The sequence below is a fragment of the Colius striatus genome, chromosome 23 (assembly GCF_028858725.1).
Source record: "Colius striatus isolate bColStr4 chromosome 23, bColStr4.1.hap1, whole genome shotgun sequence".
In the NCBI taxonomy this organism is placed as follows: domain Eukaryota; kingdom Metazoa; phylum Chordata; class Aves; order Coliiformes; family Coliidae; genus Colius; species Colius striatus.
Window position 1 is genome coordinate 4,498,401 of NC_084781.1, and position 144,179 is coordinate 4,642,579.

Consider the following 144,179-nt stretch of genomic DNA (forward strand, 5'->3'; position numbering starts at 1 on the left):
CAGTGCTGTCTGCTGGGGGGGCCCTTCGGTGTAAAACCTGTAGGTATTTACCAGGGAGCAGAAAACATGGGACCTACAGAGACACTAGAAAAGGCATCCATCCACTCTTGAGGTCTGGTGCTGCTCTGAGTACAAGCCCTCTGGACATTAAAAAAAAAATGAATTAAAAAAAGAGGGAAGAGAACAAGAGGGACATGAAAAAAATCTCCTTAAAACACATACCCAGAGATACAAAATACCACATGGCTGGAGCAAGCTAACAGCAGAGATAAAAAACAAAGGCAGGGAGAAAGCAGGTGGTTTATCATAATTTTTTTCCTGACATCCTCTGTCTGAGCAGATGACTGCAAGATCTTTGGAGAAGCAGAGGAATAATGTCTGGCTCTGTCAAGATCCCTCTTTATTCACTGCAGTGAAGGGGTGAAAAAAACATCAAGTCTGATAAATGATTCATGAAGCCTTTTCTTTTGCTAATCTGTAAATAAATTTTAAGAAGCAGCTTCTTTTTGATGAATATATTCTGCTGCTCGTAAAAACATGTCGGCCTTTAAACACAACACAGCCACACTCAGATGTTCTCTGGTGTTGCTGTCAGTACTTTGGAAGCCCAAGCGTGGCTCCTTGCAGAGGGCAGGGAAGGAGGTTTTGCTCACTTACCTCTGGAGCTGCCCCTTCAACCTCATGGCACCGGATTCCTGGGCTCTGGCAAAGCCTTACCTCGTCTCATGCTCACACCTTCACTGCTCTGTTTAGTCAAAAAGGACCTCTATGACATCCTGCATAACAAGCTCTAAATCATCTCCTTGTTGCACGAGCACTCTTTGCACATTTTACTGTCGCTCTGACACTTTTTTGTTCACAGGCTGCTGGAAAGAAAAGAACAACCCTAACATGCCCATCACCATGGCATTGCACATACTCCTCCGAAACATCTGCTGGAGGCAGGCTCCTGCCCACCACAACGTGATGGATTTGACCCCCTGTACCTGACCCTCAGCCCCTGCTCAGCTGGGATCCCACCAGCAGTTCTGTCACGGGACACATGGAAACACGGCCCCTGTGAACAGACTTCCCTGCTGTTAGTTACAGGTTCTTTCTCCCCTTACCATCACACAGCTTGGGCTTTCTTTTATTCTGGCTTTTTGTTTTTATTCCTTTCTCCTGTTGCCATTCAGCTACACACCATGGATGTGGACACACTCGGGCAGCAGACACCTGCAAGAGCCAAAGCATCTCTTCCCTTTCAGCTTGGGGACTTGCTGGGTTTCTCCCTGAGCAGACACGCCTTGAACTGTCTCCTGACTTTTGTGAGTGTGCATAGGGAAGGAAAGAGGGGGGAAAAAAAAAAGCATGGTTATACAAGGACATCTTTTATTTCAGTACATTCAAGACAAAAAGAAAAGAAAACAATTCAAGAACAGGATGTACCTTCACTCAAGGCTTTATCTCCCCTGCCCCTCTCCATTGTCATCTCTTTCCTTTTACAATCAGAAATTGCATAGAATTTGTTTTTCAATCAGAATATTAAACTCATCAATGTAAAACCCACGTCTGTACCAGGCAGAGGGTGAGCTGCTGCTGTTGCTAGGGAAGTAAATATTTTCCTTACATCAGATCCAGGGCTAAGGGTTTTCTCAAACATTGTGTGGCACTGTTGCTGCTAGACGTGGGCTGGAAGTCGCCCTCGAAGCTGCGGGTGCTCCGTGGGTCATGGACCAGGGGCAGAGCTCAGAGTCACCCAGAGCACGGGCCGTGGAGGCTTTGGGGAGTGACAGTGGGCAGCAAATGCCACCTCCCTCCCCACTGGCAAGAAAGGGCCTTCCCCAGCAATGCCCCCACTCTCACCTGCTCCCACCTCACCTTCCTCAAAAGGCTCCTCCACCCACACCCCCAAAACAGAACGGAAAAAAGCAAAAGATAACCCCAGAACTAAACGAAAGACACAGAACCCCTGAAATTCCAGGCGTTTCAAGGCCTCTTTGAGTTCACTGTGTTTGTTGGTTGGTTTTTTGGCATTTGAATATATATATATCTATGTATATATATATATATTTATATATATATATATGTATTTCAACAACTCCTCAAATGGTCTTTCAGCAAATGCTATTTGTCACAGGGAACATGTCCCAGATCTCATCCTTCTCTTCCTCTCTCAGTCCACCTGCCATGCTCTGAAAAGGAAGAAGAGTTCGGCACCTGAAACCTGGTGCCTTGGAGACTAGGTCTTGACATACCCAAAATAAACCAAAACGAAATAATGACTCCTCCCTTCCCATCCCTTATCCACATCAAATAAAAACACCCTCCCCCCGCCCTCCGAGAACATCCCCTGGTCAGTCTACGCGGTGGGGAGACGGCGCCGGCGTCCTTCCCTGCCCTGGGCTGGGGAAGTTCCAAGGACTGCTCTCGCCCCTGGGTGGGCAATATCTGCTACAGCAGTTGCCCCCACGTCCCTCCTTCGCACGGTGGCATGGAAAGAAACCTCCGGAGATGGCGCAGCCCGAGGGACCGGCTCCCAGCGCCCTGTGCTCCGGCCCCCGCAGCCGTCCCCGCGGCAGCCCGAGCGCCTGCCTTGCTCTGCACAAGCTGGGAAACTGCTTGGAATTTAAAAACGAGTTGACATTGTACAAGTCCGTGTTCTGTAAAATGGAACAGGACCCTCCGGGCTCCCCCCCCCGCCGCCTCCCCTGGCCCAGCGTTACTCGGGCTCGCTGCTGTTGGTGGTCTTCTCCCACTCCAGGCTCTCCTCGCTGCGCGCCGGCGAGCCCGCGGCCGGCCGTGCCCGCAGGCCCTGAAACCGGCGGCACTCGGGGCACACGCGGATGTGCGTGCACCCTCGGGCGACCAGGGCGGCTTCTTGTGCCAGTCTTTGTGCCAGGGGATCTGGCTCGCCCCCGCTGCACAGCTTCCCGTTGCTGAGCGTGGTTGTGCTGCGAGCCCGGCGCTCCTCCGGGATAACGGGGCGAGTCCGTATCATCCCCCCTCGCCTTCGACGGGGGTGGAAACTGTCCTTGCAGAGAATGATGTTGCGCAGCTCCGTCACCATTTCTTGGCACACCGACACCTGGAAGGCAGAGAGCAGAAACACTGCTCACCTACGTCAGCTGAGGGCCCAGCAGTGCTGCCTCTGCTCCGGCAACAGAGCCTGACTCGGTCCTTGATCTGCCCGCTGGCTTTCCACACCAACACTTCATGCAGCCCAACAGGTTCCACCTCTTGTCAGACACCCTCCTGTGTTCTGGATCACCAGAACGTCACCCAGACCTACTGCAGGTCGAAATCCTCAGGTGACCCCCCTCTCCAGGAAAGGTACCTGGACATTGTACACATCCTTGATGCCTTCAAAAGCCCTTGGAACATCCCTACAGCCCCGATTTTAGAAGCGCGAGAAGCTCATGTGTTTCAGACCCAGCCCAATGTTTGAAGTCTCATAACTAGGGATGCTCATCTCAGCCTGGCTGCATTACTTGCTCCTGAGCACTGCACTGTTGAGCACCTCACAGACATCAATAAACACAGTGTCTCCTCAGGACACTTTGGGGTCCTACCTCTGACTGTTCAGAGTGCCGCAGGCTCCACAAAAATTCCAGCATTGCCATAAAAATTGCTACGATTAAGCCACAGATGAGAACCACGAAGATCCCACCGATGTTCTCCATTCCCAGGCCTAAAATAAAGCAGAAGAGAGGTGGACATGAGAGAAATTGCAAAGCTGGAGAGAAATCTCAACCCTTTGCCGTTTAGTTGGCGTGGCATATACCCAGCCGGGGACCAAAACCACGTCGCCAGCACTGTCCTATTAATAGCCAAGCGCATGACTCAGATGGCAGGCTCAATGACTTGCAATAACTGCACGATCGAAAACGCCTTCTCAGAAGTGATGATTTTGCAGATAAACAGCAAGTACATTGGAGGGAAGCACAAAGCAATTTGTGGACAAACTGAAAACCAAAGGAAAAAAAATGAGAGATCAATCGGGCACATTAATCCCTGCAAATTATTCACCCAGCTCCCGTTGCTTTGAACTTCGCAAAGGGAGATGAGCAGTGTCATTAAAGTAGAGATGAAGACGACAAGAAAGGGCTTTAAAGGAAGCTGGCATCAAGAAAAGCTCCTTTGATTGCATTACAAAGTGTGGGAGAGAAATGATTACAGCTGCTTGCCTTGCAGTAGAGGAAGGAGAGGTTCCAAACAAGACCAGGACCCGACACGGCTTCACTGGACTGAGCCCCTGATCGGATTGATCACTAAACAGCGTGTGGTGCTTTGCACTGAGGTGACACTATGAGGCCCTTACCCAACAAGAACATCTATAAAAATCTTCCTCTCCCTGCTGTAGCATTAAATCAAAGTATTAGAATCAATGATTTACTGACTTAATCTCTGTGTGGCTTTTAGACATAAAGTCTCACCAAAATCCTTGTAAATCGCTGATCTGTTTTGTTCTAAAGCTTGGGTCACATTTCTCCCTCCTCCTCCATCATTCTTTTGGCACAGCCTCCAGAGCAATCTAGTGACTCTAAATCAGCCCTTTGCTGAGATGTTTCCACTAAGCAACTGTAGGGCAGAAAACAGCCCATAATGATAGTTTAGACTCAAGACAAAGGCTCAACTCTCAGTATCTCTCAAATTTGAATTTAGGGCCAGTACCTCTGTCTACATTCTATCATTCCACCTAAGGGCCACCTCAGACACCCATTCTGAAGATCACCTGAGAGGTATTTCCTTCTTCCACAACCTTCCTCATTTCCCAAAATGAGAAAATAAACCACAACAGAGGGCACAAAACAGCAGAAAAACTTGTGCATGGTCACAGAGCACAGTAGGTAGTGCCAGAAGCAGCCCAAGAGCCTGCTTCCCAATCATCCCCTTCCAAAGCCATCTCCAAGCAGCCCACAGACTAGATTGTGCTTCAGAGCTGCTTTTTGCACAGTCCATGGAGGAAAAGACTCCCATGTACCTGCCCACCTTCAAAAGCGATTCCGTTAATTACTTATCCAGCCTAACTCATCCACTACACAACCACACACACCTACACCTGCTGCAATGGCAAGAAAACAAAAGAGCCACCACGGACCCAGTTTGGCTCTGTCTCTGTGCTCAGAAAGGTCAGAAGGCTGTCCTTTCAGCTGGGGGATCTGCTGGCCTCCCTGAGAATGCTTCCCGAGGACAGGGTGACTGCCAAAACGCAGCAACTGCCTTAAACTGGCAACTGCTGTCACGCTGGGACGTCAGCCTAATGTGGTAGCTTTTCTGGCAATTTGCATAGCATTACCCAAAAGAGTTTGCTCCTCAGTTTACAGATGTATTAATAAAGTCCCTGCGTCCCTTCCCATGGCTATTTAAAAGGCACTTTCACTTGGAGCCATTAACCAGCGGGCCTGTGGTGGAGATCCATCTCCCTCAAAGGAACCCAGGATTTTGGTCTGATCCCTTTAGCCATCCATTTTCCCAGACATTCATTAGAAGCTAATTTACCCTCCATATGCCTCCAATATTTGTCATTCGGTTGTTCCCGCTATCTCTGCCCCAGGCAAAAACACACAGCGTGAGGCACAGCAGAGCTGGTTTGGGCTTTCTCCTTGAATTGTGAAGGAAGGATTCTCAGGTCAGGAGAAGGAGAAAAAGTTAAAACCAGGCAGAAAATCTGGCAGTGCTCACGTACAGATGGACGTTCATCCTTGTACTGCTGGCGAGGCTGCCCCTGCTGCCCAGCCCCTCAGCACGCTGCTGCAGCACAGCCTGGCTCACCTTTGGCCCTGTGATCCTCCTCTTTGGGGCACTTCCCACCTTCCCACCACTTTCGCTTCAGGATTTCCAGGCGGTTGTTCTCTTGCAGCTGGAGAATGGCCAGGTCAAACTCGTCACGAAACACGGAGCCTGCAACACCACAAGGTACAGGGTAAGGCAGGGCCTGGGCTGGCCTTCAGACAATCATTTGGGTTGGAAAAGCCCTTGAAGCTCCTGGAGTCCCAGCCCTCCCCTCACCCTGCCCAGCCCACCACTACCCCATGGCCTCAGCATCTCAGCTCAACGGCTTTGGGATCCCTCCAGGGCTGGGCACTCCCCCAGCTCCCTGGGCAGCCTGGCACAGGGCTGACACCCCTCTCAGGCAAACAGTTCTGCCTCAGCTCCAATCCAAACCTCCCCTGAGGCAACTCCAGGCTGTTTCTTCTTCTCCTATCACTTGTTATTTGGGAGAAGAGACTGACCCCCAGCTCACTGCAGTCTCATGTCAGGGAGTTGTAGAGAGTGCTCCTGTCTCTCCTTAGGCTCCTCTTCTCCAGGCTCAACACTCCCATTCCCTCAGCCCCTCCCCAGGAGCATCCTTATGCTCCAGCCCCTTCCCCAGCTCTGTGCCCGGCTCTGGCCACGCTGCAGCCCCTCAGTGTCCCTGTGGCAGTGAGTGAGGGGCCCAGCACTGAGCACAGCCCTGGAGCTGCAGCCTCCCCAGGGCCCAGCACAGGGGGACAATCACTGCCTCTGTCCTGCTGACAAGCCAGGGTGCCCTTGGCCTTCTTGGCAAGCTGGGCACACTGCTGGCTCATAATGTCTTCTGCAGGTGGTCATTTCCACTACCAGAGATGCTAAAGAAGGGCCGTGGGAAAGACCACAGTTCTCCTGGAAACTCTGCACTATTGTCTCAGCAAGCAGCTTTCTGCTCTTCTTATCTGCTACAGTTTCACTGTTTAACAAGACAATGCCAGAACAAATTTAGGCCTGAAAGTAAGCATTTGTACTCACAATCAGGTTACTGTGACTTTACAAGCTTACCCATGTTAGCTAAACCATAGTGACTGTTTGTGTGACAGCTCTTATGCAATTCACATTAACTTTGTGTTGCTAAGTGTAGGTGCTTAAAGGTCAGGAACGAGACTGAGACTGGCTGAAAGATCAGCCCATCGCTTGGCATAACAACTACTACATCCTTTTTCTGTGCTGCCCTGGGAGATGATGTCCTCCTGCTAGCTCTCACAGCCAAAAGACAAAACCCCTGATTATTAGCTCAGATAGTCACTGAGTTGCCAGATTCTCTCTCCTGGAGTTAAGAACCAGCAGCTAGAAAGAAACTTAAGCTAAAAACGGCAAGAGTTGTTTTTGCAGCACTTCTGAGATAAAACAGGGAGCACAAAAGGATTCCAAAGCACTGGTTCAAAAGGGAAAGGGTCAGCAAAGAGCATATATGCAGAGTACAAGCAGCAGTTTTGAAACATCTTTCCCATGAATGATTTAAAGCTCCACAGTCACGTGTCACGAGGCTCTGGAGCGCAGCAGGACCCTGCACCTCTGGCTCTGAGGCTGCACCTTGGCCAGTTGCAACGGGTTGGATTTTCCTGCCGAGGTTAAAACCCAGAGCTGTGAAACGTGACTTGGGCTGGAGAGGCGGTTCAGCCTTTCAAACGCTCCGGTCCTCTGCCGACACCTGAGAAGGACTAGAATTGTTCTTCACTGCCTACCGACGGGCATGCCAATCCCGTAGCCCTTGGTGTCCAGAAGGCCCCCGACCTGCGTGAGGTTGCAATTGCGCTGACGGTAATACTCGTTCATGGTGGACTCCAGCAGGAAGGCGTAATTGGAGTTCAGCACGCGCGCGATCCCCTCCTCCGTGCTCTTCACAAACACGCTGGGCTGCTTCGAGTACATGTAGTTCCACATCCGCTGGTACGTCTGGTAGCGGGAGTTCTGCAGGGAAAGGAGGTGACAGCAGCTAAGGCAGGGCCAGCTTGTGTCGGTAGGTTCAACAAGGCCAAGTGCTGGGTCCTGCACTTGGGCCACAACAAATCCATGCGGTGCTACAGGCAGGGGCAGATGGGCTGGAAAGATGCCCAGAGGGAAAGGCTCTGGGGGATGTTGAGCAACATGAGCCAGCAGTGTGCCCAAGTGGCCAAGAAGGCCAATGGCATCCTGGCTGGGATCAGCAGTGGGGTGGCAGCAGGAGCAGGACAGGGATTGTCCCCCTGTGCTGGGCCCTGGGGAGGCTGCAGCTCCAGGGCTGTGCTCAGTGCTGGGCCCCTCACTCACTGCCACAGGGACACTGAGGGGCTGCAGTGTGGCCAGACCTGGGGAAGGGGTTGGAGGCTGAGGAGAGACATGAGCACTCTCTGCAACTCCTTGACAGGAGGCTGGAGTGAGGTGGTGAGGTGGTGTTGGTCTCTTCTCCCAAGTAACAAGTGACAGGACAAGACTAAATGACCTCAAGTTGCCCCAGGGAAGGTTGAGGTTGGAGCTCAGGCAGAACTGTTTCCCTGAGAGGGTTGTAAGCCGCTGTGCCAGGCTGCCCAGGGAGCTGGGGGGGGTTCCCCAGCCCTGGAGGGATCCCAAAGTCGTGGAGCTGAGGTGCTGAGGGCCATGGGGTAGTGGTGGCTTGGCAGGGTGAAGGGAGGGCTGGGACTCCAGCAGCTTAAAGGGCTTTTCCAACTGAAACAATTCTTTGATTCCATGAACATAAACCCCAAATCGGTTGGCACTATGAAAAGGCCAGAACAGGGAAAGGACTCAAAGTAGATTTGGTGCCAGATTCAAAACTGATTTAGATGCCTAACCTCCATTTATTTCAATGTGATTTAGAGACCTAAATATCTTGGTGGATTTGAGACTTTGTTGACAAAGCTGGGCATGAAATGCAGACCTAATTCCAATAGGTTCCAGCAAAGCTCTTTGCATAAATTTGATTTTAGAAAAATACATAGCTTTCCTAACAGTATATCAGCAACACACCAAAACAAGCCAGAAGAGCTCCTGCTGAGCCCATTTAAACCCCTGAATGCTCCCTGCAGAGCTCACACCTGTCTGTCACTGGAACCTTGTGCTTAACAGGCCATCAGTGTCACACCCCATCACCCTGAGAAGGGCACCGAGAGATGGGGGCAGTGCCAAAGCTGTTGCTCCCTGAATCTGGAGGCAGTCACCTGGGCAAGGGACAGAAGAACAAACAGGGTGTGTGTTTGATCCCTGTTCATTGCACTTTCAAACCTCAGACCTATCCAGCTGCCAGGACAGGTTGCAAAGTAAGGTGCATCAGCAAGTGGACCATGCAACCAGGAACTGAGGAGTGGGGAACTCACCCACTTAATCCATGCCTCCAAACTACTGCTGTGTTTGACCTACCATCGTTACCAAAACCCACAGTTTAAAGCTTTGCAAAGTGTACAACACCTTCTGTTAACTTTTTCCTTTGTTACCAGCAACTGCAGCACCCACCAAGACAGTGCAGAGACACAGCTGGGATTTGCAACTTGAAAGCCCTCCTGAAAAGAACCCAGTGCCTGATACACAACCACCTTAGTCACTTGGGCTCTGTTCAGCTCTTTTTAGATGTAATGTTCTGCTTAAAAGTAGCTTTTTGCCAAAGCCCTGAAGAGTATAAAGTTGGGCTGAAAAGCTCAGGCTCACTTGGGAGATTTCTCAGCCTTCCTAATTCAGTTCAGACTCGGAGAGGGGGGAGAAAGTGAGAAAAGCTTCCTCTCCTCTTGAAATTTCAACAAGTAATAAATAAATAATTCTCAGGCAGTTCTTTGTGCATTCAGAGCACTGCAGAAATGATTCACACATTTATTTCCCTTCTGAATAGAGCAGGGAAGATAAAAATTAAATTGGGTTAAATGGCCCGCATCAGTTTGCATACACTTGACTGACTTGTTTTCAGTGCCACTGACCACATACAGGCTTCAGCACTTGGACATATCCTACCTGGGCCCTGCAAACGTTTCTTTGTTTACCCAACCTGAGGCTCTCATGTGAGAGCTCAGACCACATCAACAGTGCATGAGGACCCACAGAAATGTGACTGAAAAGGCTCACCTGAAGAACATGTTATGTGTTACAGTGCAGGGATGATACCACATGGTGACACTCCAAGTGTGGAGTTCCCTTCTAAGCCCAAGTAGGAAAGTCTACCACAGATGTGCTGACCCCAGTCCTCCAGCATCCCAGAAGCACGCCAACTGCTGTGTCACAAAATCCTGCCTTCCCCTGCCTCCCTTCCCTGTGCCACAAAGCAGTCCAGTATCTCCCCAAAGATCCCCTCCACGCCAGAAACTGGATTGAAAACAGCCTGACAGGCTGGGGTGATCTCCAGCTTCAAGTGTGCCCTCTGCATGCCCTGCCCCAGATAGCAAAGAAGGAGGTTTACTTGGAAGAAGGTCATGCTGGAGCCGCCGTGAATGGTGCCGTACTCGATGGCTGTCTGGTCAGCCAGGTCGTCCACGGATTCGATGGGCACGTCCATGCGCTGCACGGTGAGGAACGCCGCCAGGTTGGCCGTGTAGGAGGAGATGATGATCAAGGTGAAAGCCCACCTAGGGAGAAGGGAAGTGAAGATGGTGACCTGAGATTTCTCCATGAGCTCAATCTGATCTCCATCCCCACCCTCTCCATCCGCTTCTGCCCTGCACAGACCCGCAGAGAAGCCTTCCTTAAGGGCTGACCTCCTTACCAGACTCCACTGACGCAGCGCGTGGATAACGCCTGGGGGGCGATGGTGGAGCCTTGCTGCATGAACCCCCCGACTGGAAACCACAAGCTGTTGCCCAGGGAGTACTGATTCACCAGCAGATTGCATCTGCCCTGGGAGCAGGGATGGGGGCTGTACCACTCATACGGCGTCAATCTAAAATGACAAGAAACAAGTAGCTCAGGTAATTCAGTGACAAATGGGGCACTCTGGAGAGGAAGAAAAAGAAGGGGAAAAAAGAAAAGCTGTGAAGCAGTAACTCTCCTGGAGGCAGATGTTTCTGAGGAGGAGGGAGCTCTTTGCTGTCAGTTGATGCCCAGGGCTCAGAGCTGTGTGAAACGCCTGCTCTAAGACTCAGAAACCAGAGGCTTCCTTGTAAAAGATATGCAAAAGTTTTGAGAGGCTCTGCTGAAAATCTGGGCCTGGGCTGCAGGGAGGCTGGAGCCCTGTGTGTGGATTTGTACTGCAGACAATGATTCCAGGTGTGGATGGATCTGGTGTGAAACTGAAATCAATTCCCTGATGGAGAAAGAACATCAACGGGAAGTTCCAAAGTGAAGTGAGTGAGACCCGACTGCCTGACACCACCAAGGAAAAGGAGTCTGTTGGTGCACGTGGTTGCTCTGAAAAGGACTGAGTGCCCTGGTGAGGTGTGGATCCCAGGTCTAGTTTGAAGCCAAATGCTGGTGTTTCAAAGCATCACATGCTTTCACTGCTCACAAGGACCCGACGGAGGTGGGAATCTGAAATAACTGACAGCCTGTCACTGAAGTGACTGTGGCCTCACACTCTTTTTGTTTTGCTGTTTCCAATCCTCAGTTCCCTGGTTGCTAAGAAAGTCTTCTAATTCCTATGCTGCAGTTCAATATACTGCTAACAGCTAACATAGCTGGTGCCTGGGAGGGTCATTTTGGGGATACTGCCAATACAGCTGCAGGGCTCTGCCAGCTTACACAGCATTTAACTAAAGTGAGGTGCTTCTTTTCAGTTCTGCATCTCCTACCTCACTGTGACACCAGGGAAGGGGACGTTATTTCTTACAGACTATGGTTGGATCACGCATGGGCTGTAAAAAACAGCTCTGGGAGAGCCTTCTGCAATTCACAGGGTCAAAAGCTCCTTACTGCTGAGCAAGGAGAGCAGTGTCCCAACCTCCACCTCCAGTGGGAGGCCACGTAAAGGCCCATTTTTGGAGGATCATGTTTAAAACATGAGGAAGGGGATAAACAGGCACCAAATCTCAGTCTGCAAAGCACTGGACTGCATTATTCAATGGTTTCTTCAGGACTATGTTTCTGAGGCTGTAATGGCATTTGAAGAAACCATTAAAGCCCTGTCAAGATGACAACTTTAGTCATGCCAAGGGACTGAGTGATAGCACAGTTCCAATTCTGGTAATGAGAACTGGGTATCAACCACGTCCCGAAAGCGCCGTCAAGCCTCCAGCACATCTGTGGTGCACATTGCCAGGACACACTTCATCTGTGTGTGAAAAGGGCCCAGCTATGGCACCAACCATAAGCAGCTAGAAAGTCATGGAGAACAGCAATGGAGCCCAGAGCCTCCATGGGAGACACGCTGCAGACAAGGACTCAGTAATGTATTTTCAGGCTGATTTAAAGTAGTCATAGGGAAACAGAACCAAGAGCTGTCAAGTGAGGCTCTGCACATCAACTAGGAGGCTGCTGAAAGATATTAACTAACTTTCCTTTTCTGTACACCCTGGGTTTTATGGGGCCAGAGGAACCAAACGTCACTGTTGGGATGTGCATTGATACCTCTGAATGCATTAGCTAGTAGCTGCCAGTATCCACCTCCTGAGTGCTTGCTTTATCAGATCAAGCACCTACAGAGCACAGCACCATTTACACAGCACCCAAACCTCCCCTCACCCTTTCCACAGGGCTGCCATGTGAATCCATCGCATCCCTGCGTGGGCACCCAGCGCCAAAGCCCCAGTCCCCACCTGGCAGAGGGCTGCGATGCTTCAGCCCTTCTTACTGTCCCCTCCCCACCGGTGGCCTGGGGGATGTTCCCCTCCCCACACATCCCCCTGCCCGGGTTTGGGAGGGTGACGCTAGATGGCATCACGAGGAAGTGAAAGGCACCTCCGGCCACATTACCGAGCAACCAAGAAGAGGACGCAGCTGACAGCCAGGTAGGCGAGCAGCATGAAGAGCCAGACGCCGGGGGAGAAGGGATCCAGGAATGAGAAATAGCCAGGTTTGCGGCCCTGGAAGGGGAACAAAGAGCAGTTTGACCTACTTGTATTTCTACAATCATAAATAGTCTGTTCTGAAAAACAACAGAGAGAAACACACCTGCCCTGATGCTGACAATGGATGGGAGCAGCAGAAGGGAAAGTAAACAGGTCTTTGCAAAAAAGCCTTGCAAGGAAAACAAGTGCCAGCAAATGCAACAAATGGCCTAGTCCTGCAGCATCTCCCTACTGTGATTCATCTCCTGAGACTGCTCTTCCCCTTCTTCAACCACTTCTGTCCCTCCAGACTGATTAAAAATGAGACAATTGCAGTGCTCTGCCCACCCCTCGCCTGCACAGCCTCCTAGGGAGTCCCCTTCCAGAGCCCTCATCCTCCTGGGCAGGCTGCACACCGGCTTTGGGCAGGAGGGGCTGCCCTGGGAGAGCCAGGTGGGATCCTTTGCATCAAGCAAAGTGGGGAGAAAACATTTCTTGTCCAGAAACAGAAAAAAAGAAGACACTTGCAATGCTTTTTTTTCTTACCTCTGCCTTGAAATGTTTCTCCTCTACAAAACTCCACAAAATTATTACTTTTATCTCAGGGAATGTGATATTTTTATCTCCAGGATGCGTCAGAATTTCCTGCTTTTTCTCAGCAAACCACCTTTCTCTGAGCAGTAAGGGCTCCCTCTCCTTCCAGAGGGGCTGGAAAGCTGCCTGGAGGAAAAGGGCCTGAGGCGGTTGGTCCACAGCGCTGAACATGAGCCAGCAGTGTGCCTGGCTGGCCAGGAAAGCCAACAGCATCCTGGCTTGTATGAGAACCAGCGTGGCCAGCAGGACCAGAGCAGTGATTATGCTTGGAGCTGATGATCTTCAAGGTCTTTTCCAACTGAAACAATCGCATGATTCCAAAACCGAAGCGCTGCCGTTTCCCCCGTAACACGGAAGCTGCCCACGACGCCTCAGAGCTCCTGTGAAGGCTTTTACTGTAAAGTCTGAGTGGAAACAGCCTTTTATCACACCTCGGCCAGGCTGTCAGCGTATTTCTTCCTGGCACCTCGCTCTGCTGAAAACATCCATCACTGTTTGCTCGGCGCCGCTCACGCCGGCAGCCGCTTCCCGGCACTTCCCGCGCCGCAGCTGCTCCGCTGGAGGTTCCTCGCAGTACACAAAAGCTGCTGCTGGGGATCATCTCTGACACACAGAGGCCTCATTTTTCCCTTGTCTGCTGCCTTACTCTACCCATCTGTGATGCCACATAAACCAATAATGGCTGGTAATAAATAACACCTAACCTCCCATTGCCATAGCACACCCAGAGCCCATCCAAGACCAGAGCCTTGGGATCCCTTCAGCCTCCTTTTCTCTCCCTCCGAACAGTTTGCACACTCAAGAATGAAATGAGGCTCTGGGAAGCTGCAAGGTGTGATGGGCACCATCTGCCCTTGGCCAAACAAACTTGAGCTTCTCGAACAGAAGATCATTCTGGGCCCTTTATTCCTCCCCAGCATCCTACAGCTGGCAGGAAACTCCCAGGCACTGGCAATGCCTTGGCTGAGGCTCCCTCGTGAGATGCTCCTGTAACAAAGTTCCTTTCTGTAATTAAGGCCTTGATGTCTTCTCTATGTTTCTAGGGCAGTTTGTCAATAAATTACACTCATTAAGGAAATTGCGTTGGAAGCTTTAAGTCTCAGGCTTGGCAATGACTCTCTCCTGTGACTTTACAGTAGTAGTAGTTCTGGTTCTTTTCAGTTACAGTCATTTTCAGGCTGCTGCTACATATTCTTTTCATTCACAGTTGTGGATAAGAATAAAGATACTCTGTTCCCATGGAGGGTACAAACTCTCTCTTATCTGTCTGTTTTGAAGATGGGAATGACAATATCTGGAGTCTGTCAGATATTTTTAGGTAGTCCCAATACAGCTTTGTTAATTGGAAGTGCTATTTTTCCTGGAATAGAAATGTTCAAAATGTCCAATAATTGATGAAGGCCTCCTGCAAATCCTCAGATGGAAGCAGGAAAGATTCATTTGCCCTCCTCAGTTGTTCTTGGAAGTCTTCATTTTCAGTCAGAGAGAACCAGTTCTCCAGGCAGACATTGGCAACCCAAGAGCCTGGATGTGCAGGGCATCCATGAAGAAGAGGAGGAGCAGAGCTGTGTGGCATGGACTGGATTTGTCTGTCTGTGTTCAGGTCCAGAGGAGACTTTATGACTTCCTGCCTGCCCTGCACACAATCTGAAAGGACGTCAGAGCTCGTCTGTTCCCTCTCACAGAAACAGTCAGCTCCTAACCCATGTCATTTCTCATAGATGTTTGTCTCTAAAAAAGGCAGGCAAGAAAACTCTCTTCTGTCTCTAAGTCAGAAGGAAAGCAAGAAAGCTCAGCCTGGAAAGGCAGAAACACTGATGTGTGCTGGGTGTAATGGCAGCGTGTTTGGTCTCACCAAAATAAAGTGTCTTCTAGGCTGACCATAGCTGACCCACATGCAGGACCAGATCCCTTCCTCACCAAGGTCCTTCCTCCAGACCTGATCAGCAAAACCCAAGCACAGGCTACTGTGAATCTTCAGCCTAATTTGGGGTCATCAGATGGTCCAGACTCAACAGGTCAATGTGACCCACGGCCCTGGGCACGCCTGGGGCCAGCAGTTGCTCCCATCCTCACTCGAGTGAAGCGGGAGGCTTCTGCTGGCAGAGCGGCACAGCTTGTCAGGAGGGATGCTCAGCTCCTCCGCCTCGCCTGTCAAGCCTTCTCTGGCTGGAATGAAGGAGCCATTAATTCAGTCCTTCCCACTTTGTGTCTTCTGCAGCAATCAAGTAGAAATGCTTTTAAGCCTCAGTTCATTTAGCCTAAACTCAGCTATTCCAGTGTACTCACCAAAGCTACATTTTCTCATCTTAAGGTAGAGCACAGTGAGGACTTCCAGGGTTGACGAACCAGAATCATGTGGCAGTTAGTCTCTTGTTCCCTGCCACAGAGGCAGGTATGTGAGCAAAAGCACATGTATGCTACAAGTAAACCTGGCTTTCAACATCTCTTTGTGCAGAAATGGCACTGGGCACCTGATACCAGCCCTCTGCCAAGCAGAGTGACTGCTCAGGACTCGTCATCTGTCTCCTGCCTTCCACACGTCCCACCAGCTCGTCAGAATGGCAACATAATAAAACAAAGCAAGCCTTTTCTCTTAGCAGCCTGCAAGTCAGAAAGCCTATTAAGAGTCCCCATGTCAGAAATCCATAGTTGATTATATCACAACAAGTGAAATTGAGAGAAATGACAGCCCCATTTTAAGCTGCCATATTTGGTTATGTGTGATAAGAGACACCCGCACCGTGGTGATGGGTTGGCGGGGTGGGGAGAAATCATTTGCCACTGGAGTTACATGGAAATTAAAATAAAATGTCAGCACATTTGGGAGGAGACCAGAGTTTGGAGGCAACTCCTCAGCAAGAGACTCATTTTTGGTTCTTTATTAGGCTACATCTGATCTGCGCCGTGATTAACATGTGTAAGCTGCAATTTCTGACTTTGCAGAGATGGGGTGGGGAAGGGACAGGGGCAGATGGGGCCTTTTGCTGCTCTGCAAACCACATCCTCAAAGGAAAGCCAGAGCCATCTTGCCTGTCCCTGTTAAATAAATATTTACTGGTTTAATAAGTTAATTGTCACAGAGCTCTCCTCAAAGGAGAGGAAAGGTCTGGACAAAGAGGGGCCGAGTGCTGGAGAGGGAGAAGGGGACTCTGAGCTCAACTGCTGGGGAGGGCACGAGCCCAGGCTGCCCTGGCCACCACTCTTCACTGCCTTGAAGTAGCAAAGCAGGGCTCACTGCAGGGTGACCCAATCTGGGAGATGTCCTGCACCTCTTGCAAGTCTCCCTGGCTCACTGGGCAGCTCTATGTCCTAACCAGGTCCTTCATTGGGCAGTTGAAGACCAAAGACTGATGGCAGGGGACTGTTTGCCAAATGCTCCTATAGCTGCAGTTCTTAATCCTGTTCACTTTGGTAAATGGCTGAAGGGCAGGCTGGAACGTGGCTGTGTGCACTGCTCTGGTACCAGTGCAAGCAGCTGGTCCCTGCCCTGAAGAGCTCACACTCTTAAGTAGATGTGTCAGACATTTATATTGGGCTCACAGAGAGGCAGAAGGAAATGCCTTTGCACTCATAGAGCAGATCACATGCAAACCCTGCACCAATATTCCAGCGTTTCCTCTGGAGGGAGTGACATCAGCCTCACAGTGCAGGGAATGCTGTCTCCTTAAGGGACTTGCTGAAGGTTATGGTGTAAACCAGAGGCAGAGCACACATGGTGCTTGATCCCCAAACTTCAAAGATACACACAAGAAAGAAACTCCATGACAATCCCAGCCAGGAGCTGGGGGCAGAGACTCCTCCCAGAGCCACGGGGCAGCTGGTGGTGTGAAATGGCAAGAGTAGTGGGGAAGGGACAGGCACTTTTGACCTCTGAGAGCTTGAAGACACTGACCCTTTTTGATCAGTTAAGCCACTGATCCTAAATTGTGCACATACCAGAGGAAAGGGAATTGTAACTAGATTTTAATTGTTTGCTCTTGGCAGGAGCTGCTCAGCACAGAGATGCAGGCAAGTTTGTTTATGTTCATACCAAACAGCCTTCTGAATGGAGAGGGGGGGCTGAGAGAGGCAGCTTGAATTGCTTTCTCCTTTTGACTGCTATTGTTGAGCTGATGGGAAATGGAGACTGTCATTCGCATCACACCCTGCACTGTACAGAGCACATTTCCAAAATGCAGATGGGGAATAATATGACATCTTGTTGTAAAGGACCTGGCTGCCAGAGCCTGCCTCCTGTGACACTGAGGAGTGGGGGCTTTGTCTGGTCTGCATGGGCATAGCTGGAGAAAATCTGTCCCCTCCTGAGCTTCAGGGAGAAACTAGAACAACAGAAAAGGGGAATTGCAAGAGAATCTACAAGAATTTAAGACAAGAACTATCATCTAAGCAATGACAAGGCAACACCATGTACATATTTGCACATGAGTCCCATGGGCAGATACACAGCTGCTCTGCACCAAGCCATGGGCTCACAGTAGTAGCTGAACAGTCATCACTAATGCCTGACCTGCCCTGGAGTGCCAAAACATTAAGGAATGTGGCAACCAGAGCTAGCTGCTAAGTAGTGTGTGTCTCCCTGGGAAATGCAGAAGCAAGGGGGTCTGAGAGTGCCCATGGGAGGCTGGGAGCACTCCAAGAGTAAGGAGCCTTCCTTGGGCTGCAGAGACCACTGATCTTCAGGAGGAACAGCTGAGAAGGGCTGAGAGCAGACTAACAGCCCACACAGGGCAAGGAGCTGATTGCCCATGGCAGAGTTGAGCCTGTCCATGAGTTCCCCCTTGTCCTGCCCATGATTAAGGAAGCAGAGGATTGATCTGCATCTACAACATTTACAGGAGGTCCCAGCAAAGAAAGCAACCCCAGGCATAGTGAGGGGCCAGGAAGATCTTGTGCTCAGGGAGAACAGGGAACAGGAGCTAACAGGGGTGGGGGTTTCAACAAGGGCAATTGAATGCACCAAGCTGACACAAGGCAGAAAGACAGAGCAAAGGAGGAAGCAAAGGTTGGGCACATTTGTGTTTATGTAAGAATCCCAAACATTTGTTATGAGTCACTCGTTTTTGTTCTGTAACTAGGCATGTTTGCATGCAAATAACGGAGGGACAGAAAGGGTGATAGAATAAGTCTCTTACCATGTGAACTCGGTAGAGAATGCTAATGCCCAGCGTCATGAAGGGCTTGGAGAAGTCAATCACCTTCTCCCTCTCCGCCGTAATCGTCAGCCCCGCCACGGCCAGATCGGCTTTCTGCAGAGAAAGGAGAGCAGAGATCAGGCCCCTGAGCCTAGGAAAGGTGCAGGGCAGGGACAGTAGCAGAGCCATGCCCATCCTTCTGGGACAGGGAGCATTTGCTGTGGGGCAAAACCCCAGCGCTGTGGAGGGAAACCACTGCAGCTTTGCTGCTGATGTCCACCAGTTCAGCTGCTGCAGCCCTCTCCCCAGGTGGGTTTTGCACAAGCTCTGCTCAAACACACCCCAAAGTTTAATCCTCCTTGTGCTCCAGACCATTCTCCCCATTTTTCCTTTCCTCACCTAGGTGTTTTTATCTCTGAAACTTAGAGGCTGGAAAACCACAAAGCTCTTAGTGGGGAGCCTGCAGTACCAGGAGCTGTACCAACAGCAAACACAGAGGCTGTCCCTGCCCTCCAGTGCTTACAGCCTGACTGCCAGGTCTATCTGTTGAATGCTTTAAGACCTGGCAAAACAGGAGCCATTGAGACAATAAATGCTGTACTAATCTAAAGAATATATGACCTCACCCTTTCAGACCCCCTGCTAAACACAGCTCTCCCCTTCCAGACACTGCTGCTTGCAAGCTGCCATAGGCTGGGGAACATAACGGAGCAGCATCATTATCCCTGTACCCTGAGTCATGGGGTTTACAAGCCTGCCAAGCCCAGACTTTCCAAATTGCAGATCAGGCTCCAAAAAATCCAGGGGACTGGCATAAAAATTTTCAGATTGACTTGCAAAGCAAATGAGATTAGAGGGAAAGGAATATAAAAGGAATTTGTTCCAAAGTTAATACCCTTGTAATATAGATAAGGGATTTGAATTTTAAATATTATTTTTATGACTATAGCTCTTTTAATGTCTGTAATTGCTTTCTTAAAAATGAAACCTCCTCCATTTCCTTATACATTTGTTTGCCTGCTTTGCAGGAAGCTGATTATGCAAGTGGAAAAAGAGAAGGAGGGGAAAAGAAAAGCTATCTGTACATGTTGTCCCTGAGTTTCATAAGGTCTGTGCAAAAGTCAAGCCTGAAGACCCAGTAAGATATGCAGCTTATCCCCCTGCATCCATGTGCTAGTTGCAAATGCACCACAGGGAAGCCACTCATCACAGAATCCTTTTGCTTGGGAAACACCTTTAAGATCAAGTCCAAGCACTCACCTCACACTGCTAAGCCAGGGGACTGCAGGAAGGAGGAATGGGAAAAGAAAGGCAAGGTGATCTACAAAGATGGTTAAGTGGGGTCACAGGGAAGGTGATATTTGACAGGCCATGCAGGACTGCTTTATTGGACGAGCTCAGAGCCAGATTTTTGCAATTGTTTCCAAGCAGCTATTACAGATTCCTAGGAGGTTCAGGCTGGAATGAATTATGAGCTAGTGAGAATTTGTGCCTAGCCAGACATTTACCCACAGGGTTTTTAAAAGGCACCAATAATCAAATGTGCAGCGGTTGAGCCCTATGTAAACACCAGCAGATTACTGAAATGGGATCAGTTCATCTGTGGAACTGTGAAGAATTTTATCTACAACGAGAGTCTAAAGCTTTCTAAATCCCTCTTGTCTATCCTTACAAAGGGTTTGCAGGTACTGTTGTCCTGGGGAGAGCTCTCCCAGCAAAGCCCCTCATGACAATACAGCTTCTTCTGACAATGGATTTCCTTTCCCAGTTCTCCAAATGGGATATAAATCTATTGGCAAAGTCAGAGACTAAATAGGTGGTAAATATGCCACATCAAAGGTGTTTCACGCAAAAGCTCTAAAAACATGCTGTTCCCATCCAGGGGCCAACACAAAGGTGCTGCAAGTGCAGCCCCCAGGCTTTACACAGCTAAGTCACCACCCCCTACCTTCTCAGGGCTGTGACCTGGATGCCATCAGGGAACTTTGGGCACTCCAGTCATTCCCCCAGCCATCAGCCTTTGGGATCCTCCCAGATCACCCAGGCAGCAACATCCTGGAAGCTGCTCTTCTCTCACACAATGTAATGCCAACACCCCTCCCTCCCTTTGCCTCCAGAGCAGAACTTGGCACAGCAGAATTGCCTTCCCTGAGCACACGGGTTTTGTGCCCAGGTCCCCCCTCCTCATTTCCAGAGGGTCCTGCCATCCCACCAGAGTTGATTTCCTTCTGCTCATGCCCTGCCTGGCCAACTTTTGTCTTTTTCAGGACTTTTGCTGGTATCAGAGCTACAGTAGCTTGCAGCCTGCTCTAATCCACACACAGACACATCTGCCTTCTCCTGTACCAGAGCTCCCTGCAGCACAGACCCAGCTCCTCGGGGCTTCAGCTGGGGCTATGCTTTGTCAACTGCTCTCTCTGAAGGCTGAGAAGTCACACAAGTCAAGAGCTGATTTCTGAACAGCATTAAACTTTGATCTGGGGATGGCATGCAACGTATTCTCTGCCTGGATGTCATCCATTTCATGCCTTCAACTTTGCCTCCTGATGATCACAAAACTTCCTGTGATTCACTGAAGCTGGTGTTTCTCAGCTACAGAGGAGCTCTGCACACCTGAGTGCTCTCCAGCCCTCCCCACCTGTGGAGGGGAAGGAGTTGGCATTTCATAGGCTAAACAATGCACCGGGGAAGAAATGGATTTTGCTTTGTGCTTCTGCACTCTGTCCACAACTGGCCCTGGGGAAATGCAAACACGGGAGGCAAAGGATGGGGGAAGAGGGGGCAAACACTGCTCCATTCTCATCCTTTCAGCACAGTTGCAGCTATAAATGTCAGCATGAAACAGGCTTAGAAAAACACCCAGAGCATTTTGGAAGTAGACACAGACACTTCTTTAACAAAATAGTGCTTAAACAAGGCCAAACTCTTGCTAGGCAGGAAGAAGCCCAGGTGGGCTGGTGTCTGAGCTGGAAACACGAGCTGCCACCACCATACCTGGCATTAACCGTGGGATCTGCCTGCATGAGCAGACAGGCTCACACTGCCACTGCAAAGGATGTTAAACACGGGGGCTGAGCCGGGCTCCTGACGAGGAACAACAATTAAGCAGCCTTAAGAAGCAAATTGCAGGGACTGCCAGGCTGGAGGAGGCAGCCGCCTCCTCGCTGGGATGCTGACTCTGGGCACTGATGGTGATGAATGGGGCTTGACGTCAGCCCTCAGCCTGGGCACACAGCATCCCACCCCAGCAGAGACTCCCAGGGAATGAGGCACAGGGTGGGAGCCTGCTCCTGCTCCTCCAACAGCACAGCCAAGCTCAGGCAAAGCTGTTTCTTAGGCTGCCTCTGTACTGACATGGTGGGAGTTGAAGTGGGGTGGGGGTCGGTCTCTGCTCCCAAGTAACAAGTGACAGGACCAGAGGAAATGGGCTCAAGTTGCCCCAGGGGAGGTTGAGGTTGGAGCTGGGGCAGAACTGTTTCCCTGAGAGGGGTGTCAGCCCCTGTGCCAGGCTGCCCAGGGAGCTGGGGGAGTGCCCAGCCCTGGAGGGATCCCAAAGCCTTGGAGCTGAGGTGCTGAGGGCCATGGGGTGGTGCTGGGTACTGTGAGGGGAGGGCTGGGAATCCATGATCTTGGAAGTCTTTTCCAACTAAAATGATTCTATGACTCCAGAAAGCTGAAATCAGTGTTCAGTCCCCAGAATCCACCTGCCTGCCAGCTCCTACCCCCACTGCAGACCCGCCAGCACCAGCACTGCTGCTGCAGACACCTGCCCACGGGAAACCCATCCAGATGTGGTGCTGAGCACCCAGCTTTGTGCAGGGTTGGACTGGGTGATCTCCAGGGGTCCTCTGCTGCTCTGTGCCATAAGCAGCAGACACTGCACAGTGGTTTGGGTGCAGTGACAGAGCAGTGTCTGCCTCTGCAGCTCTGTCCCACGACAGGTACGGCTCAGCCGCCAGATCAATGGACTGATTGCTTCTGCTCCAGCTGCCCAGCTCATCTGACAGCAGCTATTTTGGGTTGTGCAGCTCCTCCTGATGGAACAAGCAGCACTCAGGTTGTGTGCTCAGCTGCATATTCTTGCATTTAAAAGCAGGGCCAGATGAGGGTCACTCAAAACCACTGTTTGGGATTTTTTTAAGGCCATGCATGAGTTTTGCCATATGAACAAAGACAGCCTGAAAACCCTGCAGGCTGCAGCTCCCTGTTGAAGCCACAGACAGGGATGGGATGATCAGCAACCAGTGCAGATGTCAGCCTCAAGTCTGCCCTCATCCATTTTTCTTCACCTTGACCATCTATGGGTGGGAGGAAAACGTCTGTTCCAGGTGCTCGTTGTGCCCATGACAAAAGCCAGCTCAGGTGAAACACCAGGACTAAACCCACATGGAACAGCAGCGACCCGGCTCACACCATACCCACCACCTTGTGTGGGGTCTGGGGAAAACAGCAGCTTGATGCAAACCTCTCTGCCCAGCCCCTGGCTATGTTTGCTCAACAACCCACTCCTCCTCACTTCCCCACTCCCCACCCATGTCACACTTGCCAGCGCAATCGCGTGCAAACAGACTCCCCCTCCCTGCCTGCACCCACACACAGCTCTTCTCACTGAACACCAACACCCACTGCTGCATGGAGAGCAGGACTCTGCCAGTTCTGAAACAGAATCACAGAATCATGGCATATTCCTGGTTGGAAAAGACCTTTAAAAGCTTCTGGAGTCCAACCATTTGCTTCACCCTGCCAAGCCCAGCACTAACCCATGGCCCTCAGCACCTCAGCTCCAGGGCTTTGGGATCCCTCCAGGGCTGGGCACTCCCCCAGCTCCCTGGGCAGCCTGGCACAGGGGCTGACACCCCTCTCAGGGAAACAGTTCTGCCTCAGCTCCAATCTCAACCTCCCCTGTTGATCCCACCTCATTACAACCTCCTATCAGGGAGCTGCAGATCATGTCTCCTGCCATTCCCCATCTTTGGAGCAGTTAAGGGAGAGGGTCTCTGCTTGTAAAGCAAGGCAGCTGGAAAAACCATCACCTCAAAGCTTTGAGGTCCTTTCAGTTCTTGGTGTTGCTGCTTCTTAGGCCAGACTCTTCCTGAAACGTGTAGCTTCCTCTCCCTCACTTCAAAAAGAGCTTGGATCACCACTGACCCCAGCCAGATCCTCACAGATCCTCAGGCAGGAGCACGGGAGCTGAGCACCAACGTCTCGCTGTGAGTGGAGGCACAGGCACTGAACACAGCCACCACGACACCACACTACCAAGACAGTAAATGCAAGCATGACAGAACAAGGAGAAGGCTGTCAGATTGCTGTGCTGACACACTGGTTGGCTTCTACCAGACTACCAAATTAATTTCAGCTCAAGGATGCACTGGAGAGAGAGAGAGAGGCAGAGAGAAAGGGAAGACCAGACAACCATCAGGGACTCCGAGTCGGAGACTGTACTGCAGCGGGAAGGAGTGAGACATAATTCTTCCAGCCCTATTGTCCTCTAAGGCTCTGATGCCAAAAAGCAAGAGTCAGGAAGATTTGCTGTCCCCCCTTGTTTGCTTGTTATGGACAGCACACGTGTACAGTGTGAGGCAAACTGCTGGGGACTGTGTGCTGTGCCAGAGCTGGCAAGGCTAGCGGGGGAATCTGCCCCGGCCCGAGAGCGGCTTCACTCCCTGCTCACTCAAGGAAGGAGCAGGATTGTTCAGCCTCCCTGCCCTGCACACACAGAGGGACCAATTAACTTGGTGTTTTCAGAGCTTGTGACATCCTTCACTGAAAAATGGGCTCGAGTTCTTCCAAGTGATTTCTCCCAAGCCAAATCAGCCCATCAGCTGATCACAAAGTGTACGGGTTTCCTGGTCTGAGGATGAGTCAGATTGCTGACCTAGACACCGGAGTCTCTACAGCTCACCCAACTAATCCCCCAACCCAACCCAGTTCCCCCTCTTCCTCAGCTCTTAATCAGTTTTGTGAGCAGGTCGATAAGAAATGTAAAGAATGTGGGTCAACAACAAATTTCTGTTTATATAGCATCCTTCTCAATCATATCATAGTGCACAATTAGCTGTAATAGAGTTTTCAGCACTTACAAATAAATCAATAGCCAGATAATTTACAAGCAATAAAATGAAACACTTTTCCCATATAAGCCTGCACTTGCTCTGAGGACATTCAGTGCCACAGGGGGATTACAGAGAGAAAAAACAATACTGGAAGGGTATAGCATGGAGCTGGATTAATTTTTTGACCTTCTGGTCCATCACACTAAGTGCATGTGACTCAAACCTTACCATCTGAGAGCTGAGCAGGGTCAAGGAGGAATCACTTCCCTACAGTCATACAGCACTGCACACAGACAGGTCCAGAGCCTTTATTTTGTGTAGGATTTGGGAAGTTTGTGTCCCAAGTGATGCCTTCTCTGCTCAAAAGGCTGTACGTAGCAAAGTGCCCAAGGGATAAATCCACTGACATAAGAATGTGTGCACCCAATGTAGGATCTGCTGGTTCTTCTGCTTCAAGGGCTCCTGGAGTGAGATAACGGATGGAAAGCAGGACTCATGCCCCCAGGGGCTGACTGTCAAGAGAGGAACCCTTTCAGCAGTGCAATGACCTCAGAATGCAACATCTCCGGCAGCCCTGAATAAATACAACAGCATGTACACAGCCAGCTCTGCCCTGGCTGACCTGATCCCAAGTGCTCAGCCTCTAGGCCTGATCAAAAACCCACTGAAACCACTATAAAGACTCTACTCTGAAGGCCCTGGGAAGCAGAGGAAGCTTTTTCTCTTCTGTATTTTTTGATTCAGCCTCACACAGGCTTTGGCAGCTCTGCCTTGCTGAGGCAGAGGTAAAAATCCTCCAAACAAGGCTCGAGCGGCAGAAGAAACAAACGGTTTCTATGTGAAGATGGAGTTAAAACACTTACCACTAAAGAAAAACAACCCTCCAGAAGCTCACAATTAATGGAGAGGCACTGCCAAGGTTAGTAGGCCAAAAATCTGATGGCTGTTCTCTGCCTTTGTTTGCACAGATCACACGCTGCTCCGCGCCTTCCTTCTTGCCTCCCAAAGAAACGCTGCAGAACCATAATTGTGAGTGTGTGTGTACATATATACACAGAGAGACATATAAGACCTATGCCAAGAGCCCAGAGCATTTGCAAACAACCATATAGAAGGCTCTTTAGAAGAAGCAGATGGATGTGGGATCTCGGCTGTTGTCAGGAGTTACTGTCCCACCAGGAAAGGGCAACCCAGGAGACAGGATACTAGTTTGGGAGGGATCTCCAGGCCATACCTGCCCTGTGCCTGACACTCTTTTAAACCTAGACTTGTCCCATCTGACTTTAGACACTCAGCTGAAGCTCCTAAGGTAGGCTGAGCATCTCTTTGCCATTTGAGGAAGAAGCAGAGAGATGCTGGTGGGGACCTGGCTCGCTCATCTGCTGCAGCAGGGAGGAAAGCTGCAGCAGGAGCCCCAGCCCCCTGCCCGGAGCCACAGGGGATAGATTTGATCCCTCCTCCCTCTGCTTTGCAGTAGGATGCACCACTGTTGTGAGGATAACAATGGGGTGGGCTCAGGGGCTCCTCTCACACAGTGGTGTGGATTATCATAAATACACCTCACTGCAGATTTGCCACCAGCTGAGAAACTGTCACTGGGTTCTCACAGGCACCTTGGTAATAACAAGGCAGGGTAGAAATGGATGAGCAAGGAAGTATTGGTTTAAATAGCATCAATCTTAATGTTAACTTTGCCTAGATCTATTTTACTAAGGATCTCAGAGCAGGTTGTGAACTGTGTTTAAGCTCCAGGATCCCTGGGGAAGGAAAACAAAGAGCAGGGAGGGGGGTAGAGGCCGACTGAGCACACACGTACACAGAATTGTTGTCAAACCCAGCACAAGCATTCAGCTTCCAGGCTGGCTGCTGTGTAGCAACATCACAAAGCAGAGCTGTGAAAAGGCAGACTTCAAGTAAACAAAAAAATCCTCATTCTTCTCCAAAAACAATACTCACAGTTAAGGAGCTGAAACAAATCTGACAAAACTCTTCTGGGTGGAAATGTGATTCTCACTTGCTTCCCTCCCAAATGCTGCTTTTGGAAGTTTTCCTCAGCTTCTACCAAGCCCTGCCAGAGCCTGAACATTTCCCTGATAATTTTTCCACTGGGAATACAAATCCATTCTGTATTGAGCTCTTATAGAGAGACTCTGGAGTCCAGGCCCCTCTCCCAACAAACTAAGTACCCCCTGAGCAAACCCAGGGGCTCTTACTGCTTCACACTCCATCACATCAGCCCAACAAACACACCTGCCATTGGGAGGACACAATCAATGGAGATGCTCTGGTCAAACTTGTCATCCTGGAGCACTTTATAAAGCAGTGAGGCTTTTCACTGCTAGTCCCACTAGAGCACAGGTACAAAGAGCAGCTAATTCACTTACCCGAGCAATCAGCTCCCCGACCATCCCTGTCCACGTGCCGTTGGCCTCGGGGACTCCGTACACACCATCTCCAACCAGGTGGATCTTATAGTTGAAGCGCAGGATCTCCGCCAGCTCCTTCAGCATGTCCACACAGAAGCCCTCGTAGCGGTCATTCCCTTCCAGCTCCTGATGGTTCCACTTCAGCATTAAGTAAGGGTTTTCCTGCATTGAAACTGGGCAGCTGTCATTCCCATCTTAACCAAGGAGCCTCACCAGCACGGCACTGGGAGGGCAGAGGGCTCTTGGGGAGGTGGGGGGTTGGCAGTGGAAGGTTAGTGGCTGGACTCAAAGGCCTTTTCCAACTAACATGATTCTATGATTCTCCTTTTTCAACAAGCTTTGTGGGACATGAGGAAATTCTCCAGGAGTTTTAAGTGTCTTTGAGGGAGGAGCAGAGGCGCTAGGAAAAAAAATCATGGGATGGGCTGTGCATGGAAGGGGAATTTGTTAAGTAAGGACAGTGGTGCCTGGAGATGTGAAGGCTTTGTTCACAAAAGTTTGATCCATCTTGGCCAACTGCAGTGATGTTATGGGTAGAAGGGACAATTGTCCCCTCCAACTTCCCAGCTGTACGCAAAACAAGAACATCATTCGGCGATGAATGGAAAATGGCAACTTATCCCCATCCCAGCCCTCTCCCCAGCTGCTTCTGAACTCATCAAATATCATTTCCATATGAAACATCAACTTGAGTTTAATTACACTGTCATGAATTGTCCTCAGTGCTGTAATTAGAGATCTGATCGTCTGTTCTTTATGAAATCAGTGTGCAGTGCTGCGTGCTGGGGGCCAAGGGGGGTAGGAAGAGGGAATAATAGTCTAAGCTGATTGACACCCCTCAGGGTTGGGCTGGCAAGGAGTTAATGGGAACTGTAGGTGACCCCCTCACTTACCAGGATGGTGGTGACAATGAGCGTGGTGTTGAACAGACTGTCTGATATGTTGGAGGAGAAGATCCTGTTGTCCATGCTGAGTCCTTCAGAAACGTGCCAGTGGCCGATCTGGAGAGATAAACAGCACAATAAGGGAATTTACAGAGCAAATCACTGTCTGCACCCGCCATATGGCTCTGGTGACTGACAACCATCAAGCTGGCCCTGTAAGAGGTGTTAGTGAATGCCCCATTACCTTTATGATGCACCCTACGAGGGGCCAGCAGAGAGAGGAACCTGCTAGTGCAGAGCTCCAGCACGCTCCCAGCACGCCAGTGCCAACAACCCACCCATGGGCATGGCCTTCCCACGCCAAACCCCACGCCAGGACACAGCCCTGGCTGGGCAGCTGCTGGTGGCCAAGCAGCCTTCTGCCTTGGCCACTTCTCTTTCTTCTCAGTAAACCCGATCCTCCAATGGCCCATGTTCCTGCACTGACGTCTGCAGCAGAGCTGTGTGGGGTGGCTGTTTTAGAATTACAGGATCATTTGGGTTGGAAAAGCCCTTGAAGCTCCTGGAGTCCCAGCCCTCCCCTCATCCTGCCCAGCCCACCCCTAACCCATGGCCTCGGCACCTCAGCTCCAGGACTTTGGGATCCCTCCAGGGCTGGGCACTGCCCCAGCTCCCTGGGCAGCCTGGCACAGGGGCTGACATCCCTCTCAGGGAAACAGTTCTGCCTCAGCTCCAATCTCAGCCTCCCCTGGGACAGCTGGAGCCCATGTCCTCTTGTCCTGTCACTTGGGAGCAGAGACCAAACCCCAGCTCACTGCAGCCTCCTGTCAGGGAGTTGCAGAGAGTGCTCATGTCTCCAACTCCTGTCCTGCCTTACACTGTCTCTTTAACTTTGAACACAGGTTTTGCCTCCCTGAAAGCCAGAGAGACCTCCTGCTGTCCTCCTGTCATTAGTTAAAGGCTGCTACAGGCACTGAGTTCCTTGGAGAATGTGCCACTTCACAGGGAGCACACAGCATCACAGCTTCCCTTGCCACTCTGGAGCAGACACTTTCCAGCCCTGACCAGAAGCTGCACCTTGGTGGCAGGTGCTGAAATGAAGCCACATTCTCAGCGGTGCTGCACTCTGACTCATCTCCTGCTACAATGGATGCCAACTACTGCACTGTGATCAAGCACCTCCAAACCCTTTGATTGAGCCTCATCACACCTCCTTGCACAGCCCAATTCACCCATCTGAGTGCCAGCAGCACTGCAGCAAACCCAATTCCCACCAGCAGTGGTGAGCACCAGTGCCCCAGAGCTTGGGAGGGCATCGTCACTCAGCTGTGACAACCAGTGCTGCCTTCAGCCAGGGGGAGGAATATTCAGCAAAACCTAATTTTAACTTGAAGAGCCTAATCTCCCTCCCTCAGAGCTCTGGGCAGGGAGATCAGCACCTCCAGCAGCTTGTTCAGAGCATGCAAATTAGGCTCTTGCTCTCTCTCTTATGCTCCCTAAAAGAGCCTCTGTTTTTCCTGATGGATAGACAGTGAGGAGTCCCAAGACCAAACTCCTCATCTCTAAGCAGCAGTGGGAAGTGCAACAGGACAGCTTACACCCCATGACTCTGGAAAGCAAAGGAGTCTGCTCTCCTCCCTGGCTGGAGCTGAGGCACCAGGACACAGCAGCACAGGCAAAGACAGTCAAGGGTCCCAAACCTGCCTGTGACTGTGATCATGCTGACCCTGAGAGCCCTTAAAGCACAGCTTGTCCTGGCCTGCACAGGGTCTGCAGTGCTGTGCTGGGATGGCTTTCTCTGCATTCCCCAGCCCTGCACAAAGGTGCTTGCCTCTTGCTGTGACTGCTGAACAACAGACCCTCTGCAGCAATTGCCTCCCTGAGCGAGTGATCACTCATAAATATTGCTTCATCTCTTTTTTCCCCTCTTAGATTTCACAACCAGAGATTACTGACAGATTAACTTTAATTTTAACAGCCCTCACTGTTCTCATATTTGTCCCTCCCCTGCTGGCACACTGAGACTAATTGACTGGCTCCTCCTCTGGCAGCGCAGTGGGTTTGACCTTGCTTTTAACACCACACCAAAGCCAAACACTCCCCTGTGCTGGGGAACCTGCACCCCATCCTGCCTCCTTCCAGCTCACTGCCGTCCCTCTCACACTGGGATAAAGCCACTAATTGACTCCTCATGCTGTTCCCTGATTCTGAAGTCGTGTGTCAGAGGATGTCTGGGATCCTCAGATCTCTGCCTCTCTTGCAAGATGGATATCAAGGTGATTTTAATCATCTCTACTTACATGTAAAGAGTCTCTGAAAAAGACAAAACATATTCACCTGCAAGAAAACAAGCAAATGCTCCACACAGACATGGGAAAGATCATCCTGTTGTTAAGGCTCTGGACTAGGACCTAAAGAGTTTTTAGGACTCAGGATTTTTAGTAACAGATATGATTGGTCTGTATAAATACACCAGGTGGAGGAGGTCTATAGCAAAGAGGTAGAACAGCTTTTGAAGCTGAAATGATAGCTTTGGCACAAACATAAATAGATATAAACCAGCCAGAAATAAACAACCTGAAAATTAGAAGAGGGTTTCTAATGATCAGAGGAGCTGAAGTGAGGGCAACACAACTACCTGGAGCTTGAGACCTTTGTGAGAGGGATGATACAACTTGGGGACAGGCGACAGCCCGTGGCCTGGAAGAAGTTCCCTCCATGTCCTCAAGCCTTGTGGTTCCACTACAGAGCCCCATGGCATCATCTCTGTGTCTCCCTGTGCTCAGCCCTCAGGGAGACCCAGCCTCTGTGCCCATCCCACCTGCAAGGAGGCAGGAGGGCTGCCTTCTTCTCTGTCCTCCTTTATAGGCAGGGAGCAAAGGCAGCGCTGCAGTGTGAACCAGTCTGGAACAAGGCAGGGAGAGCCACTGCTTGTGAAGCTGCTCTGTCCCCAGGGGCAGACAAGGCCCCTCACACGAGCTGCTCTGCAGAAGGCGTTCCTTGGGTCGCTGACACTTAAAGACTTCTCATCTCTGCAGAAAATCACCAGTGGCTAAAACATGAGGCCATTGGGGCACCCTCAGCTCACTCCAATCCTTCAGCTCCTCTCTTCAGACACAGCCACAGTAATCCTGCCTGGGCTTTCAAGCTCCTCGTGGCACGAGATAACAAAATACCACTCTAATGATTTTAATGAAGTCTTCTACAGTCTTCTGCTCAGTGCCCTGCAAGCCTGAATGGCAGCTAGTGACAGGGAGACATGACATAGCAAGACCTCCCCATAATCTTCAGAGGCACCACAGGTACTTGCCACCTCCATTCCCCTGCTAAAAATTAAGGTAAAGCCAGCCCTGAATAGAGGTCTCCAAACAAGCAGGAGACTGCCACTGCAGATCCCTTCTGGGCACTATCCTATAGCTTGCAATCATCACCTCCCCTTCCTCCCTGTCCCCAGGAAAAGGAAGGAGTGCAAAATGCAATCATCTCTCATTAAGTCTGTGCTTGGAGAGCTTTGTCAGCACTAACTGGAAACACCCTGTGCCAAGAGGAAATACATTAAAGCAGATACTTGGTACATGATGCCTTCATTGGCCTGAAAGGGACTGAATATGGGGGGGGCTGTGGGGAAAATAAAGGGAATAAACCAAACAATTGAAAGAAAGCCCTCAGAGGACACTGCACAGGGCTGCCTGTGCACACAAATCTCCTCAGTTCAGCAGGACCTGGGCAGCAAAAGGCATTCATCTCTTGGCAGGATCTGTCCCTGAACTCCAGCTGAGGGGAACAGCTAAAGAGGAATGAATCCCATCAAGAATGATTAGCTGCTTCTCAGTTAAAAAGGTCTGATGTGGTGGGGATTGCAGAGGGTCTCAGAGCTATCTGCTGGTAACTCATCTGTATCTCATCAACATACCAATTAGACACCTCTGTCACTTCCCTGCTCTGTCTCAGGACACCAGCAGAGCCTTTGGCTGATCACCACACCTGGGGCTGGGCGAGACCCAGCGGGTCCCCGGCAGAGCTGGAGACAAGGTGGCTGTGGTCAGGTTCCAGCACTGCCAGCAGCTTCCCCTGCCCCTCCTCTGCACACTTGCTTTCCCTGGAGCCATATAAATCACAGCCTCTCTTCATTCCCTTCTCCTGTTGTGCTGCTAAACCTTAGCTCTTGGTTTACTGCAAATCACCGTGCTGGAGCCGGAGGGGTGTGCTGCAATGTATTTTTTTAAAGGGGCAAAGAAAGAGAAAACATAAAAAGATGACATTTACTAACTCAGTCCTTGTCAGATCTCTGGATCACCAGCACGTTAATGAGCCTGTGCTTTACCACATCCTATGAGCACAGAGCAGCTCTCATATGGCTGGGGAAAAATTTCCACTAGTTAAGCTAAATCAGGAAAAGACACGTTTGGTGCATTACATAAACGTATTAAAAATTGGATGTCAAAAAGCCCTGTCTCGCCTTGCCCAAAAGCAACAGCAACTTAGAAAATCTAAGTGTCTCTAATTTGTTTGCTGGCTCCATTGGCTTCAGAATTTGGTGCATTCTCTGTCAAAGTTGTCGAGCTGGAAATCCCTGTGGCTTCAATAGAAGGATGGAGAGAGAAGGTGAAAAAGAGAGAGAAGGAAAGAGAGAAAGACAGAAGTGGGCAGAGCACGTGAGCCTGATCAAAACTAAGGAGGCAATAGAAGTGTTTCCAACAAGAGCTTGAGCAAATCACTTAATAGAACCCTTAGGGACAAGATTGTCTCCAGGATGCCCTGTCCTTCCAGCACCTTCTTACTGTGACTGGAAGTGATTTACTGTGCTCTGATGGGATATTTGAGAAGCCTAGACCCAGCACATCTTCCCTGGCTACCTCTGAAATGTGAAGCTGCTTCTTTACTGAGCTGTTGCAACAGGTCAGAAAAGGTTTTCTCCTGTCAGACCGGGTTTGTGGAGAAGAGCTGAGACCTGTGTCCTGGGGCAGATTAGGCTGCAGTCTGAGTGGAGCTCTGGGAGAAGCACTGACCAAAAGGACCTGTGCATTTAATGTGAGCACCCTGCCACATTTAAACACATCAAACCCACAGCTGTCACAGTGAGCTTTACAGCATTTGCTTCCCCTGCTGCAGCCTAACGCATGCTCTTATTAATGCAGATGTGCTCAGATCTGTCACTTCTGCTCAGAGTGTGATGAGTTTGGGAAAAGATTAAAAGGGCACTGGTGCTATGAGAGATCTTACAGTGGGGAAAATGCCATCCTGATCCCCCGCTCACTCAGCCAAAGGCTGCATCAAAGCTGAGCTGTCACTTGACAGGTAAGAACTGGCAGGCAACATCCTTGCCAAGGCTAAAATTCACTGCTGCCAGACCAGGAGAGATTTCCTAATGCCAAAACGCTCTGCTGGTGTGAGGTAAGATACAATAGCTTTTGTTCTCTGCCAGCATCTAGGAGAAGTGGCAATCTCTGAGAAAAGGGCAGGTGTGGAGCTGTCAGCAGGAAAATAAAAGACAGATAAATCCCTTTTTATGGGCCTTCCATTCTTTTCCTGAACAAGGTTTGGATTTACCAGTAAATCTCACCAGTCTGCTATCTGTGGCCCCACACAGTTATCCTTAACCTCTGCTGAAGCCAGAAAATATCCCTTGGACAGAAAGAGGGTAACAAGCAGAAAAGGAGGCCAACACTGTGAGGAATCCACAAGCACGGAGACAAACCAGGAGCACACATCATAAACTGAGAGGTGAATTCTCTCGCGCTTCGTTCCGCGTGCTGCTTGTGGAGACACGGTGGGGAGCTCCTGACAAAGGACTATCCCTCGGCTTTTCCTCCCTCAAGTAGTTATTTGGAAAGGTTCATAGTGCCTTATTTTTTCCCATTTTGTGGAAAATACTCCAATTTTCCCCCTTCCAAATCATTTTGAGTACATGTATCTCCACGAGCTTAAGAACAAAAGCATCTTGAGCGTGAGGCTGTACCTGCCACACACTTTACGCCCTGAATTACCTCCTGCCCGGGAGTGTTACTGTGACAGAACAGATATTGACTCTAACATCACCACTGAAGGGACCCTGACACATTAGGACAAATCTAAATTATCTCCAGACACATCCTTGATGAAGTGAAACACAGTGTGTTTGCCAACCCAGGCCCAGCGAGAGCTACCGTGACACCCAGGCCACGCTGGTGCTTGCTGAACACCTCATCTTGCAAAGGAGGGTGGCCACCAAAGCCCCCTCAGCTCAGCTCAGCTCAGCTCAGCTCAGCTCAGCCAGAGGCAGGGCCTGGCCAGGCTCCGTGGGGCTGCTCGTACCTGTCGGAAGCCGCTGCGCGTGTGCTGCAGGATTTTCAGGGCGTAGTTGGACCGTTGGCCTTTGCTGTTGAATTCGATGTGGCCAGTGAGACCTTCCAATTCTACCTGTCCAAGAGAGAATGAGTTACAGCGCCCAGCGAGGCGGCTCAGCCCAACACCCACAGCGCACACGGGCTGGTGGCCCCACGCACTGGCCATCCACCCTCCCAGCAACAGCAATGCAATCCTCAGGTCTCAGAATGCCTGAATAGTGGGGGTGGGAAGGGCCCTGCAGAGCTCATCCAGCCCAACCTCCTGCTACAGCAGGTTCCCCTCGATCAGGGGGCACAGGAACGTGTCCAGGTGGGTTTGGAAACCTCCCAAGAAGGAGCCTCCACACCCTCCCTGGGCAGCCTGGGCCAGGGCTCCCTCACCTCAGCACCAAAGGGGTTTCTCCTTGTGTTCCAGTGTGTCCCAGCTTGTGCCCCTTCCCTCTTGTCCTTTCACTGGGCACTACAAACAAACACTGGCCCCATCCTCTCAACACACACTCTTTAGGTATTGATCAGCATTATAAGGTCCCCACTCTGCCTTCTCTTCTCCAGGCTGAACAGCCTCCAGTCTCACAGCCTTTCCTCATCAGGGACATATTCCAAGTCCCCTTCCAAATCCCTTCACGGGGAAGCTCACATCTTGCCACTGAGCTCTAAGCAATTGTACTGCATGACCTTATATCAACTCAAGTTCACCCAAAACAGAGCTCAAATCACTCAGAATCATTCATACTTTAAAAATCATTGAATTCCAGTTTTTCTGCAGCAAGCTCTGAAAAACTGAGAGTTTCATGTCATTCCAAGGCCAGTGACAAACCAGCCCTCAGATCTCCTCTCTTTTCACTCCCAGTGCTACCTTCAAACAGACCGAAACTCTGTGCTAGGAAACTGTGCCAGCACCAGCATGTACATACACGTCTTTCTGCTTCTGGCAGTGATGAGCACGAGCTCCTAACAAACCAGCAGACTTCAGTCCCTTCTCACCATTCTCAGGTAGTTCATCAGGCTGGTGCCGTGCTGCCAGATCTGGGCAGACCCACAGGACAGGGGCTTCACACCGATCTCCTGGCTGCGGTTCAGCTCCTGCACAGCAGTCACCACAGCGTACACAGCATCGAAGAGCAGGGCAGAAGAGAGCTGGGGGGGAAAAAGGAAGAAAAACATTGAGATGGGAGACAAAACCCAAGCAGCAAAATCCTTGCCCTCCTCACAGAGGAACCCCTCTGCTCCAGCAACAACCTGCACCCATCTGAGGATGGGGAGCTCTCGTCCCTTCTCCTTATTTCTGTTTTGGTTGCTTTCTATCAGATTTCTTTGTCCATCAAGCCCCACAAACTGGTTTCCATCCATGCACAACCATTTGGATGTTTCTGATGTAGTTAACAATCAGCCATTTGCTCTCGTGTTCATGGTTGTGACTAAGATTTCACTAACAATTACTGTCACCTCCTGACTATGCTGGGATTAAGCTGTTGCAGCTCATTACTATCAAGGCTACATTTTCCTCATGGCTACTTCCAAGATCATCCTCTTACTATCCCAGCTCCTGGCAATGGGTTCACTCTCCAGCCTGGGGCTCCTTTCTCCCACCTTACCCTGTTTGTGACTTATGGCACCTCAGCAGTATCTATCCTCTACTCCTCCCAAAACCTTATTAGGTTTATTCCCCTCAGCCAGTGGCCCTGCAGGGACAATCTGGCCCAGTTCAATCATCCCAATGAACCTTTTGCTTCAACTGTGTTACTAATTTGAACAGAGTGAGCCAGACTTAACCCTGCTTGATCCTTACCCAGATCAGTGGGAATGCTTCTTTGACCACAATGGCCAGGATTAGGCAGTTAACAAGCAGCATAGAACCTTAGAACATCCAAATCAGCATGTTAAAAGACATGATGCTGGCAAAACCCCAAATGCTACTTCTGATTGCACCAGTAACCTCTTGCTTTTCCAACCCTGGTACAGACTCACAGTTGCTCTATCATGCTCCACCAGCATCCAGGGGACTCTCCAGCGAGCACTGAGCAACTTGACTGGCATCTGTCAGTCTTACATCTGGCCTGTCATCCCCTGCAGTGGGCAGCCCCTTTGCTCATCTCCATTGAAAGCTTCCTGCTAATACCAAAGACTGACTGGCTCCAGAGCTGTGAAGTTTTATTACAGCTATTTTGCAGGAGGTAAGCTGTAACACCAGAGTTGCTAAGCAGCCCGAGGGCACACAAGGAATTAGTGGCAGAGTGTGAACAGAAATGGGGCATTCTGTTTCCTCTCCTGCCTCAGCTGTGAGACACCACAGGTCCCTCTGCAACGGCAGCAAGTCTCTCTTGCACTTCTGCCCTTCTGTTCTGGGGTAAATCTGCACCAGTTTTCGCTTAGTATGTACATCTGACCCAAGCATTTCCCTCCTGGAAAGCATTTTCCAGAGCTTCTTAAAAGAGTGGATATATCCTTCTCCTTACCTTTATTTTTCACCTTCAGTACAAGTTTATTTCCTAACAGAACCTCTCCAGCCTGTCCTGTCCTCAGTCCCTGTCCCATGAAGCTCTTAAGCATATACTTAACTTTACCTGTGGACTGAATCCCATTCAGGTTACAGGATCCCACACACAATTAGCACTTGCTTCCCTGAATCGGGAACCATATTAATAACAGGTTCATTTTGCCAGCTGGGACCTCCAAGTTTCACCACCTCACACCAAATCAGAATATTGGTCCAGCCATCTTTAATTGTCTCCTGTTGGGTTTTCATTTCCATTTTCCCTGAGCAGCTAATGATCTCTTATTAGCTGGTGAGCAAGAGACTTGTAGATCTTAGCGAAGCATTTGACGTTATTGATTGGAATATTTTACTCCTTAGCCTCAAACAATTTGTTAGGATTTCTGGCAGCCCCCTTATGATTTCAAGCAATTTAAGGACTGGGGAGGGGGTTGTGATACACAGGACCAATTACCTTTGGTAGGGAATAAGAATCCCTCCCAAACTCTCAACACGTCTCTTCCCTTTTTTAAAGGAAAATCACAGCTTTCCTCAGAAGCAGCACATCTCCATTCCTGGTGCTGCTGATCATTTATAACAGCCACTCCCTGCCTCACTGGGCTCTAAACCAGGCTCCCACATCAGCCTCTCAATTCTCTTGGCCCTGCAGCATGGCACCTGGACACAAAGGAACCTGACAACATGCAAGTAAACAGACCCATGTACCTCCTTTTAAACATCTACCTTGATTCCCCCTTCAATCTCTCTTGAGCAGCCACCAGGACTCAGACCTAGGGAAGTTCACAGCCTTCATTCTACTCCCTCCTCTCTTCTCCAGTACCAAAACCCTCTAAGGGACTCCCCAGGATAGCTGAGTGCAAGATCCACTTTGTTTTTCTTTGTGACAGTCTCCCACGTAAAGGTCGTGTTTCAAACTAAACTGTTATCAAGGGAAATATGAACAGGTTTGTCTTGTCTGGGATTTACCATGTAGGCTTTTTTCTTTTCTTCCCAAAACATTATCATCTGTATCTTTGCCCCCAAACATAACACAGAGAATTAAAACCATTAAAGTCCTGCGAAAGAGACTTTACAATCTGGATTTTGCTCAATGACATAAACACTTAATTACAAACATCTGTTTTAGCCTAAATTCTAATTACCTAATCTAGCCATCTGTAATTTGAATGATTTTCTCTGATTTCCTTTCTTTGCAATGTGATTAATGAGAATGGCATTAGAGCAAGCAGCTCCCTCCTCCTTCCTCAGACGCCGTCTCAGCTCTAGCAAGAAAGCCCTGGGATTTTGCAGCTCACAGGAAACCTCCCTCCTGTCACCTCCAGCTGTTGAGCTTCCTTTTGTGTTTACTACAAGCTATCCTATGAGATAGCTGCTTCCCAGGACTAAAAAGGGGAGTCCTCACACAGACTTGCACAGGAATCTGGGAGACGAGACCTGCCAGATTTCCAACGGCAGGCAACAGCAGAAAGGCACTGGATTGCCCATGCACACAGAGGAGAGGGAACACAAGCCCTTCCTGGGACTATTTCACTTCTGCTCTGTATCTTGACCACCTGGGGCAAGACACTTTTCTCATCACTGGCATACTGGTGAGGGGAGGCTTTCTATGAGCACAGAGTGAACCTTTGCACTATCAGAAAGCAATCACCTTTTGGTTAAGGCTCAGTACCAGGGTTTGGGACAACTGAACTCCTTTTCCAGTCATGCTGTAGATTCCCCTATCAGAGAAAAGCCCCTTCCGTGTCTCAATTTCCCATTTGTACACCAAGAATAACAGTCCCTCCTGGGAAGCTGACCCCCAGCTAGCACAGCTGGGGAACTCCCCAGCCAGCTGCTTGGGAAGCCACAGCAGCCCCCAGGAAGGTCCCCTCATGTCCAGGTTGGGGTAACACAGCACAGCCAAGCCCCTTCCCTCCAGACAAGCCCTTCCTGGCATGGGAGAGGAAGGCTGCTGTATAGCTGATTGTGCTTTATGACTGAATGAAAGGAGCATCCAGCTGGCTCAATATTACATTGATGGGTGATTTAGGCTCAGGCCAGCAAACCAAACAGCTCTATTCAGCTCTCAGCTCCTTCACTCTTTCAAAGAGAAGTGCTGCAATGGGGTATACAACCACAGCAGCACACAGGTGCCTCAGCTCATCCAGGGGACCCTGAGTTCATTTAAATGGTACAGAGGGTTTCACTGATGGCATTCTATCTCTCTCTGCCAGCTCCAGCCACAGCCCCCTGCACCCCCAGTGTGGCAAATCTGCTTTGCAAACCTGCTGAGTTATGAAGAGTCGCTAGGGAAGATTTCGGTGCTGATCTGTTAGATCATGCAAGATAACACAACCCCCTGGCATCTGCCTAAGCCCAGCCCTTTCTATGCTATTTACATCCAGGCTCCCTCTTCCACAAGCCACTTTCCTAGAGGTAAAATACAGAGAGACAAATTTCACACGGGAAACACTGAATCAGAGCTGCATCATCCCCTGCACTCGCATATAATTCACACTAAGCTTAGGCTTGAATTAAAAGCTGTACAGCCATCCAAGCACAGACAAGCCCTCTGAAGCTCTACACCCACACAGCAAAGGTCCCTCTGGGTGACCACAAGCTCTGAGACTGCCTTAATATTCTCCAGATCAAGAGGCTCCCCAAGTCACAGCTTAACACCTCAAGCCCTCTCCTACCTACTTAACACAACTAAGGGCTCTGTCAGGTTCCAATTCCTCCTTCCCAATTCCCAGACCACCACGTCCCCAAGACCAACAACCACAACAGCCAACACAAGGTGCAGCAGTGCGACAGCAGCCTGGGGATGTGCACTAGCTCTTTAGCACAGGGCTTTCCTGGATTAAATAATCAGTCAATACCATTCACTCACATATTTGAGACCAGAGCTTCTACCTCTGCACGATTCTCACACTGCACTGCCCGTGTCTGCTCACAACCAGCCTGCAGCTCCTGCCACAAGATTTTCCTGATGATCTATAGCAGCTTCATGCTGAAGGAGGCTGAGGGTGATGGGAATATATTTTACTTACTGCTGGCCCAGTAAAAGGAGCGTGATCACAGTTCTCCTGCCAGGACTGGTTGAGGCTCTGCACAAACTCTTGGAAGAAAGCATGAGAGTGGTTGAAAATGGAGAATCCCAGGATGTTGACTCGGTCATCCAGCAGGCTGTCCAGGCGCTGCAGGGAGAACTCCTAAAGCAGCCCAAAACAGAAAATGGGGTTACAGAAGGTACCAGAATCTTCAATATCACTCAGTACCCTTGAAAGGGAGATGGGACCATACAGCTGCAAGAACCTGCATGTGAAACCTACCACTACCAAGTTGGGGCTGAAATCCTCCCACCCGTGATTCGACTCGGTGTGCTGCCTGTCTCAGGCTTTTAACAAAGATTTCAGCCAAGTCCAGTGCTTAGTGGCCAACTTCTATAAAAAGACCAAAACCCCTTCAAAGGGGGTTCTGTGAACACTTCACTTTCGAGCTGTGGTACTCCCTAGCCACACCTGAGTGGGCTGTTATTCTTTGCAGCTTACAAACCAGCTCCTCTGACAGGAGGTTCCCTGTAACAAAGGTTACAGAAGCAAGGAGGTGGGTGACATTTTTGCAGATGAAGCCAGTAAACTGCTTTAAGTGGCCAGAGAAGGTCAGTTCTGTCATGGGAGGTCACAGAGCTCCTTAGCAGATTTATGCCTCCCACAAACATTCCATCCAAGGCATCCCCACAAAAAGATCCCTGCTGTGCTCACCATGAAAGCACTGCAGTGCCTGGGTGCCTCACACTGTGTGAACACACAGGCAACAATTATCCATCCAAACCCAGGGCTGGGGGATCCCCAGGCCACCAAGACACCACACTGTGAAGGCTCAGGTCTGCAGAGAAACTCATTTTTAATGTCCTCTGAGAGTGCACTGAATTGGATCCCAGTCTGGGTGGCAGTCATCATCTGCTGAGTGAAGCTGCTCTACCAATGTGGTGACACCAAGTTTAAACTGTTACATCAGTTCCTCCCCACGGGGCAATCCTGCACTGCTCCTTTCTGCCAGTGGGTACCAGCAGGAGATGCTGCTCATGAGACATTCCAACACCCTGGGGAGGGTGGGAAGGTGCTTTGATGGTGGGGCCCATCCTCCTGCACTGCTGAAGTGCAAAGTGGTAAGACTGTGAAAAAAGAGCTCCATTCTGCTGCTCACATCCATGGAAGCAGTTACTCAACAAAGCCAGTTTCTTGGAGCAGAGTCCAGCCCTCCTTGTCCTATTATCAGGAAATAATGGTGCCTTCCTCACTAATTTCTCTTTTGCTAATTGCTGACACAGAGTGAGAAGGTGGGAGCAGTAGTTTCAGGGACTGCTGGGTACCTGCTCTCTTCCATCACTGATACGAATGTCTTTTGGCTCTGTTGGGCTATAAGATTTCAGCAAGTCAAGTCATTTGTTATATTTCCAGCGTGTGAGTGCACGCAGGAACAATGTCTGTAAATCTCTGAAACATGGAGTTACGAGACTGTTCCAGCACAGCAAACTCCCATGAGAATGTGCTCAGACACAGGATTAAGTGCATTTCGGACACAACTGCATTAACGTTAGGTAACATGAAATTGCCTGTGAACTATTGATTCATTTGAATGATATTATCCTCCTGCCTTCCTGACAGGTTATCCATTTACCCACGGCATCCTGTCAACCTGTGCAATGAGGGCAGATGGCTAATGAGGATCTGGGCCCAAGGAGATCCTGGATGCAAGCAGAGCAGCAGGAGATATGTTGAGCCCCTGCAAAATACCATCTCAGCTCCAGTCAGAGCTGGGAGACAAATTGTGTGGGGCACAACACGAGCAACTGCCCAGCTGCCCTCTTGGCTTCATTATATGCAGAAAATGAGATGTTATGCACCAAAACAGCCACACAGTCCAAGGCTTCAGTCTCAGGTCAGACCACCCCAATCTCAAGGCAGTGGAAATGAGAGCCTTTATTTATTATGCCTTTTCTCCCCTGCCACCATTTCTAAGCTTTTGAGGTTGCTCAGGCCCTGGCAGGTTTGTTTACACTCTGCTCCTTAAATTAGTAATTACTGAGTGAGGGGAATGAGCTTCGTTGGTCTCACTTCACACGGGGGGAAACTGAGGCAGGGGTGCCCTGGTCATGCAGCAGTCACAAGGCTGAACCCATGGGTCTGGTTTGCTTGGGCTGAGCGAGGGGGCCAGTCCCAGCCCCTCAGGAGGATGGAGGCAGCTGCCAGGGCTTGCTGCCTGACAAAGCAGCCACAGGCAGACTTGGACACTCTCCCCTAGAGTCAACAATTTGTTCTGGTTCAAATGTTAACTACAGCCTTTCCCCAGCTCCCATTAGCGATGTCTGGTCATTGCAAGCTTTGGTCTTTTTCTACAGCCAGTGCTCTTTGTAACTGTCTTTTTCTAGGCAAGCCTCCAGCTGCAGAAAACCCCATTTCTGTGCACAAAAAGCATCCACTTCTGTAATACGTGGGGATCCCACGGCCTTTACACGACTCTGTCCCTGCACTGCTCCCACTCCCTTCCCTCTGCTCCAGCTCCAACCCTCTGCTGTTAAGTGTTTTCCCACCAGATGGGCACAGGAGCACTCTGCAGACCCAGGTCAGAAACCAGCAAATGAGCCATGAGCTGCCTATGCAGTGAGATGGAGATAAACCATCCTTGGGGGACACACTTCATTTGCAATGGGATAAGAAAGATTTGTTAAGGTCAGGCTCACTATGGAGGGCAAAGGGGTGAAAGCATCTGGATACTCCAGCAGCTGCTGCCTCAGCTCCTGTCCCTATTTGTCCTTTTTTTTTCCCCCCTTTCTGTAGAAAAGGGTCATTTACCACACTTGACATTTTCACAGCCATGTTTTGCAAACACAAACTCATTTGCCATTCAAGGTCTGTCCCACCAAGCTGATTTCCCATCCATCAGCCCTGATGCTACCTCCTGCCCTGCCCTCCCCTTGGCAAGTGGAGAGGGCAAGTCAGGGAAAGGGCTGGAAGTCCCTGCTCTTGGAGATATTTCAGGGGGCTCCTCTCACCATGTGCTTGCATGCAAGTGTTCACACATTTACCCTGCCAAAGACCGTTCGTATTTGAGACACGTGAATGGCTCTGCAGCGGATGCACAGGGATTTGCTGTCAGATACAAGGATTCCTCATTGAGATCTACTCAAACTGATTTTTCCTTAAGCTAGGAAAAACTTTGAACAGTTCAAGCACCTCTGTGGTATGCAAACCTGGCCTTGACTGCTAGACAAAGCTGGTGGGCATAGTGCTTACACAGAACAGTTTCAAAGCTGCCCCTCCTCTCCTCATGTAGCTACCCTTCTCTATCTGCAGTGCTGGCTGGTGCTTTTGCAGGCTAGAAGATGGCTTTCCAAGGCAATAAGAGCAAGGAGCTATTAGGAAAATAACTCAAACCTGTCAGCAGATGCTGTTTAAAGGGAGACTCAAGCTCTAGCGTGCCTCATCCGCTTGTGCACATATAGCTTTGTAACCACATACTTCCAGGCAAGATCAGGGTAAACAGGGAAGGTGTGAACCAAAGAGGTGGGTGCCAACAGCATCTCCCTCTTTACCTCCTACTTTACTGCCATTTACTTTTTTTCCCCTCCCTACACTGGAACAATTGCAATAGTTGAGCAGCACTTTGCCCTCTGTATCAGTCCAGCTCTTTTACACCAACAAGTACAAGCTGAGGCCCGGAGCAGACCAGCAAAAATCACACTCAGGCAGATTTCAGGTACACAAATCCCATTTGCCTGAATTCTTCCCCCTCTTTTCAGTCTGATCTTTAGAGCACTCACCAAAAGTCACTGTTTTGTTTCACGGGATCTCAGGAAAAACAGCCCCTGGGGGTCTGCAGCCAAAATTAACCAACTTTGGCAGAAACAAAACCCCCAGTTTTTGCACAAATCACAGCAGATTCTGCAGCAGCACCAGGCAATTACAGTGTAGAGTTTCTGACTTCTACTACAGGGTTGCAACCACTAAATATGTGCTGTTAAATAACAACACTTAGCAATTCTATGGCACTCTATATTTTGCAAGTGCTAAGCACACATTAGCTAATTGAATACAAAGGGGTTCCCTGGGAGACAGCACTGGAGGAGTTATTAGAGGATGAAGTCACTCTTGGGTTTCTGTGCTTCATGCAGCACTCGACCTGCACTCTCACTTCACAGCAGCAGACAAAACCTAGGAGTGACCTGAACATTTAGATCATTGGAAGAATCTGGCTAATAAAAGCCACACAGCCAAGCTCTGTAATTCATGATTTTAAAGCCATGAGCTTGGATTTTCTGGCGTTGCTAGCTGTGACTTATGATCAGATTTACAGGCTATAGTCTCCATTCCATTAGGAACATAAATCCATACAGTACATGCATATTACCCAGTGCAAGTCCCTTGATCTGCACATTTGGATCTCGTGAGCCCTGATCAGGACTCGGCACCCACAAGCCTCAAGGTCTCCTACCTCAGCCTGCACCAGCAACGGGGTTCCTGATGGAGATTCCCTTCTTGCCCTGCCCTTTTCCCTCTGGCTCTATAACACAACAGCATGGTGCTGGGTGAATGTACTAAACCACTGCTCCCTCGCCCCGTGGAGTCTCCTGATGGGAAGTTATTGTGCTCACAGCACAGAGGGGCAAACTGAGGCACGGAGCTAAAATCAGCGAAACATAAGAACCTGATGGCCCAGTTCAGCCTGAAGAGAGACGGGGATGAACAACATGACTTACAATGCAAAGCATCAAAGACAGGCTTCGTCTCTAAGCACATGAAGTGTCCTCCCAAATCTGTGCCTAAGCGACCCAAGCGCAGACTACGACAGGTCCCACAGCTGACGCCCAGGTCTCCCCTCGCTGCCACCGATCACACCCTCTCTCTCAAGTCAGGAAGGAGACTTCAGCATGGAAAGGGCCAGTCAAGCAGGGGACTACCAGTGTGACAGCAGCCTGTGTGATAAGCAAGTGGTTTGTGAGGTGTGAACCCCTGAGACTCGCCCTCGCTGCCGTCAGCCAGCGGCTCCTGGGAACAGCCCCGCTCCGCAGCGGCCAGGCTGCCGCTTTGCTATTCAGCGCTCTGCAGCAGCTATTGAGCTCCTTCCCAGCTTTATTGATTGTGCTGGTGATATTGTTCTGCATCCCATTTGTGTGTGCAGAACCTCGCTCCCTGCCTCGATTCCCATCACATTGGTAATAAACCAGATCACCCGGGAAGCAGGGAGATGGTGACTACTGCCTGCACGCTGGTGCTACAAAGATGAGTCTCGTTTCATCTGTACTGATTCTTCCCACACCCTGCCTGATCTCACCCCATCCCAAACCACCGGGAGAAATAGGGTTTGCTCACTTCAACCCACACTGACAGCAAGGTGTCTGTCTCCCTCTTCTCTTTTGCACGCACCACACACATGGTTATCTTCCTCTCTTAATTACCACAGGGACTTTATTGGATTTTTGGATCTCCCGATTAGCAGCCTCCAAAACACCCTCTGATGCTGTCATTGCCCAGTGCTGAGTGGCAGAAACTCCTGGTGCTGTAAGCTCAGCAGCTGCACTGACCTCCTCCCCCTCGGTCCCAGCCAAGGATCCGTCTCTCTGATGGTAGTGAAGGCTGATTTACACCAGGCACATGCTCGACGTGGGTCCAGGACACACTGTACTGCTCCTTCTCTATTTTTATGTGGGATGGGAAGGAGGATACTGGGCCAAGGCTTCCATTTCTCTATTAAACCCTCCCTCTGGCAAAACTTCCGATTCAAGAGTATTTGGTGCTTAGAAAAGCTGTTGCACTCCAAACACAGCCTTTCATTCCCCATACTGAGATTGCCTGGCAGCTTCTATGCCAGAGTCAAATCTTCAGCTACTGCAAAGTCAGCACAGCTCTTGTAACCTCACTGCTGACATCACCAGATGCCAATGTGCCTCATTATTCGCCGTTTTAGGGTTAACCAGAAGAGATAAAGTATCTCAGCTCCTGGTTCTTTGGGTAAATGAAACTCACCAGGAGTCTCTCCTCAGGCCATGGGTGATAGGACTGGTATGCTTAGTCCAAAGGGGCAGAAGGTACCACCCTGGTCCTACTGACAAAGAACAGATCTGGTACAACTGCTCTGCAGTTACTCCAGGTTTTCCCAGTTGAAGCAGAGTTTCAGGAGGTCCCCTACACCTCTCCCAAACTGACAGAGATCATTAACAGCAATGAGAATACAAGAAGGAAGAAAAACATGTAAATCAACCAAGGACACAAAACACAGATGAAGGTCAATGACTTTTCCAGGGGACTCCAGGTACCTCCCATCCTCCTCTGTAACAGAAGCACGAGAGGGACCACCACCAAGCATCACTTGGGCAGGGCTGCATGCTCATTACATCACTGGGATTTTGGTCCCTGCAATGGCCTGTTATTCACAATCTGGCACCAGTGACCAATTTCTCCTCATCAGACCTCCTCTGTTAGATGTAGCAGTGGAGAAAATACCCATCTTCGTGTCTGTGGATCCTGTTGCCCTCAGGGTTGAGCTGCTGAGTCTGTTAATCATTCCTAAACTCCTATAAGAACACATTTATTTATTTAGTCAAGTGGACACTATTATGTGAAGTGCTTTATGGTTTCCTTGAAAGGCTCAGTTTATTTATAAACTATTGACAGAGTCAATAAGTTTATCACGGGCCACATGTAAAAATCAATGTCTCTGGAAGAAAAAAGTCATCACAACAACAAATTGTGGCCTTTTGAGTGGGTAAGTGGGTGTGGGACATCAGCCATTCACGTAGTTACAGAGGAACTGCAATCTCAACAAACTTTGGGACAATTTAGGGGAAGTGTCCATACATAATCTGGTTGCTCTTACAAAGGATGTAAGGATGGGCCTTTTACCTCCTCATGCAAGGAGAGCTATTAAGTTTTGGAAGCTGTTCTTCAAAGAAGAGCACTTTTGGAAAATACATTGCTCACATCCTTAGTGAAAACAATTTACTTCAACTTCTCTGCAGGGAGCCTGAGCTTTGAAGAGTGACAAACCCTCAAAAGGCAAAGAGGTCAAATGCTAGCTGGGACCTGAGAAGCACAGCTCTTGGAAAACAAGGGGTAGAAAGTCTGAAAGACAGATAGGACAAGCCAGCATGAAGGCAGAGGAAGAGAGAGGTTTGCTCTCACATCAGAAGGCCTGGGCTGTATCCGAGAGAATGATTTACTCAACAACTGGAAATCAAGCACAGGATAGCCTCTGAACGACAGACTCAGGAAAGGCAGCACGGGGAGCAAAACACAGGGAGGAACAGTTATTGCTTCATCTAAATCCTCCTTTTCTCATACTAACTGGAATGAGAAGATATTGCTTTGGCATCCTTGCAAAAACCTGATTTGTTTGCCCTGCTACCACATACCACTGAAAATACCAACCATAAATCCAGGGAATGACCGGGGCTCTACAGAAAGGTCTGCATCAGCTTCTGGGAATCAGCTACTGGCTGGACTGCAAGGTAAAATTTGTCAAAGCATAACAAGAGAGTCTGCCTTGTCCACTTGCACAGGGGAGAGCGAGGTTGCCTGTGGGCAGCAGACCTGGCACGGTGGGGCCAACCACCATGGCCTGTGCTGCAGCTCACACCACAGAACCACCCAGAGAAGAAAGAGGTCATTTCACCACGAGAAGGTTATGTCACAAAGCAGCTCTGTAAAACCCAAGCTCCACAGCCCTAGCCCAATGCTAAACTGTAGTCCACTTTGCTTTACTTCCTATCATTCCCTCCTCCCAAAGGATGCCACCACAACGCTGAGCTACCGCTGCAACACGTGATGATGTGTAGGTGATCTGGACACTGATTCCCTCTTTCAGTTCCAACGAGGCAGCCAGAGTGATGATTCAGCTCTGCAAACTTCATCCTGTCTGAAGACCAACCTCTTCATAAATCACTAAACAAAGAGGAGAAAAACCAGGAAAACAAAACAAAAACCCAACACACCCCCAACCTGATTTATCTGGTGGTTGGAAATTGAATGTGGCAGCTGGTTTATCAGCAGCAGCACCTGCGCACAATATTGCCAGGGAACAGAACTGCATCCAATGAATAGACTAACTGACTCAAGGCACTAGTAAAACTCCTTTGCACCTCCCTTCTTAAAGTAATAATTTTAATTGCTTCAATTATTTCCATCTAATCTCCTTGATAAAGGTTTTGATGTTTAAACCCAGCCTGAGGTCCATACGTTGTATAAAAATGAGAGAGAAACTCAACCAAACAACCCAACAACAAACTACACAGAATTAACAAGAATGAATTGTAGCATGGGATTTTGGGGGTGCCTATTACCCCTCCCCATTCTGAACTGCTGATTTTCAGGATTTCCAGCACTGGAAGGAACATTTTTTGCAATGCACAACAGCCTGCTTGCAATGCATTGACATTATTCCTCTTCTTACTGATGTTATCATTATGAAGCACAGCATCATCCTCTCCCACAGCCATGAGCTGTGTGGATACACAGCCACTCTGTGCCCTGCCAGGGAGCGGGGAAGGGACCATGAGCAGCTCTGAGCTCAACCTGAGGCACGGGGAGCAGCTGACCATCAGCAGGAAATTCCAGCCCTCCCAGAAGGGCAAGTCCCAGAGCAAGGCAGCTTGTAACGTGTGGAGGTGTCAGGGAGAAACTTGGGTCAGACAGAGATCTTTCTGCAAGGGCCTGGGGGCAGAGGGATGTTCAGTCACCTCGTGCGGAGATGACAGACGTGGGAAGGGAAACGCAACAGACCTGCTCTGCTCTGCCAGTTTCATTAGGACTCCTGGAAAATTTGTTGAGCTTCTGTTGCTGACAAAAAGGGTCCCTGGAGCTGGCTGAAGGAGGCTGATAATGAATTTGCATGCAGTAAATTAGCCTGTGGATATTTTTACATCAGGCTGCTCGCCTCGGCTCCGATGGAAACGCGCTGGGGGCTGAGGACTTCCTCCTCATTTGCTCCTGCAAGCTCCTGCCAAAGGTTGGCATCTGCCTTCCCTGCTCGCTGCACCCATCAGGCTGGCGAGGGAGCTGCAGCCCCTGGCCTCCACGGCAGGCTGCGTGGGGAGCAGAGCGGCGGCACACGACCCGGCTGTGCTTATTAAAGGAAATTAATGCTGCAAGACAGAAACAGAATTCCCCTCCAGTGCCACAGGGCAGGTGTTTCATTCAGCACTTTATCCCATTTTCTCTCCTTATTTTGCCTGAACTATTTGCCCACCCCTAAGCAGCTCGATGCTGTGTAGACTGTTTCCCTTCTGATGGGCTCTCCCTCCATTTAAAGCCATCTTTTTGCTTGGTCCCCTTGACAGCAGTTCACTATGATTTTATCTTTTCTATTAGGCAGTGATTGCAAAGCCTCAGAGGGTTCATTAGGAGCTTGATAATCCCTCCAGATTTATTAGTCTAAATTACTCTCTCCCATCTCTCATCCCCATTTAAATATTACTAATTTCCTTAAACAGCTCTTCCATCTGCCCAGGTTTTGCCCGACGTCACCTTTCTTTAACAGTCCCTGCCAAAAATCCAGCTAGTTCTGCTGAGGGTTGGTCTTTTGGATAAAGCAGTAAAATAGTCTGGATAAACAGATTAATATCCTGTGAGAGTGAATGGCAACCAAATTCATTTCTTTCTCACCTGCCAGAATTGCATGGCACTGGACGAATTCATTTCACCTGTTGACCTTGAGCGACTGCTTCAGCACACCCATGCTCAACATCAGCCCAGAGGTGGGGTAGAGGGGAGCTTAAATAGTTATTTCTGTTGGCTGAGCACATTCCAGGAGCACAGAATCCACTGTGCTTGTCAAGTGCAAGGAGAAATCCCTTACTATGTGCACAGAACCACGGATTGTTTGGGTTGGAACAGACTTTTTGTATCAATGAGTCCAATCGTTCCTCCAGCACTGCCACAGCCACCACTAAACCATGTCCCTCAGCCCCACAGCTACATGGCTTTGAGATCCCTCCAAGGATAGGGACTCCACTGCATGCCTGAGCAGCCTCTGCCAGACTGGGCAATGTTTTCAGGGAAAAATTTGTTCTTGATCTCAAATCTAAACCTCTCCTGGTGCAACTTGAAGCCATTGTCTCTAGTCCTGCTCTGTGCACAGCAACTGCTGGGACTGCAGAGGCTCAGTTGTAACAGGAAAAGTACTTGCTGTGACTGGGAAACAACTGGAGTGGTTTAGTGCTGTGAGCAGGATCTGATGGAGATGACTCCACCAGCACAGCTACACTCTGACTTGGGGCTGGAACTGGGGAGGGTGGAAAAAAACCACAAAGCAGCAGCCCCTGCCTTAAAATAAGTGACTTTCCCCTCTGAGGGTGAAGCTCTTCCTTCAGTGTCCATCACTGGCTGATGCCTTCCAGGCAACACCCTTTCCTTTTGCTTTCCTGGCCAGTGCCCATCGTTTACACAGGGATAAACAGGGGTAGTGAAGCTTGTTTTTGCTGGACCACTACTGAGCAAGGGTAGGACTAACGGATCAAGCGCTAAGCAGGGATCACAAAACCATTAGTTCAGGTAGGAAGCTTGTGTCTGCTTCCCCCCCCGTTTTTTTTCTGACATTTCTTTCCCTACCCCTTTTCCATTCTCTGTCCCAACTGCTCTCTTGGCTTTCAACCCCTCCATTTCACTCCTTCCCCCTCCTCCTCTCCACTCCAGCTCTCCTGCCTACACGTTTGGCTCCATCCGTTCCCGTCTGTCTCCCACCCAAACACAAAGCGTGATTCAGCTCTCGCCTTTCCTGGCACACGCTCTCCCTGGCATAAATATTAATAGAAATCAGAGAATGAGTATCATTTGGGCTTGGAAGGCACCTCCACTCAATCCTCCAGCCCATCCTGCCTCACTCAGGTTTCCACCAGCCCCACACCAGCATTACCGGCTGGGTCTCCGATCTCCCCGGCAGCAGCTTTTCCCCCACGCCACTTGGCAGCCTGTTCCAGAGCCTTGTAGCTGCTGCAGCAAGAGAAGTTTCTCTGATGTTTATTTTGGGTTTCCCCCTGCTGCTGCCTAAGCCCATTACTCCTTGTTTAGCACAGTACTCAGGGATTTAACCGCACGATCCCCCCATTAATGTTATTAGTAGCTATAAAGCCAAATCACCAGGGGCTGTGCTGAAGATATACCCCGCTCTGTCTCTCAGCATTTATGGGATCATCCTTCCTTTGTCTTACCCAGCAGCTCTCAGAGGCACAGCAGAAAAGCGTGGGGCTGTGGGGCCTTCTGCACACAGGGCCTGGCACAGTCTGCCCTTCTCTGGGAATGGGCTCAGGGACTGACAGCTCCATCCTAACCCTCCTGAGCCCTCAGTCGGGAGCCACGCATCTGCTGGTGCTCCCCAAGGACCCACACATCTCCTTGCATGTCTACAAACCCTGCCTTTGGCAGCTGCACCAGACCCATCCGTGCTGCCAGGCACCCCTTAGCCTTCAGCTCCTCAAGGCCAGGGCGATGCCTCCCCATGCTGATGCTCAGGTTTGCAGGGGGACTCCTCTCCTTGCCCTCCACAAGCACGTGGCTCTTCCCCAGCCCCCAGGGGCTGGGGGATCAGCTCCCATTAACACGGCTCTACACGCACACGGGAGAAAAGCTGAGAAAAACATCTTACCAGATTAGTGAAGATATACGTGTAATAGGCAGACGCCATTCCCAGTTCAGCTGCCTGTGAAGGAGAGGAAAAGGAGATTAGACCAGAGCCTGACAATCTTCAATCTCCACTCTGCCAAGGCAGAGACTGGGCCACATTTGCTTTTCCATCCTTATCGCTCCGTGCAAGCGCTGCTGTCTTCCTGCAGGCAGGGAAGGGTGGCACACAGCAGCACAATTTGACCTGGGAAATTAAAGTCTGGGGAACCAATTTCTCAGCAGGGCTGAGCCTACCTCTGAGCTCTCCTCTCCACAACAGCACCCACAAAGCACCTGCCGAGGGGCTGCTTGGCAGAGAGGAATCACCCAACGGTGCGTGAGCCGCAGCTCCAGACCCCTGTGACCATCCCTGCTCCATCTGTGGCTCAGGGTGAGGTGCCACGAGGGGACTTCTGCATGTGGCCTTATCTCTCAGGTGGATCCAGCCAAGAAAGGAAGGATCCACCTAGAAGGAAGACACTCACTGGGAGTAAAAGCTTTTGCACCCCCAACAGCAACAGCCCATGCAGACTCTGCCAAGGCAAAGTGGGGTCCTGCAGCCGCAGCACGAGGCTTCCAGAGCCCCTTGGGGTGAAGTGTCTTAGCCTGTTCTCCAGGATTTAGAACAGAGTTGTGGTGGCCACAAAGGGGAGAAAAAAAGAGGGTAACAGCCTATGGAGATGCAGAGGGAAGGACAGATTTTTCCAAGTGGTGATCTGTTCCAGAGATCACACACCAGGTCATTGAAGCCCTTTTCTGAAATCCAAAATTCTCAATAAACAAGGAGTTGTTTGTGTGAACAGATGCTCAGAAAAGTGGGAGATTAATCTGCAGATCCTCCTGAAAACCTGTTTCACTGCCAGGCACAGCTGGTCTCAAATCACGCTTCTGGACCTTGGCAAAGAGGCTTCCCATCACCCCAACTGCACAGAGGGACTGGAGGCAGGCAGGGGAAGACCACAAGCCTCCAGTCTCCTGAAGACCTCCCCACTTGGTTTTAGTCCCTTCTTGTGTCTCCCAGAAGCTGGAGGATGGTGAGTAAAGGAAAGATCCAGAGAACAGGTGGCTTAGCTGCCACCTCTCTCTCTTCTTTTACCTGTTTCTGTGCAAAACCGAGGCCACTACCAGAACAGTGAGGGGTGAACACAGGCAGTGGGGAAGGCTTTGCCTGCCCACAGAGGACTGATGGTGGCTTAGGTCTGGCTGTGTCCAGCCTCTCAGTTGCACACTGTCACCCTCTCCCTCGGACGAGTAGCAAAACACAGCAAAGTCATTTGAGCAAAAGAGCACGATGACTCCAGAGGCGGCTGCTGACCTGCCTTCCAGCCAGATGCCTCCTTTTTAAGCCCCCTACACAATAAAATCTGGCATCCATTTCCCTCCTTTTTCCCTCCCTGACTTCAGTGATAACTCAGCTCTCCCTCTGACCCACTTTGAAGTCAGTGCACTGACCTCAAGGGCAGAGAATCAAAGAGCGTCGCTGCCAGCCGCTTCACGTGCCCTCTGGCAGGTGGCAGCCGGGACGGGCTGGTAGTCGAGGAAGCAACCATGTGTCTCCAGACCATATGTGGAGGGTAAGACATGAGAAATTACAATTCCTCTCATTGGCCAAGGCCAGGCCAGGTCTCCTGAGACAGGCCTGACACAGGGCTGATCAAGGATGTACCTACTTGCTCACCCTACTCTGCTTGCACCTCTATAAAGAAAATACTTTGCAGCCTCTCAAAGGGCAAAAAAGTTGCCAGATGAGAAGTTCATTATTTATTACCTTCCATTCCTTTACAATCCTCAGCCAGGAAGCCTATGTTAGGTTTTACTGAACTGCTGAAAAATCATGGCAATCTCTGACATCTTTATCAGTGGTGGCAGCAGGATGCTGGAGCTGGTGAAGGGAGCCTGAAGAGAGCTGCTGTGTGCCTGTGGGAAGTCACTATAGCAACAGAGAAGGGGGACAGCCCTCAGCAGTCAGGCACCAAGCAACACTGACCAGGAGAAATGGAAGGAAAAAAAACCCACATGCACAAAAAAATAACTCTGTATAGAAGGGACCCAAAAAAAAATCCCCCCAAACTTGGCCAGTTGGAAATGCAGAATCCAAGCAGTGGAATAAAAATCTTTAGGGCAGCAGGGGTAGGAGTGGAATAATGAAAACAGCACTAATGGCTCCTGCTGGCTGTCATCAGGGATAAATCTGGTACACCCAAGGCCTTTGCATGACTGACTCCCTGCTATTGTAGCCTGGACAGAGCGTGTAACGCTTGCACCAACAGTCAAGGAGAGATCCCACTGCTTGGATCCTGCCTCCATCCAGGAAAGTGCTTCTTGTTCCTTCCAGGATGTGGGAAACTCAACACAACTTTAGGCTCCATCTGGAGCCACTGCTCAATTTTGAAGTAGACTATCAAAACAAATGCTGAAAACTGCAGCAAGAGACCATTTAAAAATAAACATGATCAAAATAAAATCTCGGTTAATAAGACAATAAAAAAGGAAGCAAAAAGTCAGAAATGCACTGGGGAGGAAGGATGGAAAAAACCTCTTGCACTGATTGACTAATTTCCAAGCACTAAGCAGCCTCATGGCTGGCTGATGGCAACAGGAGCCACCAGCACACACCGCTTGTAGAAAGCAAACACATCAGCTCAGAACAATTAAAGCATTGCTTCTACAGATACAGTCTGGAAAGAGACAGCAAATTACCTTCCCCAGAAACACCATCAGTGGCAATTCCCCTCTCAGTAGAGACCATTTCCAGTGCTGCTGCAGGAGTTTTTACACTCCATTATCGTGGCACAGCTGCACGTGCAAGCTCGTGTACAGCACACGCAGGATCTCGTCCTGGGCAAGCAGCAGCGTTTAACAGCTGTGACACTTCACTGACACTCACCTTCTGCAAAATGGTGTGAGACATGGAAGCGTTGGCATGTACAATGATGGTGGCTGTTTTGTCATCTCGGATCTCCTTGAGGAGCGGGGTAGGATCCCGGCTGTCATCCAGCATCCGCACTGACAGAGTGTCCTTGGAAATGAGGAACTGCCGAAGCAACTTCTCGAGGTTTAAAAGGCCTTCAAACAAAAGGGAGAAAAAGACCCCACAGAGCTTACATTTCATGCCCAAATAAAAAAGTTCTTCATAGAATCACAGAACTATTTTGGCTGGAAAAGATCTTGAAGATCACAGAGTCCAACCCTCCTCTCACCCTGCCCAGCCCAGTGCTAACCCACGGCCCTCAGCACCTCAGCTCCAGGGCTTTGGGATCCCCCCAGGGCTGGGGACTACTCCATCTCCCTGGGCAGCCTGGCACAGGGGCTGACACCCCTCTCAGGGAAACAGTTCTGCCTCAGCTCCAACCTCAGCCTCCCCTGGGGCAACTTGAGTCCATTTCCTCTTGTTCTGTCACTTGTTACTTGGGAGAAGAGACCAGCTCCCAGCTCACTGCAGTCTGTCAGGGAGCTACAGAGAGTGCTCCTGTCTCCCCTCAACCTCCTCCAGGCTCAACACCCCCATTTCCTCAGCTGCTCCCCATCACCCTTGTGCTCCAGCCCCTTCCCCAGCTCCACTGCCCAGCTCTGGCCACGCTCCAGCCCCTCAATGTCCCTCTGGCAGTGAGGAGCCCAACACTGAACATGTTACTTGACGTGCAGCCTCAGCAGTGTGGAGTACTGGGACATAATCATTGCCCTGGTCCTGCTGCTGGGACTGCAGCACAGGCTCTCTGCTTGGATCAGCAGAGCATGGGAAACGATGGAGCTACTCCAGGCAAAAAGTGTCCCCAAAGGCCTCTTGGGTAGAGATAAGATTCCTGATACAAATTTGCTCAGGACCCCAGAGTTCAGGCAAGTTCTCCATTATCTTCCTGCATGTAGGTTTGTTCTGGTTATTGCTGGTTGCTGGAGGGTGATTCCTGCTCCTAAATCTTTGCATTACCAGCTGCCAGACCAAGTGCCCTGCAAGGGGCAAACTGATCCATTCTGGTGATCTTGGAGCACTCTGATGGAGAGCTGCTGTCTTCTAAGGGCATGTATCTCTGGGGATGGGAAGCTTTGCTGAGAGTCAGACAAAGTGGAGATCATTACAAAAATACAACATTAATAACAGTAATAATTAGTGAGTACCCACATGGATGAGTTCTGACTTCCCTGGACTTGTGCCTTGTTGTCTTTGGCACTTGGGATTGAAGTTTCTCCCTGCAGCTAGGTCATTGCAAGGGCTCCTTCCAACACAGCTTCTTTGATGTCTAATAAGACATCAAAGCTCCTGCTGCAGCTTTTCTCAGTCAAGAAAGCATATTTGATAGAGTCTGGCTCTTCTATCCAGCTGCTCAGTTTCATCAGGAATTAACATCCTGTCAACTCTGATTGATCAGATGTAATCATTAGCAAGACACAGACAGCTAGCATGGTCACACCCCCTGTCCCTACAGGAACAAGCCAAAAAGAAAGGGAAAAGCTGATCTGAAAGAAGCAGAAAAGAGCAGAGCCATGTCCCAGCTGCAGAGGCAAAACCCATCCTCAAGTCAGAGCTCTGCTCTTGACCTACCGTACTTGTGACTGCAGGAAACCTCTCATTCACCAGGTCAGGGGCTGGGAAGTGACTCAATGCAATGTGATTAGCGCTAGAGAGCACTGCTTTCAAGGACTCCCAGCACTTCACAAGGGTAATAAAAGCAGTGCATTAAAAGGGTTACATCCAAGATGAGGAGCCTCTCATTCACAGTGAGAGTTTTCCAGCATGCAAGTTTGCACTGAGCTCTTTACAATGCTTTTCTCTTACCTCTTCTCAGAGTACAGGTAGGAACTCGGAGAAGGACTACACAGAGTCACAGCCAGGACTTCTCTGGATCACATCAGCTCATCTTTCTCACTAGCCAGTGAATTCACTCTGTCTGCAGGACACATGGACTAGACCTCACCTGAACACCTTTTTTGTGTGCTGCCTCAAGTGAACAGTGAATTTTGCCTAAGCCCTCCATGATCCTTGCTAGGGTTATAATCACCCTATTGCACGTTTGCAAGAGAGCAGACAGATCACTGCAAGCATCAGCTTCTTTACTGTTGCCACCTTCTCCACAAGCCCAGGTGAGGAAGGCAGAGCCCAGCTGCTAAGTTTCAAAAGCATATCAGGTAGAGGAAGTGAACCAAAGAAAAAAGGAGACTTATGATCTCCTCTGGCTTGAGGGAATTATCATTTCCAGCACGTTAGATCCTCCCTGTAGCCTCATCAGGCCTCCCGCTTGCAGCTCCTCTTGCTGTGTGGAGGGAAGTCTCTATTATCTGAAGAGATTCTCCTTTGTTTGATGACAAGAAGATACAAGATGCAGACTGGCACTTCAGAGAGGTGCCCGGAATATAAGAGAGGGATTGCAGACCCCTCCTGGCAACTTTGAAGAACTAAAGTGAGGACCCACTGTGTAGAGAGACAGAGATCAGATAGTCAGGTCTGACTTTCCCTCCAGGGTACCTGGCACACCTCACAGCCTGCTGCCAGGGAATACCCCCAGGAAGCAAGAGCTGGAGGTTTTCCTGGAGTCCCACATCCCTGATTATTGCTCTTGCCTGTGAGGCTACTGGAGAGAAGGAGACAGACAACTGCTCTCCAAGCTCTGCTGACCAAAGCCAGGGGACCAGCAGTTGTTTATGGCTGCACTGGGTTTGTGTTGGTGCAATCCTTGACCCTGACAGTTGAGAAGAGAAATGGTGATTGCCCTCATCCAGCCTTGCTCTTACACCTAACAGCATTGCTTCAAACAGCAATGGGATCCCAGGGCATGACCAAGCTTTTTGACCTCAGTGCCCTGGCCTCCGTTCCTAAACACTGGGTATTTTTCCCTCCCCTCTGACAAACAGAGCTTACAGAGTAGCTCCTATGAAGTCTACACACCCCTTTGTTTGCCTTTTTTGGGTTAAGGTTTCCTTGGAATCACACAAAGCTTTCCACACTAGGACTTCAGAGCAATCCACAAACTAGCTCATCATTCCACGCCACAACCGAGTCCCCCCACTTGCCATTGCACTACACACAGGCTGGCCTAAGCTCATTGACTTTGAGGGTCAAACTCAGCCTCTGCCAGAAGAAATTGCAATCACATCCCCCAGGAAGGATGGGACTCCTTACAGTGGTGGTAAGAGTGTGAGGGGATGAGGCCCAGGAGTCTCATCCCATAGCCTTGTACTTAAACAAAAACAGCTACGACTTTCTCTCCTGGGATCTACATAATAACACACCTCAAAACAGCATTTCCTCACTGATGAGCAGACTGCTCAACTGCTCCCCTTATCTGCCTCCAGGGAAACTTCTGAAAGCCCCAAGTGCCTCGAGTCAGTTGTTTAAGGTCTGTGCTCAGGAACACTGCATGTCCTAAGGGAAAACGAGGGCTTGTGCTCTCAAATGAAGCTGGATTATGCCTTTTCTGCACTCTGTTATAGTCAGTGCATGCTGTGCTTCAAGCCTGGCTCGGGTTAAGGTCCTCAGTGAGCACAATGCCTCCAGCCCTGCTGCTTCCCTGGGTATGGGAAGGGCTCATGTTGCACAGCACATCCTAAGTACTGAGTTACCCAGGAACATCAGAGGAAAATAAACTGCATTGATTCAACTAAAAGGGTGTGTTATTTCACTACAAGCTATTTAGTTCCCAAGGTTTCCATCCAGTTAAATGAAGAATCATGTTCATAGCAGACTGAACCCCGTGGGAGGCACCTTCCTGCCTTGGCAGGTCACTGGGAAGCAGGGCAGAGGTGCCCAGGCTGTGCTGACCTGTCTGTGTGCTCCCCGTGCCTGGCAGAGCGTGAGGACAGAGCTGGGAGCACGCTGCATGGCAGGTGAGAAAACCTAATTATCTCCTCTCCTTTTTTTTCCTCTTTTTGCTTAAGGTTGAGGTTAGACAGTGAAAAATTACAGCAACAGGAGATCATCTGCATTATTTTAATTGCATAATTTGGGGCCAGGTCCTCTGCTGGTAACTCTGAGCATGCTTACTGGGGGCAATGCACTGACTTAGATCAGCTGAGGGTACATGAAGCACTTTCATCCCTCCTGTCCCTGTGCAGGAGTCTGGTCTGACACTGCATTACTTGCACTGCTGGTGGTTTGAAGATTGCCCAGGGTCAGCTGGAAAGGATGTTGCCTGTCCTTTGGACCTGGCCCCATGGTCACACACTGCCAGTATCCCTAAAGCTCTCACTGGACCCATGTGCCCTTTCAAAGCCTGTCTCCTAGGCTTCTTCGTATGGCAAACTCTCGTGCTCATCAATCTGGATACAGGGTAATAAAAGCACAATGTGTGGCTACTACACACCAGTTACCTACCTATGTGCTGACCTTAAAAAGCACAGGACCACTTCCCTCTCTCTAACCACTATGATGCACAGCCTGCTCCTGCCACGTTAGCAGAGTTATGCAGAGACAAATATGGTCCTGCTGAGGTGAATGCTCCAGCACCCAGATGCACAATTACCACCAGATGTATGGCTGCAGAGCCTGAGAGGGTGTGCAGTGTATTGACTATTAATCAAGTCCCGCTTTTAGGCCACAAACTGCACGTGGGTTTGGGAAAGACATATTTCAAAAAGCTTTACTTGCCTAAAATAATCACCAGAAACAAGCCTAAGCTTTCTTCTTCTTTTTTTTCATTGCAAAAACCCATCTGTGCAAGCAAAACACTCCTCAGATTGTCAAACAGAAGGCAGACAAGTCTCTCCCATCCCCTTTCCTCCTCTCACAAACACCTCCACGGGGCAATGGGGTAGCAAACCTGCCCTGCAGGTCTCTGCCACCCGAGGGACCTTCTCCATGAGTCACCAAACAAGCAGAAGGAGATGGAGCAGAAGGCACTGGGAGCAGAGGGCCAGCTGAAGCCAGCCTGGCAGCCACTTACATTCAGCTTTGGCACAGATGAGGCAGGCAGTGGTGCAGTTAAAGAACTTGAGGATTCCTGCCACGGCCACGCTGATGTCGGTGTTGCTGGGGTGGAGGTTGAGGGTGGTGAATCGCTGGAGCTGCAGCTTCAGAAACTCCTCTGGCGCCACTTTGAAGTGAGGAACCTAAGAGGGGAGGAGGGGAAAGAAAACATAATTAAAGAGGCAAAAGAAATAAAAACAAGTAAATCTACCATAAAGGACCTTTGGTGTGAAATGCACAGCAGGCAGAAAGTGAAACATCCCAATAAAACTGCAGAAGCATCACTGGAGCGAAGAGAGGAGGGTGGGATTTGTGCAACAGCAGAGGAAAATAATTATTGCAGCAACAAGAAGCCACGGGAAGGAGTGGATCAGGAAAAGTCTTGCTGAGCCACTCAGAGAATGGCAACGGGGGCTATGATTACAGCACAGGAAACCATTCCGGATGAGTTCAACCTAATTAGCTTGGGCACTAATTGTAGCTGGGCCCACACTTCATGTTGGGCTTGCTGCCTGGGTAAATCTGGAGGATGCTTTGCAGGAAGGCAGGGAGCTACAGCCCATGCTGGAGAGCCCCAGACCTTTGCTGTGTGCTAGATGGATGAAGTGCTGCAAATCCACCTCTGCCTGCAGTACCGACGTGTCAGCAGGTAATTAAGAGAGATGAAGGGAAGAACCAGATGACCCTGTGCTGGCAAGGCTCAGGAGAGAGAGGAACAGATGCAGCACTCAGAAGCTCTGGGCTTTTTTTTGAGCAGCAGAGAGGTAACAATGGGCAAGCTGCAATGGGATGGAACCCAACACAGTGGAACAGGAGGGGGGAGTGGGATGGCAGTTCCCAGGGAGGCTGCATGGGGAAGGGGGGTTGGGGAGAGCCCGAGGGCTCCCTCCAAGGCAGCTCTGCTGCATGCCTTGCAGTTTGGTGTAGAGGGAAGGGGTGGGCAGACAGATCAAGCTCAGACAAATAAGAAGTTTTCCTTTAACTGAGTGAATTATTTAGAAGACAGAGCAGGGGAAACACCTGTTTCAGTTTCATTAGAGGAGTGTCAAGTCCTCTTTTCCTTCATTATTAGTCCTTCTAGAAGCTATCATCCTATGGCTCCCATCTCTCTCCTCTGGGGAAAGGCTATTAGTAGCTTGTGATGGCTGCTTTATTGGCAACATAAGCTGTTTGGTTAGCAATTGGAAAGTTAAAGAGTAATAAGCTGCTATCTGCCTCGATTCTGCTCTGCAGCCCTCATCCCAGGCTCTGTTAACAGGGAGAGAAGCAGACTGTAAGCAAAAGGCAAACTCCTTTAACCAGAGCAGACAGGGCAGCTCCAGCACAAGAGTGCTTTATCGCTGTGGGGAGCCAGATGAAGCCTGAGACTTGCAGGAACAACCACCACCAGGGCAGACAGAGACCAGAGGTGAAGGCAGCCACCGCCACGGCAGCTCCTGCAGGCACCTGGAGCTCATCACAGCCCTCATTCAGACCTCACCTCTTTCCTGGAGCCCTCCCCTCCTTTCCAAGAGCTCTGCCCTGGTGTAACAGCCCTCCCTGGACAGGAGGGATGGAAACTTTTGGGCCAAAGGCATTAGAGAGGTGACACAGGAGACACAGGTTCATCCCCCAGTTTTCCCACAGGCTCCTGCTGAACATCAGGCCAGTTCACCAGCTGGTGCCTTGGTGATAAATGGGGACACTTTCCTTTAAGCTGATGAATGGCTGCAAGTGCAATGGCTCTGGCTGAGTTGCTGTATCACATTTAACCAACTGATGCTACTGTGATATAAATGTCAGGGAGTTACTGCAGGCTCACATCACTAGGAGGGCAGCTGAGATCAAGCTCGAGAATCAAATACCTTCAAAGTGCACCAGCACTCACCTTTCATTTCTGAACAAACTATGAAGAGACTCAGATCAGAAACTCAGACTGAGCATGAATTTCAGGGGAAAAACACTTGCAACCTGCTACTGCAGAGTTGCCTTTGCCTGGGATGGAGCACATGTCTGGGACATTTAACTGGAGAAAGCACTACAAAATACTCTCAAGAGACCCATCCTGCTGTAGCCCAGAGCACTGGGCCTAAAAGATCTCTTCCATCTCCTCAACACTTCTGATGCTCAGGGAACAAAGAACAGCAACCATTTATGAATGCAAGTTATTTACAGTGCTCCATTGCAGGCACTCCCTGCTTTGGAGGCTGGGCTCCAGAGAGAGACCACTAAATGGCTGAGAGATGTTATCTGGCTTTAAAGGGATGAACTATGAGAAGAGAACTCAATTTCTTTTCCCCAGAGCAGAGCCAGATGAGTGCAAGATGGTTCAAGGCTTATAAAGTATTAAATCAGGCACACAGTCTGGACACAAATAAAAAGGGTTTGCATTCATGGCACAGTAGCAAACAGGAAGAGCTGCAGCTTTGCAAGGGTGTGGAAAAAGCAATGCCACATGCAGGAACTTTGGCTGGGCTGTGCATCCACAGGGGCAAGCTGAGGGGGGTTTGCACTCCTCAGTCAGCAGGGACGTGGTTCACATCAGTGTTGCACATGAAGGAAGAGGAAGGGAAAGGTGATAAAGATGAAAGGCAGAAAAGAGAGGAAATGGAAAAAGAAGAAGCTGCAAGAAGATGTGTATTAGGAAAAAGGGTGATAAAGCAAGCTGTCAACTCTAATCATCAGAAGCCATGGCAGATCACAGGAAGGATGATCCAGCAGATGAGATGACTACAGCAAGTCATCTTTGCCAAGGATGCCCTGGCAGGCTGCAGAAGGCCCTTCTGCATGGGATCTGCACAGGAGGCTCTGCTGCTTGGTTTAGTGCTAAATTAAAAACCTAATCCATCCTTACTGAGTCACCAGCCAAACACTGTGTTCCCAGGGAGCACCACTGTCACCAGAGCCCACGCAGGGGATCTCCAGGTGGAAGGATAACATGCAGAGAGTATGGTTGGGGAAGGGGTCAGGATCTTTGCACTGTCCCTTACCCATGGCAGGTGACCCCAAAACACTAGGAAGAAGGAACCAGGGCTCCCACATCAGCCTCCCAGCCACTGTGCACGAGGGCATTGGGGCCAAGTCAGGCAGCACAAGGGTATAGACTTATCCCATCACACAACTTTTCAACTTACCTCTTTCTCCCCACAGATATTGCTGATAATAGAGCTTGAGGCTGGGCTTGAGGAAGGTCCCAGGACACCTACCACTCCTTTGGGGAGAATTTGGCACACTGCAGGCACCAGAGAGAGGAAACATGCATTAGACTTCATCCTCAGTTTCCAACCGACAGTCATGCTTACAGTAACTGCTGCACCTTACTGAGAACACAGCATCATCTCCTCACACAACACATCTTTCATCCCCAGAAACCCCTCTATTGCCTCTGAAGCACTGTCTGTGACACCTTCCTCTCTGCCTTTCCCCAGCCTTTCTAAATCCCAGTTGAACTGTCTCCAAAGCCCCAATATCCCCATCTCTGACTCAGAACTGGTGTCTCTCTCTCACTGAACATCCTTTTTTTTTGGCCCCATCTGCTGTTCTCCAAGATAAACCCCTAAAGTTTACAGAAGATGCTAAACACAGCAGTGGCCTAGCTTCAAAGCATCATCTGGCAGCAAACAAACTTGTGTGATTTTCTCCCCTCACCCTCTGCAGAGCTCACTGGTAATAATAAGGATTGCATTACTAGTTTTCATTTGGTTGTGGTTTTTCTTCTGGCAGTAGTTAATCTTCTGGCTTCTTGCCACCAAGGTTAGCAGAACAATAAAAAGATCCTGACCAAATTAAGAAGTTAAATCTCTTTCCTCAAGCTCCCTGGGTTAAACTGCAACCTTTTGTCCTTTTAATTCACAGCACAAATGTAGCCCAATAGCACTCCAAGGACCCAGCTGGTGCCACCTCCCCGCTGCCATCCGCATCAGCCACGGCGCTCGCAAACGCTCCTCCAGAGCAGCTTGTGCAGGCAAAGCCTCATGAACAGAAGGTGAGAGCCCCTCATGCCTGAGCCTCCAGGCTCTGAGTGGCCTCCACTGCACTGGGGGCTTTGTAGAACAGGGAGCTATGGGGCTGAGCAGAGTGTTCAGTGAGTCAATGCCTACACACCCTTTTCTGGGAGGTAAGTTAAGAACAGCTATTTAAGTCGGTTATCTCTGGCCCTTAAGGCTTCATAAGGCTCCATAGACTCATGACTGGCATATGAGGCCAAAAGCTGAGGGCTTGGTCTGTCACTTTGCAAAACTGGTTTTACCTCTCTCAAAGCACTACTTGAAGGAAAAACTTCATATACCACCAGGTCCCTAAAGATGCTGATTGCTCTGACTTCTTACAGCAAGTGCCAATGATATGCAAAGATCTTCTCTTGGGTTTTCCTTCCCTCCATGCTCTCTCACACTCCACCATCTCAATCTGCTACAAAAAGAGTGATGTTTTTCTGCAGCATCTTCAAAGGAATCCAGTACTTGCTTTTCCTCTGTGCTTAAAAATTTACAGGCACTTACACCTCTTCAGAAGATCCTTATAAATAAGAGCACCAGCAATTTAAAAACCCTGCATGCTGTCTCAGCAGCACTCATCAGTCCCTCTCAGCTGCAGCAGACCCTTCAGTTGCTCTGCAATTCAGCATCTGGGAGGAAGGAGCTGCTCTAAGTCCTCTTTATCCACAGGTCATTAGGGCAAAAGTCCTGGGGGGGAATTTTGTTTCATATGCAGGGCAAAGTTTGGTGAGCACTTTTCTTCTTGTGTCTGGTATCAAGAACAAAAAGTGGGTTAAGTAGCCATAGCAACACAGTTGCAACAACTGTCAGAAGAAAAGACCTGACTTATCACTCCAAGGGTGAAACATCCAGCAAAATTAAAGGAAATGAAGGAAAACAAAGTGCAGGTGCCTGAGGCAAAGGTTTTGACCACCTTTGGAAAGCTTCTTCGCTTGTAACCCAAACACACTTCCAATGCAGAGCATTACCTCATGCAGTTAGGCTCTACAGGGAGAAAAGGCTCAACCCTGCTGCCACTGTGGGCACTGCAAGCTCACACAAGCACTGGCAGGGCCGTAGGGATGTGGCCCTGGACTGAATATCCATCGTGAGAACCACCCGGGCTGTAACCGCAGACATTGGCGTAGCCCGTGTCCCTCAAGTCTCCTCGTGCTTCAACGTCAGTTATAGATTGTGCAGGACACCTTTCTGGCTGCTGCACACCCAGATTCCTCTGTCCAATATGGGGTCTACTTCTTATGGTTTTAGTAATTCAGTAGCTCAAGAAATAGCAGACACTGAAGTGGTATCCCATGAAAAGCCTCCTTATCATGATATGGGATGTGGGTACTACTGATCATCCTTCATCTGAAGACCTGAGATGTCTCCCAAGTCTCCTGTTCCAGCCATTTTTACACACTGCCTGCACTCAGCTGTTCTAAGTTAACATCCTTGAGGGCAGTGGGACAGAAAAACAAGAAACAGGCTTAACAAACAGCTTTCTTAACCACACTCTTCAAAGTCTTCAAACACAAAATACACAAGTCTACGTGTACACCCTTCTCTGCCAGGATCTGCACCGGTGTAGGCAGGACAGGATCCCTCCTGCATCACTTGTGGGCAGGTCCTTGAAGGTGTGAACTGATAATTGCTGCCTTTCTACTTGTATGTGGACCTCTCTGCTCCTTGTGCAGCTCAGATGTCCTGTTATGGTACCTCTGTCTGCACAGTTATGGGCTTTGTCCAGAAGCAGGAGGGCAGTCAGTCTCCTGACTCCACTGAATGCAAACCAGGGACCCTCCTTTCATACCAGGAGTAGCTCTCACATCATAGATGTTTGTACATCCAACTTGGTCACAGTCAGATAGTGCTTTTCACCTCCAGGCATCTCAGGGCACTTGGCAAGCATTTCCACAAACCACAGCATCACTTGGCAAGTGTTTCCACAGGACACAGCATCACTTTCGCTGCATACAGATACCTGATACAAGGGTTTCAAACAACATGCAAAGAGATTCCTGCCTCTAATTGAAAATAAATGAGCAGGGAAGATATGCAATTACCTCAACATTTCCATGATTGCCAAACATATCAGAGGATCTTGAATGACAGGGACTGGTCAGGACGCAATTCTCATACAGACAACACCACGTGCATAAGCAGACGGTGTTAGAGAGAGTGCATCCCGCACTGTGGCTCCAGCACTGCTCCCTGCAGCATCCCTGATGCTTCTGCACAGGATCCTGCAGCCAGAGCAGGCTTAAACGTGAGATCCAACAGGAGCACAGAAAGGGTGGCACAGTTAAGAGAACGTCTGAGCCAGTGTCACTGCAAGGAAGTGCCAGGCATTGGGAAACAGTGCTGTGAATAAATTAAAATGGAAAATCCTCCAGTTGACTGTTGACCTGCCCTGAGATGTTTGGATTAACAACAGAAAGATTCTTAAACAACTGATGAGATGAGATGAGAGGGGACAAGGTGACAAGCAGAAAGTCTGTCCCTCTCTGGACATCAAAAGGAATGAAGTGTTTTAGATAAAGATGTGACTTAACAAGTTGGTTTGGATCTCCATAAAAAAAGAGTTGCAACATCAAACACAAAGAGAGAACAGACTTCACTCAGAAAAAAAAAAGCCTCTCTCCATAATCTTCCACTACAAACTCTTTCACAACACAGGACTTCACAGATGTTGCACACAAGAACAGTCAATGTTTGTCTTCCTTCATATCTAAAGCTGAAATAGCAAACCGTGCGTGAATGTGATTAAGAGTGACTCATATTTTACCTGCTACAGCAATTGTGATTTTGTGGCCCCCTAACAGTAAGATGCCCAAATCATTCAGGAGGAAAAAAAGATGGGAAAATAGCTCAACACTAAAATAAAAACTAGCTCTCCAAAAGCCATCATTCTCTTGAAGTACTAATTGTACATGGAATCTCACTGATGAGGTGTAATCACAGCGTTCCTACATCAGTCAGCTAAGCATGTTAGCTGTGATATTTAAGGGTGATTCAAAGGGTGTGAAATTTGAGAACAGTATTAAACAAGTGTATAACAGCTTTGCAGTCATAGGTTAAAACAGCTAAACTGCTTTTATTAATATTACAAGTGATAACAAATATCAGTGGTGTATTAAAGCTGAGAAGTCAGACATTTGAAAGCCATGAAAGCCCTGAAATTCAAGTTAAAGGATCTGATTCTCCTCTCCTACCAGCATAAATCAAGAATAACTTCAGTGACATTAATAGCAAAGCCATGCAGAATCCAGATTTTTCCTTTAGTAAGAAATGCTCCAAGACATTTTTCACTCTGAATAGAAGGCAAATAACATATTGCAAAACTATGTGAATACTCCACCAAAATCAAATCAGCTCGCTCAGATTTCTGCTTTTTCCATTCTAGAAGCCAAAGCAAAGCAAAACAAAGAAAATCACCCCAAGGTGAAAACTGGAAATGGAAGATTGCCTCTTCCTCACTTAGCCCATTTCCACCTTTCTCCCCAAACACCACGTTTGCTGATATCTACAATGTTTTGCCCAATACTCCATCCTCAGCAAATGAGTGTTCTCATGGAAAAACGTTCCAATGGAGTCACTCCTGAGCACTGCTACAGGGGAGCAAGCGAGAAAGAAACCCTGCTCACCATCTTCCCCACAGCAACCCAGCCTGCTTCTCAGGCCAAGCTAAACCCCAGAAACTCTGCTGCGTGCTGAAGAGTTGTGAGGAAGGAAAAAGAAGGGAACTAAAAACATTACTGGTTCTTAACAAAGACACAGAAGGTTCAGGTGTAAATGTCATTTTCTCCTTTCCTAGGAGGCTCATTGGGATACTTTCAGGGCCAAATTGGGAAATGTACTTGGAAACCCAGGCAGCTGCCATCCTTTCTGCATGGCCTGGCCAGTCACACTGCGTTTGCCCTACTGCCACGTCAAATGAGGGTAAAGCAGGATGAGCCCAATCCTGAATAGATGGGGAAGACCAAGAAGCCACGAAGAGGGAAAGGACCCAAATAAAGTGGAGAACTGCTGTTTTAAACGTCTGCATGTGATGATCTTAATCTAGACTGCCTCATGGGTGACAGGGTCTATAAATAGACATCCAGGTACTCGCTGAGACGCGCTGTATTAAACGAACGCTTCTATAAATAATGCAAACACTCATTCAGGAATGAAGGAGATCAGATCTGCTCATCTCACAGGCCTACTGAGCCCATTCTGCCAGTCACCCAGAGCCCTGCTCCTGAGCAGTGCTGGGGCTGTGGCTCCACGGGGCCTCCCAGGCACAGGGATGCCTAGTGCTGTGCAAACAGCAAAGTTGTGTGAAGAAACAGGCTGCTCTAGACCACAGCACACTACCTCATCTTTTGGGGATGCCCTGTAGATTACCCAGCCTTGGAACAGACAACCAATGGGTAATGAGCTGAAAACTCCTATTATTTGAAATGGTTTCTCCAGCTTCTTCAAGCCAACTTGTAATAAAAACTAAAGCCCTCCCTGGAGCTCTGAGGGTCATCTCAGAATGATTCTAAAGGGAAGCTATCCTATTCCAAAGGACTTTTCCTCTTATAGAAATAAACTATTATAGATCTTTCTGGTTTCTTTCACTCAAGCTCCCGAGAGGCTTGTGGGACATTGATCATCAGCTTCCTTTTATTCATCAGCATGGAGTTGACATGTTGGGCAACTAGAGAACAACTACAGTAGAGACTTGTTTGCATTAAGGGACTTTAAAGCAACATGGGAAGAATACTGCTCTTTCAAAATCAGCTCTTTTTCATCCACATCATGTTAAACACCACTTGAAAACTTCACTTTGTGTAAACAAATGCACTGCCAATCTGAAGCACTGGAAGAGCTATCAATGTTTGCTGACACACAGCATTCCGTGGGATTTCACAAACAACTTAATTGCACTGAACTTGCCCAGAGTCTCTTATTTGCACACCATTAAGTACTTCCCAAAGCAGCATCACCTCCTGTATCATTATTTCTGTTTATTGACACCAGATTAAAGATTAAAATGGTTTGTCCCAAGATGCTGAGCTGAATGGTGGCAAAGCTTACTGGGGATCCAGATCTCTAAATCCACACCAGAGTTCAACTCACCACAAACACCATGTTAAATCCTCAAATGAAAACTGGTCTCAACACTTGCCCTCTAAGACCAAGCTCCTCTTAAATGCCACTGTGCCCCTGGGCAGGGCACCAGCTCTACTAGACACAGTGTGAGCTGCTGAAGGTGCCCCAGGTCTCCTAAGAGGATGCTGTGCCCACATCTGGACAAATCCCTGCACCAAATCTGACTGTGCTGGGACAGCCAGGCCAGGGCAGGTCTGGGGCTTTGCAGAGACATGCTTTGACACCAGCATGTGTTGATCTTTCAAGCATCAAGGAACAGAGAGGTGCTTTTTACCCTGTGCAACCCATTGACTATCAGATAATTATCCTCTGCAGCAAGTCCAATGTGCCAGACACCTCCTGTAAGCCAGCAGAGAGAAATGGGAAAGAAGCAGCTACATGGAGGGTACTTACTGGTTTCTGCTGTCTCATACTCGCTGTCTCGCAGCAGCTCAAAAATGTCCACCTCCACTTTGGCCTTCCCCACCCGCTCAGGCGCGCGGTTGATGCGGTTCTTGGCCAGGGTGATGGAGAGCCTCTCCCCTCTGCTGCACTCCATGGGGTCATCCAGGATGGCAGCTGTGGGAGCAAAGATGTTGGCAGCAGTTAGGCTTGGTGTGGACCCAACTCAGCTCCACACACCACCCTCTTCCCAGCACGCCCGCGGGATCTGAGGGCGACCAAGATGCTGAGGGGACTGTGAGGAGAAAAGACTGTGGGACCTGGGGCTGTTCGGCCCTGTTGAAGAGAAGGCTGCATGGGGACCTTATCGATGCTGATCAATACCTAAAGGGTGTGTATTGAGAGGATGAGGTCAGTCTTATTCTGTGGTGGTCAGTGATGGGACAAGGGGTAAAGGGCACAAGCTGGAAGACAAAAAGCTCCACTGGGACACGAGGAAAAACTCCTTTGGTGCTGAGGTGAGGGAGCCCTGGCCCAGGCTGCCCAGGGAGAGTGTGGAGGCTCCTTCTCTGGAGGTTTCCAAACCCACCTGGACACGTTCCTGTGCCCCCTGAGTGAGGGGAGCCTGCTGTAGCAGGGGGTTGGGCTGGATGAGCTCTGCAGGGCCCTTCCAACCCCCACCATGCTGGGGTTGTGTGATCTCTGCTGCCATCCAAGCAGCGTTAGCACCTAGTTCCTGCCACCGCTATTGTTAGCGCATCCTCCCTCCCACCTGTGGCCTTTCCACCGCTTCGCCCCCGTCCCAGCTCTCGCCAGACACGGGGGTGGCCAAGTCTCCGCCGCAGCGGCTGCGGTACCTGCCGGCATGCCGTAGCACGACACGACTGCCTACGCCGCTGGGCTCTTGGCAGTGCCCAGCACCCACCACAGTGCAGGCAATCCATGTCCTCCTCCTCCTCCTCCTCCTCCTGGAGAGGGCCATCCAGCTGCTCAGCCCCGAGCAGCGCCGCAGAGGACGGCACGTCCCCACATAGCCCCGGCTCCTTCGCTCCAGCACGCGGTGGCGCCGCGCTGATGGCTGGAATATTTCAGGGAGCGTGTGGGCGGCCGTGGGTGGGGAGGGACAAATATTTTTCAAACAGAAAGCACTTGACTCTTGAACTCAGCTCCTGAGCCTGCCCACTCAAATCTGTGTTAGGCACAGGGAGATAGTGTGGGGTATTATTTTTGTTGTCTTGACGGAAGGCAGGAAGCAATTGGAGTCGAGATTAATCACAGCGCTTCGTTAGCTGGCAGAACTTCTGCACCCCGGTGGCTTTATCCTTGCTAATAGGAGGTTTCCCCCCAGAATGCAGCTATTCGGTTGTACCTGAGCAAGAGCAGCAGTGGGGATTTGTTGTGTCTATTAGAAAGGCACCAAAGCTTATCTTCCCTCCCCATAAACCACTCCAAAGGGAACGACGCCATTCAGAACTGCTCGGGTATGGATGGAGCCGCAGCTCAGCGCCGAATCAGGCCCCACACACGTAGGTTGGCAAAGCAGGGATTAGTGGGGCTCTGCTGCTTTGTGAGTCGGGGCACAAGGAACTGACTACAGCAGCTGGATGCCTCCTCGAAGCTTTGAAATGTTGTCATTGTGCTGCAGCAGATTTGGGTTGGGGAGTTTTTTCTAGATAGGGAAAACCACAGTAAATCATGTAAATCAGCTTACAGCTGAAGGAAAGCATGTCAGCTCTAAACAGGAGGTATTCCCTCTGTCTAAGGGCCAGGGCTGGGAGGAGAGTCCAAGGATACGTATATTTTGAAGAGACAACGAAGATCACAGTTAGGGAAGCACGGTGATGATGTGCTGCATGTGGGACTAAGAACATGTTCCTCAAGGGGCTGGTTTGTGCCTTGAAGGTCCTAGTTGCTTGCCTAGTGCATGGGCACCCATCACACAGAGCCTCCAACACAGCCCAGCCCAGTGAAGAAACCTGCCTTGTATTTAGGCTCCTTTTACCTCAACTTTCCTGATAGAAAAATCCACTGGTGAAGCCAAGGTGGTCCATGCAATTCCTATTTACTTCACATTCCCACTCAATAACTCCCTCTCCTCCTACTTTTCCCCATTTTTATGGCAACTAAACCAAACTAAGTACTGATAAAGAAACACACAGCAATACTTGTGTGCTGTGCACAGATGTCCTGGTGAACACTTCCAGTCCTTCAGGCGACACCGTCTCCTCTGCTCGGCTAACACGCAAGCACCATCATTATCTGCAAAGCTCGGGCACTTAATCTTAATCTCATTATGCAAGAAAAAAATGCTGTTTCCTCTAAGGCCAGGAGCATGATCACAGGGTTTTCCAGGCATCGATATGGCTGGTGACTGCTCTTAATTACAAAGAAGCTAGGAGACTAAAGTGCACCAACAAGCAGCTTGCTCAGCTCCTCACATCTCTAAGAAAGCAACGGCAGCAGACAGGGAAAAAAGTCCTCATACACAAAATTGAAGTGTGTAAACTTTTTCCTGTGTCCCTATTTCCAGGAAACAGTAAAGCAACCTCCTGAACCTGATGAACGGTCACAAAAATGCTGCTGGTGTTTCAGGCGCTGACGTGGCAAAATTAACCATCAGTGGTGGCAGAGTGTGTGTCAGCATTCTTACATTCTTTCTTTTATCCTAATTTAAAGCTTCCATGTCACTAAACTGGACACTGTTTTCAAGCATACTCTTCAATTGTCAGCTTTCAAGCTGAATTCACTTCCACTAATGTAGAGTTACGTATATTTTTAAGAGAAAGGTCGAAACCAAAGCATTTCAAATCATTTCCCCAGGCCCCCTAGGCACATGTTTGCACAAAGAATCTTGTCTCTATGCAGGATAGGATTTCCCATTCTTATTTTTTAAAACCTTGAAAACTTCCCTACAGCTGAGGAAATAAACCAAACAACCCCAAACCCCCACAAAAACCAACAAAGCCTCTTCCCTACTCAGCTCTGATTGAACTTGGCAGTCTGTTTTGGAAACAAATATGTGAGGAAGGGGAAAGTGCTCACAGCAAGTGGCTGGTTTTGGAAAAGGAAGAAACACAGCCACTCTGAATGCCAGGATGGAGGTGGCAGTGGCACTCCTAGAACCCAGCCACTAATCAAACTACATCACCATTTCCTATCTCCCCATAGGGCTTGTGATAGAAAACCAGCAAAATTTGTTCACTTGCATTTTGGGAAACTAGTTAGTTTCACCAAATATTAAACCAGCCCCCAGAACAGACTAGGTAATGAGGCTGAACTAATCTTTATTTATTAAAGCTAGTGGATTAAAAAGGTCATTTAATGTTTAAAAAAGGTTGGTTTTAAAACTTCATGTATTGGGACACAGTGCCAAAGCTCATCTAATAGTGGCATCATTAAGTATGAACGAAAATCTTTATAGAAATTCCCTTTCATCTGTTCCTGTCTATTAAACATGGGAAGATGCAGCAAGTAAATCTTTAATCCTGGAAACTTACAGCAAAGTCTTTGAACTTTGTTGGCCTCAAAAATCACTCCTATCTTCCCCATCATAATAAATGTCTCAAATCTGACTGCCTTCTCTATGAATTATGAGTAAAATAATTCAGAGGGAGTTGGGAGCACCTGGATCTGTGATGCCCAGTCAGGGCTGCTCAGGATTTTACAGGGACTGAGAATCAAACAACTTCAAGTGAATTCAGCAAGGACTGGCAGAGCTTTTCTCAGGGACAACTGACTGGAAACATCTTTTCCCACGGGATGTTCCAATCCTGTTAAATAAACATCCTTTATACAGTAATAATTCCTTTGGTTTTAGTTCAATATGGCCAGGTTTTCCTTACACAAACCCCATAAACTCAAGAGGCTGCAAACCAGAAGAGTTTATTGCTTTGGATATGTACTGAAAATACCATTGCCCAAGATTCAAGCAACATGCTACTTTCCATCAAACACAACATTCACCTGCAACACTCAACGATTTAAAAGCAAGAACCATAAAAAGAGTATTACTGGTAGCTAAAGAATGTAAGATGATGTGATGGTGCCCTCTTATAAAGCCACATTGCAATAACTTTCCTCACCCCAGGAGATGTGTATTAACACACACATACATCTGGTTGATGCCCTGCCCTACCAAGATCCTGTACACAGGAGATCTGCAAGTGCCTTATCCAGACACGAGCTGGACAAGCAGCTCCCCAGAGTGATGGGTTCCTTAAACTCCACCAGTCCCAGCCCCACAGTGATCCCCACACAGAGGGACAGCCAGACGTGGCTGCAGCATTTTCACTTCACAGTCACAGCAGTTCGAAAGGCAGATGCTCAAACTCATCTGTCTTTTCGCCTTTTACCCTGGAAAAACTTCTCCAGGAGAAGGAAGGACATTTATTTCTCACCTTGAACAATTCAATCCCACTCCTTTTGGCCAAACAGCGAATGGTGAGACAGGCAGTGCTGTCAGCTTGTGTGCTATCAGCAGTGGAGACAGCTGTCTTCCCAGAGATGGGCTGAGACACAGCAACTCGTCCTATTAAGTGCACCAGCCAGTTTACAGGCAGCACTGAAATTCAATCCTTCCCACTCTCAGCTGGGTTTCAACCAGTGCTAAAGAAGCAGAAAGCCCCTGTTCTCCCATTCCTCCAAGCCATGTGGCTCTCCAGAGTGCTACCAGCCAGCAACAACATGTGCACTCTGACAAGCTTAACACGATTGCAAGTTTTACTACATATCACTACTTAATTCATGATCCAACCAAAGTCTAATAAAGCAGCATTTTTGTAACAATAATAGGAACAGATGTTACTAGGAGGTTTATACACTGCTACAGCAAACAGTGTTCAGCTGACCTTTCCCTGTTAACTTTATTAAGTATGGCTACGTTTCCTCAGATGCTTTTCAAACCACTGAGATGTAAAGTCACACTCAGAAACACAATTGCCATCTCAAGTCATCTCTTGAAGATGCCAATTTAGCAAACCACTGGCTTAGTAAACATGATATTTCACTGCTCATATCCCGTCCCTCCAAGTTAAAAAGACATAAAGCCTACTGCAATATTTCTCAGGTGTCTCCTCTGACAGGCTAAGATCACACCTACAACCTCTTCTGATTTATACTGTAAACACAGTCCTCAAATCCTTGTGTTCCCATTACAAATGGACTCTGAAAATAAGACCTGTAACCTCAGTTCAAGCAGGTTTAGACACCTAGAAGATCCAATATCTACCCCTGGAGCTGATCAAGTCCTTAGTCTCAAAACCAGAAACCCTTCAGGCCACAAGCATACTAGAAAAACAGATTGTTCTTCAAACACCAATGTCCTGCTCATGAACAGCAGCCTCAGGAGATGCCCTGGGATGTTGGAGGAATCATTTCAGACCTCCACATCTCCCTTTGCTTCTGCCTGCTGCTCCTCAACCACCTGCACCACCCTTATCAGCAGAGACCCTCCCACAGCTGCTCCCCACTTCATTAACCCCAAACTATCTCCAAACCCACCAGGCTGCAGATTCATTGGAGGGTCAGTTGAGTCAAAAAGATTGCAGGATTGCTTTATTTTGCAAGTTTCTCCTCTGCTGAATACAGTGTCAACCCTTCAGGCTGTCAATACAGTAAAGGATAAGAAATTTCCAGACTTCCTCATTACAGGGCTGTCAAGTATCAGCTCCAGTGGAGAAACAGGTGGGGATGTGTTTCCATTATAATCTCTGAAGTGCTGCTTAAAAAATACAATTAAAAGTCATCAATATGCTATTACTCTGAGAGGAAAGAGGATCTCATCAAGGAAAAAGAAAATCTAAAAACCATAAACTCTCCTTCACAAAGAGACTTGCTGATATTTGTCTGATCAGTGTAACAGAGGGCTACTTACTGCTCTTGGCCAACATTTGAAATCTGCATTTAAATGGAGCTTCCCTCTCATTTCTGCTATCCAGAGAGAGAGTCAGCTCAGGAGGGAGGGAAGAGGAGACATGATAAATACAGCTGAGGGCTTTAGTTTCTACTGCTTGAAATATCACCTCTCTTTTCTCTTCTTCAATAATTGCTTTGTGTACACAAAATCAGAATAACATTGTCTGGGAGCAGGAGCTTCCAGGAAGATAGAAAATGCCATAATGCCTCTTTGCAGCCCTGCCTGAGCCTGTCAGTCGTGCTGGACCTGCCACAGTGCTGGGATGGCAAACCTCAGTGGGAGCAATTCAACTCTGCCCCAGCAAACCTTGTCCCTTTCGTCCAGACAGGGAAAGCACTACCAGAAACTTCCTTCCTACACGACACAGAGATGGCTGCTCCTATCTAAGAAGAGGAAGGAGTGGGGAACACATTTCAGCTGCCATTCTGAAAGCAGAGATCTGCAAGCCAGGTCTCATATCTCACCTCTCCTCTGCCTCAAGTGTGAGGAACACACACTAATGAGATAAGGTCCTTCTCTTCCATTAAAGATCATCTGCTTCTCCCAATACAAACCTCACTACGAGGCAGCCAGCAAACACTCTCAGCATGAAGACAGAAGCAAAAGAGCACAAAGCGATAAGAAAGAGGACTGAAATGGAAAAGCCCTGCTCAGAGCTGGCTAATGCAATCCGAAGCCATCCTCTCACACAAAAGCAGGGCAGCAAATGGAGACCCTTCAAAGCCAAGAGGGAAACTCCAGCGGGTTTCCACAGCCAGGATGTGAGGCAGCTATCCATAGGCTGCAGCTATGGATAAAGTCCTGAGCTGTGAACTGAAACAGCATGGTTGCAACCAGATAAGTCCTACTTAATCCCCTGAAACACCTGCCAAGAGACTGCCCAAAAACGAGGAGAGAAAAGCAGGGAGAAGGAGGAATGACTGATTTAACCTTCCTGAGGCCTTTAATAACTATTTTCCTCTTTACTCTTCCTGGGATCTCAGCATTTGCTCTTCCTGCTGCATCTCCCTGTTTCAGGATGCCAGGGCTTTGGCACCACTTGCTGATTCTTCCCAGGCTGGCAAACACCAGTGCATTGCAGAGGATGCACAGCTTCGACCAAATGATGAAGTACATACGTGCCAGGCTCCAGTTCCAGGCTTCCTCCAGCCAGCTGATTAATTGTATACACAGAGATAGCAAATAGCCTTGGATGTATCCCCAATGTCAAGGTGGGAAGGGGAAAAAAATGCCCTAGTGATGGGATCTAAGAGTTTGCTTTCACTAACAGAGAGGTTTTGCACCAGTTCTATTCTTGGTACAAATCATTAGCCACTGCTGCTATTACAGATCTGTGAAAGATGGATCCAAGGACAAGGACCTGCCACGCTGGATGTAGATACTAGATACAACAATTCCTTTGAAGATATCAGACAGCCAAATGATAGGTGGAATGACTTTCATTCTCTTATGATGGATGAGGAACGGAGGCACAAAGAGATAAAGCAACTCCTCAAGGTTTTGCAAGACTACATGGCAAATAAACAGAGTTAATATTCCCAGAGACTTCAGAAACCCTTATTTAGCACCTCAGCCATTTTCTTACTGCCACTGACAACTTCAACACCACTTCAATCTACAGGCATCCAAGTGCATTACAAAAGCCAAATGAGCACTATTAACAGAGCTTTTGGGAAATGGAACCCTCCAGAAGTAGGAGCATATTAAAACAAACACTTAGGAAGATAAATGAAGACCAGGGACAACACTACAATGTTGAACACAGCCTGGATGGAAGATTCAAACTACGTTTGCAGGCTTCATAGTCAGTGGAGAAGGTCAGGACCTACAGAGGGCAATTCAGAGCACCTAAATTGGGTACCCATTTGTTCCTAACAAGCTGGCCTTTAGACCTCTGTTCTCCTTGCACTGCTCCATAGGAAGCCTCACAGCCTACCTATTGCCACCTCCCTACACCCACACTGCACAGATGTTGGTGCACAGATGTGCAAGGGAAGAATGTGGCCTAAGAGTAGAAGGTGATCACAGAGAAACTGAGAACAAAACTAACAAGGGTGGAAAAAGTGACATTGGAAACTTCACTCCTCTCACACAAGATCCAAGTGTATTAAACTACATGAAAGAGTTTGATCCAATTATAAAGTGATGACACGTGAGCCCTTCTCTGGTGTGCCTCGGGATTGTTTCCATCTCTTTACTTTACTGTTACAACAAACAACTTTTCCTGATGAGTCACACTGAAATGAGATGCTAAAGAGCTGCCACACCAGATGTGGAAGCCCTTCAGGTCCAATATCCATCAATCTACACAGCCTCTATTTATTTATTTTGTGCCACTCAACCTTCAGCAATTTAATAGGTGACTTTAACGTCTTCCTGCCTTTCCTCTCCAGTGTGCTCTGCTCACTGCATTCTTGTTTCCTCTGATGACTTCTCCCCCTGGCTTCTGGGTGGGAAAATAAACCAGAAATCTTCTTTTCCCAGACTCTGGCATGGTTTTCCTTCCCTTTCCTTCCATCTTTGCAGCAAACTGCTAATTTATCTAATCCTAGTTTGTACATTTATTTGCTAAGAAAATGATGATGCATTACCTGAAAAGAATGGCTTTTCCTTTCTTTGCTTGTGTAAGGAGTGGCTCCTGTTCCACCTGAAATCAGTACCTGAGCCCAGATGCCTTGCACTGAATCCACGCTGCAGCTGAATGCATGACCACAGACTTTCAGTGCCCAAGCCAGTCACTCTGAGACATGGAGCTGAACCAGTTCAGCCACACCACTGAGATTTCCAGAGGCCCATCTTCTGCCTTGAGCACTGAGCCTTCTGACACCTCCTGTAACCACCCCCATCTCTAACATAACCCATGATTCATCCTCACAATACCTCCATAAAGCGAGGAGAAATGCTACCATGTCCATTTTGAAGAAGTCAAGAAACATGTGGCTACTCAGGAAAACTGGACTGAGTTAAGATCTGAATGTAACATGCAGCAGCTACAGTACATTAAACCCTTATGTGGATGGAAAAAAACACCAGCCCAGCTTTGTTGTTAGGTTACTTTTTGAGACAAAGGATCCACAGAGACCTAAGTGACTGAAGTGATGCACAGTAACATCCCTGCCTGAGGCAATTTTTCTTAGCATCCTCTGGAGACCATCCTTATGTGGGGTGAAAACGTTGCCTGGAGAATCCTTGGCTCAACAGAAAATAACCACAAAATCCTTAAAAGTTACTCAAACTTCTCCCAAAGAATCTCTGAGGTTTCTAGTGCAATGCTCTTCCAATGTAGGTAAAGAACAACTTTTAGGCAAACAGCTTTTGCTTTGAGACCTCATTACAGATTCCCCCACGTCTGTGCAATATAGGAAAGTTTCAAACATGCTACAAAGAAACAGGAAAGGGCAAGAGAAGAGGAAGACAAGGAAGCAAAAAATAAAGATAAAGAAAAAGCTCAGCTACTAAATTAAATCAGACACAACAAAATTTACTGAACAGGGTGAAAGAAACCCAAAAGAAACCTCCTCCAGACACCAGACGCTGAGCATGATGGAAGCAGCAGCATGGAGCAGCTGGTGGGACCAGAGAGGGGTCGGTACCAGCACTGGGTCATGATGAGATATAACAGAACCAGCCACACTTGTAAAGCAGAGGGTGAGTGGAGTGAATTACATCCCCTGTAGTTTGTTATGATGCTTCTCAGAGGGTACACTTGAATCGGCTACATTAATGCAGCAAGCAACTGGATCAGGTTCACAGTGATAAGCTTAATTAAACAACAGAGTTACCCATAGGCTGTGGTTTATCTTCTAAATAAGTAACATTTATGCTGATTAATTGAAGTCATGGTTCAGATCATTAAATCCTCCTACTTTCAACCACCTTAATGAGGATACCTGCAAGAGCTGAATCCAGCCACTGATGTTCTGAGACCAGTGAGCCCGAGCACACACCGAAGGAGAGGGCAGGAGGACAGGGGATCTTGCCAATGCACCCTCCCACCCTGAGAAGGCTGAGACCAGCTTGTATTTCAGCAGGTAGTCCAGGCTTCTCTGCTGGGGGCTTTGCTCTTGCTGCTGTTACATGAAGAGTTAGGGTTGCTAGCCACAGGCAGCACAGCGTGCCCCTTAGTTCTCCAAGTCTGTAAAAGGAATCTTAACACAACACTGAAAACATCTTTGGAGACAGTGAGCTGTGTCAGCTGCCCTCACACATCCAATTCTTTTTCATTATCCCAGCTAGCAGAACTCGCCTGGAGAAACAGGGCTGCTTTATCATCCTTCCCAGGCTCTACCACCACGAGGCATCTCTGGGACTGCAAACTGCTGTCTTGCCATCAAACACCCAGCTCACCCCCACCATCACCCAACTCTTGCCATCCCTCTTACCTCATGTGCCACACTCAAGCTGACACCATGCAAGCAGAGCTAAAGCCCTTGTAAAAGACTTCACTCCATGAGACTTTGATGTTTAAAGATAAAATTCCCATTCAAGCACTGCCCTGAACTCAGATGAACTCAGGCTCATGTCTAACACTTATTCTAACTGGAATATTATGGATACAGGGCAGACCCTTTCTCCCTTCTCTTCCAACTTTCTCCTTCCTCCCACAGCCTAGCAGGTTTTACACAGCTCCAGTGTTTCGGAGAGTGACCTAGGTGCTCTGAAGTGAAAAGCCAGTTTGAGAGGCTATGGCTTGCTCAAGCTCATCTATTACATCTGCTCACAAACCCAGTGCTAATTAAAAATTAGAGCTGGTCAAATTCTTGTTATATTTTGACCACATGGAGAATATTATTATCATCCTTCCCTGCTACCCCAGCCCCTCCTCATGAATCATTCATGACTGTCCTGATTCCTGCAAGAGGGAGAGACGGTCACGGAGTACAGCCAGAATTACCTTCTGGGCTTGCACTATTAATTCACCCTGTACTTGCAACAACACTGTAGCCACCTTCTGCCAGTGTGAATTACAGGTGGAGAACAGGAGCAGTTCTTTGAGGCTACAGGTTCACGTCACCTGCTCGCTTGCAGCTCTCTATGGGATGTGAATCAATGATGGTGCAATGGGACATCTGAAGTTGGCTCTGGAGGGAGCCAAGGCGAGGCACTAAGTAATAAGCCCATCAAATGATCCCAACAAATTCTGGAAGGATGATTATCAGCTCTTTCAGTCTTAACACAATCTTACCAGATCAGGAACTGACTAATAACAATAATAATAAAATAAACCTCGTTTAGGATCAGTGGCAGGATTGGGGCTATTTCCTCCATCTATTCACCATCCCAGAAATTGCCTTTTAAATGGGTAACAATGATTGTGAGGGTCCAGTTATTACCTTGAAACCTCACATTTTGGTACATCCAATGTTGTTCTCTTATATAAATAACAGTTATTACTGTAAAGTGATTTTCCCCCTTCTGTACTTCCAGAGTTCCTGCAGGAGATGGCAAAGAAAATGGGTTCCATTAAATCTACACTTAGGCCCAGTTGCTTTCATGCTTTAACTCCCATCATTAATCTTCTAATGTGTCTTTAAACAAATGTCATTTATTCCACAACACTCTGGCAGCTATTCTTCCCTGTCTTATCCCTTCCCTTTCCCCCAGTACCCTCTTCTGTGAAGCAGGAGCTCTTCATCCCCTGACTCATCAGTGGGTGTTGTGCTCCTGCCAGTCAGGGAAAAGCGTTTCAGCTTTTGTTCAGGCAGTTTGCCGGTAATTACAAGAAAAATAGGAGAGCCCACAATCAGGAAACACACATCAGAAGGAGCTGCAAAGGGAAGATTTCTGTCCCTGAAACCTTGCAGTAAGGATCACAGGATGACTTTGCTGAAGAGGTTACTCTAAGCTAATCCTGGAGTGACAGCTCCTCTCAGCAGAGCTGGGTCCTTGTGCGGGCACTTAGCACAGGGAAAGTGTTGCCTCTGGCACAAGCCATCCCCTTTTGAGCACCCTACAAATGCAACTGCCAGATGCCACTTCTGTCTGATTTGATTGACAATAAACAAGGTTTTTCTGCTCATTACACAGTCAAGGGGCAATTATCAACTGTTTGCACAAGACTCTCTGAAACAGCCTGTACTCCCTGCCTGCTGTGCTCCAGGCAAGCCCCTCTACCACCACTTCACAGCATTACAGCAAGGTGAGGGTTGGAAGGGACCTCTAAAGATCATCTACTCCAACTCCCTGCTAAAGCAAGTTCACCTTGATCAGGTTGTGCTCATGTTGTCAATAGCAGCAGGGCAGAACGTTCATCCAGCGAGGGGATGACACACTGACCTAGCAAAGACAAAAAGAAATGTTTTCCAGGCTAATTAAGCTACTTAAGGCTGATTATGCATTAGTTATAAAGCACATGGGAACAGAACAACGGTCCCAGGAAATGATGCTACATTCTGCTCACAAGCTCTGCTTGAAGACACAGCACCCACAAAGCCATACCCCTTCCCCCTACAACGTGCAGGTCCATCAGCTATGGCATTCCCAGAGGAGCATCCCTCACAAAAAACTCATGTGTTAGTGGGTTAAGAGCAAGACCAAGCCATGGACATGCACTGGTGATAAACAACCTTCTCAGGCTACCCACCTTGGAACTACTGATTCTCCCCTGCATCTACCACCTCTGGCACCAGAAATAGCAAAGATTAATATTCTGAGTTACCTCATGTAACTTCTAGACTCTTCTGTTTTCTCCTCCCCCAAGAGTTATGACTTTCCCTCTACCCTTTCTCAGCTACAGCCTCTTCATTATCATCTGTCAAGTCCAATTAACATGTGCATTGACATCAGGGAAGATTATTTCTGAATTCTCCTGTGAGACCCAGTTGACAGGAGCATCCACCTTTGAGAAGTGTGAGTAACCTCCCCAACAGACTGCCATCGCTCCTCACCCCATCCTCCCCGGGGAGCCGCAGGGCACGCAACAGAGGACATTGGGCACGTTAGAGAATGCCTGCCTCTGACTGCTTCTTCAGCCTAGAAGACCAGGATCTTTGAAATATATTGACTAGACATCTACCAAGTGCTCAGCTTTTCAGCAATGTTGAGGGTTATTAGGTGTGGAGGGAGCAGGATGTCCCACAACACCTGGTAGTTTCATGCCAGCTTAGCCCCTGTGCAGAGAGGGCAACACCACATCTGTGTGCCACTGTCTAGGTCTCCTTTAAACAAGGGAAAGCACAGAGAGAGGGGGAAAAAAAGCCAAAATATTTCCCTCAAGAAGAGCTGCAAAAAGCTGCAGGGGAAGAGGCAAAGTGCTAGGGACACGGCTGATGCTGGGGAATGCACAGCACAGATGTTAAACTACTACTACTAAGTAATACCCTGAGGTCACTTGGGAATAGTTTCTAATACAACTGCTTCTGATCATGTCACTTCTGTAAGAGGTCACTTTCTGCTATTTCTTTAGGCAGATAACTTTGCTGCAAGGTTGTGGTTTGTCTTTTTGGGTTTTATTTGTTTACTAGAAAAAAAAAGGCAGACAGATAATTTTTTGGCACGAGAATCCCTGACAGCGTCTTCGAGGCCAATTCCGGTGATTTTCAAACCATAAAAAACAGATATTCAATTTCTGCTGAAAACAAGCCCATTAAATAGCTTTTCTGAAGGTACAGGGAGGGCTCTCATGACCTTGGGAGTCTCTGAAAGCATTTTTTCTTTTGTGTTTTGGTATTTGTGCAGGACCTGTTACGTGACACATGACCAGAGCTGTGAGAGCCTCCTAAAGTACAAAACAAAAGACATCGGTCACTTGGCCATTGCTTTGTTTTTCATGGAACCAAAATCCAACATGCTTGTGTGTCTTTGTATGCATAAACCATGGAAAGACAACTTCAGTTTAACATCAACCAACAAGGTAATGAGACTCCAGCCCTACCAAGAACAGCAAAGTTCTTCTCTTTGCTTTTAGTTGCTCAGAAGCAGCCACCCTGCCTCCCCTCTGAAGCAGGACCTCATGAGGGCTGGTCTCTGGGACCTCCAGCAGACCTTCTTTTTGCAACTCAAGAGCAGAGCATGCACACCCTCCTTTCCTTGCCTCAGACACTAAAATCCACCATGTACCTTGACTGGAAAGACTGGCAAGGCTCAGAGCTCAATACCGAGAGCTTCAATTAAATCAATTAGCATCCCCATCCATGGCTAATATTGGAGACATAGGAGAGGTTTTATTATCCAAATAGAAAATCAGTTTGTGTGGCCAGATGGTCACTGGAGGTGCTGTAATTACCAAACTATCACTGTAACTCTGCCTGTTTGGGCCCGTTTCAACGGCACCAGCCCTGTTTATCTGCTTGGAGAAGAGCCTGTGCCATCTGGGCAAGACGAGGTTCATTGTCTGTCTGGCATCCACGGGACAAACACAGCTCCCCCACTCACTCCACTGTCAGTTATTGACTCTGAAGAGGGAGGACAGTGACAGGAACAGTCTTTGCAGTTTAAGAAAGGTCTCAGCAGAGAGATGCCTCAGGGTGCTGCTGGTCCAGGCTGTGCCACACCACGGGGCACATGCTCCTCTGCACCTCGCTGCCCTCCTGGCTGCAAAGGGATGCCCTGGGGCTCTTGGGAAACGACAAGGCAACATGGAGGGAACTCTGGCCAAAACCACAGCCCCAAATCCTGCTGTTTTCTGTTCCTTGTCACAAGGCTGCAAGCATTGAGGAGCCGGGAGGTTTTCATCAGCAGGCCACCACCATCTCTGCTCCATTCCTCAGGCAAGCTCACCAGTTTTACAAATACTAATTATTTTTTAAAGGCATGAGGCAAAAGACAGGCTGCTGAGCTCCTGGCTGCCTGTCCACACCACTCTGCTCTAGATGACACAGCACCTGAAACCGGAGCGAGCAGCTGGGAGCCTCTAAGGCAGCTGAATTAACGACCTCTGCTTCCCGTGCTACAAAGGCACTTAAAAATCACCCACGTCCAGCCCCAGCCATCAAGTGAGTGGAACACACGCAGGACAGGCTCAGCCATAACTTTTTAACACACACCAGCTCCCTACCTTGGCTTATAATGACAGGAAGGGAATGCTCACAGCCCGTGAAGTCTCTGACGGCTGATAAAAACCTCCCATTAGTCTGTTGATGTCATCTCCCTGCCTAAAAGAGCAGGGGGATAATCCTTCTGTTCCTGCACACTGTATCTAGCCCAACCTGAAAGCAGCAGAGATTTTCCCTCATTATGCACCTCTGCATCAAGCAGGCAGAGGACAGTTACTGCAACACAGCTACTGAAAGCAGGAGTGACACCACAAAAATCTGTCTGGGTATGAATGAAAAATGTTATGAAAGGAGCTTATTATGAGAAAGGTGCTGGGAAAACTCTTGCAAGACATGAAGCCCAGTGTAGTTCTGCTAAAAGTGAAACAGGTTACCAAAGGGAGCCCGTGAAAATGGATATATCCTTCTCTCCTGACATGACACTGCCTCAATTAAGTTTTCTTACTGAGGTAACCCAGAGGCAGCACAGCACGGAAACAGATGGGAAAGGCTGCCTGTGAGGGTAAGTGCAGGGTTTTCCTGGCTGCAGCTACATAAAGCAATTTATTGTTCTTTTTTTTTCCCCCCTCATGCATTCAGTGCTTCTGAGGAGGTCAACAGGGAGGGAGCAGAGAAAGCCTGCATTCACATTCAGACTTCACACATCTGAGGGGAAAAAGTAACTGAGACATTATATATGTGCTTTTTCTCACCTCCAGTCTTATTTCTTTATTTTCTTTAAAACTGTCACACTAATGTAGTTTTGAAGAAATAAAACCCCCATAAAGCTCTTCTACATTTCCCAGAGCCGTGCTCTGATGGTTGGCACCAATAAAGCAATCTTCCCCGTCCCTCATGGGGTTTTACCCACTCTCCATGAGATCAGGTCATCTGTGAGCACCCACAGTCCCTGGGGAGCAGGGGTTTGTGCAGTGTGCGGGGCACAGCTGGGCAATGAGCCCAGGATGAGAGTTTTTAGATGAGCAGTCAGTGTCTCAAGCCTGACTACCCCTAAGACAGCCTGGGGCCAGCAGGTATTTTGGGGTCCTTCCTTGCTTTTCCTTTCTCATGTAGCATCAGCTGCCTGAGGTGCTTTTTCAGCAGCTGGCCAGAAAGCTGCCAGTTTCCCACTCTATACAGACCTCACAGAGCTGGCTCATCTCCACGTCACCTTCAGGCTACTGCAGTGGGCTCCCTTCAGAGACAATCCTGAAATCACTCCAGACCTCCCTCCCACCCCAACTCTTTGTATTTCACATTAAATTAATCAACAGCAATAGAACCTGGAATCTCTGCCTTTAAGTTCCTGAGCTCATTCCACTCTGAGGATTTTCCTTTCCAAAAAAAGCTTGTTTAGCCTGACATTCTTAATTCCTCTCACCCCAGGAGACAAAGTCAGAGATTTGCATAGCTCTGGCACAGATCTGCCATGGCCCCAGGGGTCTGTCTGCAAGGGAAGGCTACAAACCCACTGTGGAGAGACTGGAGGATTCATGGCCTGTGGCAGATGAAGCAAGTCCACTCAATATCAGGGAATGGCAGGAATATCCCTCTATTAAGAGCCTGTCAGCTTACATGGGGCTGCAGGAGCATCAGCTGCTCCTCTGGAAGGCTTCTGAAGAGGTTTATCCCTTGGTGCAGTTAATCAATTGGCCGTGCAGAGCCTTTGGTGGGGTGGTGGGGGCTTCCTCAGTTGTTTTTGTGGTGATAATCCCACATCCAGGGCTGGACATGTGCCCAGCAGTTCCAGATGTTAGGAAAACTCCACGAGATGGAGCACAGCCTGAATACAGCCAATATGGAAAAGCATCTTCAGAGGCTTTTCCTGGCTTTTTTAATTACCCTTTCTCCTCCTCTCTTCTTTTTGAGGCTGCTGCTAATTCTGTGCCCCCACCTCACGCCTGGAAACAAGATCAGGATCCCTTCCTCCATTAACAAGGATGGAAACAGTTTCCCCACAAAGCAGAAGTAATGCTGGTAATTTTACTTCTGCCTATCTTTAAGTCTTGAATATATATTGCTTATTTAAAGGGGGGAAAAAGAAACACATGCTGCACAAAGCTTTAGTACAGCTTAAAAGTTTGAGAGATAGGTAAAAGCTTCAGAGACAGACTCACACCAAGGTCAGAACCCTGAGAAAAACTCAGGCAGCCCCTCAAGCCTCCTGCCTGACCTGGCATCCAGGAGCCAGCAGAGCAGTGTTTGCCATACTGAAATCAATAAGGTGAATTTAAAAACATGAAAACACACAGACAGAAGAAGAAAAAGAGAAAACACTGCATTTCTAGCTCCCTGTGTTATCTTACTAAAGAGATCCAGATAACAGAAAACATGACAAGAAATATAGATTTATTATTACTATTATTTGCTGCAGGGCTAATGGAAGACTGTAGAAATGCATCTCCTCTCAAATGCAGCCAAACAAAGCTTCATTCTTTTATTGATTTCTGGAGCAGGACTACAATTGACAAATGTAATTAGCCCAACAATGATAAAAGGAAAATACTTTCCCTTATAGGTGCAATTAGGGATGCCATCCTGTACTTGCCTCAGACCAGACACCCACCTCTGAATCCCAAACAGCCAAAGAGACTGCTGATCCTAGGACTTCACCAGGGAAGTTGTCTCAGGTTTGGGCATGTGTTAAGACTTATGTGGGACTAACACACTTATCCTCACATCCACTGTTGACACCATTAAAATCTTCTCACTGTCAAACACCCTACAGCAGAGCTGAAGCTTTCTGTGTACAAACAGCACCCAGTTCTTGGCTGCATTCTGCTGGAGAAGCATCAGGTGCATCCCTGGGGCTGAAGCAGGACTTGAGGAATGCCATGCCTGTGGCCCCTGTGTGGGAATGAACAACCTTTCTGTATGAGCTTGGGCACTGTGATTTCACACCTTCCCCTCTCCTGTGTCTGAGAGAAGACTTAATGCAGAGAACAGAGTCACAAAACTATGGCTGGAGCAAAAGTAGTAATATACACTTTATATATGACACCATGCTGCTGCATAGCAAAGAACTGTCTGAGGCTACCAGGCAAGTAATATCACTTAAAATCTCTTTTATTACTCCTTTTTTAGAGCCAAAAGTAAACGACAACTCTTTCATCTCTGCTACCAGCTAGCCTGTCTACATAGATGCTTGAAATAAATACATTTAATTTCATTTGAGGCTTTCCATTAAAGCACTGCAAAATCTACAGCCCGGTGTGAGCCTGGGATAAATCCACAGAGGAGCACAGGGTGTTATTAACGATAGATAAACGTGCAGGGGATCAGGGGAGAAGTCCTGGTTTTCTCTGTAAGTTATTTTATTTAGTGGTTATTCTTTGAAGCACTTCAACCAAGGAAGCTGCATGGCAATCACCTTTCAGTTTTGGGGTACAAATATCAGGGACTCAAATGCTAGAGCTAAGGAGCCCAGATCTGTCTTCGAGGCCACCCTTCTTTTCACAGACACACTGCATTCAGCCCAAGTCACCTCTTGCATTGAACCTGCTCAAGCTGCCTCTGGTTTCCACTGGAGGCAGAACAAGGTGCACAAACTCAGGAGCAAAGGTTGACTCTATTTCAACATCAATCAAACTGTGTTTTTGTGTGGGAACCTTCTGTAGGCCACCTTCAAAAAGAACACTCCAAACAACTCCCCATTAACTCCATCACAATGGGTCTGACAGTGGCCTACCCTGAAGCAGGAGAGTTCAATGTGTACATTAGAGACAGAAAACTATTGGAAACCAAGAAGGCTGTGGGGCAATGCCCCTGAGGTGCTGTGAGAGCACAGCATCGCTTCCCAAACACGCTCTCTTTCTGTGATGGGTGTTTGGGGCAGGTCCCCAGCAGCTCACAAACAAGCAGATGGCTTGCCAAGCTCTCAGGGCAGAAGCCCACGGCCTCCAAGGCACTGCTTTGGTACAGGAGATCCTGGCTGTCCCCTACGCCACAGCCAGTGCTCCCTGACTGCATGACATGTTTGATTTGCTTTGCTGCTGGATAACACTTCACTGCTCCTCCTTATGCTCTGGGCACAGCAACAGCCCATTTGCAGGCACTCACTGCTCCCTGACCTGCTGCAAAGCCAAGCAGGGAGGATGGCTGGGGCTTCCAGCTCTCCATCACTCCGATGCCCTCGCTGAAACACGCTCCTCTGCCTCACCCAGCAGGCACAGCCCTGGCAGACCAGTGAGCAGCTGGGCTCGGGAGGCTTCAGTGGCACTGACCCTGCCTTTTGGCATTGCCAGTTGCACAAAGCTGCTTCACAGATGCCAATGTTTAGCCCTGCCTCTCAGTACAGCTCCAGCAGGACCAACAGGCTGCCAGAAGCCCCTCAGACTCTGACATGAGGAGGGCAAGAATGGCAGGTTATTAGGGGGGATGCTGGCAGGGCAGAGACTCACGGGCTGCTCACAGGAGCCTGTGGAAGACATGGCTTAAGCCCATCAGTTGATACTAAAGACAGTGACAGCAGTTTGATTTGGGCACACATCTGTGGGGTCTGGGCTTGTCTTGGTTGCTTCAAGGAAAGACGCAGCACTGCCATCTCCTTCCTGCTCTGCAAGCCAAGATTGGTCTGCCAACAGCTCAGTGTGTGCAGGGATGCAGCTCAGGCTGGAAAGGCAGAAGGGACTGTGACCTCCCAGCAAGCATACACACATTATTTCAAGCTGCATGGAGCAGTGGAAGACGCAAAAGTGTCAGATCTGACACCCACAGCATCCCTCCTGCATGCATCTCTTTCCCAACCGAGGCCGATTTAATTGTTTCTTTGTAAAATCTTTTTCTGGTTGTTTCCAGCTCTTTTCCCACAAACTTTATGATCCCTTCAGCAAAGCTCTGCACTAGGTTATATTTTGCAATTACCAAGACAAATGGTATTACAATAATTCAGACTCCAGGCATGGCTATCATTAATGTTCTTGGCTTTACTGCAAGCATGCAGCATCCACACGACGGTGCTTAAAAAGCCTGCTCTGCCCACTGATGGGAGTCTTCCTGATTTTGACCCCTGAGAGGGAAAAAGGAAAAAAACCAGAGGTTTTTCTAGCTCAGCTTTCTCCTTGTTCCACTGCTTCAATTATATGTGGATTGATCACAAAACACCCAGAGAGACTTTCTGGTGTCTTGGATCTAATTTTTTCATCAGTTTCCTCACTCTGGACTGCTTCTTTCACCTTTGAGTCTCCTGGGCCACCAAAAAAAACCCCAACAAATGTGCAATCTCTGTGCTCAAGTTTATTGCTCAGTGGTATCACCATCAGCCTGGAAGGAGGGAAGTGCAGCTGTCCCATCACCTTCCTGAGGCAGAGGAGAGCGGATCCCAGCCTCCCACAGCTCCCTGTCAGCATGGGGCACTCAAGTCACAACCATCACTCACCCCTGCTCACATGGGCAAGATGTTGGGGGGCATCAATAGCTGAGCTCCAAATAGAAAAGGAAGGGCAGATTAAGCTCCTAGAAAGGTAAACTAAAGCACAAATAACTTCAGCTAGCTACCACTGAATGCACAGAAGTGACATCAGAGCTCTCAAGGGAGCCTCAAATGCCAATGACTTCTACAGCCCCTTAAGCAGAGGGTTCTGTCCATATAACTCCGTGGTAACGGCTGGAGTGGAAGCCAACAGCTCAAGCCATGAGCTAGTGCAAATGCTTCACCTCATCTGCCTTTAACTGGGTTGGTTTATTTTGGTCCCTCACCGTTTGACAGTAAGAACTTGTTTTGCTCCCTGCCTGAATTGGTACAGCACCTAACAGCACATGGGGCTATTGCTGGGTTACCAAGGTGGCTGTAAACAGCAGCAATTTAGCAACACATTCAAACCAGGGTGAAATGGACTTACGAAAATCAATCGTTGAGCCAGTACAACATCTGTTGTCTATATAGGATCTTGGCTGAAACACACTTCCAAGAGATTCACAGCCCTATCCCTCTGACTCCAAACTGCTGAACTCCCATCATGATGTTCACAATAGCTCCATCCATCTCCCAACCATGCCACCAAAAGCCATGCTGGAAGAAATAATGACAGCAAGTCTTGGTGCACTGAAAGCGAACATTAGCCAAACACTTGGCTCCATATATTTCTTCCCCTTTTAAGCTGTCTCATTCAAGAAAAGACAGTAAGCTTTACACTGTGCAGAAAGGAGGTGATTATGTGTCTCTCTGGGGTGGGGACACGTGTCCTGCACAGGCGACCTCCAGATGTTTCTGCCGGCATTGCAGGGAGAGGTGGAAAAATGAGTCAGATATTGAACTGCAGCCTGCTTGTACCCTTCATCCTGCTCCCCTCTCACCCCTCAAATATCCTTCAGAATTTCTTCAAGAAACTGCTGCAGCAATCTCAATTATCTTTAAAGTGCCACTGCCATAAATCATGTTAAAGACAAACTACATTGAAGTGTTCTAACCAGAAAAGACTACGGGGCCTTGTACAATCGCCAGTTATCACAGAAGAGTGAATTAATAACATAAATATAAGTGCCATTCTCCAAGTATGACACCCAACTCGGTAAAACACTCCTCTCTCTTCATCAGTTGTGAAGTGGGGCTCCAGGAGCTTCAATGGCCTGCATGGAAACGAGCAGGAGGCTGCCAGGGGCCAAGAACAGCTCAGGCAGGCAGGATGATCAGACAACTGCCACACAACCAGGGCCAGAGCAGCGCATGGGGAGCTCGCTGCCCCCCAGCTCTGTTACCATCACCATCTCATGCAACCCAGCTTTCTCCAGTTGCAAGCAACTTGACTTCACAGCAGCTCCTAGCTCTGTCCAACAGAAGATAAAGTGTAGCTTTACTGAGCTAATTACTGAAGCTTTGCTTAAAATGCTAGACACCCAGGGTAAGATTCATCAATATGGATTATCAACTGTGTGTAAAAAAGGGATAGAAAGTATCCTTCATATTCTGGGTAAATACCAAGGTCAATAAAAAATAGATACAAGCTTCCAAGACAGATGATCTATTATGACAGAGTTCTGCAGGTTACTTTTAAGCGTGGTTTGATTAGCAATGTGTTTATAGCCACTTACCAGGTAGGTAACTGATACCATTCATTCATTGTCCAACAGGCTGCAAAAATTTCACCAGGGCTTTAGCATGTGGTGACACCCAGATGAGCAGTATAAGAACTGTGTGTATAAGGACTAATTAGATCTTGAACCCAAAAACTCCATATCTATTCATGCTTGAAAAGGTCTGCACAAATACCATTGTAATATATTGAGCCTGGCCATGCTAAAATCCAAGTAAGCATTTGTCCCAGTGGTATTAAAAAAGAAACTTAATATAATTCTCTTACAAAGGGAGCAAATTTTTAAACAAAGATTTATTTGCCTGATTTTTTTCTAATATTAAACCTTTAGATTCCCAGCCTGATTTTCCTTGCTGCTGCATACATTATTAAGAGGGGATTTTAAACCCCACTGGTCAGCTTTCGGATGGCAGAGCAGTGCTCACGTTATTGCTTTTTTCCCTCTGCAGCCATTGCTTGGGGTTTGTTTTCTTTGAGGTTAATTATCATTCCATTTCTTTGCTCTGCATGCAGACAGCTGGTCAGCTCCACTGTTCTGCTTCACTGGACTTTCCCTTGTCATCTAACAAGGCCATCACGTCACTACCCAGGTGGTTCTGCACAATTAGTGCTCCATCGTCTTACTTTGCAAGAGGAGCTGGAACTCTCCAGACTCCCTCCAACCCCACAATCTTCAACAAGAACCAGTTTCTAGAACTAGTTGATAGACTTGCTTGTTCAAAGAGGCATCTTAAGCATTTGACAGACTGGCAGGTTGGACCAAAGGCTCGTGCACTTCTGATCTCCCTATATATTCCAGGTCCCAGTAGCCCAGCCTAAATAACAGAGTGCAGCCAAAAGTGCACTCAAAAACACACAACACACCACAATGGAGCTGCTTCCAGTGTGAGACATCAGCTAGCAACAGCCTCTCCTGTTCCCACTCCTTGGGAAGAAGGATCTTTAATAAATTGCAGTAGAAAAGTTGACGTGTTACAAATGATTGCACTTTGAATTCAGTCAATAATGTTTTGTATTACCAAAACATGGCTTTACAACAATTTCTCATCTGAAAGCTGTTTAACCTATGCAGTAAACACAATGCTTGTTACTGATTCTCAGTTTGCACTGGAAATATTTAGTGGTTTTCCTATGTGCCTAGCTCCTGGGGTTAATGAGATGACTGTCCAGCCCACACAGCTAACATCATCACAAAAACTTACATGTTTCTACCACCAATGGCAAATCTAAACCTGCAAAACCCTGTCTGATTTCTAATCCATGCATTGGGAAGACTTTCAAATCAATAAGGTGGTCTGTGTGGCAAAGGCACTTAGTCACAGATGTCCCATAGAGAGACCTGAACACCTCCTGCTCCAGCAACACAGCCTTTCTCAGCACCAGTCAAGGCCAGCCCATGGCAGATCTCATCCTACCAAAGCATCCCTGACGTTTCCAAGAGTGCTGGGCTGTCCTCCCCATCCTGATGCACTGAGAAGATCCTACCTGGACAGTTTCTACAAGGCTAAAGAGATCTGATTTTTGAAGGCAAGTTTTCAGCTACCTAGGAACTTGCAGAACAAACTCCAGAACAGCCTAGATGTGCTGAAGTAGAACAAGAAAACTCCGCGTGTGGATGGCAGCTGCCGGGGAAGCTCAGACCGAGTCAGAGCACAGATGTCAGGTTAAAAACTTGGCCACTTCAACAGTGACCTGACTGTGAATAGGAAGGGTTTTTTTCTGTAGAGCAGAGCTGGGCAAACAGTCAGGAACTCTAAGGACAGGTGGAAATTCAGGGATTTAAATGCAGCACCAGCCTTCAGCCCATGTTTCTGAGCTGGCTGTAACACGAGTGTGCCAGAGTTAACACGGATGCCCTCAAAATGAACAGTTTATAACTCGCTCTTGTTTATCTGTGTCTCTATTGCTGCTATTAATATTTAATGTCTCTGGAGTAAAAGGTTCCTCTCTAGCATAACAAGCCCTGCTGCAGCATTAATCAGAGCATCAGCAGCCTGAAGCTCAGCTCCATGCTCACGGGTTCCCATGATACACTCCAACCCGTGGGCTGCCAAAGGCAGAGGGGGACTGGCACCCTGCCAGCTCCCCTGCACTGGAAATGTCCTTCCCACAGCGGGCAGAGAGGGACACAGGGTGCAAAGGCAGTGTGCCTTGAATGGAAACCACCACCTGCTGCCTCTCTTGTCATAGAATCATTTTGGTTGAAAAAGAGCTTTAAGATCAACAGGTTCAAGCACTCACCTCAACAAGCTCATTGCTAAACCATGGCCCCTCAGCACCTTAGCTCCATGGTTTTCAGGGGTAGGGACTCCACCACTTCCCTAGGCAGCCCATATCAGTGAAGAAGTTACTCCTAATACCCAATCTAAACCTCCCCTGATGTCCTGGCAGCTTCTGCATCACCAAGGTACTCCCTGAGCTCCTGCTATCGGGCCCCCAATGGCTGAGAGAGAGACCCATTCCCAGCCTGACCCCAACACAAGCCTGAGGCACAGCTGGGACCTGAGCATGCACGTCCAGACCTGCACCCTCACGTTAAACTGCTCTCTTGGATCCAGACCAGAGGAGTCAGAAATGAGAAAGAAATGAGGAAGCAAAAGGTGACCCTTGCCCATCTGGAAGCCACAGGCAGCTCCACAGACCTTTATAAAAGCTCCAAATGGCAGCTTATTAGAACATGGCTTGCCTTTGCTCTGCTTCTGTTAATGAAACCCTTCTGCACCCATCCACTGGCTAAAAACCTTAAAGAACAAGGGTCAAAAGCTGATGTGTGATGGCATCCCATTTCCCCTAGCCTTTAGTATCTTGAGGGTCACTAACTCATTCAGATAATCAGAGCTTTGCACTTTGATTTAACCCAGTGGAAAATGTACTGCTGGAGAAGAGAGCAGAAAGATCACGAGATGGATAAAGGGAACAAGGCAATGGGATCATTAGTTTACACAAACATGCTCTTCTAGACAACCTCGAATCCCAGTTATGAGACTACAATAAAGCCAGCCCATCACAAAGGGATTTCTACCTTGCCCTGGCTACCCAACATCCGTGAAGGAAATGAACTAATCCCAGCTCAAAGGGAAGCAACCACTGCTCAGAAAAGCTGCTCTTGCTGCCATCATGCACACAGCAGACTGCAGAAAACATTGCATAAGCAATCTCACACCAGCAGTTACACCAGAGATTGCCCAAGGAGCTCATCAGTTAATGTTTGTCACAGCACCAGAAAGGGGAATGAAATTATAATTATATGGGATTACATCCACAGGGATGCAGAAGGTCCCCTTTAGCTCTGCAGGGCACAGCTTGATGGCCTGGGCTGGCTGCCACCAGCAGTCTAGGTGAGGTGATGCTTGTTCTGTTTGTTCTATGGAATAAAGATTTTCAGTCCAGCCCTTCTCATGGGGATTCAATTAAGTGAAATGAAGTTTGAAAAAAAAATGGTTTGTTTCCTTAAAACACATAAAACAAGTTCCTCCCTCCCCTCCCTCAATCCCAGCTGCCAAGCCTTGGCCCTGAACTTCAGGGCCAATTTCCCCTTTATTTACTGAAAGCTCACTCTAAATCTTTTCATGCTACAAATGCCAGTCCTTCAAACAATTACTCTGGCTGCAGCATTAGTCATTTGTTACGTTTTCCATCAGCATTACTCATCTGATGGCATATCATCTCTTCTCTAACGGAATCTGGGCCACCCCTTTTCTCCCTTGTCCTCCTCAGTGCTTTTCTATCCCTGGCCTCTCAGATTTCATCTTCTGGTCAGGGAGGCATCAGAATTGCATTTCTCTCTCTTCTTGACCACCAGGAAAAAAACAATCTGTGGGAAAACCAGCTCTAGCCAGTGCTGGTCTCCTGGAGACACCAGGGGATTCACAGCATAAACACCAACCTGCTTTGTAGCTTCTTGCAGAAGACCAACAGTGTAAAGGAATTTTTAACTAACACCCAAGGGACAGTGGGAAGTGCCTGTGACTCGTTTCATAACCAACAGTGAGACTAGAGCCAGGAGGCAAAGCAGCCAGACCAGAGCTGAGTGTCAGCTTTGAGTCTCCTCCTTGGAAGAGACAAGGCAGATACATGTGGCACCACAAGGGCAAGTTCTGGATCTGTTATCGAGTGCCAGCAGCAAGGAGACAATCTGCACCAGAGGAATACATCTTTACAACTCAGACTGCTTGTTCCAGGGTGGTCAAGGACTGGAGTTACTCCAAGACATAGCCCCAGTCTCTTCAAAACTAGAAACCTCAAAGTCAGGAACATTGGACCTAAGCACGTGGCTTGTCCTGTACGTGCCACCAGCTCAGGAGCTGCCACCAACACTGAAATCTACCACTGACAGTATGTGACTCAGGATACCCTGAATGTATGAGCCTGCAGCCAGAAGCCACTTTCCTCCTTGAGCACCTCACAGACCAGTACAACACCATACAGCTTATACTGCTGCAGCTGGAATTTGCAGGCTGTACTCAGGCTCACAAGAGCCACTATGTGGGAGATGTTTGCACATAACTGTGGTCTCAGCTCAAGTCCAGCTTTTGCATACAAGTCTTGCTGTAAACAACACATTCAAGCATTTTTATCCAATGGTTTTTTTACCCATTCTTTGATAGAAAACTTAAAGACTAAAAATGGAGCTTTCTATTTTTTGCTGGACCAGAAAAAAAAATAAGTCAGTGCTCTCTTTCTGCATACATATGTTTGATGTCAAAAACACAGAGCAGGTCATTCTTAAAAAAGGCACTTCAAATACCAATACTCGCTGTCATCTCAGTTCTCCATCAGAAAATGACAGTCGCCTACTTCAAAACAAGATCTAATGAAACCACATCTATCCTCATCTTGCTGTAATCACATTAGACAGTTCTACCAATTTAACTTTATTGCTTTCTTAACCATCTGAAAAAAACCCACAACACACACAGAGCAGCCCTACGTGTTTTGCTACCCACAAACAGCCACCTGCAGTACCCCTTCAAAAACAGCATCCAAAAGGTCAATAAAGAGCCTTCTGTTTGGTTTTAGACTTCCTGCTAAGATCTCATTTTCTTTAAAACACTTGTACAGCTTTTCAACACATCACATTTCGTTTAAGCCAAAATTTCCAACATGTGCTTGACCATTAGAGGCACAACCGAAAATACTCTCAGGCTCATCAGTGTACGAGCGCTTACCCGTAGGAGAGCTTGGGATTGCATGTGTGAGACTGTTGTTGCCAGCTGCTCCCCAGGCACTGAAATGATGTGTCTGTTTACCCCTGCAGAGAGGGAGAGGCAGGAAGGTGTGCACGTCTAGGGCAGAGGCTGTTGCAACACCAGGGATTCAGTTTTACAGTAATTTTTCATCCCAAAGTGTTGGTTTGCAGTAGCACATCACCTGGATGCAATTAACCTTTGTAACATCCCGCTGCTTCCTACCACCACCAGCCAACCTTCTCCCCCAGGTCCCCTCAGCGACTTCCCTGGAGATGCAACAGGTGACTCAGAGAAAGAAGAAAGTCGGCCCTATTCCAGGTACTGCCAATTTAGAAAAGAGATGAGCAGCAGCAGCCAAGTCAGTCTCTGCCTATGTGCTACTGTAGGACAAGTTCTCCTCTCTACTCTGCAAAAGGCCAAGCAGAAGACAGTATCAACCTTGCTGCTCCTCCAAGTCCATGAGCTGAGCCCTATTATCATGAGTTTCATCTTCAACTTGGACTGAACTCACTGAGTACAGAATGGTCAAAGTTTAAAGCAACAAAACATGCTGAAACCAGAACATGAAAAAAAGCAGAGTATGAGGAGTAATAAAAGCAACAGCAGGAAGAGGAACAAGAGAAAGACCACCATCACAACAGCACACACGAAGTCAGCCACGTGCAATAAAGCCTTGGAAAGCAAGACTCCAAAATATGCCACATGGTCCATATTGTGCAGAGGCTGCTGGGTCCCAGTTCCCAGTCAAATCCACTCCATTCTGGTTTTTGTCTGCCCACTCTGGACAAAAAAAACAGGCTGTGAAAATAGGTACATTGCTTTGTGACATTAAATATCTCCATTTTCCTATAATAAGGTGGCACTGGCATCAACCAGAGGACAAAGCCATTAGACACAATTTGTTTATTCAAATTAGTGACAAGTCTGTGTCAAAACAGCAGCTCCCCACGGCCCTGATCTCAGAAGAGGTTTTGAGGCAGGATGATTGATTGAGCTGCACACAGTCCCCTGTTGACTTCAACCAGCTTTGGACTGGGTTGCTCAAGAAATGATCTCAGCCTGCTCCTGTCAGAGCAGACCTCCTGGTCCCCAGCTGCGTGGCCATGCTCCAGTTGAACTGAGCTCCAGTCACAGCCCGCTGCACGCTCCTGCCGCCAGCATGCAGCGCTAACATGTGCCAACGTGCCAGAACAAGGCTTCCCTGTGGGTCCATCCCACCTGATCCAGCTCCCAGCTCCTCAGAGAGAAGCAGATATTGAAAATAAAAAAGCTTCCTGATGTGTTTCAGCCCCTTTGATCCCCACAGGGTTCCAGTAAGACCTGTGCTGGTCAGCCACTAATCCAGTCTCCACTTCCCTACAAAAGCAACTTGCTCCAAGCCTGAATTAGTCCGAGCTCTTTCAGAAGGATTTGGGCAAGGACCTCCACTGCTCCTTTTCTACATCCATTTATGAAAGGCTCATGTACACATCACTGCACAGCCATACAATGTCACGCTCCTGGCTCCCAGGGTTAATTGGCCCTTAGCATCTCTGGGGCTGCTTCCTCTTGTAATAGCCAATTAGACTTTATTAGCTACGTTGTCATTTACATGCAAAGCTCCCAGCAGCAGTCTGGAAGCTATAAATCTGCCTCAGTAGCCCTTCTCACAAGGCTGCGTGGCCTTTTACATTGCAAGCTGACCCGTCTGCTTAGCTCATGGCCTCCTTGCTCCAGTACAGCTTCTGGCCAGTGGCTCATCAGCCTGCTGCTGTGAGGAGTCACCCGCAGCGAGCTCAGATGGAAGAGCCAAGGAAAGTCTGACCCATTAGGAAGAGACCAGTCTCTTCCATGTGTCTTTTCATGCTTCAGCAGGAGGGTTGGACTGGATGATCTCTAGTGGCCCCTTCCAACCCCCACCATTCTGGGTTTCTGCAATGGGCCTCAGCAAAATGGCACAAGGACATATGAGGCAGAGCACTGTCTGCCCACAGCCATCTGCCAGAACATGTTGACATACTGCAGCACGATCAATAGGAACAGAACTAGATAATGGCGATTGATTTTACACGTGTAATGAAGTTGTTGAGTCTCTGATTCAGCCATTAGTAAATGCTCACTTTATTGACCCAAAGGGCAAGCAGACTGAGATGTTTTGTTCTTTCCTTTTAAAAAGCAAACATCATTTGCTAATGAGAGATGGCCTGGTTCCATCCTCATTATCTCTCTGCTTCACCTTTCCCTCATCTGCTTTGTCCAGCCACAGCTTATAGCCTGTTAGTGCTTCAAATACACATCTCCCTACCCCCTACAAACTTCTCCTAGAGCAGGCATCACCAACAGCTTCTCCGCTTCAGGTAATAAGCCCACTGTGCAACTAGAAAAAGGCTTTCAGAAGAGGAGAAGGAGGAAAGCTCCCTTCTCTGACCACACAACGTAATGCTCACTAGCCTGTTTGTGAACAATGCTGCAAAGACCCAGTGTACAGTACAGCTCCACTCTGCACCCAAATCTCCCCCATCCTCTGCCCAGTCCTCACACCTGCACTCAGTCCTGCCACATGTCTCCCCTGCGCTTTGTTAACAGCCCAGATGGATTTCCACACCCTGTAGTCTTGATGGACATTACACTAGACCAAGACTTGGGATATGTAGGTGCTAATTTGAGAGCTTGCTAGAGGCAATTGCTTTCGCTCTCTCTGTGCCTCTGCTCCACGCTGGATCGTAAGAACAAATGTTACTGTCAAACCAGAAGTCCATCCAATAATTCCTGCTAATAGTCTCCCAGCCTTCAGCTACTCTCAGGTTAGAGAACTTCTGAAAGTGATTTTGTTTATATATCTCTTAAGTGCTTTTCTCTCTCTGTGCCTGTTCAGTTTCCCCTTAAATCTATGAAAACTTTCTGTGCTCGCGACATCCATCGAGTTCAACAGATCAATCATCTGTTGCACAAAAACACCCTCCTGGTTGCCCTGAACCTGGCTCCTATGCCTTCCTGCAGCCTCTCTGGTACAGGCATTGCCTCTTACAACAAATAACACTGCATAGCAAGGGGCACCGGGGGTGATCCATCTCACCTGGAAATCACAGGCACCGCTCTCGTGTCAAACCAGGTTATCTGTGTGCATCCCTCCTGTGCAGACACCTGCCCCCAGCACACTCAGGGCTTATAGAATCATACAACTGTTTGGTTGGAAAAGACCTCTAAGCTAATCGAGTCCAAGCCCACCACTAGCCCACAGCCCTCAGCTCCACGGCTTTGGGATCCCACCACGGCTGGGCACTCCCCCAGCTCCCTGGGCAGCCTGGCACAGGGGCTGACACCCCTCTCAGGGAAACAATTCTGCCTCAGCTCTAATCCAAACCTCCCCTGGGGGAACTCCAGGCTGTTTCTTCTTCTCCTATCACTTGTTATTTGGGAGAAGAGACTGGCCCGCAGCTCACTCCAGCCTCCTGTCAGGGAGTGTCAGAGTGCTCCTGTCTCCCCTCAGCCTCCTCTTCTCCAGGCTGAACACTCCCAGTTCCTTCAGCCCCTCCTCATTAGACTTGTGCTCCAGCCCCTCCATGTCTGCCACCCAACAATGAGCATGTCCATCCAAGACATGGGCAGACAATTTCTCTAGGAGGATGCTGTGGGAGACAGTGGCAAAGGCTTTACTAAAGTCCAGGTAGACCATACAGCTCGCAGGGGGCTGCTCACACCACAACTGAGTCCAGCCCTGCTTGAACCCTGCAGGCCCCATTAGAAGCTGATGAATTGTTTTCTGCTCTCATGCTTGTTTGCAGTGGGTTATCTATGTGGAAACATCATTTGTTTGCTGATATCAAAATTCTGCCACTCACCTGAGGGATTAACACCGTGACAAAATCATTAGGAACCTGATGGAGTACTGGGGGCCTTCTGAGTTTGCAGAAAATTCATTCTTCAGCTTAATGAATGTCTTTTCCAAACAACTGCAACAGCAACGTCCCAGTTTCTCAGCTCCCACCAGACCACAGCCAGAAACATGTGGAATGCTTAATGGCTCAGTTTACTCTTAGACCAGCTAAAGGGGCAAACAACACCTAAAAAGCTCATGAGAAGTGTGGAGGTCCAGCAGCAATGCTGCAACACAGAGCTCCCCTTCAAACAGGGGAACAGATTTCACCTTCTGTGCCTTAACCTCATCTCTACCAGCAACGAATCCCACCACTGCATCTCAGCTCCACAGCACGGGAAGAGCCCAGGCACCAAGTGGCAGGTGCTGAGCCTTTCCCTGCTGCCCTGCTTCCACATCTTCCCCTTGCTCATGCATCGTGTTTCTCCCCAGGCACTCTTCACAAGAGACAAAACACTGCTCTTGTAACTCTCCCCACTGCTCCCTGCCAGTCGCTACTCCTGCATGATGTTAGGAACTGCCAATGAGTCACTGTCACTCCTGAGGAAGGGGGAGAAAAGCGACCTTCCTTTTGCTGATTCACTGCCAAAACCCCCACGTAATGCAAGCTGTCTGCTCCATGTTCAAGCCTCCTTCCCCAGCATGCTGGAGAGGATTTTTCTATTGCCCTGCCACCAAGGTGACACGATTAAACATTTTTTTTTCCCCAAACAGTGCTCTAAGCAACACTGAAATTTGCATTTCAATTTCAATTCATTCTTATGGTTGGAATGAACTTCTGAAATACCTCTTCACATGTGGTTAAGAAGCACGCTCTCTCTCTCTACTGAAATACACACATATATATTTTTAGCCTTGATCCCTACATTAGAGAAAAGTCACCCTTTTAAGAGAGCAGTTTCATTGCCAAGCAATATTAGCACAATGAAGAAAATCACTCCTCATTTTTTATAAATTATCTCATCATCTGCAACTAATTAGCAGCTGCCTAAAGCTGGAAAATCACTCTTCACCCTAGAGAGACTAGCTCCCAGCTATGCAGAGCTGCAACATCCCTGATGGTCAAGGGCTTCGTGAGCAGCCTGTAGCTTCTAGGTGAGAAGCTGTGCAACTCCAGCACCCCCAGCATCTTCACTGTGAGGAATAGTTGTGATGCATCTTAGCTGGAAACTTTATTAAAATCCAATCTAATCAAGCTGCTGCGACTCTCAATTCTCCTTACCCTTGCTCCTAGGCGCTTGTGCCTCTGTCTGTGCCACTGCAAATGTGTCTATAAAAGTAAAATGAGCAAGCAGCCAACAGCTAAATGGCACTTAATCAGAAGAAAATGTATACCCTGGTGCATAGCAAACTGCTATTAAGTTGTGGGGGGAGATAGAAGAAAATAATAAGCTATAAATGGACAACCAAATAAATCTCCTGCCGTACCAAGTGAGAGCACATCTGGTTAGACGCCACCTCCAATGAGTTGTGAGCAAAATATTTATTTGCTGCCAAGTACCTGGCAGCAGGAAGGGATCACAGCCTGGGGAGGCTGCAGCAAAAGCCCATCTGAAAACACCCAGCCTCCCAAGGCAGCCAACTGGAAGGCCCCCTGCATCCCTGCCCAGGGCTGGGGGGTGGCAGCTCCAGCTCACTCGCTGCTGCAAGGACATTGGCTCAACTTGAACAGTCATATCCCTCCCCATCAGCAGAGCCCACCAGTCTCCATCCCTACTCTGAGTCCTAAAAGGGTCAATAAGGCAAAAGACGATACACCAGAGACTCCATAGCAATAAATACCAGAGGACTTGCACACCTCTGATCCTCAGGAGTGCCCTAATTTAATTCAGAGCACTTGAGCATTAGGAGAAAACACGATTTGGGACTCTGAAGTCCCCGAGGGAAGAGGGGCACCATTGCAAAGGGGATTATCACCATAATCACAAGATTAGTTGAATAATCCCAGCCTAAAAGAGAGGTTTTGTCATCTGCAAGATGCTCAGCACCCTCCTGCTTTCACAGGAATACATTGCAAAGCAGGGTCAAACTGACTTTAAGGAACAGTGCATCGCCTTACAGCCTCACCCAGGCATTGACTTCTGTTCCCTCACGACACCTCTCTGCTTCAGACTGAGGGATTTTGCTATTTTACCCATTTAATGGCAGTAACTGGGTTCAGGCCTCCTAAAACCAAGAAATCCAGTCCTACTCAAATCAAAAGACAATGTGACAGGGAAACCAAAATAAACTAAACTTCCTCTACTAATCCCTAGCCTAGCTCTTAAAAGGAAACATTTGCACCATTGAAATCCACAAAGTAAACATATAATTACCAGCTATTTTCTTCTATAGGGTAGAAAGCAGATCAGCTAGCTGAGACTGAAATCTAAAGCATGTGTGAGTCGTGCCCAGGCTCCCAAAAAGCAGTGAAAAAGCCAGTCAGGAGCAGAATCCGCTACCACAACTGCAGCTCTTGGACCCTGCTGCTCTCTGGGAGACAGACTCCTGTGTAAAAAGAAAGCCCCTTGGTCTCACCACTCACACATTTATATCCTGGCTAGAAAAATACACAAAAGCAATGCTCATATTTATATGTTTCCAAAATCTTTTAATTGCATGCATTCAGATTTACTTCCCAGGGAGAGATTTTCTGAGAAGGTAAAGACAGTTTGGTATTTCTCCTGGAAATGGCTATAGCTTATAGACAACACAGATGTCTCCAAGCCCAGGCATACACTTGGCTGAAGTGTGTTGCCAGAATCAGAAGAGAAAGAGAGGAGAGGTGCAGTGAAAAGTAATGCCTTCATTTAATTTTACTGTGTTTTCCATTCCTGCAACTGAAAGCAAAATTCACCCCCTGAAGCCCATTGCCAAATTGGGAAAGATGGTCCTGGTGGTTAGAAACTTCTGGTTAAGTGACACTTTTCCCCACAGCACTGGTAAACCTGCTTAATTCAGCTCTAGTGAAGAGATCCATAAAACCAGCAGAGAAGCAATAGCATTCCAAGTGCCAAGAGTGAACTACCATGAACTATCACGTTTCACAGCAGAGCCTGCACTCTGGCAGGTCTCAGAAGAGCTTTAGCCCTGAAAGGTTGTGCTGCCACGTGCACACGGAGAGGGGGAGGATGCACAGCACCACAGCATGCACTCCTCTACACAGATCACTGCTCATCCTGTCACAGCACCCCAGACTGGTTGGGGTTGGAAGAGATCTCCAGAACCCATCCAGCCCAACCCCCTGCTACAGCAGGTTCCCCTGGCTCAGGGGGCACAGGAACATTTCCAGGTGGGTTTGGAAACCTCCTGAGAAGGAGCCTCCACACCCTCCCTGGGCAGCCTGGGCCAGGGCTCCCTCACCTCAATACCAAGTAAGTTCCAGCTTGTGTCTATTACCCCTTGTCCTGTCACTGGCCACCACAAAACAAAGACTGTCCCCATCCTCTCAACACCCACCCTTTAGGTATTTATCAGCCTTCTCTCCTCCAAGCCAAACAACCCCAGCTCTTGCAGCCTTTTTTCTCATCAAAGAGATTCTCCCATCACCTCAGCATCTTGGTAGCCCTGCACTGGCAGCAACTCCAGCAGTTCCCTGTCTCTCTTGAGCTGGGGAGCCCAGAACTAGATGCAGTACTCTAGATGTGGCCTTACTAGGGCAGAGCAGAGGGGGAGAACTTCCCTTCTCCCTTAGGGAGGCTGCAGAAAAGCAAGTAGACAGGAACCTGTTGCACAGTTCCCTGCAGGTGCTGGCTGTAGCTCAGGCAGCTCAGCATAGGGAGCCAGTTCTGCCTTTTCAAGCACGAATAATACTGGCCTGTTTCCAGATGGGGAGGTGGGAGAGAGCAAAGAATAGAGCCAGGACATTTAAAACAAAAGTCTACAGCTATATTATATTCAGCAGATGACTGCTTTTCAGAAGGGCTTCAGTTGTTAGTCACACAGATGCTCTCCCTTGCATTTCTTCTGGAGTTTTGATGTGTTTTGAGGGGTTTTTTAGACCTTTTTTTCTCACTTCACCTTTTGGTGTTAGAATGCATTGATGCTTCATGCTAGAAGTGGCTTGTTTCAGTAGAAGGAGAGGAAACTCTCAAAGCCAGTGTTCCTACGCTGAGCCACCAAATCTTTCTGGGGCTAATTAATTCCCTAAGCACCAGTTCAGATCTTTTGAAAGCATGCTTAGTGGCACAAACTCCTGCTCAAAGACTCTGTGCTGCTAGCCAATGCCTGAAAGTACTTCCCATATCCTTGCAATAGAATTGACAATCCCAGGACAACAACAGTCACCAATACATTGCATTGGCCAGCCAAAAGGGTAGGAGGCAGGCAATGAGGAGGAGAAGCAAAAGCAGCAGAAGGACCAGGACCAGCTCAAAGCCATCTCTAGCAATGCAGGGCTGCCCCTAGTGCTGTGGAAAATGTCTGCCTCCTAAAAGGTCAGAGTGCAGAGCTTGGGGGACTGAAAGCATGTGCCAAGTGGCCTCTGTGCAAGGGACTTACTGAGCCCTCCTGGCTGCTGCCCTTGGCAGAGACACCCACTATGGTGCCGAAACTCCTGTTGACCATGAATGGCAGAGCTGTCTGACATGACCAAGAGGCTCTTACTTGATAAACAGTGACTACTCCTCCAGAGCAATTACAGCCTATTAAGTAAATTAGACATGTTATGGTGAAAAAAAAAGACTCCAAATGAAGAGTATGTATTTACACAGGAGCCTGTAATGACTCCACGTTGGCAGCTTTGCACGCCTGACAAGACACACGCAGGCGAACTTCTGATGCTCCTGCCTTCACTTCATTTCCTTTTCATAAAGCCCAGTACAGTGGCCACAGATTAATTTTTCTCTCTCCCTTTTCTCTTCCTAGACTTACCTCGAGATGCCCTGATATCATTTAAGCCAAGGGTGAGGCTGGGGTTGCCTCTACATCAATCTAGAAACATCCCACATGGTATGGCAGAGCCACCAACAATTCTTGGGGTTAGTAACACCTTCACATTCACACCCCATGCCTTGCTTTATTGTCCCCAAGTTGTTTATTCCTTCTCCCTCTAGCTATCCAGCAAAAAGCAAAACATCTGGCAGGATGCTGTTTCAAATTTCTTTGTTGCTGCCCTTTGTGTTTACAGTTTACAGCTCATTTTATATCACCTGTGGAGAGCTTGCAAAGTCCAGAGATGAAAGACAACCCACTGTGCAGTTTACTGTAGGTGCCAGGAAGACCCAAATTTGCAGCCCCATATCTGCAGCAGTGAAGCATTCAGAGACAGAACTTCCCACTGGCATTCCCACATCGATCTGTGGGTTCTGCACACAATTTCCCATGGAAATGGCTGTGCCTGCCACCTGCTCAGGGCAATTCAGGATGTGCTGCAGACACTCTGCATTCCTTTCTCCAAGCATGGGTGCATGTTCCTGACCTATGTACACCTGGTCTCTTCCATTCTTTTTGTTCCCAGTATCAGTAACTTTACCAGCAGTATTTGCAGGGCTTTAGAGACTGAAGACACACAGAAATAGAAAGCAGTAACCTGGAGACGGGAAGGAAGGGAGTTCAAAGCATTTTCCTGCTAAAAGACAATCCAAGTTGCCTGCAAATAAAACTCTGGAGTAACTGGAGTTACATCAAGTAACTCTGACCACTGAGGGTGCTTAATAAAGATTACTTTTCTATAGCTCCACTTGCCTGAGGCATCATTTGTTCCTAATGAGATGCTCCATGGGATTTAAACGCATGAGAACACAGGCTTTTCAACCACAGACATTAAAATGAAAACAAGCTCTCTGCTCCAAAACCCAAATGCTTAAACCCCAGTTCTACCCTGGTAATGCTCCTCAGCCATGCCAAGCTGGACAACCAGAGTGCCTTCCTCCTGCCAGAGCTGGTAGGCAGCTCTCCCACACCATTGCCTCTCAAAGACTGATCATGCTGGGGACTTTAAAGCAAGCTCTGCTGAGAGCTGCAGTGCTCAGGGAGCTGCTCGCTGCCTGGGCAAAGCTACTGCAGCCTCTACTAGCCCCAAAAGCTCAACACCAGCTTCTGCAGCGTAACTGGGCCTGGAGAAGCATCAGGGATGGCTATTGCATGGGGTCCTAGGACTCTGCCCAAGTACTGCAAGGGATTTCATTGCCAACTCGACTGCTCTTCGGCTTTGCCTTGTGTGATTGGTAAGATCATGGCATTTCTGAACAAGTCTGGAATAATAAAGTACCTTCCCACTGTAGCAGGGCCCCTGATGAAAGAAGCATGCCAAAAAATTCCACGTGACACCCAGACGGACAGAAACACAGCAGATAATAACTGCTGAAAGTCTGCAACATGCCAAGGGATGTGGGATAAAGTGTTCTCAAGTGCCAAACGACACAATTAACTTCTGCTGCTGGTCAAACGGGACATGTACAGGGCAGCTGAACACGGCCAGAAAACCACTCTGGAGGGGGTATGAAGGACCATTCTGCCATGGTAAAACTAGCTGCCTGTCAGTCAGATCTGATACAAAGTAGAGGCTATCAAATGTGCTGTCCATCACCATGGTGTGCACACATCTGCATCCATAAGCACAACCTCTCCGAGATGCTTGAGGCTACAAATCCCTCTAGCAGTAAGATAGGGTGGCTGATCTTATTTGATACAGGTTAGTGGATTCTTCTTGCCAAGTAGAACTACCACAAATCAGAGTTGAGAAGGGGGTGGAATCTGTAATGAATGTGGAGATCCTCAGACAAACCCAGGCTGACATCACATTATGACTTTTCAGACTTCATTATCCCTTGGGCTTGGCAAGGTGATCACAGAAGTCTGGAGCTCATGGAGGATGAGCCTCAGGCTAGATCTCAGGCATTCATCCTGGCCTGCACCTCTATGATATGAAACCAGAAATAATTCAAGAGAATGCAGCACATATAGATCAGATCCAGTGAGTCTGCTCTGTGCTAAAACACAGGCTAGTAAATAGCAATCCCCCCAGCAAAACATAAGGGCAAACAGAGCCCCTTCCTTGCCTTCTTCCTGCTATCTCAGCTCTAAGTTCCACTCCAAACATAATTTTAGCAGCATGAGATGTAAGAACTTTCAGCATTCAGAGACCAGGTTGTCACGACAGTCCCTGGAAGAGAGGCAAAAATAGAAGATGGGAAGGCTCTGGCAGCAATGGCTCAGCTCTGTCTGCAACAAAAGCAGCAGGGGCTACCAAGGATGTAATATTTACAGAAGACAGATAGAGAGCATAACCCAGACACGTTACCCATGGACTGAATCTCCTGCACCCTCTCTGAGACTCCTAATCCACCAGTGACTTCAGAGTTGATTTCTCTCTCAAAATTGTTTGAAACAGCTTGAAAATTCTTGAATCTTTTAAGTACAGAACATAAGATCTTTTGAAACCTCTGTTACAGGACTAAGAGGAAAATCAAGACTCATCCCTCCTTGTGCATTAGGCTTTTTTTACCTCCCTTTCAGACACCCTCTCCTCCGAGACACGTGCCCTTCCTGCATGCAGAAAGCTCCAGGGCTCTGGCAGTGGCTCCAGCAGCCAAGAGCAGAGTCCTACAGTGCTGAAAGATGACTGCTCAGCACTAAGATCAGGTCCCTCCCTCTGTGGACAATTGCAGAAGCATCTGGAGCAGTTATGCTTTCATGACTATCACCGAAGACAGACAGGTCAGAAACACATGCAAGATGACAGGTGACATCTGCATTAAGTCAGGTGGCCAGCTAAAGTGTCCTAAGAGTACCTGGTTGCTCTCCTGTAACAGACCTGCTCTTGCAGAAGCAGATAATCAGCACCCATTTAAAATTAGCAGACTCTCTCTTCACAATGAACTTGCAGACCTCGAGATTTCCAGTATTCTCTCTTTGCCCTCTAAATACCCCAAGAGCTCATCCCCTTGCAGCATTCCTTTCCAGTGCTCAAAGACAGGTCTGACTACATTTACCCCAGTAAGCATGAAATGCTGCATGTCCCTATTCTAGAAATACTCCTCAGGGACACATGCTATCCAGAATGGGCATCATCTAACCCAAAGGAGTGACCTCCTATTCTGCCAGCAAATGAGAAGAACTATCCAAGAAGATGGAACAAATATGAAACAACTTATAAAGCAACAAACAATATCCTTGAGAGAGTACAAAGCACTTGTGGGCAAACTGTTACCTCCCCCCTTTACTGCTGTGGCTCCATTTTGGAGGATGATGGCACAGCTTGTTCTTCCCCTTCATCACATGTGTGTACCTCTGCAGGCTTTTCCTCCAGGAATGCCTGCAGCAGATTAAAACTCAGTTTATTAAATAAGGCAGTACTCTAACAAGGGTAATCCACAGATAATTTCACTCATTTAAACCCTATTTCTTCTCAACCAAGGTGACTTATTTCCATTTAACACTCTTAATTCTTTTAGCAGTTTTCGTCTCTCAAATTGGCTTCGACAGCAGAATTGACATTCAGCCATCATTTTCACATAAAGTTCCATTTAGTCCCTCCAAACCCCTACAGCGTCTGGAGGTGCAAGAGGAATTCATTAGCAGAGTCTTTGGGAATATGAGCCATCCCTTCCTGCAGCCTTCTAACACTCAGTCCTCATTTGGCAGGGGTGGAGCCAGAGCTGGCAACTGCCCAGCGAAGCTGCTCCTCCACTGCAGATCCCCACCTTTGCTCCCCTCTAACTCCATGCTCAAGTCCACCTCTTCGCTGGCATGTGAGCATACACTCTCTCTGCTTCTCTGCCTGCTGAGATTAGTATTTCATTTTCATCTATGGGTCACAGAGCTCCCTTATTCCCCCAGCTCTAAGAGCACCAGCTCTGCACATCCCTCCCTGCAGGGAGGTCTCTGTCAGCCCGAGATCCCATAGCTCCAGGTTAGTATTCTCAGGGCATAACTGGCCATGGTTATAAGCACCCATCTCCATGCATCTCCCAGGTCTTCATCAATTCACAAGCTCTCTTCCAGCTGAGACCTTCCCCTTCTGCTTCTCAGGTCTCCCACACTCATCTGTCCTCCAGAGATAGCACTCTAAATAGAATGCTATAGGTTCAAAATACCTGGGTATCAAGATCTAGAGCTTCTGAATCCAAGCCAGGACAATCTGGGCTTTTAGCTTTTACAGGAGTGTGTTTACCTTAAACTGAGCCAGAAGCAATTAGGTGCAGAAGGGCACTTGAGGTAAATGCCCTTTCAGGTTAAAAGCATCTTTTCTGGGAAGGTTATTCAACAGCCCTGCAGTGCCTAATGCACACTTCAACACCTCAGTGAACTAGGTACCAAACACTTTGCATCCAGGAGAGCTGGCCCCTGAGCTTGGAGTCCACCCATCTACAAAGCAAGGACAAATGAACTTCCAAGAGTTCCACAGTAGCAGAAAGAGAAATAAACCTTTGAGCACATGGCATATCGCTTCAAATAGAAAGAAAACGTACCTCACGCTCACAGTGTGAGGATTTCAGCTCTGCTCCAACAGACTGTTACAAGCTGGAGTTGCCTTGCTGTCTTCCTCCTCCCATCTGCCATCCTCCAGCCTGCCTTCTCAGAAAGGTTACAATACCTCACAGGTAATGACTCTGCCTTTAACTCAACTCACCTTTAGAAACTTGGGTACCTTAATCTGCAATATTACCCTGAAAACAATCTTCAGATTTAGTTATAGCCACTACAGATCTGCATCTCCCTTTAAAAGCAAGCAACTGTGTTCCCCAGCTCGTACCCATGGTGCCCCATCCTCAGCAACAAGCCTTCTAACTGCTTCTTGCCCTCCCACCACACCAACTGCTGCCTAGATGGAGGGCTTGCTTCCCCTCACTCAGATTCTGTAACTTGATCCAGCTCCTGTCCACATCCAATTTCTGCTCAATTCAGGTGGTTCTTTAAATGCAAATTAATTAGGCTGTGGGGAGGAACAAAGTAGTGCCATCATCAGCAATAGTTTGAGCTTCAAAGTCTTCAGGTGTTTTGAGCTGCCAAGACAGCTGCTTTCTATCAAGTGAGCACTGCTTTGCAGCTTGATGGAACTCACTCCAGCAAGGACCTTCTAAGGATACTTAACTCAGGCTTATTCAGCAGTGAAGTCAAGTTCACCACAGAGCATGTGGAATCCATCCTTCCTGAGCTGCCCACATGGATAGCTGAGGGCTGGGCAGCAGTAATCTGCAATGCACACTAATGCACAAGCCTGTCTCATGTCACACTGGAGCTTTGCACAGAAATTCCAGCTTTGCTCAGTTTGGCTCAGAATTGGAATTAATTTTGGCAGCTGTTTAGGCAGGGAACCAAGCATTTTTCATTCATGTAATTGACTTTTTTATTCATAGATATATATATATGAAAAAATAATGACAGAAACGAGAGTAGCTCTCACTATGACAAGCTTTCATCCTACAAAACCAAGAGATGTGTATTAAACATGGCTCAGCAGCTAAATACACAAAGTGTTGCCAGGGGCAGTAACAGTATTTAGATATAAACCAGGTTATATAGCTCTCAGACCCTGAACCTTGGCTCAGGAAGAATATTAGATATTGAGGAATGAATGTATAAAAGCAAAACCCTGCACATGCACCTACCCACGTCCACTCTCCATTGCTTATACAATTATAGAACTATTTTGGTTGGAAAAGCCCTTCCAGCTCCTGCAGTCCCAGCCCTCTCCTCACCCTGCCCAGCCCAGCACTACCCCATGGCCTCAGCAGCTCAGCTCCACGGCTTTGGGATCCCTCCAGGGCTGGGCACTGCCCCAGCTCCCTGGGCAGCCTGGCACAGGGCTGACACCCCTCTCAGAGAAACAGTTCTGCCTCAGCTCCATTCTAAACCTCCCCTGGTACAACTAGATTGTCCTGCCACTTGGGAGCAGAGACCGATCCTCACCTCGCTCCAGCCTCCTGTCAGGGAGTTGAAGAATGCTCCTGTCTGCCTTGAGCATCCTCTTCTCCAGGCTGAACACCCCCAGGTCCCTCAGCTGCCCCTATCAGACTTGTGCACCAGCCCCTTTCCCAGTACCTCTATGTCTTTACTGTAGTTAGAGGCTCAAATCTGAGTACAGTATTCAAGTCCACTTCAGTGCTGCAGCTGCACATCACAGTGCCTGTAAGAGATCCATGTCTGACCCTTCCAGTGACCAGCCCCTCTCTCACTGGCTCCTCTTTTTAAAGCATTTTTTTGTCTTCCTGCTGAATTAGCACCTGTTTGAACCTTGGTCCCCCTCCTGATGTACAACGTGGTGCAGCACGGGGCAGCTGTGCCTGGGCACACACCACGGCTTGACCCGTGCTGGTGAGCAAACAGCTCTCATTAAACACGCAAACAGAGCTCTGTGCTGATCTGCTGCCTGAGCAACGTGGCTCTCTTCCAAAACTACCCAACTGGCTTTGCTGTCCAGATGCTCTGCACACAGAGATCTATACCTATATAATATGTATGTGGATATATAATGAATCAAAACAAAGCTTAAGGCCTCTTGAGATGTACGATGCACAATGAGCTTGCCTCTCAGACATTAATGAACAGGAACAGATCAGTAAAAATAACTCTGCCACAGAGGTGCAAAACACATAAAGAGATGGTTTGTCTCACTAAATCCACACCTCCCCTCACTCCATGCCCTGTAGCATTGATCTGAGATATAAAACTGCTTATTATTTATTATTCATACTATCATAGTGCTGGATTCTTTAGCTCTACACCCAGAGCTCATTATGGTTTATGTCGCAAAGCCACAGCCTGGAGGCACACATGCCTCCCAGAGCAATCTCCCAGGGAGGCAAAGAGGCATCTCCCGCCTCAGGGAGCAGCAAGCAGGGCAGCCTCACAGGCACTGGGTTCCCTGCCACATCCCATAGACACCTTCCTCTTGCAGAGCCATCCATGGCAGGGAAGATCAGCCCCACTTTGCACTGAGCCCCTCTTCCCTCCACGAAGGCTCCCTGGAGCAGGCAGCTTAGACAATTTTAAGCCAAATGCATTCAGCCTTGGTTACACACACAGAACGGTTGGGGTTGGAAGGGCTCCACATCCTCCCTTCTTTTCTTCAGACCCAACAGCCCCAAGACTCCCAAGCCTTTCCTTATAAGAAAGACATTCCAGTCCCCTCATCATCTTGTTAGCCCTGTGCTGGACTCTCTCCAGTCACTCTTCCCAGCATTGTAACACAGCAGTGCCTGGGGAGAAGTGCAGAGAATCAACGTGCAAGTCTAGGTGAAGCATTGCTGAAAGGGCCTGGCATCCATGTGAGTGACTTTCATGAAAAATACAGATTTATGCACATAACTTGGAAAACATAAATAAAATATCACTCTCCTGGAAGAATAATGAAAACAAAATTAAAGGGGCAAACAGTTAACAAATGAATATTGTATTTTTTTCTATCTCTCACCACTCTTCAGCAGTAAATGACAAATAACTATGAATCTGCTTCACTTTAATGAACTTAACTGAGCTTTTTCAATATTGGGGAAAATATTAATGTTGTTTCAGCTGGACAAATTTGCCAAGTCATGCATGGACGAAGATCTGGATACCTCTCCTCTTCCTCCTCCTCCTGCAAAGATCTCTGTTCTTTAAACTCTCAGAGATTAGGCAAGTCCCAAATGGAATGGGAAAGCCTTTTAACAAAATCAAATCAAATCAATACAGGCCAAACCCTACACACAAGTGCTGAAATGAGCCCAGTGAGGCATGAATCAAGCAGGGGATGGAACTGAAACTCAAGCTCCCGGTAGCGCTTCCCGGTTCCAAGGATGTGCTGGTGAGCCACATCCCAGGGCAGGTCTCCAACTACTGTGTGGGCTCAAGAGAAGCCATGGAGCACCTTGGGCAAACCTCTACTTTGGGTTTCTAGGGACTAGGACTCCAACACACACATGGAAAGCATCTACCCACATTTAATATCAACCTAGCTGCCAGTCCACCCCTGCTCCTGCCACTGCAGTGTGGGGACAACCCTCTGTTCATGCTTCATTTCTCCATATGTGACTTGGCAAAACCCCTCATCCTCAATATCCTGAGCAGCTACACCATCCTCTGGTGCTGGCACAAGCCAACTTGCCACAAAGCCACAGCTCTCTCTGCCTGCTGTAAAGGGCACAGTGATGGTTCTCCCTGACCCGGAGCACAGCCCTAGGAGGAAGCATTTGGACCTGCCAGCTGGGGCTGACATTGCCATTTTGCTTGTACAGCATGCAAGGAACTGCCTGCACCTTCATCATCACTGGCACCATCACCCTTTAAAATGTTACTGTTGAATAACATGCTGCCCTGTGGGATCTCCTCTGCAGTGCCTTTAGGAACATGACGTACGTCCTCTGGGAGCTGGGGAAGCTGAACTAAACGCTCCACAATGCTGTTCATTGCCATTACCATTTGGTTTTGCCTTACATGTTTTCAATGCTCTGTGCTCCTTCCTTGCTTCAGGCCTTCAGCTCAGACACACCAATGAAGGAGCTGCATCAATGGGCAGAAGCACACTGTGCAGCTACAGGGCCTCTAGCTCATGGAACATCAGCATCGTGAGCACCTCAGGTGGGTCAGTACGCAGGGAAGCAAGGCCACCCAGGTCTGTGACAGGGTGATAGGAAAGAAATAGGCACTATACAATGGCAAGGATGCAGAAAAAACTTGGGTGCATGTCTCCAGACTGCCTCTTCCCACCTACTTCAGCATGTGCAGCTAAATGCCAGCTCTTTCCCACAACTCCACGTGCTCTGGGGGATCCCTAGAACACTTTCCTGACATTAGAGTTCCAGGAGATTCACAGCAGATTGTTGGAAACGTGCCTAGAAACAAGGACAAATGTCCCAGGCTGGCACTTCTAGTGACAACTCACCATCAGTTTGGATTTGTGGAGACTTGGACCACACATTTCTCCTCTGGTGTATGAAACTCTACCATAAGCACTAGGACAGCAGTGTAGGTTTCTTCTACTATCAGTTGAGCTGGGTGTAGGGTGGAACACCACTAGGTTTCACCAATGAAGATACCCAAAATGCTTGAGCTGCATCTGTTTGGATAAAATTTGCAAAGTTGGGAGGTAAAGGAGGGAAGGGATTTGGACAGAAACTTTAAAGAGCTGCAAGACTGCAGGAGCACTTGCAAGGAGTTTGTCAGTAGATCCTATGTCAATGCTACTATTGGTTAGGGCAAGGCCATGTATTAACTACAACTTTGGCTTATTTATGAATTCTAAATGTGCTGTTAATACACCCAATCAATCCAGCAAGAGAACACCCATTTAGGGCTCTGACAGTCTGCTCTATATGACCAAGTAAATAACTTGGTAAATAACTCAAATAAATTTCATGACACTTTATTGAGCATGAGTGAACAAACAAAAAGCCAAAACCTGAGTTACTAATACAGCCAGTATATGTCACAGGAAGCCAGAGCTAAGGGAGATGCTGGCCCACAGCACACTGCACCTTCCATCCTCCTCATCTGCCACTGGAGTGGGCAGGAGAAAGCTTTTTCATGCTTTTGGTGTGGATGGACATGTTGGTAGAGTGACTCTTTCAAGGGCTACAGGATGTCTGGAAGCAATTCCCTACACACCTCCTGGAACACCTGAGAACTTCTGAGAACATGCCCATTCCTGCCTCCTTCTCCATCCCCTGATCACAGTCAACTTCTGAGCACGTAGGAGGACCACACCTTACAAAGGCAGGCCAGGTGCCTAGTAAAAATATACTAATTTGGATAAAGCATATGATCAGTGTTTTTCCCCATAGAAGACACCAGAACAATTTGAACCAGGAGACTTTCTCCAGGGTAGGATCAGAAGGGAACATACAGACTTTAAGGATGAAGAAAAAGGCTCAAAACCAAAGCATTTGCACCAATCTTTTTTCCTATGTATCCAAGAGAGAAATAGAGCATATGATAGTCTACAGATTGTTCTTGTGCATGCCAAAGTCACAGGGAAGGTCACCCTGTAGCCTGTATTCTGCTCATTTTTTTGCACAGATGATGCCTCTGAAGCTCACTGCAATGCAACACTCACTGTTGGTCCATCCAGCCCAGTGAAACTTGCTGTCACTGTGCGCTCAAAGATCAAACAACCCGCTGCCTAGAAACTCCACTGAGAAATATCAGGGCCAAGATCCACCCAGAATCCCAAGAAAGCAGCAGCAGGGAAGCTCAATGCTCAGTTTCAAAGCCAGACCAAGTGCCCTTGACTCTGCACCACCGTGCCTCCTTCTGCCCTGGAAGCCAAGCACAGCAGGCAATCATCTCTTCTAGCAACTCGGTGAAGAAACCAGCTGTGGCATTGCCTATGTTCACCTCATATTACTGATCATGTAACTGTGCATTTCAGCAGGCCATTACCAGATGGCTTTCAGAATTGTTTTAAATGTTAACTTGCATTTTCTTGGAATATTTAAATGTTCATGCTGGTCTGTTTTCCTTTTCTATGCAGTGCATTGATTTATGTTGCTAGATAGCATATCTCCCTGCCTTGCCAAAAGCACGCATTTGGGAGTGATTTTAGGGCTGCTAGTAATATTTTTTCTCTCCTTTTATTTTGTGCTTTATTTTTATTAACTCTTTTTTTTTTTTCCTGGATATATTGTTAATATAAAACTATATCTTAAAGAAACAAAACCAAAAGCCCTAACCCCTCCTCAGCAGTTTGCCCATCTGCTTCAGACACTGTTTTCAGGTAAGTTAGCTCTGTGGCTGTGAGCAAAAGTGGTAGATATGCACTAGCAAAGCTACCTGAGCTTCCCTTCCCTCAGCAAATCCTTGCTTTCATGTTGTGTGTGGGAATCCAAGGTCAGGATTCCCATTCTCAAGAGGTAGGAGGTGACTAGACACACCTGTGATTTAACTGCAGGTCTCTGGCCACTTTTACATTTAACACTGACACCAAAGCCACAACTTGCAGTGTCTTTTAGGAGGACCAGCAAAGCTCCTGCCCATTCCCTCGACAATATTACTCCTGCTTTTAAAATCTTGACTCCTACATTGCCTTTGCAACATCCCAAGAGAAGTTCTTCAGCCACAGGAGCATTCAACAGACAGATTTGCACTGCTTTGTTCCCTGAACACACAGACACCCCCCAGCTTCTCCCTGCCTGCCCTCGTGGGTCAGCACTGACACGGCCTCACAGCAGACACCATCAACTCCACTTCAGGAGCCTCTGATCATGCACCAAGCAGAGAGGTGGAAGGCAGCAGCTAATTCTGCTGGTAGTGTGGTGCAGCAGATTTGCATTTGCAGTTCTCAGCCAGGAACACAAAAGCACAGTCCCTCTCTCTCAAACACCTTCCCGTTTCCCTCTGGGCTGTGCTGTGGAGGTGGACAACCACATCAGTTCCCAGACTGGCTTGCAGCCCAGGGCTGCTGGGGAAGCTCCCCTTCCCCTCACACTCCAAGCACCCACAGTACTTTCCCCACAGGAGGAGATGCCTGAGGCATGTGGCATAATGAAGGATTTTTCACCTTCAGCATCCCGATAATATACCGTCCATCCCCACTCCCGTCTGCTGGCTCAAGTGGAGGACTTGCTGATCAACATGAAATGCAGTCTGCAGAGCTGAGACCATGCAGCATGAGTGCTCCACATGAATCACAGATGCTGGAGATATAAAACACTCAGCCACCCTTCCCAGACTCCTGCCAGCACAGACTCTCCCTTGCTGTATTTCTGAGCTGCTCCATGCTCCACTAGCAGCAGGGAGAAGTAATTTTACTTCAAGTGCCACCTGTAAAAGTTGCAAGTGGGGACAGTAATGGATTAGCTTCTTATCTGCAACAAATAGTTAATAAAACCAACAAGTAGCTCCAGAGAGAACAGTCAGGTAAAGCAGTTTCCTTTCTAAAAATCCTTGCCAAGTGTCAGTACTATGAAGCGAGTTTCATTACCAGCTTTCTGGATCCATTTCTCTTCCCTAATCCAGACAGGCAGCAAATGAAGATGATGTTGCCTTTTCCTGAATACATATTCACACATATATACACATATTCACACGTTTCCTAATAAAGCCCAAAGGAGACAGAATGCATAGGACATACTTACAAATGGAGCATTTTGCAGTTACTCATTTTGTTGTGGCACAGCTTAACTAGGTTCAGTTTGAATTCAAACACTCCCCACTCATCAATGTGGGGACAAAGAAATTTATGACAAAAAACTATTTCCATTTGTGTGGAGCTTAGGAGAGCATCAAGGGGGCAGAGTGGAGCACTGGAGCAAGTTTCATTCCTCAGTGCCTCTTCTGAGGAGTGGCTTTCACTTCAGAATTGTACAGAAAGAGGTTACCATCATGTTACTACCATAAAAACCAATTCAAATATGTATTCTCAATACAAACTGCATGTCACAGAACCCCAGAATGGTGGGGGTTGGAATGGCCTTCCAGAGCTCATCCCCTGCTACAGCAGGTTCCCCTCGCTCGGGGCACAGGAACGCGTCCAGGTGGCGTTTGAAACCCCCCTGAGAAGGAGCCTCCACACCCTCCCTGGGCAGCCTGGGCCAGGGCTCCCTCACCTCAGCACCAAAGGAGCTTCTCCTAATGATTTAATTTCCAAAATGCAGGTGAGACACCAGAGCTCATTCCCCTCACACACAAGAGGAGCACACCAGCAAGGCTTGGCCACCACAGGCAAGGCTTGGCTCCTCTGGTCCCTGTGTAACACAGAGCGGCTCAAAGGACGAGTGGAAGGAAAGCAAGAGGCTGGGCAGAGCAAGCTCTGTACTCACCAATCCTCAGGGAATGGGGGCTGGCAGCGATCCTCATCAGCCACAGCAGAAGGAGCACCAGAGGCGCCAAGACACGGAGCATCTTCTATAAATCCTCATGGAGCCCTTCGGTGGTCTGGGCATGACATAACTCTGCAGAGAAAGAACACGCACACCCTGAGCACCTCGGCTCAGCAGGATGACACTGCCTCCAGCTTGCCAAGCACTTGGGACAAAGAGTGTATTTACCACAGGAGGAGGAGGAGGAAGCTATTTACAGACTATGAATAATTCAGGAATTGGAGTCAAACTGGGCAAAGAGCTTCTAACAAAAAAATGGGAAAGAAACATGAGGAAAAGTCCAAATATTTCATCGTGGCATTTTTAGCATTTCCACAAAAACAAGTGGAAATCAATACTGAGTCACATCCCTAATTTTTCTCTTCCCCTTCCCCCCTTTTTTTTTCCACTCAAAGCTTCCTGCAACTTAAAATATAACACTGACTTCTCATTTTGGGATAGGATGAAACATTGTCATACCCAAACACAACTTGAGAGTTGGGACCTTAGCCACCAAATTAGAAACCAATTCTTTGTACTGCTCCAGAGCCCATGACAACCATCACCTCCTTCCCTCTCTGTCACGTGCAAGAGGGTTCAGGACAAGACCAAGAGGAGGAACACTTTTTTCTCCTCTTACAAGGTAACATCACTCCCCAAACAGAGTTCTGACTGTTTCAAAGTCCAACCAACATCAAAATGAAGAGCAGTAAGTGGAGAACCCACAAACCTATCATTAGTACACATATTAGCACTGGTTGTCTCAGAGCTGTCTCCTGCAGCATGCTTAAACAAATTTTTTACAAATACCATTTAAAATGGCTCCACAGAGGGTAGATTTTGCTGTACAGGAGAAATGGTTGTCCCTCCAGTTGATAAAATTATCTCCACAGGCAGCAATGTCCTTAAATGCTGACTTTGAGTATTTCATCTCTTACCTTATCTCTCCTTTCTCTGATTTTCTGGCAAACCTTCTCAAACTATTCCATTTGTCTAATTCTTGGGCCAAATATTGAAGTCCTGACACAGGCAAAGTCTTTAATCTGCCTTTGAAGTTACCAGGAGTTTTGTTTGAGAAAGACATAGATTTTACTTGCAGGTTTTCAATTCAGCTCTTTTTAGATTCCATTTAGACTTCCTCCAGCTCAACTCAGCGCTCCACTGAGGGGCTTCTCCCTTTTCCCTGACAGGGAAGGGAGAGATAGAGACACGTGTTCCTAGAAATGAAGGCTGACCAGGAAGCCTTTGCACCTCTCCATTCCCTGTGGCTTGTTCTCTTTTGGATTACATCTCCCTTGGGAAGCTCCCACAGCAGCCCTGCTTTCTGAGTCCCAGTTCTCTCGGTTTGAGACAACCCCAGTGCTCAAGGGTCCACTGGACATCTGAAGAGCAGCCTGATTTCAGAAGTTGTCTTCCATACATTTTTAAGAAGCAGAAGCTTCCAAAAATCACCTGGCAATCATTAACCACTTGTGAGAAGGGCAATGCCTAGGGAGGAAAAGCCCTCACAGGTTAAGCACATGGTGAACTGGTTACTTGGCAGCACTGCCAGCAGCAGAGACAGGCTGTGGAACAAGGTATCATTTGAGTACTTCCAAGCAGTCATTTCAAAACTTTCCAAGCTATTGACAAAACAGCAGGATCATGTCAAATTTACTCACACCACTATTACAGTCCAGACAGTGGAACCAGCACTTGCAGCATGTGGCACACAAAAGAAACATTGAGATGCTGAGACAGTCTCTCTCAACCCGTCCCTGCAGAGGAGGAGCTGGGAGGACCTCAGCACCCCAAGGAGCCGCATTGTGCTCAGGGTTAGCTCCAAAGCCACTCCCCAAGACACATAGTCTTGTTTTCCTCCTTTAGGTCCCACTTCTTGCACTGCTGCCCTGTGTGTGCTTCCAGTGCAAAACATGTCCTGAGCAGCCCCCTTGCCAGCCAGTGGTGAGTAACAGCTTCATCTTGGCTAGCAAAGCATCTGATGCAGCACCTCAGATGTGTTTTGCCTTTTCTCCTCCGCTGCCTGCTCTTGCCTGGCCAAGGCAGTCTAGAGGAGACTGACAGAGCCATTGCAGGGAGAGAAAGGTTCCAAATGCATCTTGAGATATGACTGAGAAAACTGACTACTGTTCATTCCAGCTGTTTCCCCACCACAGCCCCGCTGCCAGGCTGACACATTGCCTCTTTGCTCAAAGGAGCAACTCATTGAAAGGTGTTTGTACCAAAATTAGCAGCAACTTTCAGCATTTCCCACAGCAGCAGCATCCTTCATGGGGTGCCTGCAGCCTGGTCCTTTCCTGGGCAGACATCTCCCCTTGCACAGCAGCCTACCAAGGAGGGTGTAGAGAATGGCAGCATGTGGGGTACAGCTTGGTCCCAGGGAAAGATGGGCCAAACACTCAGATTTGTCAGCGTTTCTCACCCAAAATGAGAAGGAATAAGAGAAGCAGCCACACACAGAGATCAGAGATGCAAAGGGTGCCAAGCCTGAGATGATGCCAATGCTAAAGCAGGTTACCCTGCCGCAGTACTGAGCTGTCCTCTGGTAGGGACAGTGAGAGATGACAGCCCTTGGCTATGCTGCCCACCAGCCTGCTCCTCCACCAGCATACACTTCTCCTCCATACCACTGGCCTCATCTATCTAACATCATCAGGCAAGGAGTTTCAAGATTGTGTTTATCTGCACAAAGACATCAAGATCCAACCTGCAGCAAACACTGTATCTGCGTATCTAAAGGGCAGCAGCCTGTGTGTCTCGACTAGGGCAAGGAAAGGCAGATAAAAGTCCCCACAATTTCTAGCCAAAGCAGTGGAGGGAAATGCCTGCCTACCATTTGAGGAGGATGCTGACATGCCCTGACAAAGCACTGTGGGGTCACCATAGTAAAATAGGTGCTCCTTGTGTTAGGCTCTAGCAAAGACAAACTGCCTGAGGGTCACCACTCCAGGCAAACTACAAACAGCCAAGGTCTGTGAGAGGGCTCTGTGACTTCCAGCTCTGAGGTACAGACCTCAAGGCCTCTCCTGTTTGCAGCCTGATCTAGTGAAGAGGCGAAATGCAAGATTCCCAGAGAAGCAGCTGCCTTTGCATCACCAGCTTCGAGTTAATAGCAAAGCTAAATAATAAATAGAGGGCACCCGCTGTGCTCTGCTACGTGAGCGGCAGGGTTGTAATTACCTAGAACACGGAGCACAGAGGGATGCTGCGTTCACCTAACGCATTACCCATTGCTAAGAAGGGCTTCCCAGGACTTTGATTTTTGAGCACAAACCCAAGGAACAGCTGTCAGCAATAGAAATACACCTTGGGGCTTGCCAAACAGCAAAACTACATAGGCTCCTACAGCCTATACCCATAGACCATCTGGTTGATGGAGGTGCAATGCAAAACACCCAGGGAGTGCAGCACAAGGACACCTCCCCACCACCCCACCTGTGCCATGGAGCAGTAGGAACAGACAATGGAATTCAGGACATACAATAAAGCAAGAAAGGAAGGAGAGGATTTTTTCTTCCTAGCTTAACATCAAGGTTTCTACTTGCAAAGGAACATCCTCACACCTCTTTTTGTCTCCCCAGTCCACAAGTTTCTCATCTCCTGCTCAGTACATTCAGGCGTGAAAGGGGGGTAAATACATCTCCAACCCCTACGTTGTAAAGTAGTTTGTCTTGCCAAGTTAGCCATCCTCCTAACAGCTTTTGCTTCCTTACAGCTGCAAGGTGCACCTGCCTGTCTCTTCACAAAAAGCCAGAAAATATGCTTTCTGTCCAGATGCAGCAACAAATCACAGGTACAACTGGGTATACACTCCAGTGCAGCCCCAGATCCCACACAGAAAGGGAAGGAAGGCAACGATCTCATTTCAGGCAAACATTTATGAGACTATGGGTATTTAGCTACACTAATTCTGCATGTGAAGACAATTTATCCCATAACCCATCCTCAACACAGTTTGCTAGAAATAAATCAAACCAACTTCCTTCAGTACAGTTTCCACCCAGAATGTGCTTGGCTGCGCTTGCATTAATGGTCTCTCTTTATTGTTCTGGTGGCGTGCTATGATAGCAAAAGAGTTTGGTTGATGAACAGCTGTTTATAAAGCAGTTTGAACCTGCTCCTCCCAAAAGGAGAGGGCTGCCAAGGAAAGTGTTTCATAGGTCCTTCAAGATGGTACATGTATTGCTGAATATCTGGTGGATGGTGAGCTGGCCCCCTGGCTTTTCTCTGCACAGCACAAGGACGTAACTCTTTTTCTGTTAAGCTCTTTTTCATCTTTAGCTCTGAAGATTCAAGAGAATAAAATAAATCAAGACTACACCAAATAGTTTTGAGTTCTCTCTGGAGACAGAAGTCTCTAAATACCAAGCGGAATTATAGACGATTTGCTTCTCAGAGGAGGCAACTTGCTTCTGAAACTACTGATACATTTTTAATGACTCTGTGAGATGATACTCCTTTCTGTTGGTATCCCTACCTCTTCCTGATGCTTTGAGATTTTTTCAGAAAAAATAATCTCAGATGATACAGCAAAAGGCAGAATAAGATGTTAAATCGTGGAACAAAACTCTCCCCAAGCTGCCAAACCAATACCAAAGTTATTACACCAGCCACCTCTCTTCTCCCTCTTATTTCCTCTGCCCATTCTACCAGGAATACCCCAGAAATCCAGGTGCACTGCTATTTCTGCTCACACTCCTGAAGATATCACAACCCTGCAAGGTCTGATTACTGCCTGCCCTGCCACATCTGGCCTCAGCAAGTTGAGGATATGGGCTACATCAGACACAGTATCTCCAGCTGCACTGGCACTTCACAGGCCTGGAAGGCGATGCCAGGGTTTCCAAAACCCCAACGTCTGCTTTATCCTGATGCAACCTCCGTTTACTTCTACTGCAAAAAACCCCACCAGCCATCGTCTGCGAGCTCGCTGAGAAACCACAAACACCCTTTCAAAATTGGCAGCAACTTCTATCTTATCCAGGCAATCGGGAGGCAGACTTTCACCCAAATGCTAGTTTGGAGGTGGCTTTGGTGTTGATGGATCTTTCTGTGCATCACCAGAAGCTTGATGAATGGTGAGAAAATGCAGCTCAAGCAAAGCTAGAGTAATCCTCACAGCTGAGACAACAAATTTAACAGCTGCAGAGCAGCAAGGAATTCTGAAAAACTGTCAGGAAATATCAACAAACAACTTAACAGAGCCTTTTTCATTCTTTCGACAAGCAAAGAGAGCTATTTCCTTTTGCAAAGCTTCATCTGCAGAGAGGCTCAAATTTAAATGGAACTGACAAGAGGGGGAAAAAAACCCTGAAAAACATTTCAACAAGTGACTGTTTCTGGGCTTGAGAAAGTGCCTGTGTCTCTCAAGGGGAGGGAAGGAACTAAATTGCAAGCCTGCCCCAGGGATACAGAGATGTACGTTCAATTAAACTGAAAAATCACTCCATTTAAAGCTATGAACAATATGTTTTCCTCTGCAAAAATGCATAATTAGCATGGGTAAATCATTACCACTAGGTATTGTTGTAGTCAAAACCTCAGTAAGATTGAGAGAAGGATCAGACCTTTATAAAGAAAATTAATAGCTAGAATTACAATAGTCAAGTTATTCTTTGGAGAAAACAAGATTTTGGATGGCCTGTAAACCCTTCGTGCTGCAAGGCACTGGCTAACTCCCCATGTCTGAGGGTTAGAAGAATCACCCCTTGGGGCAAGCCTCCTTTTACACTGCTGCTGCAAGCAGCTAGTACTAAAAAAGGATACTTAACAATATGAAGCACAGCTCTGTTCCAGTCTAGCAATTTCTATGTTCCTATAAAAACTCTGTCTTCTTTTAGATTTCATCAGCATTAAAGCGCCTGCTTTACTTTCAGCCACCACGCCGTTCCTCTTCTCCTGTTGTCCTCACAACGTTCACGCTGTCAGAGATGAACTCATCTGAGGTGAGAGGCAGACCAGTGGTATCTCTCTTCCCCAGGTGTCTGGGGGATAAAAGCACCTCCAAGTCTCCATGACACCACAGTGATGGCACAGCTCCGGGAGGGTCAGTTAGCACCCGAGTAGGTGACATTCAAGGGAAGGTGATGTTAGTGATAAACACCTGCTCAGCTGAAACAGAAAATGGATTCTTTTCCTTTTTCATTCTCTTAGCTGTGTTCTTCTGTCTCTCCCATTTTCCTTTCTTCCTCCCCTCCCTTCGTGACTTCCAGAAAAAGCAGCAAAAAACTTCAAGGAGAGAAGAATTCTGGAGGCAGTGAAGCAGAAGGACGAACGTATTCCTGACATTTCTCGTTCCTGTGGATTATTTCCTTTAACCTTCTCTCTCCACAAACCTGATTTCTGTCTTATCTCACCCCTCTCGATCCTCCCCAGCACTAACAAAGCCTGATCAACTTCTCCTACCCTTGCTCAGAGATAATAGCAATATGGATCTATCCTGATTCTTCATATAAGCTGCAGACAGAGTCAGTCTCAAAGTTAGATTTTCCCCAGCATTATCAACAGCAGACCTGTAAACACAAACACACGGAGACTTCAGCAGTCACAGTTCCAGGCTGAGTCACAGGACATCTCCATTCAATTATCCTCTCCTCCACAGGCTTCTTACACCACCTATCAGGCCCCCCAGGGTCAGTCAATACCCGAAAGCTTTATTGGCACAACGAAGTGCATTACAAGTGTGAAACCCACTCCCACCCCTTCAGAGTCACACTCACAGAAGTCCCATTACAGACATCGACTTGAGAGCATTAAAACTCATTCGTTGGGACAGCTTGTTTTATTCTATGAATAGGTTTAAGCTGGTTCTCAACTTGGAAATTTTGTTGGTACAATCACACCAGCAAACGGCTTCAGGCACACAGAAGCATCTAGTGTGTGTGCTGCTGTCCCCTTTCTTCCTTGCTTCACAGGCAAGGCACAGCAAAGCCTTCAAGCACCACAGCACCAAAGACAGTCCTAGGGCTGTTCAGAGACCCCAAGGTGTGTAACATGATGGACAGGCAGCACCACGAGCAGAACACACGGATCTATGGAAGCACCAGGACCACCTGAGAGGGCTGGGTTAGAGTAACCTGCACAGAGCTGTGATGGGTGAGCTCTGGTCAGCTTCATGGTATTGGATGCTGCCTATTGCTGCCCCATGCCTCTGCTCCTGTTTTGCCTGTGCCTCAGCCCCTCTGCCTCACAGTCTGGCATCAAGGCTTGGAAGCAATGATTTTACACCACACACAGAGTGATTGAGCCAAAGAGATGAGGGGCACAGAGGGCCAGGGGATTACAGGACCAGTAGTACCCTCCCAAACCATCCCTGCACAGCCCTCCTGAGATCAGTCTGTCAAAAATCTCCCTGGCTGTGACTTCTCATTGGGGCATTGGGGGGAGTGGGGGCAAAAAACAAGAAAGAAAAAGAAAGAAAAACCCTGAAAGAGAAAATTAAGCTCATGGGGGATTTTCTCTCTCCCTGGTGCCCACAATTTACTTTTATTAACAAACAATAGCAGTTAAAAGCACTGTGGTCTCACACAGCGATGTCTGCTCTACCCACTTCAGACACTCTTAATTGGCTTGAAGCTCTAATCTTAAAGGAAAAATCAGGACAAGCCTGGGGGAAGGGGAGTGTCTGCAGGAGGAAGGAGAAAGGCAGACTTTTTTCCAGCTGAGAAGGACAGCAAGCTGCCATTAAACAGGGGCCAGAGCTGTCTAAACCAGCTCTGCTCCTCTGAGCTAAGAGCTGTATGTGGCGACATCACCTCAATCTTTTAACCATTTTAAGCACCCTGATAACGATAATTAAAGGCTGGGGGCTGTTGACTTTCCATGAAGTTTCTGGACAGGTTTGACTCCAAATCTAAAAAGAAGCCAGGCTAGCTTTGTTTGCCTCCCCATAGCTGGCACTCAGAGAAACCTCAGTGTAGAGCCCTGCACCAGCTGTTTCTGCCGTAGAGGCCAGGGCTCTCGTTTCAAACATTACGCCACATTTATTCAGCAGAAGACTCCAACCCACTCTGCAGGTCATCACACTTCCATTAAACCACCTCTGGTGCAGGAGAGAGCAGCTAGTTCATGCTGCATACGGTATGCAGCCAAGTACAAGCGAATATTTTCGGAAGGGGAAATACAAACCGATCTCTCCAGCTGAGGTGGCACAAGGAAACTCCGAGCTGAGCAGAATCTCAATGGCTCAGCGACTCTCTTCTTGCAAAGAGGCCTGTGAGACCCTGAATAAATGAAAACAACCTGAGCCATAGCTTCATAAAAAGCTTAACCAGGAAAAAGAAAAACACAGATTTCATCTAGCAAATGGTGAGACATCACTAGGCAGCCAGGCATCTTTATTTTCCCAGCTCTATGCCCAGAAAGGACAAACACACCTCACACAACTTCAGCAATACCGTCTCTTTCTGTAGGCAACATAAGACCCAAGTACCTGGACGGCATTAAACCTTCAGTTCTTTAGATTTGTTTGGCTGTTTGTCACTAAGCTGTGATGCCAGTGCACATGCTGGGAGGAAAAACCCTATCACCAGGACCTCAGCTTTATAGCATGTCAAGGACTGTGCTCAGAATTAACTGCTTTAAGAAACCCTTTCCATGTGACCTCCTTATGCTCAGTGTATGTCCTTTCACTGCACAAAACAGAGCTCCTCAGAAAACTGTTTTCCTCTCCTCAGAACCACTGATTTTTCCAGTTCTGACACACTTTTTCAGTTCTCTTTTGATAAGTAATTTGCTTTTGGAAGTCTGCTTTCAGCCACTTGGTTCTCAGCAATTGAACCTTCTTGAAAAGTCTTGCAAAATAGCAACTTTTCCTTTTGAAGGAGATCTTTGGGGTTTGGGTGGGTTTTTTTACCCACTCCACAAAGACTGGTATTTTTTCCACAACATTTCCTTTTATCAAAAATGCTTTGATGGAAAATTTTCAGCTCTCTCAGAAGAAAAGAAATGCAACAAGCACTAACCCCTATTTGCTGCTAGTGAAGAATTACGGCTACCACTAAGTCTCTTTACACATGAAGGAAGCTCTAAAATACGAATCGGATCTGTGAACATATCAGAAGTCTAGGGGGAGAAAAAGCTCTTAAATGCATCAAGCTGATCTCTGAGCTACAGACAGAAGATTAATCTATTTATTTCACTTAAAGTCTCTGGCAGATTCAAGAGGGAAAAGAAAAGAAAACAAAGAAGCCTCTACCAAATCAACCTGAAAGAAGCGGTTTATGGCCAAAAAGCTAGTTTTGCTTCTTTTTATAGCTGCCAAAACTATAAGTGAAACAAATAGATTAATCTCCCAGCTATCACCCAAAGAACATTCTGATACATCCAAGTTGAAAACACCTGTCCTTTGAGGCTGGGAGAATGGAATTTGTGAATGGCTGAAGACAATGTTTGTAAGCCTTGGTTTGTATGTTTTAATGGAACAAGGAGTTTTGGGCGTGTATTGGGCTGACAGTTACCATATGCATTTGATAGGAGGTGGGAAAGAAGACAGATGCCAAGCTAAGAACGTGCACAAGAAAGCATAGGGCTGATAGGCTTGAGTGCAGACAGGGGAGGGACAGAGAATAAAAGTATACAAGAGAGCAAGAAAACCTCCAAAACTAAAGGTATGCAAGGAGATGCATGGGAGATGCACAAACATGCAAACACAGAGCTGCACACAACCATCAGATGCCAAAAAGAGCTGCTGGAGTAGTGGAGTGGCCTGTAGCAATAAGTCTTGCACAGGAAAGCAGAACCAAAATCCAGACTGATAAGTGATGTTGCATTTAAAGGGCATTCATTTGCATGAGAGAAGCTTTTAATCCTGCTTGTAGCCTAAATCAGACCAAAAAAATTATTTCAAACCAGAAACTTAGGTGTTTGATTTACAGTTTAACACCAAAGAGCATCCAGTTAGAGGGGCAGTGCACTACTGTGTAACCAAGATGAAACATCCATGTCCCAGAGGGATGGAGGAGAATGAGCAGCTCTGGCAATTTTCCCCTTCTTGTTGCAGTGACTCGCCAATCCCACACCAAGCAGCAGCAGAGAAGTGAGGGGAGTGAGATATACCACCTAGACATTGCGAGTAGGCAGTGTTTTGGGGAGGGAGGGCAGAATTTGCTAAGCTCCCTTCACTGTGTGACTGCAGAGGACATGAGCCTCAGGCAATAGGTCTTTCATTTAATCCAAGGGACATTTTTGAAAAGAGCTCACAGGGAAATGAGCCCTCAGCTTGCTCTCTCAGCAGGAGGAGCACCCTTGTAGCAGTGACAGTGAAAGGCCAGAAGAGAGACAATGTTTGCCAACACGAAATGTCCTATTAGGCTTGTCCCTACTTTACTGAGTGGAAGACTAGACAAATCTTCACACACACATCCTTGGCAAAAAGCTGCTCAGCTTTTTCCTGCACGACAGCACAAAAAATGCTGTGAGAGACGTGACTTCCCTCCACAGTCTCTGCTCTGCCATGGCTCAATTTCTTACCAGCCTCTCTCTGTCTCATGCCCTTTACTGTATTTATTATAAGGCTTGGAGAATCTTTTGTCTAATGGGGAACCTGGGCACAGTGCAACCTGCTTGATACATGATACAAGAAGGGCTTTTGAACAAAGCATGGCTCAGGTTTCATAAGCCTCAAGGTAGCTGTGTCTGGTTTATCCTTTGTTTCTCAAATATCTGGACACTTTGCCTCAGACACGGCCATAACATACACAATTCCTGGACAGCTCCAGACTTCACATACAGTTTTGCCCAAGTTATTTCTCACTTATCCCTTTAGCAAGCCAAATGCCATCTCACTGACAGAGAACTTGTCCAGACAAAGTCACTCCTGCACATCTCAGCTCTTCTGTACTAAAGGCCATCAGAGAGCTCCAAAAGAGCTAATGGGACTCACAGTCCTAAATTGCCATGAAAACCAGCCTCATACTCAGTGAAGAATTTCACCACTGATGCAAATGAAGCCTGTATTTAACCACTGTGAAGAGTTAAGCATGAGAGAAATCTCACAGGAACTTAACTCCATTCTTACCCAAGCCCAGGAATGCCCCTTCTATGTGTAGCTTGATGTAAGCAGAAAATGACACCACATTTGTGGACTTTATCCAGGGGTTCAGTGTGCAGCAAGCAGAGATCACTTGGCATCATTAAGAAGGCATCACACATAGACCTACAAAGGCAGAGGACATTGCCTCGGTGGGACAAACAGATTTGTTCACAGAACAAACTCATTGTGACCACCTTGCCTTTCTCTTGTTCCAAGTTCAGCATAATCAGGCTGGCTGTGCTCCTGACTTAGCTGCATTCTCAAAACTGCTCCCAGAGCACTCATCCTCATCAGCGATATCCAATTTCCAAAGTGAGCAAGGAACAACCCTTTCCAGAGTTGGCTTTTCAATTGTTCTCATTGCTGGCTTAACATCAATTCCAGTTAAATGAGGAAAGTACAAAGAGATTAAGTTATCCCCATGCTGAGCACTCTGAAACCCCTGATCACATCATTCTCTTCCAGCTATAAGCATAAATTGTCCTCATTAACCAGCCTTAGCCCAGCTTTAATGTTTGCATCTTTACCTATACTCCATCCAAAATCCTGTATCATGTTCTAATGCAGCTGTTATTCTTAAGCCCAAATTCACAGCCTGACTGGCCAGATGAGCCAACAGGACTCAGACATCTGATGTCCTGAATTTGCTCCTTCTGATCCAGACATTTCTGGTTTGGTCTCACTGTCATAGAGTGAGGCTTACACATCCCTCATCCATCTGGAACACGATGACCAGTTTCCAACAACATTTCGTGGGGATGCAGACTCACAAAACTATCAGTTTCTATCAGCTTGATGAAATAACAGTCTAGTAAGGGAAAAAGATTTCTCCACAGAGAGAAGGACTGCGAGTTTAGCTCAGCTCCCATTAGGCACCAAGGAATCCACAAGGGAAAGATTTTATGCATGCCCCAAATATAGGGAAAATCATCAATTAGAGCTTACTGAACTCAGTCAGGAGACATAAACTGTATGCCAGGCTGCCTTAACTCCCCACCTCACAGGAACCCCTTGGGTTTTCTCCCCACACCCTCTGGGATTCATTTCAGCTCAGATGCACTCCAAGCAGAGCAAGTTTTAAGCGGCTGTGATTCAGTGCAACTCATTTTGAACCAGTTTTGAGCCCAGCAGGCTTCCAGCTATTCCAGCTGCCCAGTAGCCATCAGCCCAGATGATTGTTGCTAACTGCTGTAAAATGGCATCCTGGCAGCCTCCTCATCTTCTTCTGCCTCCAAAAGAAAAGCTATTCATGCTAAACTCCACATTACTCCTTTCCAAAAGTAGCTTAGACACTGCTGGTGGGAGAGGGACAAACACCCAGAGGGACAGATAAGACTGAGCATTTTTAAGGTGAACAAAGGCAGTCACTCGTCAGCCCTCCAACCTGAGCTCTTCCCCAGCCCCACGTGAAGCAGCTCTTCCTCCCCTGCATCTCTCAGCCTGCTTTGCCAGAAGTTAAATCACTAACATTAGGGGGCCATTTTCTCTCAGCAACCCCAACAAGCCCCTGAAGAGCGCAGCGAGATGGTGACCCCAGCGTGCAGATGCTGTTGCTAACACAACAAGGACAGCTTGGTGCGTGGAAATAGACCCTTAAATTAAACCCCAAACCAACTGCCATCACCTCACTGGCTTCCTGGTACAGGAATAGTCCCTGCCCTGAGGACACATTGCTCAGGAAGCTGTCTGCACTCTTTAACAGCTACTCCACCAGAGCAGCTCTTCTGCTGAGATGACATGCAAATGGAGAAGGCTATTTCACAGCTGGATTTCAGCCTCTGATCCGAATGCTGTTCACAGGGGCCCATGGGCTAATTTCACCCAGTGACACAAGCGTGCGACAGCACGAGCACTTGCAGGGCATGGGGGGAAGGTGGGGAGATACTGACACGAGACAGCAATGGTTAACCACACAGCCCAAACTTCTGCAGTGACAGCACACAGGAGCCTGGCCAAGTGCATAGCACAAACTCCTTTCCTTCAGGAGCAGCTTTAGGGAGGAAATGCAGCAAAGAGCGATCAGTGCAGAAAGCCTTTGACTCACCACGGGAAAACAAAACCAAACCCCACAAAACCATTCTCAGCAATAAGCAGTGAACAATTTCCTATTACTGAAGTGCTGGATTAACTCTGGCCTCCGAACAGCCTCAGATATTCCATCCTACAGAACGGTGCCTGACAGCCCTTCCAGGGAGATGCTCATTAAGAGCTGAACAAACACAACGATCAAACTTCTCTCTGAAGTGCCTTCTCCCTCTCTCCCTGCAAGCACCCCATACAACTCTGTGATAGCTCGAGCCTCCTAAAAACAGAGCTCATTTCTCTAGATAGTTGGTGTAGATGTGTGTCTCCAAATCTCTGTCTTTGAGACCATTTCACTCTCGAGTTGTGCAAGCTCAATGGCTCCCCAAGCTCAGCAGCGATGGCTCGGGATGACATGATGCTGAAAACTGGGGCAGCTCATCTCCCTGTTCTGCCTGCTCCAGCTGGTTAGATGTATGCCTGTCCTTTTTGCCCTAGCTCCCACCTGAAACTGAGCATCCCCATAGCTACCAACACTGCCTTTTTGCCAGTTACCTCCCAAACATACATCCTCACATGCAGGAGCAGTGAACTGATCCCACTGTTCTCTCCCTCTCACCTACTTATTTACCTTGTTTGTGGTTTTCCTACTCCTTTGCTAGGAACTTCCTTGGCTGTGTTCATCCTGAGAGCATCCCTACAGAGAAGTGCAGTGCTATTACCCAGCACACAGGCTGGCATGCCAGAGGGGACACAGCCAGTCTCTGGTAGGGCACATGCAGCTCCCACAAAGCCCCATGCAGTCAAATCAACATCAGGAGCATTTGCACCATCAGAAGGAACAGTGGGAACAGACACAGCAAGGAAAGGCAACCTCAAGTTTAATGGGAAATACCTGGTGCTACACAACCTTAGGGCTGTAGTAAATAAGGCAAGGCTCCCAGTTCCACTGAAACATGGCCAGTCTCCTCCACAGCCCAGGACATACCTGCAGGAACAACAGCAGCTCTGGGCAGCCACTGGAAATCTCTCTTTCAGGGCATTTTAACTTAGGACACTCTGTCCAGCCAAAGCCATTCCTTGATGTAAACAATGTCAGCCTTGACCACTCTCCAGTCTCTCTGCCCAGAGGAAGCTCAGCAAGGAGCAGCCCTGTACACAGACAGGACTCCTGTCCTCATGCTGCTTCCAGCTTCCACACCAGCAGGCCACCCTCCTGGAGAGGTGCATGTGGAAGTACATGGGGATATCTCAAAAAGGCACGCCTGGGGAAGAGAAGTCGGTGGAAACACTGAGCATTCAGAGCTGGAAGAGGCCACATTTCTGCCTAAAAGAGACAAGAGAAGAGCATCTGAGTCCCAGGGAAAGAATGGACCGTCTCTAGATACTTGAATTTATGTCACTTGACGACTAGACAAAGATCCATTAATTCCCGGGCTGTCCAAGCAAGAATTGGATGAGTGACAACTTTAGCATTATGATTTCAATGGACCACCTCCCCAGGGTGCCAGGGAGAAGATGCTCTCTCTGGCTCTACTGTCCAACACACCAAGAGAGATTCAAATCAACCACAGCCCGCCTGCAGGAGCCCTCTTCATCCCACGTGCCTTGTGAAGGCTGATAACGAGAGCTGCTTGGCAGCACTGAAGTCTTTGCTCTCCCTTCACCTGTCTCCTCACAGCTCCCCAGCCTTCCCTTACAAGACTGACTGCCACTCAGGCAGGAATTGGTCTCTGGGGAGGATGTGGGGCACGGGAATTTCAAATCCCTCTTTCTGAGCTGACAGCAGCCTTTCATCCCCATAACAGCTCAAAACGCTTGTGAAGAGAGATGTTTTTATGAGAGCTCTCCCTCCCTCCCGAAATCTTTCCAAGCTCCTTTTCTTAGGCACTTTGAAATAATTAAAGTCTTCCATCAAATTATACTGAAGATCTCTATGAAAAGCCTTTAATTTCCACTCGCTTAATGTAACTCCATCCACCAGATGAACTCTGTGGGGGGCTTTTTTTGTTTTGGGTTTTTCTTTTCTCTCTCTTTTTAATATTTTTTTTTCCCCTCCTAAAATATCATGCTGGGAAACTTTAATTTGATTTTAGCCTGACTAGAATTTTAGGCTGTGCCACATCCTGTCAGCCCATCACAGCTGCAGTGGTAATCTCAGGCTCTCTTTAACTTGGATGTGCCACATTTAATCAGCTCATGGTCAGCAGCAGCAATCTCTGTGCGTGTGGTAGGCATGAGTAAAGCCTCCAAGTTAGCAAGAAACCTAAAGAGCACCAGAGTCTCTCCCTGATCCATTCCTCCCTCCTATAGGCATGCTGAAATACCAGAAAGTGATCCAGCAAGCACAGGCTTAGTGCAGAGAAAGGCAGCTTTCACATTTTATCTCGGGGCAATTGCCAAGTAGACCTTTAGCTCACAAAATAAACATCAGGGATTTTCCACAGGGCAGAAATGTCCCTTTCCATCACTTTTTCAACTGATGAACTCCACAAGTACAAGAAGTTTCCCAAAAGAGAGCCAATATCCCCTTCCAAGTGACCATCTTGTATCAGAAATAGTGTGACTAGCAGGACCAGGGCAAGTGATTATGCCAGTGTACTGGGCACTAGTGAGGCCACCCCTTGAACACTGTTGGGCCCCTCAGTACAAGTGGGACACTGATGTGCTGGAGCGTGGCCAGAGCCGGGCAGCAGAGCTGGGGAAGGGGCTGGAGTACAAGGGTGAGGTGAGGGTTGGTCTCATCTCCCAAGCAATGAGTGATAGAACAAGAGGAAATGGGCTCAAGTTCGACCTGCAGATGTTGGACAAACCAAGACACCATGCCACAGTTCAGAGCAAAACCACAGGAGCTGTTGCAGTCAGAGGCAGCAGAGGATGCCACTGGGGAAGAGCCAACATGCAGGGATTTGCTTATGTGCACCAAAGCCTGTGGCTGCCACTGAAGGAACCAAGCCTAATAACAAAACCCCAAAAATCTGAATTCCCCTGTCACTATTGCTGTGGCAGTTTAGTCACTTAAAAGTCTATTTGACTTTACACAAATGAAGAGAGTCTGCTCCCCAAACTGTTCAGGCCATCTGTGTGCTGCATGTTAACATCTCCATGTTAACACAGGGAGCTACAAAGCAGGAACGCAGAGCCCATCTCTCCTACTTGCCCCCAGCTCTGGTCTCCAGAGGAGGCCAGAGGCAGCTACCCACACAGCCTGGGCTCTCTGCAGCTGTGGCAGAATGCCTGCAATGCCAAGAGACCCAACTCTTCCCCTCACTGAGGCAGAAACTGAGGGAGCAGTGCCAACACCTTTGAAATGCACCAGGCAATGGTGGGGAAGCCAAGGAAAAGAGTGGCTCAGGAGGGGCTGCTCCCAGAGGGGGGGCACATGCTCCTGTCCACTGCACTGGGGATTTCCCTCATTTCTGTGGCTTTCTGCAGAGTCCTGCTCCCCCTGATGCTGACCCACCCCTCCTTGTGTGGTACCCAGCTGCCTCACACCCCAGCACATTCACCCTGGCACTAGGGTAGAAGCTGTGGTGTTATATGGAAGGAGAGAAACAGCATTTGAAACCAAACCAAGCAAGATGCTTGCACCCAGACTGCTCAGTACACGGCAGAGGAGACAACTGAGACAACCAAACCCAGCCTGAGGGACAAGACAAATGTCCTCAGTTAACACATACGCCTGAGTGAGGATGGCACAGCATTAGTTGCAGCCAAAGAAGAGGGAAAGTGTCAGGTACACCTTTGGCAGGTATCTGTGTTGGTGTGAAATGGCTTACCAGGATCCATGCAGGGGAAAAGAGAGAAAAAACCCAAAGCAATACAACAAACACACAAGCTGCAAGAAACAGGCTTCAACTGCTAACAGCTGAGAGCCACAGGGCAGGGAACAGAGAAAAGGCAGAATGACACAAAGCTGCTCTGTGCCCTGGGAGAGGAACCAGAGGGAGAGAAAGGAATAGAGATGCATTTCAGGAGCAGCCCATGTGTTGAACTCTCTCAGATACAATTCCATCCTTACACTTGATTTGACTATACTAATATGAGGGTTATATCCCAGGTTACCCTAAAGACAGAAATAAGAAAAGGGATGCCTGTGTGTCTGCAGTCACTTCCTAGGAAAGAATGGGACCAGACAGCACTGCACACAGAGGTGTGATCCTGCATGGAGTGCAGGGCCACGTCCTAAAACACCCTCAGGGCTCACTCTTTGCCAGGGCATTTCAGAGTGTTGCACAAGCTTTCACAGCCAAAAAAACAGCCCTAAAAAATGTGTGCCTCCTCTGCCCAGGCTTTGTGAGGAATTTATGAGAGTTAAAGCACTGGCATATGGTATTCACAGCAGCTGCTCAGCAGAAGGAAGAAGATGATGATAAACTTGGGTTTGATTTTGTCATCGTAAGCACACGGCAGATGCTGGGAGATAGGGGTAAGGGTGCTTTTGGGGTCTCATGGAAGCTAACAGACAAGTGTGAGCAAGAGGTATGAGTTTGCTGACCTTCCAAAACAGCAGGGCTTGACTTAGAAATCAAATCACCAGCAAAGTCCAAGAGCTGGAAAAGGCAGTGGCTCCTGTGAAGCAAAGCATGGCACCGTTTCAGGACCCCAAGATTTCATCCCTGTTCTGCTGCTTGGCTAAACTACTTTCTCTCATAACACGTTAATTTTACCACCTGTACCTAGTGAGAATAATGTTGCAGAGCTCTTCAGTGAAAAAGCTTTGAGGTCTCAGGATGAAGAGTGTTCTGTAAGACTCATATATCATCATTAGCTCTAACCCAGAGGCTGGAAACCTGGAAGAGCATTTTTGCAGCTGCATTTGGAATGTGTTTCCCTCCCTCTGACCCCAGCAGACCCACACCCTGATCCTCTGCCTAGCTGGACATTATAGCTTTTTGAACTATAGCAGCATCCCAAATGAAATCCTCAAGGCTCCAGATAAAATCCTTATCCCCAAATACTATGTTCCTGTCATCCAAATAGGGCTTTTTATCCTGTGCTGCAGTCAGCTCAGCCACTTCGATTCCCCTCCACAGTGGGACGGGACAAGTGAAGGTCACTCCAATAGTTTGTTGTAAACAAACCAAATGGCTCGTGCAAGGCAACTTTCTTCTACAGAGACCTTCTCTCTCATGCCAAACAAAAGTAGTTGCCAGTGATTTACCAGTTCAGGTGATTCTAATAATTCTCCCACTGACAGCTCAGGACAGGTGACACAGCACTGGTGTCATCAGGTCACTGTTCAGCCTCAGAGCATCATCTAGAACAGTGCTGGGATGAAGGTAATTAACGACATGGTAACTAATCTGTTTAGTCATCCAGTGTGTCTACAATTCATTTCTGTCATGTGTAAATAGACTATCAAGGCTCAGTTAGTAACAGCTGTCAAGCACAGTGCTATGGCACAGCAGCTTTGCTGGGGTTTAGAGAGGAGTTTAAGTAGACTTCTCTAAGCAGCCATGTCCAAATAAATCCATATTTGCCAGCAAGAGTCAGAAGGTGACAGAAGCAAGGCCCTCTTCTGAGCCCAGGTTCACACACTGCTTCTCCTCACAATATGTCTGTACAATTACCCATCCTCACTTTGCAGAAGGGGAAACCGAGACCCAAGAATAGTTTGTGCAGAGTCACTAAGGGAGCCCACAATTGACAGGACATTGAACTGAGATCACCGAATAACACGACAAGCCCTGACACTAAATCCTCCCACTAAAACAAACTCAAACCACTGCAGGCCAGATTTCATGGAATGTAACTAGCAAATTTCTTTCAGACTTCCCTGTATCTGGATTCCCAGACCATGAGGTCCAAGAAAACAAACCAAAACACTGGTAGTGCATCCAGCCATCATTTGGGTTTGGTGGAACCAGACCCCACCTGCCAACATCTGGGCAAGTAGAATTCCAGTCTGGCCTCACCTGTGTGCTCTAGATGCCCCATCAAGAGGTGACATAGATTTTTGGATGCTCAGGGGGAAGAGCCCCAAGTTTCGTGGTTTCATTCCCATTTTTGGCTCTGTATGGGACTGGAAGGGACAAAAATCACAACTCAACAGCCTGTGGGGGAATCCACATCCCAGGAAATCCGCTGCTAGAAATAACAGATGCTTCTCCAAGAGTTCCCAGCTCAGTTTGGTAGGCCCAAGGGGCTCACGTTCTTAGACTAACAGCCAGGGAAATTTTGGCAATGCCTCTGAAATTGCCTTACAGAGTTTTCAGGGTTCACCCATCAGCAATGTCTGACACAGCAACTGAGATTAAAACTGTGTGGGTGGGTACATGTTTGTGCCTGCTACTGAGCCTGTAAAAGATAACACACACAGCGTGATAGTTTGGTCTATTGAATTGGGAATCCAGAAATCCATTTTTAGCTCTGCAACTGCCCTGTTCCCTATCCTTAAATAACTGTCTTCTTCCCTAGTAGGCAAGTATTCCCTAGTAGGTCTTCTCACCTTGGTACAGCATGGATCTATCCAAATGAGCTGGAAAAATGCCATTTCAGTTATGCCATACACTTGCCTAGAAGTCCCAACATGGATTCAAAGGTTGCTTGTAATGACTCGTCACCAGCTACACAGAGAGAAGATGCCTTTAACTCACAACCCACAGCAACATATGTAAATGCTAACAAGGTCATACCTCCCTTTGTAAGGACATTTGGGAGCTAAAGGCAAGAGGCACCACAGAAAAATCACATCTTTATTAAAAAACTAAGCTTTTCACATACACACAGAGAGAGCTCAGCTTCAAGATGGAAAACCTGTTTGCAGAACATAAGCTTGTAGAAGTTTGACTTGACAAGAGGCGAGGCACGCTGGCCCTGCTCCTGCAAAACATCTGGGCATGCACTCAGCATCAGAAAGCTCACTTTTGTGCCTGGCTTTTAGGCTCAGACAACTCTTATTTCAAAAGGTGGGGGTCATCCAAGCATTTGTCTGTGTGGAAATCACAGGGCTTGTCACCAAGATACGCTGGGGATTGCCTTCAGCCTGCACAGGCCTTTGCAGCACACAGACAGAAGACTTGAGACAAGCCAAAGATGCCCCGTGAAGTTACTGGCCTCCCGAGACTAAATTCAGATACTTTCTTCTTCCCTCTCCACCTCCATTTCTGTCACTATTTTATTGTGAAAGTCTGTGGTTTAATTTTTGCCTCTCCCCCACCTTTTGTTTGTTTTGCAATCCCGCTCAGACCTGGCGAGTGTTAAAATCCCTGCGTATCTTGATGAGAGGAGGGCTGCAACGACTCCTCTGGGGACAATGGATTATGTTCTCCTGCAGTGTGCCTACAAAGTCAAAACCAAATCCCTACCTTTTTATGGGAATTCATTTAAAGACAATTGATCTGAGCTTACATTTTTTTGATGAAGGTTTCTAACGTGACATTCAGGTCCGTGCCCTTATCTGCTCAGTCTGCCAGCCCAGTCTGCTTTGCCTCTCCTCCTTGCCCCAGTGCTGATTCCCACATGCTGTGTCTGACTCCATGACAAAAACCACACATTGCTCCATCTTTCCTCCTGTTCCCACCAACATTTGTACCTCTGCTTCCCACCAACACCACTGCATTCAGCTTTTCAGCAAGGGACAAGGCTGCTGGTGACACCGGTGTGCTTCCTCGCAGACCCTGCTGTAGAAGGTGGCTACGGCTAGAAGGATTATGGATGCTGAAATCACTCCCTGGGAGTCATTACAAGCTATTACTAAGCTGAACCCAGGGACTCCTTATTACCTGAGTTATCGTTCTGGAAACAGCTCTTGCAGTCTGCTGAAGAGGCTGTACATGAGGACTCCTGCTTATGGATTATGACAGTTTCCATTTACTCTGCACTACCGCATCAAGGTGTGGAAGAGAAACTTCTGTATGTGAATAGTGGTAGGAGCAGTCACTTATGGCTCCTGTCTGACCATTCCAGCACTCTTGAACAGCTGATGCAGTCATCAGATCATCCCTTCGCATCACATCCCATCAGATCAGTCCTTGCAGGCTTTTGAGAGCTGGCAGCCACCACAGACACTTCCACAGCAAAGCAAGATGGCCAACAGATGTGCCAAAGAAAGAGAGCTGGGAAATCTTTGACCATGAGAAGAGGAAGAGTTCAGGCCCTTACAACTCCTCCTTTAAAATGGTTTCCCTTTGCTGTGGTTTTGGCCCAGCTGGGAACAAAGGCCACACAAAACTGCTTGCTCACTCTTCCCACTCCCAGTGGGATGGGGAAGAGAAAAGCAACTGAGGAACTCATGGAAATAACTCATGGAAATCCCTAAGGATGGGGAAGGCTCACCCACCACTTACAGTCCTGGGCAAAACAGACAGGACTGTTTGACTTGGGAGAGAAAACAAAACTTCATTTAACCCACCAACAACCAAAAATGTAAACAGAAAATACCACAGAGTGGGATGATGACAAAGAGCACAACCAGCCCTTTCAGATCCCCTTTCCCCTACCACCTCCCCTCTTCCCACGCTCACACCTGTTACCATGCAAAAAGCAGCTCCACACAAACCCATCACACCCTTAAAGGAAATCATCATTAACTTGAAGGATATAGATGGTACCCAAGCCTTGGCAGCTCCTGCACCATCTCCTGGAATTTTCTGCACCATCTCCTGTCCAACGTAACCCAGCCTCAGCCAGTTACCCCTTGTCCTTGCTCCCAGATCCAGCAAGTTTTGCTCAGGCCACATCAGGTAACACACCTGATACTCTGCCCAAACTGTGAAAGTAGAACTCCTTCCCTCACGTGTCTCACCAGCATCCTGCAAGCTGTGGATGAGCAAGGACACAGTCCCATGACCCCCAAAAAACTGGGATCTGAGCACAAGAGGAGAGGCAGGCAGACAGACAGATATGCAACAGTGAGCACAAGGCAGCAGTGAGATCACCAAGATGACTGAGAAAAGCAATAGCCCCAGATTTATGTCCAGGTTCGAATGTCTGCTGGAGCAGAAGGTCAGGGGAACAACCCTGCCTGCCAGAGAAGAGCAGCAGTAAATCCTGTCTCCTACCACAGCTGGCCTGGAAATTACAAAAGGAGGAGAAAATGGTTCTATTACACAATCCTGAAAGATGGCATGGTTTTGCTGGGTACCATCACTTTCAATTTCAGGTCTATTTAGGACTACTGAAATCTGTAGCTGTACCTTTTGGGCTGTGCTACTAATGGAAGATTAATTAGACCCAAACAAGAAAGGCATTTAAAATACAGTCAAGCCACAGTAGAATAAGATCATAAACAGCCCCAGGACACTGCTCCAAAGGAAAGGAGATAGAATGTGCCATGAGGAAGCTCAAGGGCTTCAATTTGAGCCTTTCAGACAAAACTGAGAGACAGAACTGGTTCCATGCAAACACATGGGTTCATGGCAGATCAGAAGGGTTAAGGAGTAACAAGGACTTACAGGATAAACATGTCAAGTTCTGAAGAACAAAAGAGGCGTTTTATGTCTTTTCATAAACAAAGCACATTTTCATTCATCACCACTCAGAAGGTCAATAAATACTGAAGCTGCAAACCAGGAATTACTATGGGTTGGTTTCTCCCCTGCTCCCTTTTGAAAAACACATCAGAAGTGGGGTTCTTTATCGTCAAACTAGTGCAAACAGCAGTGCCAGGTACTATTAATAAGCTGCCTACAGCCTGGAGGAACTCAGCCATTCTCACTGGGCCTTTCCACTCCTTCTCACACTTTAATTTTCATTCATCAAAAAATAATTTAAAAAAAAAGGTTTCAAACCCAGAGTGGATTGATGCTTCCACATTTCCCTCCTCCCCCCACCCCCACCTTCCCCTTTAATGACTTTGCCAAAGGAGAAAAACAATTCAGTTGTGGCCAACAACAACGTTTAAAAGTGTTTGCTGTTTTATAGCCACACATGGTACTTAATTATAGATGTGTTACAGCTCGCGTGATCTGCCTCCCTTCCTGGAGCTGCTTCATCAGCCACCACCACACGCTTCCACCTACGACAAGGGTAATACAGAATGAGGGCCCCATCGTGCTAAATAGTCATTTCCCAGAGCTTATTACTGTGAGCAGCCTGAGGAACGCAAATATGCAGATACTCATCACCTTCTGCAGTCCTCAGGAGTCCCTGGGAAGAGCTCTACGCTGCGCTTGCTCACGGTGGCTGGAGTGATCTGCACGAGCTGCGAGGCTCTGCTCCCTGGGCTACTGCAAGGGCTGAGGGACGCCAGACAGCTCCAGCTGCCAAGCAGCGTTAAGGTTTTTATCCATCACGCGGTTGCAGACCCGCTGCTGACTTCTCTTACGATGTCTGATATTCGAGTCATGCAACACCAACGTCCTGCCTTCCCACCTGAAGGACTAAAGAGGCTTTCTCAGGTTGGCATTTCACCGACCCTGCAGGTTTCTAAGAAGTTCAATGAATGGCACACATCCACGTGAGCGCATCTGGGACTTGCACCAGACACACACCTCATTACCAGAAAGAAAGAATGACTCCAGCTAAAACCACAGAGCAAACAATTCCAATGTCACTAGACAAAAAAACACCACACTAGAAGTAACAATCCTCCAAACCCATATTATCATATGAAGTAGCATATGAACCAATGTCTGGCATTCTTCATTTCCTTCTGGTCTCTGGCCGTGTTTACTGCAGCTAAGGTTTGTGTCAAACAAGAAGCTGCATACAAGATGCTGGACATCAGGAACTGCAGTTTCTGTGCAAAATTACAAGTTTATTCAAACATCTTCAATGAAATCAGAAAGGTTTGCACCTTTTGAACTCTTCTAGAAGGTGAAGGTTCAGAGTGAGTAGGATACCGCCGCTCACTCACAGCTCTGATGAAATCCCTGCTGAGGCTGTAAGTCAGGAGCCCAGTGCTAGTCATACTGACACTGATCAGTACTGTGCCAAAGCCAGGCTGCCTGGCTTGAGACCACTGCTGCAGAAAAAAAAAATGCCCTGTTTAAAGTCCTCCTGGAAGCAAAAAGGTTTTGAAATACAGTGCAGGGAAGAAGCTGGGACTGCCAGATAGCGAGGCTGGGGCCACAGCAGTGCCCAGGTCCAGCTCAACTCTGGAAGGAGACATGCCTTTGAAGGGCAGACAGGCATGCAGAGGAAGCATATGCCCAGGTGCTCCAGAAGTCATGGGTCACAGCAGCCCAGTTAAGACAGCAATTGTCATTCCTGTACCAACCATGGACCGAGGAGACTGATCTGTGCTTGTCACATGCACGCCCTCAGTGCATCCAGCCGCCTTACAGATTAATCAAAAGCTTCAGCCTCCAGCCATGACACAGACTTCACAAGAGACATTTATCACAATAATTAAAAAAAAAGCAGCATTACAAGGATTCTGGAGATAGCCATTGGTCATGGAGCAGAGGAGGGGGAAGAGCTTTGCCAGACTAACAGGTTACTTTTCCTTAGCCTTCTCTCCAAGAACAGCTCATTCCCACTAAGATGAGGAGACACAGCTTCAGGAACCTGTCACATTACTGGCCTTTCACATCATCCTCTTAACTTTTCTTTCCTCTTCCTGCCTTCTTCCCATCTCTGTTCACTATGCAGTTTGTTTCAGCCATCCAGTCAAAAGGGGAAGAAATAAAAGGATGGAGACATTAAAGTTTATTGATTGATTTAAAATTATGTTTTGAAACAAACCCCTCTGAATGGGAATGCTTGTATTTCAATGTGAAAAGGGATGGTGGAACACAGGAAACACTGCAAAATAAACAACTTCCTCTCAGAGCATATATTTTGTCTTCATTATGCCCCTGAGAAGGTGTTAATATACAATGTACAACATATTAATCACCCCCCTAACTTCCAAATGCGAAATGCATCATTAACATTCATGTTGTTTTCAATTAGTTTGCTGTATGGGAAGGAGGAGAACAAAGACAGGTTCCCTCACTAAATTTTGTTTCATTTGCAGAGCATGGAGACCATAAAAAAAAAAAGCAGTCTGGGTGAAACTCCTGCACTCCCTACCACACACAAAGACCTGCTGACAGCAAGATGCAGAAAGGCTTTTAATTGACATGGCTGTTGGAAAGAAACCAGTGCTATAGATGGTGTTTTTCAAGTAACGTGTAAGGATTCAGTTTCTGGGTGCTGACCACTTCTGAAAGGTGATAAGCACTCTTGAGGACTGACTGGAAGGGAACCACCACCAACAGGTTAACTGTGACATTTTCCATTCTGTCAAACTCTTAGAAGTCTCATGGCCATTCTCTCAGGAACACAGTTTCAGTGGCAAAGCTGGAGCAGCTCAAAAGAGCTCGTTGAAAAGAATCTGTGAACATTGGTCTCTTTAGCTAAATCAGCTCCCACTTACAGATCAGCAAAGACCCCCTGTGGTTGTTCAGGCCCCCTTCCAAAACAGCCAGCCATGGGCCTTCTTGAGCTCATTCCAATTTCAACTGAAGCACAGCTTTCAGGAAAAGCATCCAATCACAACGTAAAGTAGCCATTCATGGATAATTGACCACAAACCTTAGGGAAGATATTACAGTTTCTAATTACTCTCACTGTTCAGAAACAGTGTCTTATTTCTAGGCAGGGCTTCTTGAGCTCCAGATACTTGCAAATGGCTCTTCTTGTACTTTCTTAGACAAAAAAATGGAGTCACCTTGCCAGTAGGAAGAAAAAATAGGATTTGTAAAGAGAAAGTCAGATGCCCTGAGCCCAGAAGGATGACTCACATCTTAGACATCACCTCCAGAGGGAACAAAGTTCAATTTCCCTACATTGACTTTAAGAAGGAGTTCAGATGCCTCAATAAAGGTAAGTGGGATGGGGATGGGTCTGAGGCAAGGTAATTCTATGAGAAATTGAGCTCTCCCCCAAAAATTCTAACCCTTAGCCAACAGACATGCCACACCTGAGTCTCCCCAGAGCCCAGCTACTAAAGCAGTCCCATAGAAGCTCCTGGGCATAACATGGGGATTTAAAAGGATGCACCCAAGGTCTGACAGCTGAAATAGCATGGAGCCCATGATCCCGTTGCAAAGATGCAGCACTGGCTCTGACTGAAGCTGCTGTTCCTCCTTGCACAGGCAGAGTCACTGTGTACTGGTGACTGGGTAGAGAAGGCAACAGGATTGAACTGTTGTTCCCCAGTGTGAGAAGCAATAATTAAAAAACTGCCACAAATCAAGGCAAAGAGAAATACTGAACCCTTCCCAATTAGCAGGAGTTACATGCACCTTCCTTTAACTGAGGCAGCAAATTCCATTTAATCCTCACCATTTCATCCTGTGAGCTGTTAAACAAAATAGCCTTTTGTTTAAAAGTGACACTGCCAGAGCTGCCTGCTTCAGCCTAATATCACAAAACTGCACCTCACCCCTTCCCTGCTGACCAGGATCCTCTGTAGATGGTTACAGGACAGAAGCCCGTGGGGGATAAGCCAAGCCAAAAAGTTGCCATGTGCTGGAGACCTGAAGGCACCCGGTGGAACAGGTTGCTATGGTTGCCAAGATTTAATCCAAATTGATACAGGTAAAAAAAGAAAAATGTAGTGATTAAAAATAAATAAATAGACAAATCTGGGCCTTGTGCCATGAAAAATGTGAAGTTGTCCTTGACTCCAGTAGCAAATGAGGCATGAAATGTATCAAAATGTGATATTGAATATAAGGATGTATTTAATATTTTACAACACTGGAAATCTTGTTACAAAAGAGTGAGACCATAAATCAAGCTGAGAGGGGCCAGTTCTTCCCTTCTCTCCCCTCTCTTTACTTCTAATTGTTCTTAGAGAAGTTTGAGCAGCTGAATCATTTACTGGAGAAAAGCAAGCTTTCTCACAAGAAATCTGGAGGTGCTTCATTTGTCCATCAAGAGCAATAAATGCTCATTATTCATCTATCCTGCTTGGAAGCTGATTTCTGAAGACTTCTATCCTCCACAGCTATT

At 48.0% G+C, this 144,179-nt stretch overlaps 1 protein-coding gene across 1 annotated transcript; it reads right to left on the bottom strand.

The window, feature by feature from the left end:
* Window positions 1-2,701: 2,701 nt before the first annotated feature.
* GRIK4 (glutamate ionotropic receptor kainate type subunit 4) lies at window positions 2,702-117,278 on the bottom strand. The gene is made up of 19 exons (XM_062013893.1): window positions 117,197-117,278; window positions 68,587-68,751; window positions 62,215-62,312; window positions 59,079-59,244; window positions 54,092-54,270; window positions 51,188-51,241; window positions 39,598-39,759; window positions 35,059-35,211; window positions 34,043-34,147; window positions 27,758-27,865; window positions 26,823-27,026; window positions 18,383-18,496; window positions 12,580-12,689; window positions 10,439-10,612; window positions 10,136-10,301; window positions 7,461-7,686; window positions 5,755-5,883; window positions 3,552-3,670; window positions 2,702-3,067 (listed from the first exon to the last, which is right to left on the bottom strand). The coding sequence occupies exons 1-19, from the start codon at window positions 117,276-117,278 to the stop codon at window positions 2,702-2,704; spliced, it is 2,880 nt and encodes a 959-aa protein (XP_061869877.1).
* Window positions 117,279-144,179: the final 26,901 nt, after the last annotated feature.

Excerpts from the sequence above, each read along its gene's own strand:
- GRIK4 (XM_062013893.1), bottom strand. The coding sequence starts at position 117,278 with ATGCTCCGTGTCTTGGCGCCTCTGGTGCTCCTTCTGCTGTGGCTGATG. Across the intron at positions 27,866-34,042 it reads CGCGCAGCGGCTTCCGACAG|ATCGGCCACTGGCACGTTTC; the intron begins GTACGAGCAGCC and ends TTATCTCTCCAG. Across the intron at positions 27,027-27,757 it reads TCATTGTCACCACCATCCTG|GAAAACCCTTACTTAATGCT; the intron begins GTAAGTGAGGGG and ends GTTTCAATGCAG.